Source organism: Podarcis pityusensis (genome assembly GCF_964106645.2).
Source record: "Podarcis pityusensis genome assembly, chromosome: 5".
Classification (NCBI taxonomy): domain Eukaryota; kingdom Metazoa; phylum Chordata; class Lepidosauria; order Squamata; family Lacertidae; genus Podarcis; species Podarcis pityusensis.
In genome coordinates this window covers 69263754-69397093 of record NC_138032.1, presented here as the reverse complement: position 1 = coordinate 69397093, position 133340 = coordinate 69263754, and the positions used below count along the sequence as shown (strand labels likewise).

General features: G+C 43.9%; 2 protein-coding genes and 1 pseudogene across 7 annotated transcripts; 1 reads left to right on the top strand and 2 right to left on the bottom strand.

The window, feature by feature from the left end:
• Nucleotides 1–45096: 45096 nt before the first annotated feature.
• Nucleotides 45097–45749, bottom strand: LOC308476840 (testican-2 pseudogene; annotated as a pseudogene). The gene has a single exon. The product of its transcript is annotated as a testican-2 pseudogene (transcript).
• A 10892-nt stretch (nucleotides 45750–56641) lies between these two features.
• ASCC1 (activating signal cointegrator 1 complex subunit 1) lies at nucleotides 56642–107318 on the bottom strand. Of its 2 annotated transcripts, none has more exons than XM_081004767.1 (10): nucleotides 107159–107318; nucleotides 105202–105333; nucleotides 101821–101920; nucleotides 101393–101490; nucleotides 99219–99397; nucleotides 84739–84875; nucleotides 82433–82552; nucleotides 78347–78471; nucleotides 76647–76723; nucleotides 56642–57113 (listed from the first exon to the last, which is right to left on the bottom strand). In XM_081004767.1, the coding sequence occupies exons 2-10, from the start codon at nucleotides 105308–105310 to the stop codon at nucleotides 56997–56999; spliced, it is 1062 nt and encodes a 353-aa protein (XP_080860893.1). In that variant the 5' UTR covers nucleotides 105311–105333; nucleotides 107159–107318; the 3' UTR covers nucleotides 56642–56996. The 2 variants fall into 2 exon arrangements, with proteins under 2 accessions (XP_080860893.1, XP_080860894.1); XM_081004768.1 differs by lacking the exon at nucleotides 107159–107318 and adding an exon at nucleotides 106458–106607.
• ANAPC16 (anaphase promoting complex subunit 16) lies at nucleotides 106955–132027 on the top strand. 4 transcript variants are annotated; one of them, XM_081004791.1, is made up of 4 exons: nucleotides 106955–107069; nucleotides 116826–116983; nucleotides 130008–130082; nucleotides 131214–132027. In XM_081004791.1, the coding sequence occupies exons 2-4, from the start codon at nucleotides 116842–116844 to the stop codon at nucleotides 131327–131329; spliced, it is 333 nt and encodes a 110-aa protein (XP_080860917.1). In that variant the 5' UTR covers nucleotides 106955–107069; nucleotides 116826–116841; the 3' UTR covers nucleotides 131330–132027. The 4 variants fall into 4 exon arrangements, with proteins under 4 accessions (XP_080860917.1, XP_080860919.1, XP_080860920.1 ...); XM_081004793.1 differs by having other exon boundaries at nucleotides 106990–107115; XM_081004794.1 differs by having other exon boundaries at nucleotides 107039–107106.
• The last annotated feature ends 1313 nt before the right edge of the window (nucleotides 132028–133340 follow it).

The following is a 133340-nucleotide window of genomic DNA, read 5'->3' as shown; positions in this document are numbered from 1 at the left end:
CCTTAAAGGAGCATGGGGCGTTTTCTGCATCCCCACTCCAGTCACCTTGCTCCAGCAAAAGGTGCTTTTGAAAAGACTCAGCTGGAGCTCAAAAGTTCCAGAAGAAATGAGAGTGCGTGGCTGGGTGTGCCTCCTGCAAAGCCTTCTCGAGGGGCTGTGGGTGGGTGATCCTTATTTTGTCCTCCTCTCTCCTTGTATGCTCAGGATTTATGTACGTGCATCAAATGTAAATGCAGACTACACTTGCGTTACAAGTGAGAGACTTACCTGCGTGGAAGACCCTGTGTAAAGCAGAGGGTTGGGCTTAACCTCTTTGGATATATTCCAGACCTCTGATTCAAGAAAGCAGAAGTAGTTCACCAGGCGGTTGCTGGGCTAGCTTCCCAGCAGGCTGATCGCTCCTGTTCACTGGGAAGGAGTGAGGAGGCAGCTGGGAGGTCAGCACGGTGCAGGAGTACCAGCAGAGCCAACATGGTGCTGATCCTGGTGCATTTGCACCCTGCCAATCTCCTCACCTCACCCTTCTCCCTCCTGGCAATAAACAGGGAGATAGTATATCAGTTGCGCTCCACCCACCAAGCCCTTGAAAGCGCCATCCTAGCCAAACCACACAGTCAGAAGAATCACATGGCAACAGCCCTTGCTGAGCTCGGCCACTTCCGTCTGTAGGTGAGAAATTACATTTTGGGTTCTTCTACCGCATAGAAACAAAAAGCAGCTCAAATTTCCCTGCCACAGAAAACAAGCATGTCAGAGACAACACTTTTTTCTTTCAGGCTTTCTACCCAAGGAACTTTTTCATGTCCTCGGAAGTCTGAAATGGTCCGCCCAGCAAGAGATGCCTGCCATGTTGATTCTTTCATTCTTGTAGCCTGGCTGTTAATTCAGCTCTAAAGCACACTATCCTTGACGTGGGTTTATAGCAAAATTGGATTTAGTTTAATGCAACCTTTGTGCTGTGCCAGTTCAGGCACCAGTGATTTCACTGAAGGCAGATGGACGCAGGTATCGAAACATGCGGAGCCAGGATGACTGGCCAATTTTTCACAGACCACGTTCAACCACTTAGAAGGTCCTCCAAAATAAACCAGAACCAAAATGAAGGAGCTGCAGTAGAGGACAGAAGGAGACGATACAGATGTGGTGATAAAATGAAACAAAATTATAAAAAATATAAAATATCAGTACTAACCTCCACCTCCTGGATAATTCAGACCACAGCAGAAGAGCAGCAGAAATAACATGAAAAGGAGAGAAAAAGAGAAGTAAAAAATCCCACACATGAAGACAGCATTACATAGCAGCTATACCAACAAGGCAATGCAGCCACTGCTATTCCTCTGCTTAAATTCAGAGTAATGTCAGGATTCATTTCCCAGAAATGATGTTTTATTAACCGTTCTACTAATGCAATTTTTCGTTTTGTTTTTTCCAATTTGCATCCATTAAGCCATTTGCCTGTAACAGTGACAGCCGTGGATTCGGGTTGTAAGGGATATAAATCAAGACGAGGGCCTGATAATTTGGGGCATTTATTAAGCAGGCGGCGTCTTTCTCAGGAGGTTTTCTGTTGCCTACAGGGCATGAACGGCAAAGTCTCAGAAGGATGCGCTGGAGTCGCGCACCGTATTTCATACCCTTTTTGACAACCCCACCGATACATGGGCTTGATTATTTTTCCCTTTTTGCCTCCGCCAATAAAGGCCACGATTCAAACTATATGCTGGTGGCAGCCATTATAGGGCAAGCCTGCTAGGCCACCTCCCTCCAAATGCACCCGCAAAGAAGTAAATTAAGAAACAGGGAAGGGATATATATGGCTGGGTTCAATGCTCTGTAGCTATATACGCTGCCCATAGAGAGACTACAGTTGAGGTCAACAATCCACCCACACTCTTGTCCAAAGGGGTTTCAACAGGGCAATCCAACACACACCCCCCATCCACTCTGCTATGTATTTAGATGTGGTGGGCGTGTTTCTCCACCTGGGTCCATTCTGCATCTGCTAAAAGCACAGGCAAGATGCATAAGCCCTTGAAACAGGGCACAGAGGAGAAGGCAGAGCTGAGCTTTCCAAAGTTCTGCAGAATTCTATGCTGGTCCAGCTGCCAGTGATGGGCCTGATCCAGCCCTCTCTGCTCTGCCAACCTGGAGCTGGTAAAGCAAAAAAAAGAGGGGGAGGGGGCAGCCATGTGGTTACTGTCCTCCCACAGTAAACGGACTCAGCTGCTCCATGTTTGGATACTGCAACAACTAAGGGTGCAATCAGTTCACACGGCCCAATAATGTAAGTGGTAAGAGAAATTCTTAAGACTGTGTTATTTCCCCCCATCCTTCCACAGAAAGGGGTATCTATTCTGAAATCTGAGGGGTCAGCACAACTAGCAGCTAGTGATAACTGAGGTCTTTTGGTACGAATGTGGTTCAAGGTTTTCAAAACACTCCATGGATATGAACGACGAGGCTTTACTACCACTGTGAAGTCAATTGCCATGTATCCCTGATTAAAGGAAAAACGCAAATCCCTTCCAGTGTACTTCTATCCTTATTTGCCCCGAAAACAATTAATTTGGACCCCAAAGTGAGTGCCTGTCTTTGATGAGCCTCCTGGGGACATGCTTAAAAGACGCAGAATGGGTATAGGTGGGGCTTATTGAAGGGAGATGTGCATATAGCTGAGAACTGGGTATGCAGCTGGAAGTGACAAGCCACTGATCTGTTAAGAAGGCGGCTTGCCTCTTCAGCAGCGAGGAACAAGTGTAGTCTGTTGCCATGTCTACCTATGGATCATCAAGGCCTGGTTCACATGGACATATGTATCACTTGATATAAACATCTGTCAGTCTCGTGCTGTCTGTCAATGGGCAGTTTTAAGTGGGCTCTCCTTCAGATCCAAGATCTCAGCTGTTTCTCAGCCCTTTGGCCAGGGATCCATTTACAAGCAATGCCAGGATTTGTACTGGACAAAGTATGGCTCGCCCCCCCCCCCAATAGGAAGCTGCCTTCGAACTGTAGGCATCTAACCTTTCACCATGCCTTGGCTGAAGTTTGGTAGGGCGGCCATGAGCAAAACAAACAAACAAACGTTACCCTGGTGGCGGTGGCAAGATGCTGTTCTTGATTTATGTCAAGCCTGTTCCCCTCCAGATATTGCTGAACTCTGGCTCCCATCAGCCTCAGCAAGCATGGCCAGTGGTCAAGGATTATGGAATTTGCAGTCCAGCCACATCTGGAGGGTCACAGGTTGTCTCAAGGAAACATCACCAGGGCCTGTTCCGTGGAAATCAGCAGAAGCCATTCTCCAGCTACTGCATCTGCCACACTCCAGAAAGGCTCATCCTCTGAACAGGACTGCCTTTTCCGTCAACAACCCTTTAAGCATTCAGCCCCCATTTCCACCTCTCCCCCTTTCCGCCTCAGGTCTCCAGCGAGCCCATTCATCTTCCCTGTGAACACCTCTGCAGCAGCTCTTCCTTCACCCTACTGCCGCTCTCTTTCAATGCCCTGGCTCTGTCCCCAGCCTTTTTGCCCTCGTCCATGTGTCTCTCCCCCCCCCCCAACACACACACACACACAGCTGGAACACCAAGTGATGAGACAAGGGGTCCCTGCAGGTTGAAGGAGCTGCACCATCAAAGGCAATTGTGCGCTTCCTCCTCCCGCCTGCCGAAATCTGCCTTCCCAGCTCTTATAGCGAGGCTGGCAATTGCGAGCCAGGGAGAAGAAAACCAATTTATTCTCCACTGCACGCTCAAGACTTCCAGGGCGTTCCACCCCCACTGGGAACGCTTTCAATAGCACCAACCGAAAGGGAGCACAGGGAAGAAGAAGAAGAAAAAGCAGCATAACAATGTCTCTCCCTTCCCCTCGTTCTCGCTCTCTTTCTCTCCAGCCCAACCCGACAGGAAACGGCACATTGTCAAAGCTGGCACCCTGCCACTCTGCAGCAGGCTCTGCCAAGTAAGCAAATGAGGCTTCACATCGGAGATGGTGGCGCTGATGTGCTGTGGAGCCACCTGCCGCTCTGGGGACCGCTTGTAAGCACAGGGAGGTGGAGGGAGCTCTCTGGGGTGTGGGCAGAGGAAAAGGACCGGTCCAAGGTCCTCGCGATAGATTGGAATCCACACCCGGCTGCGGCGTTCAGTGGGTGACCTTGAGTCACCATCCCTCTGGGTCGGTTTAACCCACCTCCTTGGGGGGGGGGAGGGCTTCCAGGCCATCGCCATTTTCGGGTGGGATTCAGTCACTGCGCGATTACAGCCGATTGGGAGGCAACCAAGCTGCTCCACCCCCACCCAAAACCAGAGCTTTTGCCACAAGGAAAGCAGCTGGAAAATGCAGAACACTGCCCAAAAACAAATCAGAATAGCATTGCCTGAGCTCCAATCAGGATAACTGCTGAATGGACAGGTCGTGTGGAAGCAACTGGGGTTGTCGGTAGCCAAGCAGGATAAAAAAGGAGCCTTTGTGGACTAGAACCTGGGAGGCCAGGGTTCAAAATCCCCACTCAGTCATGAAGCTCACTGGGTGACCTTGGGCCAGACACTGCCTCTCCGTCTAACCTACCTCACAGGGTCATCGAGGGGATTAAATAAAGAGAACCAGGGCTCGCCCCCCCCCCCAGCCAGAAGTTGCCAGAACTCAGTTCCAGCACACCTCAGGTGGGCGCCATTGCCATTCTAAGAGAACAAGGGAGGCATTCATGGTGAGTTCTGGCACCTCTTTTTCTAGAAAAAGAGCACTGAGGTGAACGATGCAAGCCAGCTTCAGCTCCTTTGGGGGAGGAAAATGTAATAAATGTAATAAATAAGTAAACCCCATGCATGCTCCTCAAGTGCTTTAGGAAATAACAAAATTAGATAACCTCAGATTTCCCAGGGCAGACACAAAACACCAGGAAGCTGCAGAAACCCTAAGAGTACTGTTAGCAAAGCTACCCTCCATGTATGTCTCTTGCAAGGTGGCCATTTTAAAGCCCCTTTCCCCCTCTCTTTTAAACTCAGGAGTCATGCTATGCTGTGTAGTGGCTACAGAGGGCTGTGTGAAAGCCAAGGAGTCCTAATTTCAAATACCCACCAGGCCACAAAATTCACTGGCTGGCCTTGAGTTAAGTCACTATCTCTCGGTCTAACCTACTTCACAGGGTTGTTGTGAGGGTGAAATGGTGGCAGGGACAGGTGCAGGAGAACCTGCCTTCAGCTCCATGGAAGAAAGGCGGGATAAAAATGTACTGGGGCGAGCGCACAAACCGAACACTCATGCTTCATGAAGAAAGATCATTCGGCTCCAAACGCTTGGTGATAAGCAATTAAGCGATCCGCCGGCATGTGTGCGGAACAGACCCCCAGCCACAGCTGCAAAGCAGTTCTGTCAAAGGCAAGCCCTTCTGATTCTCCCCCCCCTCCGCCCCCAATATATTTAAACAATCCTTTCTAGTCAGCGCTTTCTGTTTCTGTCATGCACTTTCCGGAGGGGGAGTGAGGACTGTTGACAGGGTAGGTCACTCGAGACAGCGGCTCCCTCAGGAGGTCAAACTACTGAAGGAGACTGCGCCTGACCTTGGCGCTACTGAAGGGAAGCGTGTTTGCTCAGCGAGAGGAGGGAGTTACCAAGGGCATGCTGGGAGCTCAAAACGCTCTTCGGCCTTTATATTCTGTGCCGGATTCTGTGGTGTAATAACATCAAAATAATCCGCTTTGAGAGCAGGTCTACATCTGAGGGCTCATCTTCAAAGCCCCACGCAAGGCTTATCGGAAAGGTGGGGCAGTCCAGCAGTGCCCAGAGCATTTTATGCCACAGCATAAAATAAAAACGGCACCTGTGCGTCTGGTCCTTCCTCGCTCATCTGTGATGTCTAAGGCATCTCCGTACAATTCACTGAGAGTTTCTCTCACCTTTGTTGGCATCCGTCTGTCTCAAGAGACAACAGAGTACGCCTCAAACCATGCAGCTCTGAAGTGAACTCCCCCGGGGCACAAGCCTGGGTAGTGTGTATGGAGGTCCTGGGATACCCAGATGACAAGATTGACCTTGCTGATGTGGTCCAAAGGAAAGCAGAACAATGTGTTTCCCACCAGCTTAACTGCATGAGTTGCTGGAAGGAGGCATACAAGACGCCATTCAAGTGTCATAGGCACTCTACTCTGGATTGGTCCAAGGTTTTACACCTTAGCCTTTTCTTCTCCCGAAGGTGTCCTACAAGAAAGTGGCTACGGATTTTTCCATGGGGTTTACTTTCCCCAAAGCTTTTCTCACCAATGAGTAGAGAGTTTTCCTCTTCCTAGATGGGCTACCTTCCCAGGTGGACAAGCCCCATTTGCCCCTTCGTTCTCTCCACAGCTCACATGCGCACACATATGCCACACATTATATAACATGTGCTGTGTGTGTGTGTGAGAGAGAGAGAGACAGGATGCAGATTCTTCCTATTCCATCATACACAGTTATTTCTCCTTTTGTGTGAAGCAGACCTCTAAATCCTATAGTTCAGCCCAGCATCGTCATGGAGCTGTCCAGCAGAATAGCTCCTGAATGGCACGACTAAGGCTTGTCTCATCTGCTGGTATTATCACACAATTCATAGAATTGTAGAGTTGGAAGAGACCACAAGGGTCATCCAGTCTAAGCCCTGCAATGCAAGAATCTTTTGCCCGACGTGGGGCTCGAACCCACAACCCTGAGGTTAAAAGTCTCACTTACACAAAACCCTCAATGTTGGCAAGGGGGAGCTGCTCCTTAACCTTTTCTCTTTTAAAAAACTTTCAAAATCTGTCCCTTACAGCTGTGTGGAGTTCTGCTGCTGCTGGAATCTTCCTTTGAGAGGGAGGGAGGCAGCTCTGTTGGGAAGCAGCCATTGCACTCAAGCAGCAATATTACGATGTTGGGGGTGGGGTGGGGAGGGATGAAGGCAAAATTCACCACCCACTCTGGTTCCACAGAAAACTCTCTTCGCTTAAAAATCACTTCCGGGTTAAAGAGTCAGCAGTCACCCAGTTAATGGAGCGTCAAAGTGGGCATTTTGGCCCACTCTTTTATATACCCCAGTTCAATGTGTTTGGAAAGCCGGTTTAGCAATGGAGAGATAGACTGCTGCTGTCAGTCAAACAACCATCACTTTATCATGAGCACAGAGGATGGGGGGGGGGGGGCAAGGTGAGGAATCAATCCAAATCCAGTCGTGCTCAGAAAGCTAAACATTATATAGTGAGCTGTGAGTCAACAGTTCAAATACTGCCTCAGTCATTGTCAGGGGTTCAGGAGCAGAGGCAAGGGCAAGGGAGGAAACAGAGAGCGAGGGAGAGGAGGCAGAAGAAAAGATGAGTGATGACGACGACCCGAGATCTCCGAGTCTTTCCAGTGAATCAGAAGATTCACAGAAAGGAGCACCAGTGGCCAGGGCAAGGGGGGAGCCTAGGGGGACACCCCAGGAAGATAGAGCCAGAGGGGACTCAGAGGGGAGCAGTTGGAAATCAGGACCAGCGTCACCGCCAGAGAGCAGGGAAGAGGAAGGGCGCCAGGGATCAAGCGCTGGCAGCTCACAACAGGGGGGAGGGCACGAGTCAGGAGTGGCCACACCTCCATCGGGGAGCGAAGAAACGGTCAGACGGAAGGTGGAAGGTTGGGCGCGCGTGCCAAGTTCAAATGCACAGGAAGGTGGCGCAGTAGGCAGCCCGGAAAGGGAGCCAGGTCCTAAAGCCCGCCGAAAGGAGGGAGAAGAGTCAGGGGGGTCAGCGTCAGCGTCAGAGGAATCCCGGAAGGAAGAGACCCCGGGGGGCAGAGGGACCCAGAGAAGAACAGTCAGGCGGAAAAGGTGGAGCAAGGCTAGGATATTAAGTTGGTGTACAAGGGGCGGAGACTCAGATGGAGCTTCGCCGATCTAACCATGAGACGTAGAGTTGCACGCAGCAGCTTGAGAATGGAAACTGTAACTCAATAAAGACTTTTATTTAATGATCGCTGGCTAGCGTGATCCTCTGTGAGCTAGGATCTGGAAGCAGCTCTGACAGTAAGCTCCATCCCTAGATTGTGGGCATCTACGTCCTCGCGGAGAGGAGAGAAAGCGGGTGCCTACTAGCGAGCTCACGAACGGCAGACAACATGACGGCCGAACAGCAGATAGTGGAACTCAGAGAAGCAGTGACACGACTGAATGCCGAGGCTCTTGCATCCAGGAAGAGAGAGGAGGACGCAGCTGCCGCCTACAGGGATCTCCAGGTCAGGTTGGAAGTGCTTACGAAGCAAGGGCAACTGACACCCAAACCGGAGGGGATTGGGTTGGGGAGACGAACAGGCGGTCTGGTCTCTCACTTCGATGGGAATTTGCAACAGTACCCCAACTTTAGAGCAGATGTAATGTGTGCACTGCAACTGCTGAACAAAGACTTTAGAGATGAGCAAGAGAAGGTGGGATTCATCATGTCCCATTTGCATGGAGATGCTAAAGCATGGCTGCGCAATTTGTGGAGAGATAAGGATCCGGCGCTCCAAAATGCGGATGCCTTTATTAAAGCGATGGATGGGTGCTTTTTATCAAGCATTGACGTGGATCTTGCTCGGCAGGAGATACATGGACTGAAGCAAGGGAGGGCCAGCGTAAGGCAGTACCATGCCCGCTTTTTCGCTTTGGTCAGTGCCCTGGAATGGGACAGAGATTCGGCTCCTGTAAGAGACCTGTTTTGGGAGGGATTGCACGGCTCAGTTAAAGATGAAATTGCGAGGGGGGAGAGACCCCGGACCACGCAGGAGATCGTTCAGAGGGCGCTGGCGGTGGGGGTGCGGCTGGAAGGACGTCCGTGGAGCAGGGACGAAGGGCGTGGAGGGCGCGAACCAGCCAGGGGCTCCTCCTTCCTTCCCAGAGAAGCAGCGCGTGCGCAATCCACGCCTCCGCCAGGAGGAGGAGCGGAACCTATGGAGGTTGGAGGTGCAAGGGCTCAGTCAGCAGCCAGAGCCCTAGCACCGGCAGCAGTGAAAGCGAAGCCTCCTAGAGGGAACAGGAAGTGTTACATCTGCGATGATCCACAGCATATGGCGAAAGAGTGTCCCCAGAGGCTCCACAAGCACACTGCAGCCTCAGCAATGGTAACTGCAGCAACGCAGCAAGGACAACCACAGCAGGGAAACGAAGGAGTCTGGTTGGAAGAAGAGGCACTGGGGCCCAGCCAGACGTGTCAGTGAAGCAGTCCCCAGAGATTTTACAGCCCATGGACCCCCTCCCGCCCAAACCGGTAGTGAAGCTCACCGCGTCGCTCCAGCTGCCCAATGGAATCACCATGGACGTGCCAATCACCATTGACTCCGGAAGCAATGCGGACTTTATAGGGCAGGACTTTGTCGACCGGCACGCTATACAGTTGCTGCCTGCCACGCTGCCCCTGCAGGTTGTCACGGTGGATGGCAGGGAGCTGCTAGGGGGGCAAGTGGTGAAGCAGACGCCACCAATGGTGATGCGACTTGGGAATCACAGGGAAATCATCAGCTTCAATGTCACTCAACTATCGGACACGCCCATTGTATTGGGCATGAGTTGGCTGGACAAGCACAGCCCGACGCTGGCTTGGTACCAGAGGCAGCTGACCTTCGGCTCTTCCTTTTGCGCTGAACACTGCATCGTGCCCAGGCAGGAAGGAGGGGAAGAGGAGTCACAGCTGCAGCTAGGCACGCTGCAAGCGGTTCCCCACAAGTACGCGGAATTTTTGGAGGTTTTCTGCAAGAAGGAGGCAGACAGGCTACCCCCCCACAGACCATATGACTGCAAAATTGACCTGCTGCCGGGGGCGGCGCTGCCCAAAGGGAAGCTGTATTCCATGTCTGAGGACGAACTGCAGGAACTCAAAGAGTTCATAGATCATAATTTGGAGCGCGGTTTCATCCGAGAGTCCAAGGCAGCGGGGGGCAGTCCGGTATTCTTTGTTAAGAAGCGGGACACGCCCCAAAAAAGACTTGTAGTGGACTTTCGCATCTTGAACAGTGTGACCAAGCCATCGGACTTCCCCATGCCCCGAATCGACGACCTCCTCGCAAAGGTACGGAAGGGCAGAGTGTTCACCAAGTTGGACCTGCGAGGGGCATACAACCTCATTCGCATGCGGGAGGGAGATGAGTGGAAGACAGCCATGTTCACGCCCCTGGGCACCTACGAATATAGAGTTATGCCTTTTGGATTGCAAAATGGCTCCCACGTTTTTCAAGCTTTCATGCATCACGTGTTGGCGGGGCTCCTCTACAAGACGTGCGTCTGTTTCTTGGATGACATCCTGATCTTTTCGGAATCGCAGCAGGAGCATGACAGACACGTCAAGGAAGTGCTGAGCAGGCTACAGCAACATAGGCTTTACGCCAAGCTGGAGAAGTGCCAATTCGACGTGACCGAGGTGGATTTCCTGGGCTACAAGTTGTCTGATAAAGGGCTCGCCATGGACAGCGCCAAGGTCCGAGCAGTGTTGGATTGGAAAAGCCCACGCAACCGGAAGGAGGTCCAACGGTTTGTCGGCTTCGCGAACTTCTATCGCAAGTTTATCAAAGGCTTTGCGATGCAGACAGCGGCCATCACGGACACGCTCAGCTCCAAGAAAAAGAAGTTCATCTGGACAGAGCAGGCGGAGCAGTCCTTTCAGGCACTCAAGCGTCTCTTCGCGTCGGAAGAGCAGCTGCTTCATGTCAACCCCAGCAGGCCGATGAGGGTGGAGACAGACGCTTCGGACAGAGCCGTGGGAGCAGTCCTGCTGCAGAAAGACCCGCAGGGGGTTTGGAGGCCGGGAGCGTTTTACTCAAGGAAGCTCAGCAAGTCCGAACAGAACTACACCATCTGGGACAGGGAGTTGCTGGCCATTCATGCAGCGTTCAAAGCGTGGAGGCACTTCCTGATCGGCGCCAAGCACACGGTGCAGGTCTGCACGGACCACAAGAATCTAGAGCACTGGCGCACGGCACAGTTCCTGAACCAGAGGCAGATACGTTGGGCTGAGTTCTTTGCGAATTTCGACTTCCGAATAGAGTATGTCCCGGGGGACACCAACATCATGGCGGATGCTCTCTCCCGTAAGCCACAGTATCTGGAGGAGGCAACGCCAGCGGCCGCCATGCACATCTTCGCACCGACAGTGTGGGCGTGCGCGGCGGCAACAGTTGACCTGGATGCGGTGCGACGAGCGTTGCAGGATGACTCCTTCGCGCAAGCAACGATGGCAGAGGTGCACAGGGGCACGGCAGCGACCAACGAGTTCCAGCTGCGAGATGGTTTGCTCATCCGTAAAGGGGCCATCTACGTGCCGGGAGACGAACTTCGCGCCAAGGTACTGCAGCAGCTGCACGACGCGCCCACTGCCGGGCACTTTGGCAAGGAGAAGACGGTGGAATTAGTAGCCAGAGACTTCTGGTGGCCCGGAATGAGAGGGGAAGTCGCGGACTACGTGGCGAGGTGTGACACCTGCCAGAGGGCCAAACCAGTGCACAGACCGCCGGCCGGACTGCTGGAACCGCTGCAAACTCCGTTCGAGCCATGGGAGAGAGTGGCCCTGGACTTTGTCACGGATCTGCCCAGCTCGAGGGGCAAGACGGCTGTGCTGGTGGTGGTGGATTTGTTCTCCAAGATGGCACATTTCATTCCGTGTGCGAAGGTGGCCACGGCGGAACAAACCGCCAAACTGTTCATAGACCACGTGTTCAAGGTTCACGGTCTGCCGCGGTCTATTCTGTCCGACCGAGGGCGACAGTTCATCTCAAACTTCTGGCAGAGGCTGATGGGCTTCCTGAACGTCAAGATCAACCTGGCGTCGGCTAGACACCCGCAGACCAACGGGCAAGCGGAGCGGGTCAATGCCATCATGCAGCAGTACCTGAGATGTTATGCGAATCAACAGCCTGCGACGTGGGTGGATTACTCTCTCGCTGAGGCCTCGCTGTAGGCCTCTCGCTGAGTTCGCCTACAACAACACGAAGCACGTGTCCACGGGGGTCACGCCGTTCTTCGCCAACAACGGGAGGCACCCTAGAACCTTCCCGGGACTGGAAAGAATGGGGGAGGGGGAGCCGCAGACAGCAGATGCGTTCGCGTCGGAGTTGCAGGAGGTCCACGATCAGCTGCGGCGGCACCTGGAGCTGGCTAAACACGCATACAAGGTACAAGCGGACAAACACAGAAGGGTTGGCGAAGAGATCCATGTGGGAGACTGGGTCTGGTTAGCAGCCCACGCAGTGCCGGCCAGGTCGTTGGCGAAGAAGAAACTAGGGCATAAACAACTGGGGCCCTACCAAGTCGACGAACAGGTCAACCCGGTGGCTTTCAGGCTGGCTCTTCCGGAGGGTTCCAGAATGCATCCGGTGTTCCACAGATCGGTGCTCACTCCCTACAAGGCACCTCACAGGTTTCAGGAACCAGGAACGGCACCGGGTCCGCTCCGAGAGAGAACCGGGCAAGGGGGAGTGGCACAGGAGGAGCGCATCAACGAAGTCACGGAGATTTTGGACTCCAGATGGGGGGAAGAGGGGGTAGAATACCTTCTCGCCAAGGAGGGCACCCCGGCCAGTGCCAACAGCTGGGTGCCGGGCTACGCTTTAGACGAACCTCTGCTCAAAGAAGAGTTTCATGCCCTCTTCCCACATAGGCCAATGCCAGCAGACTTTTTCGACGACTGGCTTTTCACGCCCACGCTTTCAGCCAGCACGTTCCGGGGGTTCGACTCGGACGAGGAACCGACACGAGACGCCCGTTCCCCAGAGGGGTCACCCTCGGGATCTGCTTCAGAACCCTCGTATTGGTGGGATGATCGACCAGAGGAGCAGTTCCGCAGAAGGTGGCTGGAGGGTCCAGGACGAGCAACGTCTCCAGAAGGCAACGAGGGAGAGACGGACATGGACGTTTTCGGGGACGACCCGGGTTTCGAGCACGGCGGCACAGAGATGGAAGCGGAGGTGACCGTCATCAACGAGAGCAGGGAGGAAGAACCGGAAGACTTCGGATGGCGGCCCGCCACGGGAAGCGAACTGTATCCGACATTCGTCCCCCTGACACGGCAGCACCCAGATCCCGCACCGGAAGGAGGGGAGGGGGGAAGAGGGGGCTTCGAGGGGGGGATGGATGTCAGGGGTTCAGGAGCAGAGGCAAGGGCAAGGGAGGAAACAGAGAGCGAGGGAGAGGAGGCAGAAGAAAAGATGAGTGATGACGACGACCCGAGATCTCCGAGTCTTTCCAGTGAATCAGAAGATTCACAGAAAGGAGCACCAGTGGCCAGGGCAAGGGGGGAGCCTAGGGGGACACCCCAGGAAGATAGAGCCAGAGGGGACTCAGAGGGGAGCAGTTGGAAATCAGGACCAGCGTCACCGCCAGAGAGCAGGGAAGAGGAAGGGCGCCAGGGATCAAGCGCTGGCAGCTCACAACAGGGGGGAGGGCACGAGTCAGGAGTGGCCACACCTCCATCGGGGAGCGAAGAAACGGTCAGACGGAAGGTGGAAGGTTGGGCGCGCGTGCCAAGTTCAAATGCACAGGAAGGTGGCGCAGTAGGCAGCCCGGAAAGGGAGCCAGGTCCTAAAGCCCGCCGAAAGGAGGGAGAAGAGTCAGGGGGGTCAGCGTCAGCGTCAGAGGAATCCCGGAAGGAAGAGACCCCGGGGGGCAGAGGGACCCAGAGAAGAACAGTCAGGCGGAAAAGGTGGAGCAAGGCTAGGATATTAAGTTGGTGTACAAGGGGCGGAGACTCAGATGGAGCTTCGCCGATCTAACCATGAGACGTAGAGTTGCACGCAGCAGCTTGAGAATGGAAACTGTAACTCAATAAAGACTTTTATTTAATGATCGCTGGCTAGCGTGATCCTCTGTGAGCTAGGATCTGGAAGCAGCTCTGACAGTCATGAACTGGCAAGGCCTCTCATTCTCCTCAGGATTCCGGATTGGTGATCTGAGGAACACTGTGTAAGAAAATATGAAGCTGCCCTATATCTGTTTGGACTGTTTGTCCCATCTTGTCTACTCTGTGGCACCAGCTCTCCAGATTCTTGGGCACAGATGTTTCCCCATTTTGTTAACTGGTCCTCTGTCACTGGAGGGGCCGAAGATTGAACTTGGAGCCTTCTAAATGAGAAGCAGCTAAGCTGAAAATAAAAAATACACACCAGAAAGGAATCTGCTTGTGTACCACCACTCTGTTCTGGCCAAAGGAGGAAACTACAAGGCGGTCAGCCACAAAACTAAAGGAAGCCTCAACAATAAGCTAGAGCTGGTCAGGTGATGCTCCTGGGGCCTCCATAGAAGTCTCAAAATCAGGCCTTCTCAATATCCTGAGCAACTAGACGACCTGCTTCTGGTGACTACAAACCATATTTGCCTTTTACACAATCTCTTTCTCTTTCTCTCTCTCTCCACCCCCCACAGGGATTGAGTCACTGAAATGTTCTCCCAGCTGCAGGCAACCAACTCGGTTAAGCGACTCCCACGAGGCTGAGAGAAAATGTAGAGGACCCCGTGAGCTTCCTCAGTAGGGAGCTATCGCCCATCCCGGGTGGCTCGCCAAAGGACGTCTCTGTGCAACGCACACGTTGACAACCCCATCTGCCTCATGTAGACGATCTGCAGATTTAGATGTTGCTTTGGGAGTAGGGTGTAACAAAATAAATGCCATGTGCTAAGGGAACCTTGTGTTTCAGGTGATGTAACTCAGCAGGAAGAGTAGGCTATTTGCTTGCACACTTTTTCGTTGCGGTGGCTACTGATCCCAATATCTGCCTCCCTGCTTCCATCGGTTTCAAATCTCAACACCTCAGCCAAACCAGAGAAGTGTTCCCAGCGTGCCCCATTGAGGCGATCTGCCACTGTCTCCAGGAACAGCGTCCAAGCTGCCTGATTTGTCCTTTCCTAAGCCACCTGCCTCTCAAATAGCTCAATGTTCTATTAGCTTAAAAACCTATTAACAACCCTTTTAATGAGGCAAAGTTAGGCAAGCGGGGGGGGGGGAGGGAGGAAGAGAGAAGAGACAGTATCATGCTGCCAAGGAACCTTTCATCTCTCTGCCGCCAATTCAAACCCACAGCAGATCAGTGGTGGCCAAAAAAGGCCTTTTCCAGAACACAAAGACTCACGCGCACGGCACAGCAGCTCCCTGGGGCGGTCCAGCCATAGCTTCCATTTTACGCGCAAGAACAACAAAAAAGTGTATAAAATTTTAATGACAAGAAGAAGGCAAAATGATGGTTCCTACCACTCTTCAAGCAGGCAGCTACTGCGTATTTCAGATATATGCAGCAGGAGGTGGGGGAAAGCAGCAGAGAATAAAATTTTATATTTTTATCACAGGCCATTAGCTACTTTTCAGATAGAACATGGATTCTTTATGAACTATGTGGGGCAGGGGGAGCTAAGGTAAAGACCCTGGTCCAGCATCAAGTAGGGGAGGGATCATAGCTCAATGGCAAGGTGCATGTTTTGCAAACGGAATAGACCTCTGCCTGAGACCTGGGGTGCCACTCCTGGTCAGAGAAGGCAATATTGCCCTAGATGGGCAAACTCCATACAAAGGAACTCTGCTGGAAGCACATAACACCGGTCCCAAAAGAGCTACATGGGCTCCCAGTATATTTCTGAGCACAGTTCTAAGTGTTGGTGCTGACCTCTGAGGATGCACAGAGTGCCGCCTGCATTGCAGGGGGTTGGACTAAATGATCCTTGGGGTCCCTTCCAACTCTACAATTCTGTTACCACTTTTATCCCCAGTGGTCACACTTTACTTCCAGGTCAGCTCACTGCAGCCATGATTCTCTCCTCAATCCATCCTCATCCCTGAGTTGTTCTTGTTCTTCCTGTGCAGCTGGCTACCCACACTCCCAAGCTAAAGGTTTGTTGTTGTTGTTTTTCAAGGGCTCCTGCCCCGTCTGTTCCCTCGCTTTGCTGCACCAGAAGCCAAAACCACACAGGCATAAATCATGGCAAAAACGCCACTGCCCATATTTTCACACAAAACAACCTGGAACTTCCATTGCTCTTGAAGAACAAAAGGGCCATAAAATATTTCACGGAACGTCTATTTGCACCTGGCTGAAACGTATGTCTGCTGCAGCAAAAACAATATGTGATAGGAGTTATAGATAAAGATGAAAGTGTGGGGGGTCTTAAAGACAGTCTCGGGTCATACTGGCACATTAAGCAAAATATGAAAATGGCCTCCCATCAAGACTACAGTTCCTGAATCTGGAAGTGTCCCCCCCCCCCCCACGATTTAGCCGTGGGTTTTTCCAAGACCCACTGACTATAGAGCAGGGAGAAGCCTTGGCTGGTCACTTAGTCCCAGCTCCCTTACGGCACCCTCCATGCAGACATAAGAGGATATCAGCAAGCTGGGGGAAACCCCAGGGTTTGCAGAAGTGCAATTTAAAAAATCAAATGCCCTAAGCAGGGGGTTGGGCAATCTCAAAAACAGCCTAATGTTGACTAGGCATACTGAGGAAACACAGAATGCTGAAAGATTGTTTGGAGGAGCAGGGGAGCCAGAAAACAGGGTTGCGGGTGGAATGGAGTGTCTGGAATCCGGAAGAGAAGCACTCCATGCTGCAATGCTATGTTGCAGCTCCTAGCTGCAACATTCCATTTGGCAGAAGCCGCACAGTTGGGCATCTTATGAATGGATAAGTGAAAAGAGAATGCGGGAGTGTTTTCAGTTACTTCCTTAGCGACACTGCCCTTCATATACCCATGCATATATATATAAACAGTCTAGATCTGGGAGGCAACATTTGCATTCTGAGTCGAAATCGAAAGGTTCATTTCTTGCAATGCTGAATAAGACTGCAGAGGGACCAGCTGCTACATCCTGCCGCTGCTGTGTTCACGTATACAGCACATTCACAAAAAGAGAGGGGCGGCTTCCATGCAGGAAACTGATCCCAACATTAACCATATAGACTTAATCATCCCCAAACCGACATGTTATCGGTGTGCTTTTAAAGGGAGGGCCACTGGGGCAGAAAGCTCCATTCTTCCTCAAATTAATAATGTGCCTACCTACCAGTGGCAACTGACAATCTCAAGCATGCAAGCTCTGGGGAAAGACTCAATTCACACCTGCCTGCAGTGGCCTGGCTGCCTCTCCACGTTGGTTGGGCACAGCAAGGAAGGACTCCATAACACCATTGGTGGACACCAATTGCCCATTAAATCAACAGGCTCAACCAGGGAGCAGCACATGGGTGGCCAATCGGTGCAAGACGTGGCGCCGGCATCTTAAATTTGGGCCCCTCCCTCCCTCTGCCAGCACCACAAGGTTTGTGGGCCATTATTATTTTTTTGCAACAAAGCCAGGCCTGCTCTACTTCCCCAGTGCTGCGTGCCTGCATAAGACGAGCCCGGCTAGATCAGGCCAGTGGCCCATCTAGTTCAGCCTCCTAGTCTCACAGTGGCCAGCCGGATGCCCATAGGAAGACTACAAGAAGGACCTGAATGCAGAAGTGCCTAGAAGTGATTCCACTTGTATTCAGCAGAGGTAGAACACAGCCACTGCAGCTAGCAGCCATTGATGTCTTCCATGAATTTGTCTAATCCTCTCTGAAAGCCATCCAATCTGGTGGCCATCTCCAAATAGCATGTGCCAAGAAGCGCTTTATTTAACCAGTCCCGAGATTTCCCACATTGCCAGTCCTTATTCTTCCAGCTGCCGTGCTCTCCGACTCAGTAGCATGGAGGAAACACGCTTTGAAGGCACAGCAAACTCCTTAACTGTGGTGTCCTGCTGCAGAGCCACACCTTGGACCAGACACACAGAACACTTGCCAAAACGTTGGGGGCCCTTGGAATAAGAAGTCAATTCCATTATATGTGCTACTAAAATGATGGCCCTAAAAAGTGCCAGTGGGAATAGGTGTTCTTCCGCCCATACATTCTAATGACAGCAAAGAGAGAGAGAGAGAGAGAGACTTTTACCTCCCATTAGTGCGATTGATTTTGAAAGAAGCCAGAAGAAAAAAAGAAAACCGGCTCTTCGATGCATTTAGCCATAATGTTGACGTTTTGTGCAGTCTCGGCAAAGCACTGATGAGTTCTGCTCTTTGAAAAGTCAGGCTTATTATCTTTCTTTCCGAAGATGCCATATAATGTTAAAAGGTACAAGGAAATGAGCAACTTGTCTCCATCAGAAAGATCTGGCTGGCCAGTGGGTGGGGGAAATCTCCCCTCTTTCACTGCTCCCGTTTTGCCCAGACCAAGAAACGAGGGTTACCAGCTTTGGAACAAGTTAGGATCTTACACCAACTTCCACCTGTAGCCTACAATCCTGGTTTCCCCCTGAAGCTGGTATAGTTTACTGGTTTGGATGAAACTATGGTTAATTAGAGCCTTCCTGAATTAATCATGGCTCTTGAAAAGCAGCTGCCTGTGCAGGCAAAAGCCGGGTCCATATTTCAGTTTATTAAGCCAAAATACCATAATCTGAAAGCAGCCACAGTCTTCTATCATGCTCTCTCATTTGTGGCCAGCTATCTTAAAAAAAACAGAGGGAGGCTTTTCTGGTCAGATCACTTTTAGCTTGCAGCAGTTACCCTTTTACTGCTAGTAAATCTAAATTAAGTTTGTACTTGGCTGGTGTCACAGCCTGGCTGCTACCGCTCTCGGCGTATTGTCAGTAACTGAAGCATTTGCTACCATAGCATGTGATTATGGCCACAGGATGCTTATGTTGCACTAAAGCAAAGGAATAGACAAATTCATGGGGAATGGGCTCATCAACTCATATGAGCCACAATAGGTGAATTAAACTATCTTCCGAGCCCATATTCCTCTGATTAACATGAACTAGAGGACAGCTCTATGCTTCCGAACATCTAGAGCAGGCTTCCTCAACCTCGGCCCTCCAGATGTTTTTTGAGACTACAATTCTCATCATCCCTGACCACTGGTCCTGCTAGCTAGGGATCATGGGAGTTGTAGGCCAAAAACATCTGGAGGGCCGAGGTTGAGGAAGCCTGAACTAGAGTGAAAACTGAACTGCAGGTGATACCTTCTTAGGGTTCATCCATGCTACTGTTTATCTTGCTGCTTTCTCCCAGGAAAACCTGCAGTTTAGCACTGAATCAGAACCAGTGTTAGAAATGGCTCCTTAAACCAAGGTTACAGTTGCCAAAACAGAACGCCTAGTTGCCATTTGGGGGGCCAGATGGCTCAAAAGCCGTATTTTTCAATACAACTTTTGGGATAATGAAATTCATTCGGATTGTGCAGATAACATATAACCGGATAGAATTCTACAAGGTGTGTTGCTGGCTCGTAAAAACAGTCCAGATCCAAGGATCCCCAGGCACCCACCTCGCGATGTCGGAGACACCAGGCGCCATCCTGACACCCAGGCATCTTCACTTGGTCGCAAGTGGCCAATAGCCAGGTGCAAAATGCGCCTGGTGAATTCCAAAAGCTAGTCTGAGCCAACGGCAATCAGGCTTTCCATGGATTGCTGTTGGTTCCAATTGAATGCTAAACTGGGGGGAAGTAGCAGGGCAAAGGCAAAACTGCTTGGATCCATGCCTAGAAACTGTGGGACAAGCAGCAAACAACTTAGACCTATTGCTTTCTAGGCACAGGACAAGTGCAAGTGTTGGCCACTCTTCATGAAGTCTACTCAGGCTTTGGATTGGCTATGCCCAACCAGGTTTGCCACTGCATTCTCCTGGGCAGGTGGGACTTCAGGTCCTGGAGGAGCCTTACTTGAATGACACAGTCTTCCTACTCTCAAATGTGTTCTTGCATCCTTGGTCCTGTCTTCTGGCTTCCTTCAGAACCCTGCCTTCCTAGTTTGGCCTTCAGGTCTAACGTCTGGCTTAGCTCTGGCTTCTGGCTCATCTCAGACCCACAAGCCCTGTTCTGGCATGAGAAACACCTTCTGGGTCACCACTGGAGTCAGACCACTGGGCTAGATGGAAGCCAGTATAACCCAGCAAGCCACTTCTTCTGTCTCTATGCTTGCATCTCCTTAGGAGCTGCACACTTCTACTGTTCCTTCGGGAATAAAACATCTCGCAGACACAGGACCACCACTAGATCGTGTGGCCAAGCACGGCATCAGAAAAGCTTGGTGGGACAACATCCCGCTGGCATTTTCAGGGAGGAAAATGCCTTCCACAAATAGCGTCAACTCCAGTGCAGGAGGGAGCTGATGGCTTATTAATTCTGACAGGGCGCTCTTTCTTAAAGGAGCAGATACCAGCAGAGTGACAAGGGGTATTATACGGAGAGCAAGGGGTAGTGGGGAGAGCAGAGAAATGACTGGGGAATGAGAGTGTGTGCATGTGTAACATGGAATGACAACGATCTAAAAAAGAATGTAAAAAAATGAATAATGGGAACGTCCGAGCGGTAAAAATGAAAATAAAAAAGTAAAGAGTTACAGGAATGTTGAAAAAGCGACACATGAAAGGACAAGCATTTTAAAGCAATCTAAAGTTTATACTGGGGAGGAGCCATCAGTTTGGAGAGTGGTTGAAGAAGGTTAAGCACAATTGCCCCCGAGAATGTATTAGCACAGGATATAACATCTGGTGTGTTCTAGTGTCCAGGCTCAGTTCACAAGGGGAGCAGCGAGGAGCAAGTGGCCCGGCCAGAGCACTGTGCAAACTGTGTGTCCTGGACCAGCCTTCCCCAACCTGGTGCCCTCCAGAACTTTTAGATCACACCTCTCGCCAGTGTGATCACACTCCTCTCCAGTGCTCCCTGGTTCCACAAAAGCAGAAAACCACTGGGCCACCAAATCTGCAAAGCAGGGGCCAAGCCTACTGATTTGCTATTCAATCCGAGGGCAGAGACCTGTGTTTGGTTTGTTTACTACACAACGCCCAGTTGCTTGAAGGGGCTGTAGAAATCGCAACGGAGCAAGGGCTTAAACTCGTTTCTCTTAGGCAACAGGGTGCTCTGGGAACAAAATGAGAGTGAAACATGCAGAGCAAAGCGGCAAGTTCTGTATAAGCCTGTAATTACAAATGTTGTAAAATGGGTTGCTATTTACACCAGGGGAAGGAATCGCGCCATTAGCTGAGCGACACAGGACTCTCACGGCTGGCTCGTCAAATCATGGACTGCAACAGATGTGAGAGAGGAAACATGGGATGAGAATGTATGGCATGGGGAAACTAACACCCAATAACCTTTTTCTGATGAAACAGGGGACTGGACCGCATTGCCCCCGTATACTGACAACACATATTGTTGTTAAACCAGAGGCCTTGCCCAAAGGTGGGGCGAATCGACTCTCTGGAGCCTGACAGCACAGTCCCTGATCCCACACACCCAAACCCCCAACGACAGGCGGGTAATACTCAAAATCTTGGGGATTCAGAGTGGAAGGAGAGAAAGGCGGAGAGACCAAAAGCAAGGGCACCCAAAGCTCCTTGCATTAGCTTGCAGCAGACATTCGCAGTTCAGGGAAAGCAATTAACCCTGTTGCAGGAGCTGCATCTATCCCAGCCTGTGTGCTCTGCTTGGAGTGAGGTCATTCCACTCTGCATATCCATTACAGCCACGCTCTGCCAGGCACATTAGAGGAAACATGAATACATTGACTTTGAGAGAGAGAGGGAGAGGGGGAGAGACAGGCAAGGTGCACAGCACAGCCTCATTACTCACTGGTCCCCAGACACACATCTCCAGGGGAACTTCCCCCTCCCCAGCGCTCCTGTTAATGAAGGGAAGAGAAGCTGAAATGGCAACCGGAGCAGGGTGGGGATGCTGATAAGGCCAGCAACCTACATTAAATATCACAGTGCGCTTCCTGAGCACAGGAGCCAGCTCCCAAATGAAGGAGGAATGACAGTGATGGCTTTTAAAAATGAGGATCTCTTTCTCTGTGTGTGTGCCTTGAGCAATGGGGCATGAAGGCGAGTCGCAGCACCCAAGTTCCCTTGGAGGAAGCCTTAAAACTGCTGGCTGTGGACTTGCCTTTCAGAAAGAGAGAGCAAATATTATCCCAATAGGTCACTCCAGCTACAGTAGTGGGCAAGGACTGGGCACTCACATACAGGAAATTGCTTATGGTACGTGTTATGTACTGAGTTGAATAGGATACAAAAGGAAGCAGTCTGATTGGTCCTAGAACATTAGGATCCAAAATGCAGCAGTCTGATTGGTCCTAGAACAATAGGATTCAGAATGCAGCAGTATTATTGGTCCTAGAACAATGCAGTATGATTGGTCCGCAGGAGCCACCCAATCCAGCTCCAGGTGGAAGTGAATCCACAACCTGATTGGCCTACAGGAGAATCCCGGAATTAGCCAATCACATGCGACCCATTGTGTAAATAATGTATATAAAGCAGGTATTTTGGGGGGAACTTTCATTCCTCACTACTATGAGCTGAATAAAGAGCATGAAATCTACACTCGACTCTTAAGTATATTTCAGTACGGCACTCTCTGGGCTCCACCATTTTAGGCTGCAGATTGTGGAAGGAGCTGCTTGCTAGGGTATGATGGAACCAACCCTCGGCTGCTCCGCATATTTGGTCTGTTCCTCTGAGTGAGAAAGAGATTGAAATGGACAAGATAACAGGATCCGTGTCAGCTTGCATCCTTCGCAGGGTCAGATCAGGCAGGTGCAGTGAGGTGATCTGTGCATATATGGAGCCCGATAAAAGTCAAACTCCGCCTGCATTCTTTCACTGCCATTATCACTGTGATGATTCTTGCTTACTTTAATTGGCAATACTCACCTCTTAGCTAACAGACAATGAATGGGTTTATAGACATCAAGCCGTTAAAATCTGGCAAACCTTTCAAATGTGACCTATTCCAAAGAATGCTTTTATCAGATGAGAGGTCTGGAGATCCACAGACATATGCATAATTGAAACGGTGTAATGTGTTGTTATTGTCTGAATCCTAGCAAACAATACCAAGATACGGACTCTGGCACAAACCACAATGGGCATTTATTTATAGAGCCATTTCTTCTCCTCATCTTTTTTCTTCTAATTTCACTTTTGTTCCTATAACTGCATGTGCACACAGCAACATTCTTTGCTTTCAGATGATGAATTTGCTGTTCATTTTCTGCCTCATTAAAATATTTCCATTCCCACCCGGTTCTAATCCAGATCTTGGTAACGTGGCCCAGAAGTCTCAGGAACCATCATGAGTTGGGTTGAGTTGAAGGGGCAGATGGCTACTGGCAGAAGGACTACAAGAAAATTTGTGATTAAATTACATGCTGCTAAAATAAAGCCATATAACTAGGTGGTGAAAAATATGTGTCTATTCCACAAAATTTCTATTCTCAAACTGATACCTGAAATATGACATTTTTCTGACCCAAACTTTCCAGTGCTATCAAAGATGGACTTTGTAATAATAGCTATTTTGGAAACAGAACTTAATTCGGTCCGGAGGTCCGTTCTTAACCTGAAACTGTTCTTAACCTGAAGCACCACTTTAGCTAATGGGGCCTCCTGCTGCCGCCATAGCACGATTTCTGTTCTCATCCTGAAGCAAAGTTCTTAACCTGAAGCACTATTTCTGGGTTAGCGGAGTCTGTAACCTGAAGCGTCTGTAACCTGAAGCGTCTGTAACCCGAGGTACCACTGTAATTCTTTCTGAGCAGTCATTTAAACATGCCATCTTTTCTTTCGGAGCCTTTTGATGTTAACAGGCTTGATGGAAAAAAGACTCTGGCTCACGTTTGGGCAAAGCCTCCAGCTGGAGAAGGCGACACATCTATGCACCGAACTCCGGCTCGTCTCTGAAAAGAAGCACAGCCCATTCTTTCCATTGCTCACTCTCTCGTTAGCTTGCCTGGAAAGACTGTCAGAGCAGATGCTGCCATTAGAGTCGAGCATCAAGCAAGGTAAGGCATGGCATTGCCTGCGGCTCCAAGTCAGAGTAAATAAAGCAAGCCTGCGCTGTTGCATTCATCTTTCATGTTTACGGCGAGAAACAATGGGCAAAGAGGCGCATTCCCTCCTGTTAAAAGCGACTCGGCGGCATGTGCAGCCACCAGAACGTTGACGAAGGGCTCTGCTAGGACAGCTCTACCCTTTGGCTCTCTCTTGTTCTCTCTCCCAGCTTGCGGCTGGAAATCTAGAAGGGAGACAAAGAGAGTCTCTCCAGTGCATCACCTTGTTCAGACCCTTTGGCTCATATGTCCCATGCGCAGCTGCCATAGCGCTGCCCCGTGTTTTAATACTGGGCAGTGCTATGGAAACTGCACAAATAGTGCTCTTGTGACCCAGAAGCACCAAGGACGAAAGTGAGCAATGGGGGGGGGGGGAATAACCAACCTCCCAACACATTACTCTGCAGTAGCAAAGACACAGCAGAACTATGGCGGCTGTTTAGCCTCACTGCCAGGTCTAGACAGGTATCAGAAAAAAATATCAGGAGGAGCAACAGCAGTGGTGTTGTTGTTTTACAGTGGTACCTCAGGTTAAGTACTTAATTCATTCCGGAGGTCTGTTCTTAACCTGAAACTGTTTTTAACCTGAAGTACCACTTTAGCTAATGGGGCCTCCTGCTGCCACCGAGCTGCCGGAGCATGATTTCTGTTCTCATCCTGAAGCAAAGTTCTTAACCCAAGGTACTATTTCTGGGTTAGCGGAGTCTGTAACCTGAAGCGTATGTAAACTGAAGCGTATGTAACCTGAGGTACCACTGTATTTATACCCCACATATCTGGTGGGAGTTTCCCAGCCACTCTGGACTGTTCCCAACAGAACAGTAAAACAGAATAAAACTTCAAACATTAAAAACTTCCCTAAACAGGACTGCCTTCAGATGTCTTCTAAAAATCAGGTAGTTGTTTATTTCCTTGATATCTGATGGGAGAGCACCATTCCTTGAGTGTTTATTTGCAGGATAGTGTAGTTGGGAAGCAAAAGCAAACATTAAGAGATTCCCTCATATTGAGGGCAGTGCCAAGGGGCAAGCAACAGACACACAGAAAGATTCTGATTATAAATCTCGGCACATCAGCACGTCTTCCGAGCTTTTATGAGCTTCTCTGAATCGAAGATTTGTTGCAGCCACCTGCCACATGTTGGCTCCTGCAAAACCAAGCAGAATCTTTCAACAAAGGTGGCAACCAGGACATGACATCTGGGAAGCCACAAACACCCAAAGATTGAGTGATTTCTAGCCTAGTTTTTCAAATGGCAGTGTGTGTGTATGGCTGCTATTCTGAGCATACTCCTGCAAAGTGCTCTTGTTGTTTCCTTACATTGGAGGCAGAGTTAATGTTTTAAAACGCACAATTCTTTCGTCCCACTGTCACTTCCGGTCAAAACGGTTTATAAGGTTTTTGAAACCATACAAAAAAACCCTGCCAAACTTGCTGGGCCACAGGGGAAAGCAAGATGAACACTCACACCCAATCCCTCTTTCAGGCCACCTTGAACTTGTGTGTGTTTGTGTGTGTCCATCTTCAGCCCAAATTGAAATCACCATCTTGCTCCAAACATTCTTCCATGTCCCAAAACTACCCCATAAGACAATTTCCTCTTGCCCTCCAGTCTCTGAAGAACCTGACTGTAAAGTTCATCTCAAAATAAAATAAAATAAAATAAAATACAAGCTTGGAAACTTGCACAGGCCAAAGAGGTTATGAACAAAGGTTAATGGCAACAACAAACAGGAGGATGTTCTGAATTATGGAAGCGTGGAAAAGATGGGCAGGGAGGTTGGGTGTGTGCCTGTTCTTTGCGTCATAGTTAATGGCTGAGCGAGGGGGAGTGAGCCAGTATGTACTAATTAGATTTGTAGGCTGGGAGGGGCTAGGAACAAGAGTAAGGACAAGTGGGGGCTGTTGCCTTGTAGTTTGTTTGAGAGAATGACAAGTGTCTCTTAAAAAAACACAGGCCACTGGTGGGGAATTAGCAAAGAGGCACCCAACAGGTATTTCAGCACCTTAAAATTGCTTATTTCATGGCATATTCCAGAAGTGATCTATGTCTATGACTAGGAAAATGCAATATTATTTACTGATAATCTGCTTCCTCTATATCTTCAGTTGGCTTACAAAAATTCAACCTAAAATGACGAAATCGGTTTTTAAAAACCCAGATACTGCGGCTATCTATTTTTAGCTGCTCCATCACCTGTGTTTTTTTTTAGCAAGTGGCTAAATTGAAAGCAATCTGCATGTAAGTACTTTTTTTATATAAGTAACTTTTCGACACTCTGAAGTGAGTGTAAATTGCAAAAAACAACAACAACCGAGTCTTGTGGTTCCTTAAAAATGATCAAACCTATTAGGGCATGAGATTTTGTGGATTACAGTGCACTTCATCAGATTCATTCATCAGTCTATAGAGTCCACTGCCCCGTGATCTAAATTTAATAAATAATACTTCAGCCTGGAGCAACAATGGGTAGACCAAACTTCCCATGTTGCTCCATTGGGAGGCTTTAGACAACTCATTGCTGGCCTGATTTGAGCCCACTGAGCTTTCTCCCAAAGCTTTGGACACCCCCTTAAGTTACTGACATGCACAAGGAGGATGGGGATAATTAGAAAAGACCCGAAAAGATGCAAGGGGCATTTCCCCCCTTTCCTTTGAAGAATTTCAATTTACGGCAGGAATGTGCTGATAAGAGACTGGCAGAGGGACCCAGCTCTTTCATGTCTGGCTGGTTAAATTACATTGGAAAGGGAAAACATATTAAGAGCCTGTATTCCTCGGCAAAGAGAAACAGACGCTCATTCCTGCTGACATTTCTCCTTTCAGCCACCAGCTGAAACCTAACTTCAGGTCGCCAGAACTGCATCAAAGGGAAAGGCATCTTCTGCTACAGTTCAGTTCCATTTTGACTCTTTTGTTCGGGGGTGGGGGGAAAGGGATGACAGGGAACAGGTAGAATCAGTGGTTTAAGCCACAGCATGGTGCTTCCCTCTCTTCTATGAATCCACCCAATTTACCTTTCAAAGCCGCTCCACTCCCAGTCAGTGGCCATTGCCCCATATTGTGGTTGCGAATGTTGTGCTAAGTTAATTATGAATGGTTTGAAGCACTTCTGTTTTAGCTGTGCTGAATATACATCCAAATCAAATCAACGACCCTGCCCAACAAGCAGAGAGCGCTCTGATGGTCCCGATACCATCCTGGCAGTCCCCTAACTTCAGCATCAACATCTGCACGGATGAGGGCCTTTGATAATGGCTCGTCCTCCTAAGCTGCTGGCAAAGCATCTTCAAGCTCTCCCAATGAGCAGAAGTGGAACACCAGGGCCATGCTGTCAAAGTTCTAGTACAGGCATAGGCAAACTCAGCCCTCCATATGTTTTGGGACTACAGTTCCCATCATCCTTGACCACTGGTCCTATTAGCTAGGGATGATGTGAGTTGTAGTCCCAAAACATCTGAAGGACGGAGTTTGCCTCTGCCTGTTCTACTATAATGGAGAGTTGGGGTGTCCATCCATTCTCAACATGGCTCAGAGACTTGAAGACCTCTATCATGTCTCCACTTCATCTAAACAAAAACAAGCACGTGCCACCTCCCCTTATCGCTTCTTCATAAGAAGACCCCTTCTTCTTCTACCTGGGTGATTTCCCCACATTGTCTACTGCCCATAAAGTGCATCCAACTCACTGGTGCTCGTTAGTGCAGAATGTGGACGTCTAAATTTGTCAGATGTCTCTAGATGTTGTTGTCATTATTACTACTGTCACTTTGCTCATGGAAATGGCTCCAAGAGGCTTAGACACAAATAGGAGTGCTAAAACCAAGCAATAAAAATCTAAACAGCCACACATCTATACAAACAGAAGACAGATGTTTTCAACGGTGTGTTTTCGAAGGGTAGCAGACTGCTCCAAGACTGGATTTTTAGTACCTACAATGTTCTCAAGAGTGGGCTTTCCAACTGACTCCTTTAGAAATAAATCAAGGGTGAGGAACTTGTGGCCCTCCAGGTATTGAAAGTGAGCACCCCATAGGAACAGAAGGAAAAGAAGCAGGATGGGAAGGAAAGCTGGGAGAGTGAATAGGGAGAGATCAAAGATACACGTGATCAGGACTGTGGAGGAGAGGCAGACATTGACATGCATATTTTGAAGTGGCTTGCAAAGCTTCTTCTGCATTTGTGTAGATTCCACACCCAGGATCTTGTGTCGTTAGACCAGAAAACCCACAAAGTAAAAATGTACAACACTTCTTCCTACTCAAAATGATTTGGTTCTTAAGTCCCTTTCAGAAGGAAACCCCAAATGCTATGATTGGCTCAGTGGTTGTGGCTACTTGTATATTCAGTGAGGAGTTCGGAAAGTACCTCCTATTTTTAGAAGAGCAGTGGGAACAAATTGGGCAGGGAGATCATAGGACCTCCTTTCTTGGCGATGAAGAACTTGTGCCCTCCAAGTGTTGGACCCTAACTCCCTCCAACCCAAGGCAGCATGGCCATTTGTTACGAATGATGGGAGTTGTCCTTTCCAACTCTTTCTCATCTCCCCTCCATCACTTTCCTCGGGCTTCTGCTTTCTCAGGAACCTCCACCCTGGTCTCCTCTTTCCCTAGGCCCCTGCTCTGCTCTCCCTCCTGGCCCAAGAAGCTCAGCCAACAGCACTCAAAAATCCCACTATCCTCTCTGACATCAGGGCAACTCAACCAATTCACCACCCCCAGATCCCTTGATAATATAGATAGAAGGCAAGACAGCACAAAGGCCCAGATTGGCATTTCACAATCTCTCCTTCTTAAGCCAAACGGGGCAGGCACTGCAAATCTAACAGGCAAGATGGAGACAGGCAGGGTACTGCAAATCCAGCAATATTATTCTACCCACAACACACACACACTCCCCTGCTAGAGCATCGATCATACTCAAAGCTCCACTCTAAAACCTTTCAGCTCGCCAGCATCTTTCTGAAACTGTAGTGCCCAGTGCTAAACGCAGTTCTCCAAATGAGGTCATGCTGTGCTAAGTGGAGTTCAGCCTTCTGGGTTTTCAAATGATGTTCTTGTTGTTAATACAATGGAATTAGTCTTTTTAAAAACCACAGTCAAGCTTGGCTAATTCGTGCACCGGTTGTTACCAGAGAAACATGCCCCCACCCCCACAGAATCTCCATTCCTACAATATTTGAACAAATGGCATAAAATCATAGAATTGTGGAGTTGGAAGGGACCCTAAGGGTCATTTCCTCCAACCCCCCGCAATACAAGAATCTTTTGCCCACTGTCGGGCTCAAACCCATGACCCTGTGATTAAGAGTCTCATGCTCTAGCTATCACTTCAGTTGTTAGACGACGCCCATCAGCCCCCAGACTGATGGGATTTGTAGTCCAGCAACACTTGGAGAGCGACAAGTTGACAAAGACAGCTCTACATTACTAGATTTAGACTCCAGATCTCTGGAAATTGCATCAAGAGCTACACAGCTTCTGCTACAAGCCCCATCAACGAGGATTTGCCAGTATTTCAGAAATCCAAATGGTTTGATTCAGACCCTATCCTTGAAGTGTCCATCGGCATTACTATTTTGAGGCATGTGTCACCAGAAGTGACAGCAATGTCCTGACTGACCTGAGCTCAACACATTTGTGCATCTGAGGTTGATACTGGAAAAACAGAAGGGAGACTGCAGGGAGGGCAATAAAAGCTACAGGCGGAGTGTTGTTTGTTCTCACAGCTGTAATGATGTTTGTTATATGTCTCTTTGTCTGTACAGGTCTTCTATGAAGAATGCAGCTAGAAGGAGGACTTCTCAGCTAAGCAAGGGCTTGCCATCACACCATTTGGTTCAAGATTTTGAAAGCCACTGTGGTGTAGTGGTTAATGTGTTGGGCTAGGACCTGGGAGATCAGGGTTTGAATCCCTGCTCAGTCATGAAACTCACTGGGTGATCTTGGGCCAGTGGACCCCTCACAACACACCTATACCTGGGACAGCCATGGCTTGATTCAGGGGTCCCCTGACCTATTTGGGCCCAGGGGGTGCCATGGGCCCATTTCAACATAAGAAAAATTGGTGATGTTCAGAAATCCCTCTTCCCAATGTCTGCACCCACCCCAAAACAAATAGAGCACAAACTCCAAAAAGGGGAAAGGCAAGCAACAACCCCCTTCTCCAAAACCAGGGGAGGGGGGACCCTGGCCCCAATCAAACAAGCAAAAGAGAAGGGGGAAAATATTTTTTAAACTGGGAGAGCAAAGGGCACCAAAGAGGATGTCTGAGGGCACCGTGGAGTTCCCAGGTGCCATACTGGGAAACACAAGCTCAGCTCATGACAGTGGTGGCCCTTTGCAAAGGAGGTCAGAGGACTTTCACATTTCACGGCTGTTCAAAAGGTAGCATTCTGGCAGGTGCAGTTTGGCATGCAGGGGGAAGAAGAGTAGGAAGCAGAGTTAGACCTACTGAAATCCCTTCGTACGCACCTGTTACATGTGCAAGACCCTTGCCCTCCACAGTATACATCTCCAGTATGTGAAACCCACATGCTTCTGCAGATTCAGCCCCACTGAAGTCCAGGAGGCCCACAAGGTAACTACAGCACCAGGAGGCCAGCTGTCAAGCCTTTCTGTATCATGGCCTAAGTCAGTTGAGAGACTGGAACTCTATAACGGCCAGATCTGCCTGGTTGTGGTTAACAAGGCAGAACGCCATTTCTGCTGCAAATAATACTGCCCATCCTCAGACGCCCAATTATTAACAGAGCTGCATTTGGCAACATCATGGTGGTGTGTGCCTTTCTGCAGATGCACAGGCAATTTTTGAAGGGGGGGGGCTGCAATCTTATCCTTACCTAAGGATGAAGGAGGATTTTGTCCTGTCTGCATTTTTAAGCAAACTGATATAATCTGCATCTCCCAGACTGATACATGGGCTGAAACATAATCGTCCTTCAGATTTCACACACTTCTGAATTTTACAGTTATGATCCTTGGCCCCCTAAGATGCACCAAAACACATCAAAATTACGGATTTGGGGATAAAATGGGTTTAGGAATGTGTTTGTTGAGATAAGGCAGGCATTTAAATCCAGATTCAGATGAAGTGTTATTTCAATACGTTTTAAAGTATGTGCTTATGCATTTTCATACAGCCTTTTAAAAATTAATAATAATAATAACAATCACAGATAGATGCAAAAACCAGAATCAAACAAACTCATGCGAAATTGACCCGGGAGTCAATTCCACTGAACACAATCCTAACAGGTTTGCACTGGAAATCAAGGGAGGGGGGAGCTTTCAGAGAGGAAAACAAACGGCAGGCTATCAAAGAGAGCCTGAGAAAACCCGCACAAATGTTTCTCCCAAGCAATTGCAGGAACAATAGAGTGTGTGTTGAAGCAGCATGCCGAAGGGGGAGGGAAGAGAGGAGGGAGAAAGATTTGGCACTGCTGAATCTCTTCCTTGGGCTCCATCCCCGGCTCCTTGCCTCTTTCGCATGCATCCTGCCCTACAGTGCACCAGCCAGCTTAAGCTGAGATTTTATTTTATTTTATGGCACATAAGTGGCTCTCAGTGACACACAGTGACACAAGCTAATCGTGACTCACTGAGCACAGCATACATCTCAGCGGAGGAAGCCTGTTCCGAGAGACTTGCTTTATTAATCCCGCATTACTGGGAGAGCTTCTGGGGCTGCGTTTAGGCCCTTGCGTTGCAGCAGGACTCCAGGGGGCTGCCGCTGCTGCGTTGAACGCAGAAGGGATACATGAACTGCTCGTGTTCCCCTTGGGTGCACAGACATGGGCTTTCAAGCATGTGTGCCCGTAAGAGAGATACAAAACCAGGTGCCTTTCTCTCCCCCCCCCCCCTTAGAGGCTGTTTGGAGTGTCAGAACAGCAAACAGCGCAGATGGCCGTTTACGGGGGGGAAAGGGAAGAAAAGAAATCAACATCACACCTACAACGTACACACATACATACTTGTGCAGCATTTAACTTCCCCCTGTCGGCTTGTCAAGTACAAGTACATTGGAAAAGCCGCAGAGCACTGTAAATCTTGCCAGAGGAGGAACAAAAGGCAGAAGGACCAATTGCAACCAGGGTCACAGGATGCGTGCCAGGGATGGGGAACCTGTGGCTCTCGGACTACAACTCCCATCATTCCTGGTGGTTGGCGATGATGGCTGGGGCTGATGGGAGTAGGAGTGCAACACCAGCTAAAGGGCCACAGGTTCTCCACCTCTGCAGCAGCTTCTGGGTGTGCGCAAATGCTTATTTTGATGGAAGCAACTTCCTGCTTCCCACCACTGTGACACCAGCCCTTGCCCAGCACCATCAGCAGAACTGATACAAAAGCCATCTTGCTTCAGAAGAACAAAGCCTGCTTGCTCCATTTTCCTTATTCTCAACTACAGCTGCTGCTCATGCGATTCAAGCTAGTGGTGAAATTGATTGGACCAAATAGCCCAGCCCTTGCTGGACTAGTCAATTTCATTCAACAAGGAAACTTTAGGTGGGGGAAGGGGAATCTTAAAAGGCAAGCCATTGCTGTGAGAGGGGTAGGAGTACAAGGAATTGGGGTGATTGGTTTTTAAAATAGTCCTCTTCTTAGGACTTTAATAGCAGTTGGCCACAAAAAGATTTTAATGGCATGGAGATAAGGTGTTGGGGGGAAACTTCTGCATAACTCCTTCCATCCTTGGTAAAAAGGATGGCAAGCCTAGATCCCACTTTTACTCCTGAAATGTGTAACCAGAGTAAGGACCAATCCCCTGTTTTTCATGTTCTACCAGAGAGAGAGTGACAACTTCCTCTTCAGAGTAGGAGAGAACTCTGAATGGACTTGTACACTATCTTCCTGGGTAGAGGAGAAGCCAGGAGTATGGAAAGCCCAGATGAGTGATAGGGGAGGAAGACGTTGTCCAAGGCCATGTTCTTCCTGGGGACACGGCAGGGTGATGGGATGTGCAGGATGGTCCTTATGCCCTCAAAAAGGTGTGTAAAAAGGAGTTTGGGCAACTGCAGCTTTGAGGCCTCTTCTTAAGCTGCAGCTTCCAAAACTCCTCCTTCTGCAGAGTAATTGCAGGAACCGGGCCCTGTCCTCCTTGGTACAGCCCCAACCAACGAAGATGCCAGTAAACATCTGAAACCCTACAGAGGATCCAGTTCTATCGCAAACAGGATTTGCTAATTCCACATTATGCGGTTGTCATAACGGGCCCCCAGTGGGAAGCATTTAACAGGGGAACCTCCCATCCCTCTTTTATCCTTGCCCTTTATCTATTAAACTAATTGGTTTATTTAACACAGAGAATTACAGCCCACCCTCACCAGCCCAGTGAGAGCTCTGATCTATATTCATGAATGCACAGTTCAGCTCTAGCCGTGCTGGCTGTCAGGACAGATATTTCAAGAAGGGGTGGCAATGAGGGGCTTTGTTACGGCTTCGTGGCCTTTCCCTCTTCTTCTTCTGGGAAAAATCTGGACTAGTGTGGGTGCCTCAAGCGGAATCGTAAGGCCGCAAACAGTTCTAAATGCTAAATGTATTCTTGGAAAGAAGATACGCATCCATGGACACTTGCCCTGTGATAGTGTTCCAGCAGCTCTGGGCTCTGAGCATCTCTTAAGGTAGGCTTGAGGAACCTATAGTTCTCCGGATGTTGCTGGGAGTCCCAAAAGGCCCCAGCCAGCATAGCCAATAGTCAAGGATGATGAGAGTTGTAGTCCCAACAACATCTGGAGGGCCACAGACTTAAACTGTAGCCCAAAGGCCACCAGTAGTCCACTTTCAGGTGGTCCTCGATACCAAACAAAAGAACAAAGGGAGGGAAAGAGGAAAGCCAAGTGTATTGCTGAAGTTTTCATCACATGCTGAAGAGGCAATACATTTCTCAGTTCCAAGTTTTGAGCAGCTTGCCTCTTCAAGTAATGCAAAACAGCAGGGCAGGACCAAGGCATTTTGGCACCTGAGGCGAACCACAAAATGGCACCCTCCCCTCTGCCAAGGAAGAAGGGGTGAAGTGGGGATCAAAGACCGTTGTGACAAGGGTAGGGGCCTGCTCTGAAAAATGCTGGGTGGTTACAGAGCCCAGGAGACTCGAGAGGGAAGCCCCCTAGGGGTGGGAGGAGACCAGCAGCATCACCAAAATGCCCCTGTGCCATGGGGGAGGGGGGGAAGCTGCCTAAGAGGTAGCAGATCCAGCCTCCAATGGCACCACTGTGGCAGCAGCAGCAGGCAATGCATTCCTTGGAGGCCAAATCTGCTGCCCCTGTGGATCCTGCCGCCCAAGGCAGTTGCCTCATCTTGCCTCATGGGTGGGCCGGCCCTGCAAAGTAGCTACAGTGGGAACATCAAAGAAGGGCTCCTGCTACAGACCTGATCCTTTCCTGTGCATGCAGGTCACAGAGGACAAATGCAACAGTAGAGTTTTAATTGGTAAGCCAAGGGTCTCTCCATAGGGTGGTGTGAATTTTTATTTTTTTTTAAGCAAGAAATCCAGCAAAAAAACAAGCCAGCCACGGGGCGGTTCTTAATGCAACGTCCTATGGGTGTCTCTCTGCATGGTTCGTTACAGCCCCATCGGACAATGAGGAAAAGCACTAACACACACAAGCTAGATCACGTATTCTGAAGATATGCTGCTGCATGACACTTAATCTGCCTTGTAGCATTTATGCAGATTAACAGGTAGAATAGCATGGTTCGTGGGGTTTTTTTTAATGCTTTTTATTATTATTTTTAACTGCTTATTCATATACATATTCCAATTCTTTCCCCCCACATATACTCTCTCTCTCTCTCTCTCTCTCTCTCTGTGTGTGTGTGTGTGTACACACCAGGCAATACATACACCAGGCAATATCAGTATTTCTTCACAAGTGACTTCTCAACACCTCACTGCAGCTTCTTCTATCTTCTCTTTTCGACTGTGTTGTCTTTATTACCTTTCTATTACATAATATAACTTATCTATTTGTTCTTAACTTTGCGAAATTTATTCAAAACATATCAAGGGTTTTATTTGAGAACAATGTTTTCCTAAATGTTTTCACACATTCCCACTCTTTCTTAAATTTTTGGTTTGGTTGGTTCCTAATTGCCTCTGTCATTTTTGCTAATCCCAAATATTCACACAATTTGAATTGCCATTCTTCCTTTGTCCCCCTTCCAATTCCTAGCAATTAACATTCTTGCTGCGATTGTAGCATATAGAAACACCTTTTTTTTTGCCATTGGGTATATCAATTGTCATAATACCCAGAAGAAAGGCTTCAGGTTTCTTCTCAAATGTTTGTCTAAACATTTTTCTTAATTCATCATAGTGTTCCAGAATTTTTTAATTTTATCACAACCCCACCACATGTGGTACATTGTTCCTTCCCCTTGATTACACCTCCAGCATACATTTGATTTTGATTTATATATTTTAGCCCATTTTCTGGGGGGGGGGGGGGTCATGTAAATAGCACGGTTCGTAATGTGAACTGGTGTGCTGCGGATGACACAGTGCTAAATATGGAACTTAGAAGACCAGTGTTCACATTCTAGATCTGCCATATAAGGGTTAGGAGCAGCTGAGCTTGGACCGATCATTATGATGTCTGGAGTGAAGCAGATATGAGAGCAGAATGTTAATCACAGATATGCTTTATTTGTGCATCCAAGTGTTTGCGCCCTTGGACTTAAATTTTGAGCCAAGCTAATATGAGGCGGGAGGCTAGTACTTTCTTTTAAAGCTTTCAAAATTAAAGCTGCAGGGGAATAAATTAAGTTGGAGGAGCACACTGAACAGATCTAATTTAAGTTAATTCTGAGTCCAAAAAAATGACCTGCAGATAAAATTCAGTAACCGTCAGCGATTGCTGTCCTGGTGCAAATATCAGAAATGCACCAGCAGCTTCTTCTGTCGGAAATTTCTGTATACCCCAGGAATGTCAATTCTGGGAGCTGTAGTTGTTGTCTGCACATTTAAAGCATGCAACGTCCCCTAAAGAAACCTGAGAACTGTAATCTACCACTCATAGAGCTTCAGCACCCAGCTCCCTTAACGAACTACAGCTCCCAAAAGGCTTTGGGGAAAGCCATGTGCATTCAACCTGCTTTAAATGTCTGGTGTGATGTTAAACAAAGAACTTTCATCCATCAGAATACAGGTGCAGAGGGGAAACCCCACTGGTTTTTCTAGGCAAATTAAAGCTAAAGAGATCTAGGTAAAGGGACCCCTGACCATTAGGTCCAGTTGTGGCCAACTCTGGGGTTGCAGCGCTCATCTCTCTTTATTGGCCAAGGGAGCCGGCGTACAGCTTCCGGGTCATGTGGCCAGGATGACTAAGTCGCTTCTGGCGAAACAGAGCAGCGCACGGAATTGCCGTTTACCTTCCCGTCAGAGCAATACCTATTTATCTACTTGCACTGGCGTGCTTTCGAACTGCTAGGTTGGCAGGAGCAGGGACCGAGCAACGGGAGCTCACTCCGTCACGGGGATTCGAACCGCCGACCTTCTGATCAGCAAGTTCTAGGCTCTGTGGTTTAACCCACAGCACCACCCGCGTCCCTAGAGATCTAACTGAGAGAGATCTAACTGGTAATTAATTCTCCTACTGTCTGTATTTCTTATAGGAGTGGTCATTTTATTGTGTTTTCCACTTTTACTTTTTAAGCTATGATTAATCATCTAAAGCAGGGGGTGGGGAACCTTTTCCAGACTGAGGGCCACACTTCCTTCTGGGCAACCTTTCAAGGACCGCATGCCAGTAGTACATGGGGCCAGAGGCAAAACTGGCAGAGCAACAAATGCAAATCTTCCTTTTGTATAGTAGGTTGGTTTTACTCTTTATCCTCCATCTGGACGAACGAGAGGCACTATCGGAGTTCAAAGGAATATTCAAGGAGGATCCACAGTAGAGCTGATGAAGGGATATGGCCTTGGGAGAAGCCTGAGATCTAGACAGAGAAGCTACCCTTGGTCTACAGCTTTGGCAACCTTTTCAGCAGAAAGGTTTTTATATTTATGAATCAACCAATCAAATGACAATATTTAGGGGGGTAGGGCTAAAACCTAAGTCAACAGATGGGCTGCAATGCAAGGGGCAGCTCAATTTGAAGCATGCTTTCTCAGAAGAAACCTCACCACCTTGGGTGGGGCTTACTTGCTTGATATCGCATGCATAGGGTCACAGCCTTTATCTCACCATGGAATGCCAGCTTTACTCCTTGTTCATAAGACACACTCAGTATCTATAGGTGCCTGGGATACTCATGCAATCATATTCCATTTTTACAAATTATGCATTGGCTCAATAAAGAGTATCTTCTCCCACCTAACAAAATATTGCAGTTTTGAGTGCTGGGAAAATGTGATATCCTTGCAACAGAAGGGTTTGAAGGAAAACAATCTGGATCCCCAAGAACAAGTGATTAACTATCAGGGGAGGAGGGAACATCCTCAGTACAGCCAAGGGTCTAGAAACACCATCTATTTCTCCCCCAAAATTAACCAAGTAAAGCATAATTCAAGCCAGCTACTTCATGATGCTGGAAGCCCAGATATATCATGACCCCCATCTCGAATTCCTCCACCCCACCTACAAATGTTCATGAGAAGAAGTGTGCAAAGAGCTGGGATAGGATTGCAAGGGGCAAAGCTTGCATACAGCAAGAGCACTAAGCTGGTTGTGCCCTTATTTCCTTATCTGCTTCAAATATACCAGGGGCGGGGAAGATCCAGCCCTCTGATGTTGGTGGACTCTAACTCCCATCAGCTCCAGCAAGCATAGCCAATGGTCTGGGATGATTGGAGCTGTAGTCCAACACTGGGAAGACCAAAGGTTCCTCGTCCTTACAATATACTGTATAGTCTGTCATATTTTATTAACTGGTTTAGACAATGGCCATTAGTGTATGATGAAACTCAGTTATACAGGATGAAGGACAAAGGGTCTTACCAATAGATCCATCATATACTCCTGCCCTGCCCTCTCCTGGATCCAAAAGGACCCTCGCGTCAGAGGTTGCACGTCAATTGGATACACGGAAAATGGTAGCCGCCTGCATAGCGTTAGGAATATAGGTTGTTAGATCCTTTTATCCCATTTAGTCCGCTTGCAAACAGCACTCCTCTCTTTCTCCCCATCTTGCAATGAACAGGCCACACAGTTAAGTAAATTTAAAACAATTTACTTACAAAACGTTCCAAAGGTCAGATTCATGCATTTATCCAAGCAGCAGCAAGGCAGAATACTCTTGGGTAGATAATACAGATAGATAGTTCCAAACATGTGCTCTAACTTGCTTAGGCACATCTTCCTTGGTCAGTTCCATGGTGTGTGGGGGGGGGAGAGAAATCTTCACTTCCTCCCTCTTGGGGGCAGAAGGAAGAGGAGGCGTGACCTGAGCCTAGGAAACACAGCTCTATTATCCCTATGCTTGCTAGTTGAGCCACTGACGTTGCCTAAGAAGCTTCTTGTAGCACCAGCCACTCTGTGTTCCAACCCAGCTATGCATAGGATTAGGGGAGGGTCAGAAATCAGATCAATCCGCATTCCTTGTCAGCATCAGGATCATGGATGTTGTCAGATGGGAGTGCAAGCAAGTTTGGCAAGGCTACTCCTTTTAACCAAAGGTCAACTGCCTATTTTCAGTTTGACTGAAGAAGATGCTGAGAGTGAATCACATCGCATGAATGCAACTAGGGCTGTGAAGACCAGCATGCAAGTGACAGTCCCTTCAACAATGCTTGAACGTGATGGGCAATGGGGCTGGGCGATATCTGGTTTCCAACATCATGATATATCTATCACCAGCTAAACATCGTGATATACCGATATATCACAATGTCTGAAATAAGAATGGAGCTATGTAGAGGGATTGGCTTGCTTCACAGTTTTTCCAACATCATGATTTTTGCATAGCACACACATGCATTTGTGATATATTGCCAGATCAAAAATTATGAAAACACTATCACATCGAGGGCTTCTTTCTGGTTTTGGACGATCTATCGCCCAGCCCTAACACGCATCATGATTCATGATATATTGCCAGGTCAAAGATTATGAAACTGATATCACAATGTGGACTTTAAAATAGTTTTGGACGATATATATTGGCCCAACCCTAATGGACAGTCATTGGGGAATTAAAAGGGTGAGGACAAGCTTGTTAGGCCCATTGTGGCTTTCTTCTTTATCTAGAGATAGATAGAACCATCCGATTAATTCTAGGCCATTGTTTCCCCAATGTCTGAGAGCTGAGGCACATTTTTTCCCCTTGAATTAAAACTGGAGGCACCGTTCACTCCAGAAAGATGTACACATGTACAGTGCAGAACAGTAAAAAGCAACCTGTTCACCTCTGCTGGAGTCACTGTTCTGAGCATGTCTCCTGACAGGGAGAGCACATGGCATTGCAACTACAAAGCCCCAGATTCAACCTTGGCATCTACAACTAAGGCTGGGAGAGACACTTGCCAGAAACACAGATAAGCTGCTCCCAGAAGACAATATTGAGCAAGGGAGACCACCGGTCTGACTCAGTGGAAGGTGGCTTCTTCCACTGCAGAGGAACTCACACAGAGATGCAACCCCTTCCGAGAGTGGAGAAGGCTGCAGAGTCTCCGCATCGAAAAAGAGTGACTGAATTGTTGGATATGGCCTAATTAATACCCGCCCTATCGTGCTCAGGCAGAGCAATAAATCATGTTCCAAGACTCAAAGCCCTCGATGGGCAGGTCCTTCAAAGGCTGCTGAGAACTGTGCTTTTAATGAATTAATTCATCACACACAGAGAGAGAGAGCTCTCTTGTGGAACGTAGCACAGGCATTACTCGTCTCACTGCCACGAGCCAACAAAACCTCACCCGCGGTTCTCCTGTTTCGCATTCGTTCCTGTCAAACCCGCCAAATTCCACAACAAGGCAGAGTATCCCCAAACTATTTCTTCGGCCCACCTTGTTGGCACGCAAACATGGAAACATTTCCCGCCCTGTTTCTATTTTAAAAGGATCCCTGGGAACCTAGCATACCTCTGGAGCTGCCACGAATGGCATCAGTCAAGAGTATAGACTGTCCTATGCGGAGGAGCAGCTGCGTGTGTCTATTTCACAACTCCGTGAGAAATGGAAACCCGGAGGGATGGAGGAACAAGACGCTGCTTCAAAAAGACCAGCATGCACCGTGGCTGCAATCCTGCACACAGGACTGGCTGAAAGGCAGGTGCTCTATTAAAAGTGTCTGCGTGAGTCAGGTGGGAAGAGAAGAGTGATTTTATTTTGCATTCCAGCATACACTGTTGTTGCAATCCTACATGCAGCCACATTAGACAGGTTTGTTTTTTTAAAAGGATGGGGAAGAGGGAGTAATTTCCTTTTGCATTCCTTAGAGGAAACGTTGGGTGGGGTTGCCAAGGCACCAAATATTACAGTATTTTCTAAGCTGAGAGCCAATTGACTTGCAAAGCATCTGTAACATCCCCTGTTATCAGGAATGCTTGTACATATATATGTATGTGTTGACGTTCCCTGGCATCACTGAAAATCACCCCCGAACTGATATGCATCAAACCACGGGCTTCAGTAATAACTGAATCAGCTTAATTTTCTTAAGCTCGTTTTTCTTTAGGAGAGGCACAACACGTTTTCCTTCTCTAGCTTCCAAAAGTTTTAAATATGATTATCAGGAGGTTTTGCTAAAATGACACTGGACTCAGAGTGGGCCCACATTAAAGTGAAGGTGTCGGGCGGGGGGGACATGTCCAAGTTAATGAACAGTAAAAAAAAAATGTATGCAAAAGGGAGTCACGAACAAGATATTCAAACCAAGAGCAATATGTAACAAGTGGATATACTGCAAAGTTAAGCCGACCAAGACTTCAAACGAGCTCCCTGTATTTTCATTTATGCACCTTACACATTGTTGTGCTTTGCAATAAAATCACAATATGTAGCATTACAGGTTGTCAAGGCATTCTGCATGTACTGTTTTCATAAATCGTTGCAAACAACAGTCCTGTAAGGTGGGTCAGAATGATTATCTTACTGCAGATGCAACAGGGAGACTGGGCTGGCAGAAACCTGCCTGAATCGACCTACTGAGTTATTGGCAGCAGCGAGCTTTGATTGGACCCGGTTCACATCTGCAAACCTAGACCCACTTACCTGGGAGTAAGCTCCAATGAACTCAGTGACACTCGCTTCCGAGTAGTAGACATGTAAAGGATCCCACTGTTAGCTGCTACATTACAGTAGGTCTCCACATATAGTTTTTTCTCTCTCTCTCTCTGCCCTTCAAAGAAAGGATACAAAAATAGCCAGGACAAAAGTGCCCTTGCGCAATTCCTTACTATGCCAAAGTATATTTGCTGTGCAACGTAAAAGCATATAAGAAAAGCCTCGTTGGATCAGACCAAGCAAAGGTCCGACTAGACCAGCATCTTGTTACCGATAATCGCTAGGCAGATGCTTAAGAAGCCCACCAGGAAGGCTGGTGTTCAAGAGCCATACAGCCTCTGAACACAAGGGACTCAATCTGCGCGCGGTGGCTAATAGCCCTTGATAGACCCCACCCTGCTCCATAAATTTGTCTTATTTCTTTTAAAAGCATCCGAGCCAGCCTCTGTCGTCACAACCTGTGTCGGCGCACAGCCCATCAATTAAGCACAGTTCATATGAAGAAGAAGCGCTTTCTTTTGCCAGTCCGGAATCAGCTGCCAATCAATGTCATTGAGTGACCCCCAACTTTCTAGTGTTCTATGTTTTATATGGGCACAGACCCGCAGAATGGAAAGCTGGCTGTGCATTACTGACTCAAAAGACAATCTGGCAGGGGGCGGAGGGGAGGTACATTCATAATCCTTTGCAAATGCATTGTCCCTGGCCAAAGCCAATCTGCTCAGATTGCAGCATGTCTTTGTGGGGATGGTGGGTGAGTGTGTGTGTGTGTGTGTGTGTGTGTGTCTCCGTCCATCCTACCCTTTATTTAATGCCTTTGCTAGTAAATCTTCCAGAGGGGTAGTGGGAAGAACTAAGTGGCTCTTCAGACGATGTCAAGAGGGCAAAAGCCAAGCTTTCTGAGTTTTATTGCTTAATCAAATTGCTTTTCCTTCTGATGGAACAGCCATTAGATGAAACCGTAGCTGCTTCCAAACCTCCCTTCCCATCAGCTGACCAGACATCTTCCCAGCCTCCTTGGTGGGTTTTTGAAATAGACCAAACCAGATGTTGGAGGGGCTATGTCGGAAAAAAATGTGCCCACGCTGGCAAGCTCACAAGACTTTTCCCTGGGAGCAATTAACCCGGAATTAACTAGCACTCCCTAAAATCACTAGCATCCCTCCGATGCCAAACTCCGCTAGCGAGTGCCGAAATAATTTTAGCCATAATGGGGGCTGCTGAGAAAGAAGTGGGGGCAATCAGAATGTCTGTGGGAGGAGAGGGGGAGCAGAGGTTTGTGGAAGTGTAAGAAATCGTTTTGTAGGTTCCCCTCAGAGACCCCCACCCACAAGCACGAATTGTGCATGTGTGAGTACCTAAAAACCCCAGCGAACCAGACGCAAGGCCTGCATACCCCAGTGTGGTGTTAAGTTAGTTAGTTCTTGTTTCCACCATGTTCAACCAAGACCACAAGCAGGGTGCAAAGAGCTCTTTTCCCACCCCCTTGTAATCCACAAGTGCTCACAACCTCTGCTACTAGAGGTTGTATGTGGGGCTCTTGGGGGAGGGGGAACCCATCATTTGACCACCCGATGGTGAATAAAACTAAGGTTTTTAACAGATGTTTCGAGGGCAAACTCTCCCCCTTTCCAAATGTAGGATTTACACTTTACGCTGCATAAATAGGGGAGCCAGCAGTGAGACGAGCATTACTTCCTTTTTTTTGACTGGACCTGCTTCTTCCTCTTTATCACCTGCCTGGGCACGCACAAGAAGCTTTACCTGGCAAGTAAGCAAATGGCAGGTAAAGTGTCACCTGGTAAAATTCTGCAGGTGGGGGCTGCCCTTAAAAGGCACAGCAGTTAACAACAATGGCAAGCCTAGACATCAGCCTATTTCATTTATCCTTTGTTTCATTTGTACGGTTGCCTAGTCCCCATGAAAACTGGCACCGTTTTACTGATGAGGAGGCACAGGGAGGACCGAATAGCACATCTATTCAAACAGGGAGGGGTGGCTGTGGTGTGATCTTCTGGTCAATTAATTTTAAAAAGGAGAACTATACAAATGAACCCCTTTTCCTCCCATCCCACAAATATTTGTCTCCCTGGGGATCGCCTCTCTTCCGACTTTTATTTAGTGTGGACCTCACAGAATAAATCTTAAAAGAGCAGGGCGGGAGCAGGGAGAATTGCCCATCTGGTTGCATGATGAGCAAACTGGAGCTTTATCCACCCATTGTCCCAACAGCAGAGAACAGACGAAGGGGCTTTCAAAAGGAAATCTACAGCCACATACTCCAGAGAGCTTGCTGCATGAGTCTGCTCAGCAAAAGCAGCCGTCAGTCCAAATCCTACATAGGCTTAGTTGGGAGCAAAGCTCACCAAACTCAGCATTCGTGAGCCTGAGTCCATTTATCCAGATGCACCCAGGGGAATTTAATTTAATTATCTCCAGTGCAAGGCAGCTTGATCCGAACTCAGTCTGGGTTCACAACAACCTGCCATGGAAGTAAGTGAGCTAGTAAGAAGACATGGGCAGAAATACACTTTCCTTTGCCAATGGAAGTCCAGGCTCCAAAATCTCCCATTTATTTCCAGGCAGGATGCAGCAGTTTCGGCAGGTGTGGCTCACCGCTACGGTGCTGCTTGGAGAAAAGAAAAGCTGCACCTGCCAAAATTCTCTCTTTCTACTTGCCTATTTTCTTTAAAAAGCACATGAGCCTTGACCTCTATTGGGTTGGGTCCCAAGAATCTGTAGAAAATGAATCACTCTCAGTTTTGGCCTTGAAAGGTAAGCCAACTCATTCCTTGTACTCTCTTGCTGATAGCTGATGCCAGATGAGCAACCTCAGCAACAGCAGCACCCCCCAGACACCCCCCCCCGAAAAAGGAGGACCTGCATCTGTTATCTGGGTGTCAGATGAAGCTTCTCTGTTCCCTAGTGACCATCCTAAACAATCACTAGGCACATTTATTTCTCAGAAATCTTGTAGGTGTGGGTAGTTGTCGTATAACAAGGGAGGCTGGGGTTGCAATCCTACACACCCAAATGACCTAGGAATGAGTCCTATTGAGCTCAAGGCGGCTTGCTTCCGAGTAGACTAGTCAGGGTTGCAAAGCCAGGCAGATTTCCCTCTTCTGCTTAGTTTGCACACCTGTATAATGTGGCTCCGTTTCCCCTTGCATCTACTATTCCCCCTCCCTCAATTTTCTCTGTCCTTTCGTTGATGTCCGATTTCGCCGGCGTCAGCCGTAAAAAAAAAAAGGGGGGGGGAGCGGCGAGTGAAGTGTGCCCGCTCCAACACTGCAGTAACAAGAAAGACCAACCAAAGCACACTAACGTGGAAACCGATCCACCCGCCCCGTCCCAACTCCACCCCGCGTTTACTGTTCCAGGACCTTAACGATATAGCGAAGAATTTTTGCACAAGGCGGCAAACTGAGCAGGAAGCGAGAAGGCGAGATGCCAGCCTGGAACAAACACACGCACAGCCCCCCCGCCCCCGGCGCTGCGTGGCTTGCCTTGCGGTAAACGGCTCCGCCGCCAAAGGGCTCGTCGAAGTTCGCAAGGGCGGGTCTCCGCCGCCTGGCCGCGTCGGAAGGAAACGGGAGTTCCGACGGGGCTCTGCGCAGCCAAGCAAAGAGGTTGCAACGCGAGCTTGCGCGGCGGCCAGGGGAGATCTTTGCAAACTCGAGTGTGTCTGTGCGCGTAACAGGAATTAAACCGCGAGGCTGCAAAAGCTATAGCCGGGGATCCAAATCCCACTTGCTCTCGTTTTAAAATAAAGAATCGGGACCCACAGTGCAACCTCAGCTCTCCCAGCCCCGCTTTTTGCTCGACAGCCGCCGTGCAAAGAATCGGGTGCAGGTTCCCACCTACCCACCCAGCTTTCCCGCTCCAAATGCACCAGCCACTGGGAGCCCCCCCCCCCCCCAGCCTTTGCAACGGTTGCTCCGCGCACTGCTGCTGCTGCAACCGGCGATTGCTCTTGGCGGCTCCCGGCGCGCCACCTGCACGCGGGTTGGCGCTGCAAGAGGAGCCGCCTCAACCCGCCACCACCTCCTCCACGCCACGCCTGCACCTACATCCTAGACAGCAGCAGCAGCAATTGTTGCTGGCTGCCAATCGCTCCGTTGCCCATGCACCCCCGCGGGTGCAACGCGTTGCAAGAGCCTCTATCCACCGTTCCCTCCCTTCCCCACTCCCGGGTTGCCCTGGATGCTAGCGAGGCGGAGGAATTTGCATGCTACGAGGTAAAAAAATAAAATAAAAAATCATGCATGGGCTACTCCATCCGGACTCACGTCTCGGAAGCGGTTCCAGTGCTTGATCTTGCCGCTGTACTGGGAGATGGAAGACAGCCATTGCTCGTCCTCCATGAAATTGCCGGGATTGTCGCCTTCCTTGGCCGCCTTGCCGTCCCCTTCCGCCAAGGCGAGGGCCAGCAGCAGCGGCACCAGACAACAGCCTGGGGCTCTCATCTTGCCTGCTAGGCGGTGGCTTCCTCGCTGGCCGCAAAGCGATTATTGAGACTTCTTCTTCTTCCTCCTCCTCTGATCTCTCTCCCGGCTCGGAGGGAGAGAAGGGCGGCTGGATCCCCGCTGAAATGTGACCTGATTAGGAGCTGCACTACTTCTGCGAAGCCCGGCGCTGCCTGGGAGCCACCGGGAGGATTACGGAGTCTGCGCCAAAAGAGGCAGGCTTAAGTCACTGGAGCATCAGCATCACATTTGACATCATCATACCTGTTAAAAGAAGCCTACCCCCGACGGAAGGGGGTTGGAGGGGACCGGGAGGGGGGGGGGTAAGGACTCGGAATGCACCGGTCTCTTCGACTTCTGCCTAATTTGTAAAGAGCAACTTATTGTGGCTATTGACTCATAATGACAGTGCATAACCCAAGAAAGACCTTGGGAGTGGGGTCCTAGATTATTTTTATGAGCAGGAACCCTACAGCTTTTTAGTTCAGTAGCTGTGGACAATTTGGGCGTAGCCAGGATTTATGCTGACTGGGTGGGCACTCGTCATCATCCTCTGTCTTGTTTTGTCATGGGGAATGAAATGTCTCCACAACTGTTGTTTTAAATTGCTTTCTTTTGACACCAAGTGCTCAGAAAAATATTTTCACAAATTCTACTTTTAGTTAAGCATTTTTGTTTATTTATTTACTTGATTGGGGGGGGACTGCCCTCCCCCCCCCCCAAGCTACGCCCATGTCCCAGAAGAAATATACACGAAAGAGGAGCTTATTGTGATCAAAGGCATCCAAGCATTCAGGGTTATACAGAACTCTGAGCAGGTTGGGCAGACAGCAGTTTCTTTTAAAGTTATAGGACAGGTAAGAACATCAGAAGATGCTGCTGGATCAGGCCAATGGCCCCTCTAGGCCAGCATCCTGTTCTCACAGCGGCCCACCAGAACCCAAGCACAAGAACACTTCCCTCCTGTGGTTTCCAGCAACTGGTATTCTAAAACATCATACTGCTTCCAGCTGTGGAGACAGAGCTTCGCATCTCAGCTAGCAGCCATCGATTGCTCTCTCTTCCATGAATTTGTCCAATCTTCTTTGAAAGCCATCTAGGTTATGGTTACCAGATTTTTTTCAATTAATCCAGGGACACTTTTTTTTTAAGCTGAGTGGCAACAGGGAGTCAGTAGCAGGGATGGTGAGGCAAAAGACCCTGGGCCCAAGCACACATGCATATTGTATAAAGGTGCAAATTCCTCCTTTCGCACCCTGTGAAACATAAATGCGCAGAGTTTTTAAAAAACTGGGCAATGGCCGCCTGCCCGCAACTCCCGAGCCTCCTTCAATCAGTCAAAACAAAGGGGGAAGGATATCTGTACCGCCGGATGTCCCCAGTTCCCCTTCAGCAGTGGCAACAGCAGCGGCAGTCAGCAACCCAGAGCCAGCCTGGTAGCGCAGTTGGCTCTGGCTGGTTTCAGGAGCTGCCTGCTGCCCGCTGCCGTGGCGCCCACCATTTGTCCTTGCCGGAAGTTCCAGCGATGAAAAATGGCGGGCGCCACAGCAGTGGGCAGCAAGCAGCTCCTGAAACCAGCCAGAGCTGAGGCTGCCGCTGCCACGTTTCCTGGGGACAGATTTGCAAATCTGGGGACATTCCGGGGATGGAATTTGTCCAGGGACAGATTTGCAAATTCAGGGACATCTGGTAACCGTAATCTAGGTTGTTGGTTACCACTACTTCCTGCGGAACTGAGTTCCATAGATGAGTTCTATGCGCTGCATTAGGAATCACTTTCCTGTATCTGCCCTGCATCTTCCATCATTCAGCTTCACTGAATGCCCACCACCAGTGCTGGCATTGAGAGAGGGGGGGTGCTTCCCCCCCCCCGTGTCCACTTTCTTCCTGCCATGCATAGTTTTATAAACTTGCGTCGTGTCGCCTCTTACTTGCCTAAAAAGTTCCCAGTGCTGCAGCCTTTCTTCATAGAGGAGTCTCTCCATCCCTTAAAGGGTTGTGTCACACAAGATGAATGGGCCTGCCATAGGCTTGGCACTCAACAGAGAGCTGTAGCAAGCCCAAGTGTACCCAAAGGAGACACACAGTGATGCCCTTAGGTAATATTAGCTTCTGGACTTCATGGTCATATGGGACCGTTAGTAATGTGTATTATTTCCACTTCCTGCAATATGTACTAAGCCAACCCCACTGTTTTTGGGGGCGCTGCCCAGATGGCATCACTCGATATAGCTGTTTGTTGCATTCACACTTTACATCTTAATTTTACTCCCCAAAAATGGCCCCCTGGAGCTAGAGTGGCTTTAAACCCCTCAGGTCACATCAGATAATGTTTCTCCCACACCCATGTTTCCCCCCACTTCCTAGCTATATGATACCGCAGGAACTCTCTGGGGGATTACAGCTGTTTGTAACGACTTTGCCAAATGTGATAACTAAACATTTCAAGCCCAACTGCTTTTACTCAAACCCCTGCTCCCCAACTGAAAACTGCTGGATTCCGTACAATCTGGTGTCTCGAGGGATCCTAACCTATTCTCACCCAAGCACCAATGCGGCAACAGCGAGATCATACAAAGGACCAGGCCTGTATCAAACACAAACACCTTATCAGAATATCTGGACACATTTTAAAAGTGGGGAAGGGGCACCCATTTGGTAGGGCGCGACCCTGCCAGTATTAATAATTGTGAGGCCATTGTTCTCCACAGGAGAGAGTTATGCATGTCCTGGACTTTCCTTCTGAAATAATAAGTGGGAACTGAAAGTGCTTAACTGTGGCAGGATCATGTCCACAACACTGACTCCCCTCATCCCAAAATGCATACTGTACTCAGATTATTAAATGCAGCTACTCTTGCTGACCTGAATAATGTAGTTGTAGAACCTGTCAATTGAAACAACAGCGATAAAAACTAACCTCTACCTCACCAGATGTCCACCCTCCCTGTTCTATGCTGCTACTATACTGGGCAATTAAGTGCACTGTCTAGCATATCACTTACGGGTTCAACCACCTAGCAGAATTTGATGTTGCAAGTCTACAGTGAGACTTCCTTACTTTTGCAGCAACAAAGCCAATCAGTCCTGGTTCTTCCTGTGCTGGGATTTTACAGTCTTGCCAGACTCATGCTGCAACCCTGTGCACACCTATCTGGAAATAAACACCATTGAACATGCATAGGAGTAAGGGGGGAAGCCAACACTTTGATCTTCTAATGTTGTGCATGCTTAAGACAGTATCTTTCCAGCTCTTCAACCCAAACCCACCCCCCTCAAGAACCTCCAAGTCCATAGTCAAGGATTCATCCACTCTAAATTAGGGAAGCAGACAAAGAGCTATGGTTTCTCTTCTCAGAAAATCCTCCAAGAACAGGATATAAATGAGCTCTCCCGTACCTTTTCCTGGCCAATCATTTTTGATAGAAAGCTTCGAGGAATCCCAGTAGGGCATTTAATCATTGGACTATGCAGGGATGTTGAAACCCGTTTCAAGAGTTGACACACATGCTTCTCACTGTCTTGACCTGCTGATAACCAACTGCTGGAAACTATAAGCCACAGTGGGCCACCCTATCTATCTATCTATCTATGTATCATCAGTGAACATTGCACATGAAGAGTACAGATGGGTATATTGAACAGACATTAAACAAAAACTAGAGGGTGAGTTTTTAACATCACGTGAGTTAACCAAAGAAGAAGAAGCCAGGACATAATAAGATATGTGATTATTTCCGTGGATCAGATGAAGAGTCATTCCAAAATGTGATGGGGGAAGCTGAAATTTAGAAATCCCGTTATTGATATATGGAAATTATCAGAGACCATTAAAAAGTTCTTGTTTGGCTGTCTCCTAGTGGGGGTGGGGGGAGTATTCCTATGAGGCCCAGGCAACATGACAAATAGCATGGGATGTTGTTGTGTCCATGTTGTCCCTGTTACTCAGATAATTAAAAAAATAAAGAAAAAATCCCAGCCCAATACTGTAAATATATAGCAGGACAAAGTTTCCAAATGTCTATTATTATTATTATTATTATTATTATTATTATTATTATTATCATCATCATCATTATTTTGATTGAATTTATATACCACCCAAACCTGGAGGTCTCAGCTATTTCCTTCCTGCTTGTCACTAGTATAACATATTTAAGAAGAAACTGTCATTGCAGGTTAGAGGGGAGCCTTCAAGATAACAGAGAAAATGATGGTTCTAGTTGCACCAGTTGTGCTAAGTCAGAGATAGTGCTAAATGCTCATTCCCCAAAGATATCTACATCATAGCTAATTTATCACACATGAGTAAAAGATCCTTATTTCTTGAACCCAGTTGACTAGCCTTTTCAGTATCATATGCCAAATGTAAAGTAGCTTTTAAGTAGACCAGTCTTATTCCCCACCCCACAGTCTCCATCCCTATTTTAAAAAAACAAAAATCTAGAAAGATATTTAAATGGAAAGCACTCCATCCTAAGAGTCCCTGTCTGGAGTAGTACAGCCCAGACAGAGGTTTAGCACCTCACTGAGTACTAGACCCATGCAATTAGCAAATGAAGTGCAGAATTAGTACCTTAGCGGATTCAACCTTGGTTGCCTGATTTATGAATAAGCCACATGTGGCTATAAGTTTGCAGACAATGCCTTTGCGGCGCTACGTTCATTACAGAAATGCATCAGCCATCTGTTGCGCTGGCAAGAGAGGCACGATTAAGTATCATGTGACACATTGCTAGCCGTGCAACTTAACTTGGTTTAAGATGCTGCTATTTACACAGAGAGTGGACTGCTGAGGGTCTTAAATGGAGCCAAAGCTTGTTGGCTCCAAAGTCATAATCTATAAACCGGGCACCACTCTCTGACGCGGTTTTGCAAATATGCAGGATTATGAACTAGAAAAGAACGGTTTTCTGTCGAAGCAACAAATGCATTGATGTGATCTGAACTATTTCACACCGTCCGTTCATTACAGCCATAGCTTGCAGTTGTTTGCACACAAAACTTTAATTATGCAGGGGAGGAGGCAAAAAATGTCTGTGTGTGTGTGAGAGAGAGAGAGAGAGAGAGAGACAGACAGACAGACAGACAGACAGGAGGGTGCTTTCTGGGGGAAATAGAGCTAAAACCCTATGCAGACTAACTTGGAAGGAAGACCCATTTAATTCACCAAAAATAAGGAATCATACATAAGATCGGGCTACGCATATAAAGGGCCAGGGTGCCTTTAAACATACAAAAGATTCAGCACCGTATAGTGACCATGAGTGTTAGACTGAAGAACTAAGTTCAAATTGCCATTTAGCCAAGCAGCTCACTGGGTGACCTTGGGCCAATCACTCTCGTTCAACCTAGCCTACCTCACAGGGTTGTTGTAAAGGTAGAATGGCATGGGAGATGTGTGTATGCTGCCTTGAGCTCCTTGGAGGAAAGGCAGAATATAAAGGTAATAAAGAAATCCTGGTTTCTTGCAATCCTAGGTATTTGTGCCACGATTACAGTCAGAAAGCATTTTGTTGATGAATGCAAAAAGGCGCTCCTAAAATCCTGAGAGCTGCCTCTGTATTAGGAAACTCAGCCATCGCTGGTCACATGTTTTTTCCACTTGCCAGTCATATTTGTTCTGTGAGGCATACAGAGGCTTGATCTACTAAAAGCCACACATAATCTGATCAAACGCAGCCCATCCTAAACTGCTCCATCTATCTTATTTATTGTCTGCATGCAGATGGCACATCATGTAACCTTCTTTTAAGCAACGTGTATTACAGACAGGAACTCAGATGGCAACAGGATTCAGAAGGGTCCAGGTCTACGCAGCAACCCCCCTCTCAACCCTGTCTCCAGTAACAAATCATAGGAAGAGCCATCTAGACACAGTTCATGCACATAGCTTTTGTGTGTGTTTCGAGATTTAGCAAAAGCAAAGATAAAATAAAACCAGAAAATTCAAGCAGTATTTATCTCCAGCTCAGACGCCATTGTTGGCAAAGCTTCCTTCTATTCCAGGTAGGGAGAAAGAGATAGAAAAAGTACGCAGCAGGCATTATTCACAAGCTGGTCCTGAATGTTTGGGGCCTGAGATGCAAAAAATATGCAATCTTGGGCACACACAGTATCATTTTCAAGTCAGGGATGCAATTTCAAAGTGGCTATCAAGATGAAAGGCTTTACGGTAAGAATAACCCTGTAATTTCCAGCTAGAATCACAAGGGATGGATAAAGCAGGGCAACATGAGCAGCAGAATCAATTCAGCTGTATTGCTCTGCAAAAGATGGTGCTTTGTCAAAGCGCAGTGCCAAGCTGTCTGTCGGGGGGGGGGGGGAGAAAATTCCCAAGTCAAAATGCTGTGCTCAGAAATTTCAGCCGGAGCCAGTTGCAAGCAGAGAGACAAAGGTGTGCTTAGATTGCCTGCATCTAACACACTTGTCAGATGTCAAGTGGCTGTGCGACTACAACCTGATGAGCCCAGTTCTTAATGTTTCTAAAGTGTTGACCCTGTCAGCTGGGCTTGTCTTTTGTGCAGGGCACAAATCAATTGCTACAGTCAGCTAATGCTACAGTGCTCAACACAATGACTCAGAAATAAGGACTGCTTAGAACACAATGCAGTGATTTTGAAACTGCCTTGGGCAGCAGATCCAGTGGTTACAGAGCAATGTTTTGATTTGCTTGCTCCTTGTAGATTTTTGTGCAGTGTCTCACAAAACCCTGTGGCTGCCAGAAAGGTTTCATAATTAAGGCTTGTATACTTCTGTACCCTGATACATCTGTACGGCGTGCTCCGACTAAAATATATATTAATGTAACATCTTCAATGTATACTGCACTTTGCATAAGAGGATATGCCCCTGCCCAACTGGAGACAGGAGAGATGACAGAGGAAGCAGAGGCAAATGGAGGTGCATGTTCCATGTCACTGTCTGTCTTGATCCTGTTATTCAGGGCTTTTGATGGTATACCTTGTGAGGTCACCTTGCTTAGACATCTTTGACACAGGGTTCTCTTCTCTCTCCACCCCCCTCCCTTTGGGATGCCTTGCACCCCTTGGTCAGCACCTATTTGAGGTGTGCTAATGTCCAGAACCTCACATTTTTAGATAATTTTAATTTTAAAAGGCCCTTAAAGTGTCCATTGTGCACCAGCTCCATTAAGCTCAAATAAGACTGGACTTTGTGCTTGTGTTTCTTTCAGTGCTGTTACATGTTACAACAGTCAAGACAGATCCTCATTTTTGCACCTCACAATTTTTAAAGGATGCTTATGTCTGTAAACATATGACTGACAATTTCCCAGCTACTACAATTGGCCAAAGTTCCCAGGGGTATATTCATTCCTTGCTTTGAAATATGTGAATGTCCTTCAAACATTTAACAAAAGCATAGTCAATCCAGTAGAAATGCAAGGATTTGTTTTTGTTGCAAAATGTAAGCCACTTCTCTCTCACTGCAATAATATGCATCTTTAAAAGCAGAGACATCACCTTGCCGACAAAGGTCTGTATAGTTAAAGCTATGGTTTTCCCAGTAGTGATATATGGAAGTGAGAGCTGGACCATAAAGAAGGCTGATCACTGAAGAACTGATGCTTTTGAATTATGGTGCTGGAGGAGACTCTTGAGAGTCCCATGGACTGCAAGAAGATCAAACCTATCCATTCTTAAGGAAATCAGCCCTAAGTGCTCACTGGAAGGACAGATCCTGAAGCTGAGGCTCCAATACTTTGGCCACCTCATGAGAAGAGAAGACTCCCTGGAAAAGACCCTGATGTTGGGAAAGATGGAGGGCACAAGGAGAAGGGGACGACAGTTGGACAGTGTTATAGAAGCTACCAGCATGAGTTTGACCAAACTGCGGGAGGCAGTAGAAGACAGGAGTGCCTCACGTGCTCTGGTCCATGGGGTCACGAAGAGTCGGACATGACCAAACGACTAAATAACGTGTAGGTTTGCATACTGTACTAACCAGCAGATTTGGGGGGGGGGGAACCTTTCCCAAATCTTAAGACTTAAGCCAGCATCAAGAAACACAAGCTTCTGTAGTCACTGAACACTGACAATGCTTTGCCACCAGCTCTCGTGATCACAATTTGCCTTCACCAACAGCATAGACCAGGTTTGCTCAACTTGGTGCCCCAGATGTGTTAGACTGCCACAGTGCTGCACCAATTATCCCCAGCTAACACAGCTGGAAGGAAGGCTGGAATAGATTGAATGTCCATTTATTTGAGGTGGGTTAGAGTTAGATGGCTATTTGGATAGACTTCCCAGTTGTCTTCAGAAAGAGGTATCCAGCGATGCTGGTACGTAGTCATTATCTTTGTGATGTGCTGAACCCAAACGTTTGTATTAGAACACCTACCTGCAATGTAAGAATTTTGATAGGACTTGTGATGAGGCACTTGAGGTATCCCCAGTGCTAAGCATTTATAAGCTGTGTGTATTGTATTAGCTAACTGCCAAGGTTCTGCTGAGGACAGCTTTCAAAACAGATGTATCTAAAATAACTCGCTATAAAACAAAAATATATTTATTAATCAGCTTGCCCTTAAACATGTCCATATGAGGTATTGGACTACTACTCAGCTTCATAGAAATTAATTCCAGATCTGCTTCTCTCTGCTGTGAATTTTATGTACCAACTTAATCCAGCGTTGCTGAATTAATTATACTTCATACATTATAAAGGAACAAACTTATTAAATATATATATATTCAAAAAAGAAAAAGAAAGTACATACAATTAAAAGAAACCCTTTCCAATCTCATTTAAAATAAATTGTGTTCTCCGAGTTTAGGCCTTGACCTACTAAGTAATTAACTATATTCTAGTGGGTTTGCACTGAAATTCAGTGCTATACTACTTAATCTGTAGCACTGGAAAAGATTTGTCAAGCTTCAGGTTGGCCCATTTGGTATAGGTGGTAGTACCCAGAAAGTGGGTTTGCACCGAAATTCAGTGCTATACTACTTAATCTGTAGCACTGGAAAAGATTTGTCAAGCTTCAGGTTGGCCCATTTGGTATAGGTGGTAGTACCCAGAAAGAACTACTCTCATGAACAATGAGAATGGCAGAATCTGGCCCTGCATAATCAAACCCAGCCATATTAATGTCAACCTCAATAACCAACAAGCAGCTAGGGGAAAAATCAATGCTAGACGAGAAAGGACAAAACTGGTCAGGAAAGAAAATTTATTGGAAAAGCTTCTACGAGGGAACTGCAGACAAAGAAGAATAAAAATAGTCCTCGTCTCCTTTTCGGGCTCTAATATGCAGCATGAAGTGCATTGCTAAGTGCATAAACAGCTTCTTGGTTACTGTTGTTAAAAATAAAAATATGTCAAGAAGCTTTCTGATGTACTTCTTTTCTTTCTGCTGCAGAAGAGATGCCTGGCTTTTGTGAGCAAGTGGAACAACAAAAAAACCCCACCTCTCTCTGCCTTTGCTCTGGGTAAAGGAAGAACCAAAGGGGCCTGTATTTGGGCAAGCAGAGTACCTCTCAAAAGGTGCTGAAAATTGCTGTGTGCAGAAGAAGAGCACTCAGGATCAGACCTCCAATGAACTATCTGTGCTCTTCGAGGTGACTGGCAAAGTCACGCCTTAAGAGCCTCAGAAGAGACTCTTGAGAGCTGCAGAACGAAAGTGATGACATCAGCCAGCTAAGGAGTGAATAGGGAACGCAGGGGTTGCATATTTTAAGAGTAATCATTAAAATGGTTCGTAGTTATTCATATGCCACAAAAAGAGTTTCACTCTGCCTGCCTTTGGGAGAAGGGCCATAATGCATGCAAAAGATCCTAGCTTCAATCCCCATCTCCAGGTAGTGATGGTAAGGAATCATTGAGAATAGTCCTGTAGGTCTGCTTTACCTGTGGAAGGTCCCAGCTCCAAGCAGGGCTGGAAGAGAATCCTGTCTGAAATCATGGAAAGCCACCGCCAGCCGGTGTCAATGGACCAATGGTAGGACTCTAAGGCAGCTTCCTACATTGCTATATACTGAAGAGCCACTGGCAGTGAGCGAAGATAATACTTAGATAGACTGACATAGTATAAGGCAGGCTACTGTGTTCCCATATGCCACTGGGTGTGTTTTTTAAAAAAAATAAGCCACGACATCCTGAGATGCTAATGCAAGGAAACAGGTGTTGGTTGGGCTGGTAAACAACAAAACCCAGCCCACCCTCATAAAACAATTGTGCTGCTAGTATAACTGGATGTGGACAGTGAGGATGATCCCCCAAGTGACAAACAGGAAAATGTATGCCATAGCTCCTGCATTCTAAAAATTGGCATGTGTACATTTATTCTCTTTAGCAGAATTTCTAGAAAACTGTTTTGTAACATTCAGGGGGCAGGGATATGGATGCGAATTGGGCATTTCTTGCCAGTACTAAAATAAGCAGCATGATTCAGTCCCAAATCAATTATTGTCAACCAAATAAACAATAGAATTGTAGAGTTGGAAGGGACCACGAGGGGCATCAAGTCCAACCCGCTTCAATCCAGGCATCCTTTGCCCAGTGTATGGCTATCAGTCATTAAGAAAGACTGGGTTAGATCTTCCAGAATTTACTCCAAGCATTCAGTAATATGGGGAATAATATTTCAGATATTACTAGGATGCTTGTATTTGCTTTTGCCTTCCCTTCCATCTACCGTTTCACTTCTCACTGTTGCTCCTTATATACCCCTATTCCCTTCTTTTTGTTATGAGATGAAATAACTCTAGAACTCATACATAACAGCTTGTAGATATTTTTAAGATATGGGTCACAACACTGTGAGCCATAGTAAATGCTCAGAGCTGCACACAAGCGAACACATCATGCCTACTGCCTTTGGGGGCTAACACAAGGAAATAGGCAAGCATTATCACACTGCTGGGTGTGATTTTTCACCACCATGTAAGCAGAATCATCCAGGGTGTTGTCCACGTGGCAAAACCTGGCCCCTCGTACGGAAAAATGTCGCTTTGCATGGATTGTGCTCTCTGAATTACAGTGACCATTTCAGAGATGAAAAGAGTTACTTGCAGCACACCTGGACATGCAGTAAGAACCCCTTCTAGGCAACTGAAGATGGGAGCTTTTGTAAACTGAAAGCATCGATTCTTAGGGCAATCCATGAATAATAACTAGCATTAGCTATGTGATCAAAGGTACGCTAGTAAAAAAAATGGATTGGTAACCGTGTTTAATTTATTTACAACTATCTGAAAGCCTGTTACACGCAGAATGTATTATTTCATCTGTAACCAGCACCTATTCTTCAATAAAAGAACCAACCAAGTAAAATATCTTATTTGAACAAGTAATTGTTTTCACTGTGTTCAGGCCAAGGTTCAGGCTAAATTTGCAAATTTAGAAGGAGGACAGAATGACACTGGCCCATCAACAGGATCCATTTAAATCTTCTTCTTCTTCTTCTTCTTCTTCTTCTTCCTCCTCCTCCTCCTCCTCCTCCTCCTCCTCCTCCTCCTCCTCTTCATTGTGCAGTTCTGATGTCATTCTGTTGGGGCATTGGTCTCTACTTCAGGAGAAATTTAACTGCCCAGATGTCGCATAGTAACCAGAGCTATCTGTGGAGAATCTCTGAGAGAGGTAGACTGAATTCAGCTGCACTTCTCCGAAGCAGAAGTTCTCAAAAAGCTGAAAGAAACGAGATGGAAATAATGAAAGATCCCTAAAAGCGTGTGCTCATATTTCTTATGAGTGAAACTACAAACAATATTTTTGAAACACTTTGATTCTGTACGACGGTAAGAAGCCAGATATAATAGCATCACAGATTATATCTGGCCTCTGGCCCAACCATTGGCCATCTCTGTTCCTGACATTTCACAATCCTTGTTTACACTTGCCTCAGTAAAACACCAAGGGAAACATAAAAGTGGAATCAGCCCTTCAGACAAACTTTTGCTTGCTTCCCTGGGCTCCCCACAGATTGGAATGTGAGTGCTGCTCCTTCATCAGCCAAAATGAGCTCAGTGACCAAGTTCCCAGGAGATTTCATAAAAGATGTTACTGCCTCTCTTTGTTGGTATGTAGTGGTATCACAGAAGATATGGATTGTGGCTCAAGGAAGAGGTAAAATTATAGTTTAACCCTGAGTCTTCATTCTTCAGTTGGGTCTGAATATAATTTAGGCAACGGCCATTTAAGTGCATCTGACTGACAAGTGATCGCCGGTGCCACAGGTCCTTTTGGACCTGGAAAAATGGCAGAGCAGGGGTGGGCTGGGGTGTAATGGAGCAGGGAATGTGGGGTAGGGGGACCAGGAACAACAGCCCCACACAAAATGGTCATCGCCAGTAGTTCATGAACTAGGTTAAATGAGGCTTTCTTTGTTGAGAGCTAGTTTGTAACGTCCATGATAAATAAACTGAGTTCATTTAATTAATGCAGGTTATCAAACTGCATACTGAAAGGAGACACCCTCGGGTGCTTTTGTTCAAGATAAGAAGAGTGAACCGGAACAAAAGGCTCTTTGACCCAATTCCTTCAATGAAGTCTTTCAAGGGCACTTAAACCACACACACACACACACACACACACACACACACCACTCCTGAAACCTAGTTCAGGAGAAAGCTGCTCCAGTGATTAACACTGTACAGGAGACAGATGAAATGATTACATCAGAATATATTACAAAGGGAAGCCAGTAATATTGCTTTGAAGAAACATCACATTCAAGTGCTTTTCTCCATTCCATTAAGAAGCAGGAAATTGCTCTGCCTTTAAAATGCCTTTGGAAAACCTTTCAACAAATACACTAATTTCAAACTCGGCTTAATGCTGCTGTGCCAAGGGTCAACAAGGGCTGAGTAGCTTAGCTTCCCCATCATGGAGGTCTTAAAAACCCACACTCCATCTGACTTCTTCTGCATTTTATATCTGTCCCTACAGACCTCAGCTCAACATGGGCACATACAACTCTTCTGGCCATTAAAGACTCCCAGCGGCTTTGAAAAAATCTACAGCTTCATTAAGCCCTGCTCATCCAGAGCTGACAATGCATTGATTCTTCTGTGTGAAACCAATGAAATTCAAAAATTTACTTGGCAGGCATAATGTAATATATTTCACTTCTTTCCAGAAATGTACTGAACTCTCCCTGGTACGGTTTATCTTAAACCACTTCTTCACTGATGTTGGCCATTTATTTTATGTTCCATGACCCTCTTATGTAAATCAGGATTTGCCCAAGTGGGTGGGGCATCTGACACCATAAGAGTGTGCTAGGGGAGCCTGAGGGAGAGACATATACTGTACTGCTTAAAGATGAAGACACTTCAAGGCAAGCTGCAGCTGACTGGGCTGTACTGTCAGTCTCGCTGCAAATATCTGGATGGGGATGGGCAGAAGCAAAGACAGGGACTTAAAATGATCTGGTTGGCTGTGCAGAATACATTACGGGATCTAATAGGGTGGTAGGCAAAAGGAATTTCAGAATTGAGTCTCTAAGTATGGAGTCTTGGAAACAAACAAAAGGTTCTTAAACTATAAATCTAAATATAAAAGTAGCAAAGGAGAATTGCAATAAACCTCACTGTCCCTACTTTGGCCCCTCCTTGACTATTTTTCTGGTTGCCTGGATGGAGGACAGAGTGGAGTGTCAGTGTAGAAAGTCACCTACTGCGTAAAGAGTAGAATTTACATTTGTTGCTCCACCCTCTTTTGGTTCTGGCCCCGCTCACCATTGGCATGTGGCCCCTTGAAGCATGCCAAGAAGGGAATGTGGCCCTCAGTGTCCTCCACCCTTGGTCTGGAAGCTGGTCCTGAAAACCTGAATTGCTAAAAGACTGCCCCAACAACTGCTGGAAGTGCAGTTACATTTTGAAAAGGACATGAAACTACACAGGAGGCCAAAAATTACTTTGAAATAATCAAGATTCTAGGAAAATCAATATTTGGATAATAAGACTTATCCTTTTATCGCTTCTTGTTAAGCCTAGCAAGAATACATTTTATTGAAAACTTTAAAAAATAAGTTTTGATTTCATATTTAAAGCACAGGGTAAAAAAGGAGAATTGAAAAGCCCTATGCAATTATAAACATGAATCCATAATGAGGCTTCAAAATCTTGATTCCTGCAATCAAGATATACATTTCTCATATATAAGAACTAATAGTGGTGTGTGTAGGGGGTTGTTTTTAAATTAAAATCCAGTTTGACTGAGCACAGTATTTAGAGAATATTTTTTGAAGACTACAGCAATTTTGACAGGGCATAGGCTTTGAGCTCAGTGGCCAGAAGTGGGATTTTAAGACTACACCTGTTTTTTATTTTCCATATATTTTAAATAAGTAGCTCTCACAGGTCCTCATAATCCTACCTTTTTGCTTACTCAGCAAACAGGATACTCCCTGCACTGCCTACACAACAGGAAATTGTTACTGTCAGATTGTTTGTGAGCCTGAAGATGTTTTTAAAGTGAGGAATATTGAAGTATTTATTTGCAGTGGCGGGGGTGGAATGTTGAAGTTTTAACTTCTAAGGGGATTATTTGCCTCAAGACAAGCCAGCACAGGAAGCAAAATGCATATACAGGATATTGCAAATATTTGAGATAACAAAAGCAAGCTCTCTCTTACCATATAGGCAGTTCTTATTTGAAAATAAGCTCATGCACACACACACACATACACACTTTTCAGGGGTTACTCAAGAATACGCAGTAGCGGCACCTCTTTTTGTTGTTGTTAAAAAGTGTAGCACTTACTGTAACAACGTCATGGTGAGTACCAGCACCTATTTTTCTAGAAAAAAGCACTATATATATGTATACACACATACACACACAAACACACTTTGTGTACACATACACATACACATACACATACACAGACACAGACACAGACACAGATATAGTAACAAAGTGCAAGAGCATTCTCCCCTCCTGCGGTTTCCAACAACTCGTATTCAGAAGCATATTGACTTTGACAATGGAGACAGGAAATAGCCATTATGGCTAGTAACCACTGAAAGTCCCATGTCCATGTATTTGTTGAACCCTCTTTCAAAGCCATCCAAGCTGGTAGCCATCACTGCTTCATGTGGGACTGAATTCCATGGTTTCACTAAGCTTCACTGGGTGTCCGCAAGTTCTAATATTATGATCCACTTTCTCCATGCCGTGCTATGATTTTACAAACTTCTATCATGTCACCTTTTGTCTAAACTAAAAAGCCCCACAGCAGCCCTATCGTTCAAGAAAGGGTAAGGGGAAACATGAAGCAGCTTAGTCATGCTGGCCACATGACCCGGAAGCTGTCTGTGGACAAATGCTGGCTCCCTTGGCTTATAGAGGAAGATGAGTGCCACAACCTCAGAGTCGTTTGCGAATGGACCTAACGGTCAGGGGTACCTTTACCTTTTTTTTAAGATAAAAAAGAAAAGAAAAAAGGATACACTTATTTAAAATAGCCACCTGTTCCCAGAGTGGGGTGTGACCTCAACATGTAAAAAAGAAGAAGACAGAAAATAGCACTTTCCCACAGTGAACTTTACTAGAACAATTGATTTTTCTGGAAAGGTACCAGCCGTACATTAATCATGAGCGTAGCGCAAGATTTAAGGAACAGCCACAGCCTTTTCTCTTCCTGCTTTCACATCAAGCCTCCTACTTTTATTACCTCACTTTATTCCCTCAGGCCTCAGGTGACTGAAGCTGCTGGATACCAAGAGTAGGCAGATGAGGGCAATAGCGTAGTCCAAAGGGCATAAGCTCCCTCTCAAAGCACAGCTAGGAAAGAGGCTCTTGGGAGCACAGATGGTAGCAAAAGGTCTCTGATATTGCAATGTTAATTTCTTGCTTTGAAAAAGGGGTCCCATGACCCTGCCTCCTGAGCTTCGGTTTAATAAAGCTGCCTTCTACTTCACATCTGATGAAGTTGACTCTGGGCCATGGAAACCTATGACATAATCAATTAGTTTTCAAAAGGTGCCACACCTGTCCTGATTTTGCTTACATTATTTCAGATTAAGGGGAGTTAACAGCAAGTAAAAAAAAGTTAGCAAGTTGGATGATATTTCGTTTGCCCTTCTTTGTTTTCTCTAGCCACCCAAACTTTACTTATGATTGTAGGTCTTTTGAAGACAGAGATGAAACTGCTGTAGGCCACCCTGAACCCATGGTCTTGAGTGGGTTATAAATAGGATTAATAAAATTAAAATTTTCAAAAATATTTTAACTATAGTATTAAGAATATTTTAAAGTGAGGCTTCCATAAATGTGCTCAATATATTTTGCTTTGGGCAGAATGAATGAAACACCCCCTTTCTCGTCTGCTCGGTTCCTGCAGTTTCCTTTCGGCTACCTTCCCCCAAAATGTGATGCACCACTTCTGTTTTCAAACCTGGGAATAGCTACAATCAATCACAGGGCTAATATACACCTGGCTACCAGCAGAACAGCACTGCAGCACCATTTATGAAAACCTGGACATGCCAGCACAAACTACTGCTTTTAAATCACCTGTCATGAACACAGCAAGCATGAGAAACATTAATAGATTTGGCTGAAAAGGTGCTGGGCAGCAGGACGACAAATATAACCAAAAGAGAGGAAGGGGAAGCAGAGGTATTTAAAACTTCCTTCACGTAATCTCTCTGCTCTGCGCTTTGGGCAGCCTGGCCTGGATTTCACTGTTACTGTCACAGGTATTGATCAGTTCCAAAAGCTTTGCTCTTGCCTAAAATGGCAAGGCCAAAAGGACCATTTGGAATTAATTTAAAAAAAAAGAAAAGAAAAAGAAAACCTAGCAGTTCTGCAAAGAATTTCAATACTTCAATACCATGGGAACAACTCACTGCAATGCTCTGCAGTTAAAAATCTACCAACAAAGCGAAGCAGTATCAGAGGATGAGATGCACACATTCACCGGGAAATGAATACACACATGCAGTCAGTTTGTAGGGAATCCATTTGCTGAAAAGTATCAACCATATAAAGCACCGGCTAAGGATAAGGAGATTAATGGTGCAAAACTGTCCTTTGTGAATCAGCACAAGAAGGCTGGCAAGAGAAATAACATGTCCTTAGCCGCCCGTACAGTTTATTCACAAAACCAGATACTCCCAGCCACCGGTGTGGGAGGCTAAGGACTCAGCCTGAAGGTAAGAATGTTTTAAGCATCAGAAGATGGAAGGGGGCCGTTCTCAACCTTGGGTCCCCAGATATTGTTGAACTACAACTCCCATCATCCCTCGCTAGCAAGGCCAGAGCTCAGGGATGATGGGAGTTGCAGTCCAACAACATCTGGGGACCCAAGGTTGAGAAACACTGTGTTAAAGGAATCAGATGCCCTGTTGGTGATACAAAGCAGCTACGCTGTGTGGTATCATCCCCAACTCTAAATATACCCCTAAGGGTGATAGTTCTTAGACTTGGATACAAGGTCAGATAGGATATACAGTAAGAGCAACCAGGGACATAGTCAGACTTCTGGTGCTGGTGGAGCAGAGAGAGACAACACACCCATACCCCCACCTCAATTTCCTCCTCAGGCAAGCCAAGCTGCCTAAACTGGTCCCATCATGACTCGCCCACAGAAAAGGACCTAAAAATATGATTACCTCAGCTTAACCCCAAGGATGGATGTTTCTAAGGGCACTCCATCAACAGAAAATGTTTGTGGTGACTGCCCTTTCCTTTATCACATCTGCAGCACCCAGTTTTCCCCAGAGGAGATAAAAAAATCCCCACCAAAAGATTCCACTGTGATTGTTTTCATGTCCACTCTTTTCTGAAGGCAAAATTCACACTTATTTCGAAGCAGCAAGGTTCACCACATCATTTTTAGCAGGGAAAGTGGTCGCCTACCGTCTCACTCTCCCACAAATGAAAAGCACCAAAGTGTACACTTAAAATATGGGGGCAAATTCACCATACACATATTAATTAGCTCTCAGCCACACTGATGAAGAAGTGGGAGGACTTGACTTCAGCTACATTCAAATAGGTACAGACTGGTAGAGAGTTTGGGGTTACACTCAAGATTGCATTATTTGACTACAGTCTTAAAGAGCAATAAATGCTCTGCATCTATCATGAAGATAATATTAGAAAGTAACTTTGCTCAGTTCTTGACTTACATATCATAACTCTCCCTAGTTTTCTACCTGGAGACTTTGAAATTTCCAGTGACTACAACTAAATATACACTTTAAAACAGGCATTCCAGAGCCCTTGGCTTCACAAACTTTCATCTACTCAAGTGCCTAGCCTATATTGCAAAATACAGGAGAGTACCAAGCCCTCAGACAGCTTCTCTTGAAATTATCCACGAAAAAAATTAATAATCCTACCCTAAACAAGTATAAAATGACCTAAATTGAAAATATATTGGTCCCGTGGCTTAGAAGAACTAGCTAGTTAAACCCATGCTCTTTATAGCCTGTCTTTGTGGAAAATATTACTTAAAGTGCAAATTATTATAATCTTTCAGACTTTGACTAAATCAGAACCTTAATACCAGCACAAGCTAGAGGGAAATAAGCTGTAAGTAGCTCACCCATCAAGCATACGATAATTTATCAAAGAAGACAATGTTTGTTGTATTGGCCTGCAGCTCTTGTTCAGTCTTTTTTGGCAGAAATGAGTATCTACTACAAGGTCTCTGACAAGGAGAAGATTGGTTTAAAACCAAAGAGGGGTCTGCAAGTATAAATAAAGAACCTCTACTGCAGTCCTCTGGGAACCACATGGATTTAGAAACACATGCTATCCTGAGATGGCAGATATTGATACTGTGGGAGAGAGAAAGGGGGAGGAGGAATGCTTGTAGGGATAAGAAATAAATCAAAGTGATTGATAGGACAAAGGAGACTGATTGATACAAATGGGGTGAATTTCACAGTTCATGAATATGTGGAATGGATCTCAGTTGGCTAGCAGGCAGATGGGAACTATGGACGCAGTATGCTTTGGCCATCTGTCCCACACAACTCTCGTTAATGAACCTCCATTGCAACATGGAACGAATCTGATATTTTAGTTCCTAGAAGGCATGAAGCTGGAAGGAATCTAAAAATCACCTAAATCCAGCCTCTACACATCATCATGCTTTCTCTTTCTCTCTCACACACTGATTTACACAGGTGATCCAGATTGCAATGCCTCACCAAACAGGAAACAGGAAGGAATAAGAACATGCAGTCAATGAACATTTAGTAAAACAGTTAAGAGCCTGTCTGTCCCTCGCCCCCGGCACATTAGTACAGTGGTACCTTGGGTTACAAACACTTTGGGTTACAAACTCTGCTAACCCAGAAGTAGTACCTCGGGTTGCGAACTTTGCCCCAGAATGAGAATGGAAATCGCGTGCCAGCAGCGTGGCGATGGTGGAAGGCCCCATTAGCGAAAGCACACCTCTAGTTAAGAACCGTTTCGGGTTAAGAACAGACCTCCGGAATGCAGTAAGTTCGTAACCCGATGTACCACTGTAGTATAAAAATACTAATGATAAAAAAGGTTTCTGACCAGAAAATGTCTAAAAGTGCATGTTGCTATAGTTCTGAAATGATCAGATATGAATCTAATCAATAGCATTCCATACACACTTCAGAAAAGAGCCTGACCACTCCCACATTACATAGATGAAAAGTAACATGAAAAATGTATTTCAGTCTCTATTACGTAACAAGAACCACAAACTTACAGCACTTCAGTGATTTATGTTCCAAGATCATTCAACTATTTCTAACAAAAGGGCCTCTTTGCTACATTTCCAAAGCAAAGTCTATTTCAGGTCACGGGCGTCAATAAAATCAATAAAAATACTTAACTAATTGAGGTTCTGCCCTCCCCCAACATAAAGCCTGACCCCCCCCCCATCAATCTTGGCTACACCCATGCTTCAGGTGGCAAGTTGTTGTTCAGATGAGTAGCAGTGAACAGGCATTCAGTGGAATTCATAGATATGTTTCTTGGCTCAGGAGACAGAAGTCTGCCAAGAAAACTCCATGGACAAAGACAGGAGTGCCTGGCTTGCTCTGGTTCATGGGGTCACGAAGAGTCAGACACGACTAAACAACTAAACAACAACAACCATCACAACGAAGGAACAAATATGGAGGGTTAATTAGTTGATTCAGATCATTTCATTCCACATTCGGAATATGTTTTCAATAACATTTTGGTCACGCACAAAAAGTATATATCCGACTGTGTGCGACTCCAGACTCTGCAAGCCTAGTAATTACCTTACACCATTTAATGGCACCTAGAAGCCTTCCAGCACTACACCCATTAAAAGAGCAGGTAGGCTGGTGCTGTTCCAGAGCGAAAGACCCTACCTTCTGCTCCAGAGTGAAATGAACGCTACCTTCTGTCAAAATGAGCCTGCTGCTCCTTTCTAATGGCTTTTTAAAGGCATGCTAGCCAGATGAAGAACAAAAACTTCTGTTATGGCACAGGTGCTTTGTGATTAAGATGTGCTGCAGAGTTTCACAAAAAGCATGGGGGACAAAATGAAAAGAAGAAAATGAAGGCCTGGCATTCTTTCCTTACTTCCCACAGCAGGGCTTCCAAAACAACCTACAGGTTATCAAGGCCTTCCACCTTGAAAATACAGCTTGACAGATTTCTGGAACAGTCTCCCTAGAATAGCAAAGGGAGCAAATAATGTCATCAAGTCCCAAAGGAATAATTTGTAAGAGTATTTTATTCTTTTTCTTTAAAATCTGGTGTATTACTCAATCTGTTGCGTTCAGCTTTTCTCCCCCCCCCCCCCAATCTTGTATGTTTTTTTCTGGGTCCAATTGCATCTCCAGTCACTACAAAACTTTGGAAGACAGCACATGCCAAAATTCTCCCTTATATGAAACAAAAGGTACAGAAGCCTTCTCAGGACCAGGCTGGGAAATCCTAGCTTTTTCCTGCACTTCTGGAGCAAGACAGATTGTCAGACTGAGAATGTTGACTGGGATGATGCTGTGATAAGAATGCCTTTTATTTGAATAGCTTGTGCTTCATCCTCAAGAGGCTACCAATTTTTTTCTTCCTGATCCAACAGGCTAGCTATCCAGTGACATTTTTCCCCTCCTACTGCAGCATTTGGCTTGGCTCAGACAGATTGTTCCACTAAATAATAAGACAGTGGTTCTTCCATTAGTGAGTGTGCCTGAAAAGTGTTCCATGAACATTGGAGGAGACTATTGATCTGGATGAGGTTTCACGAAGGACTTTGCCTTCAAAATTGAAGTGGTCTATCCAGTCCACTTCCCTTCCCATTCTTTTTTTAAAAAATGTCTTCTGTATTGTATTAATCTTTTAAAGAGCTATGATCTGGAGATGTAGGATTATAAAGGATTAATGGGGTCTCCTTAGTATTCCATAAAAACACCTTCAAAGTTCCCCAAACATTGTGGCTTATTCTGCAAAACTAACATGTCAAGCAATTTACAGAAGCCTCTGTTTTATCAGCAAGTGCAATATTCTTTTTGTTCAGTTCTCATTTTGATTAACTGTTTCCACAAGAACTTTAATATAATGAAACTTATTAAAAAGTCTCATGCTAGGGTTAAAAAAACCCCAAGATTTGAGAACAAAATTAGATACTGTTTGAATTATGAAGGCAATTCATAGAATCATAGAATTGTAGAGTTGGAAGGGACCCCAAGGGTCATCTAGTCCAACCCTCTGCAATGCAGGAATTTCAACTAAAGCATCCATGAGAGGTGGTCATCCAACCTCTGCTTGAAAATCTCCAAGGAAAGAGAGTCCCTCACCTCCCAAGGGAGACCACTGTTCTTCCCGTCATTCGAGCATCACAGAGCGGTTTACAATATAAAAACACAAAAATACATACCACAGTAACAAACAAAAACAATACCCCCCCTAAAACAGTTTAAAAGGCCATAGATTGTTTAATTAGCCAAAGGCCTGTTATACTTAAATGATCATGCAACAGAGTCACTCTTGGTACAAGACCTAATTACAATACCTGGAAATATCCACATTTGCTGCATTTTATGCTCCATTATTTTCAATACCCACTGCTAACAAACTACTAGCCCACCCACAGGACCGCACTCAAATTAGTAACAGATCATACTCTTGGGTAACTAGCTGCACACAGAGACAAGCACATACAGAGTTTCCTCTCCTTTAATCGGTGTTACAAGAGAGTTAAGCAAGCAGTAATGGCACCTGCTGAAAAATAATGAATTAAAGATACATCTGCACAGAGCTCTCTGGCACATTTTAGTGATGCTCCATTAACTTTAATGCACTTTGAATGAAGCCATGTAGGCCTCGGAGAGTCTAATGTGTTAATGAGGTATTGATGGCTTTAGAAGTAGTTAGGCTGCAAAATGGGCCTTATTGGTTGCTTCCCAAGTAGCCTTGCAGCTAAACAAAGACTACTTGAAACAGAAGCAAGCATTCCGCTATGTCTCGCCATACTGCAAAACTTGGGCATGTCACAATATTCCATTCACACCTTCAGCAGACCCTGTTGTCTTGGTACCAGTGCTACTTCCTGTGAAGCAGTATCTTGCTGTTATGTGACCTCTTTCTACTACCTTAAGCAGAACTATCACATTCTTTGGCAACCAATTTGTGTGCCCCATCCCTCTGTTTGTGTTTTGCTGACGGAAGGATTGAACACTGAGATGTTCACAAGAGTGTAAGGAATCTAGACATTCGTCTTCAGATCAAGAGCTATTTCCTCCTTAGGGTGATACCAAAGATTCATATATGCTAATATGCCACAAGTAGGTCCCCCAAGAGTCTGTTCTCAGGCAAAAACATGTGAATTACTCTTACAATAAACCTAAAGATTGAGACTGGAACATCTCTTTCTATACATATGCTTGCCTCTGGGCATTTTTCCCATGCTTTTTGGAAAGGTTACTCAAGGTCAGTAGCAGAGAATAATCAAGTAAGTTAGCACTTACAGATGACAACAATACCAGACTCCCAGTATATTGTGGAGTGCAAACTGGAGCGCTTTGTTTAAAAGGAGAGAATAGATTTAGTGGGCAGTCATGGGATAAGAGGACAGGTCCTCTTATGGATCAGGCACTGGTTAAAGAACAGGAAGCAGGAGCTGTAATAAATGGATAGCTCTCCCAATGGAAGGATGTACTTTTAAGTATAGGAGTGAGAGTGTGCTCAATGATACTTACCGCCTTGTAGCTGTGTTTGGAATTGCACACATACTCTGGAAAGTCTAACATAAAGGGGATACAGAATGTCCAAAATCAATCACATACCTTCTCCCATAAAGTTTCTGTCTCGTAAGATACATAATGCATTGGGTCAGTGTGGTCTACTGGCCACTGTAAATCAAGTGTAGGACTTTCAACTCACCTACTAGAAAAGAGGCAGAGCTAATTGCTGCTATACTGATCAAAGAGAACCTAAGATTGAAAGGAATGCCCATGGAAAGGAGTGGGAGGGAAAAGAAAAGATACAAAAATATCACAAATTCCCTATATTATATTTCTTATTCACTTCTTCCTAGAATTGTTTCTCTAGTGGGCTGCCTTTTTTTTTTTTTTTTTGCTGTATTTGAGTTACTCCAACAAAATAATTTTTCTTCCCAGTCTCTCTTCTGAATGTTCTCATATTCTCTCTTAGATCACAAGCTTAAGGATTGCCCATATTCAGAGGATGTAAAAAAGCTTTCCCCCCTCAAATATTAGATTTCTATTAATGTATTTATACAGTCATCCAGCCCCTTTAATCTTCCTTTCTCCAGACAATGCAAAAGTTGATTTTGAATCTCTCTTTAGCCCTGCGGTCTCCCTACCACAGCATCATTCTAATTGTGTGTTCTTGAATTTTCTCTAGTATATCAGAATCCTTTAATAATGCAGGGATCAGAAATAGATGCAATGTTCTGCAGTGTGCAAAGTGGCATTATGTGTTTCCAGTTCTCCTTTCAATTTTTCTACCTAGCCACTCCAATATTAAAAAACCACTCTTAACCGAATATTCTATCCAAAAATGATACAAAACATATATTTGTTTTCTTTCATCAACTTCTTAGTTTTATCTTCTGGTGTTTATGAAGCATGCCAGTAGTGTGTTCTAGTCATCTTACTTTTATTAATTTACTTGTGAAATGCCTGTCATTATGAAGGGTGGAAGGAGAGCACATATATTATAGGGACTCACAAGTGTGAGTATAATATTATTTATTTAGAAACTTTATAAACAGCTTGACTAAAAAAGTATCTCCAACTCGTGTACATTTAGCATGCAACATTGTCAGTGGAGACTGGATCTCCTAATTTCAGAAGAAAGAAGCAGGCTTCAGAACAGTGTACCCAAGTACAGTACTTTTACCTATAAGACCAGACAGCAGCTACTCATTTTAAAATAAAAAGATGCATGTGGGAACACTGCTGCGATGAGAGCTGAACCCACTCCAGCACCAAGTGACCCAAGTAGTTGCAACACAAGACATGTTCCACTCCCATCCCTACTGACACACCATCTTTCAATTCATTTCTTTGTCACAGGAAGCGACTGACTCATAGCCAATGAGCTGCACCAGGATACACTCATGAGCCCCATGTCCAGAGCACAGGTAGATTTTCCTAGTCCCCTGCAATCCAGTCCCAGTTTGCATCTTAGCTTACTTTACCCAATAGGACTCTATGGAAGCCTTTAAGAACTAAGTCCATTCCTATATGCATATCCCCACCCTTGGCTTTATAGACTAGTCTCTCATTTTGTGTGACAAAACAAGAGAATCCAGGAGCTGGCTTTTATAAGAATATGATTGTGGGTTCATCCAAGTCACGCAGATTGCAGCCGGACCCCCTCAATATGGCCTGTACAAACTCAACAATGCCTTAGCACTTCTTTCTCGTATTGTAATTAAATAAAATAACCAAACTGATTTTCAGCACTAGTGGAGATGGGGCTGTAGCCTGGGAGGGTCATTATTAAGAAAGTTAAGCTCTGTCAGTTTCTCAATAATGGCTGTTGTGGAATGCCATAAAACCCTTCTCTATCAGGATGTAATTAACTCTGCTCAGCATTATGTAGGCAGCTGTTACTCTAGGCTATTTTTTTAAAAAATCCAGGCAGTTTCCCCTCTATTTCACTTTAAATATATGACATTACAAAGTTAAGGATCATACTAAAAATCTGTGTCCTGCATCTAGGTTATATCTATTTACCGACATGAGGATTACAAGCGTACCCACAGATCATACCCCATTATCACTTTATTATCTTTTCCTAAATCTCCCTTACTTTTCCCAAACACAGAGAGATGCAAAGACACCAAATGATCTTCGCTTCATTACAGGAGCAGAGTACCTCAAGGCCTGGACATTCTAATGGATTGGAAGTGAAGTAAGTGTGAGGTTTAGGCCATAGGATGAAAGGGAAACCTTAGTGGGCCAGTGCAGTGCAAAGAATTGTTAAGGAAATGTATGATAAGACCTTGCTTGCTGTGTCATGCATTCAACTGGCAACAGAGCCTTCAGCATGAGTGTACCAGTTGTAAGGAACTCTGTTTCCTTGATGATTGGACAAACCTACTACTCTGTCCTTTTTGCTCAGGCCTTCTCCAGCATTGCTTTTCAGTTGATATGATCTATGATGAAGGCTTTTTTATTAGGAAAAAGGGGCTTATAACTCAGTGGCAGAGCATCTGCTTTGCATGCAGAAGGTCCCACCTCATTCTCTGGCAGGTAGGGCTGGGAACGTCTGAAACCCTGTCAGTATAGACAATACAGTGGTACCTCGTTTTTTTGAATGTCTCTGAAGTCAAACATTTTGGTTTTCGAATGCCAAAAACCCAGAAGTAACTGCTTCGGTTTTCGAACGCTTTTCAGAAGTCGAACATTCCACGCGGCTTCCGTATTGAGTTTTCCGTAAGTAGATGCTTCTGGAAGTAAATGCTTCAGTTTTTGAACGTTTCGGAAGTCAAACGGTCTTCTGGAACGGATTACGTTGGAAAACCGAGGTACCACTGTACTGTATTAGATGGATCAATGATCTAACTCAATATAAGGTACATTCCTACATTCCAACTATGCTTGATAGTTTTGTTTTATGATGGATTTTATCTTATGCATTTTTATGCACTCTTGTTCACCACTTAGAGGTTTTATGTTAAGATCTTTATACATCCTTAAAATAAACAAGAGTTAAGTGTATGCAGGAATCTTATGAAGGGATAGATTATTGCCGAGCACTGTCAGTTAAAGCCTCTGGAAATCTGCAAACCTGGGGATATACACTGCAATAGCCCCCATATTTTATCAGTCTACAACTCCCATCAGCTTTAGCCTGCACAGACAATTGTGAGAGATTATGGAAATTGGGAGTCCAACATCCATAATATGTTGACTACTCCTGCTTTAAACAAAAGGGGACTCTATGTCACTGGGATCCCATTATACTGGACTTTGCATATGGAGTAAGAGATGACATCTTCTTTCAGAACATACAGTCAATAATGTCTTAGACTCATTAGAGCACAGTTTCCCAAACTGGGGTCTCCAGTTGTTTTGGACTACAACTCCCATCATTCCTAGCTAGCAGCATGAGGGATGACAGGAACTGTAGTTCAAAAACAGCTGGAGACCCAAGTTTGGGAAACCCTTCCTTAAAGCCTTCCTCTCACATGTTTCTTCATGATTTCTAGATCAGCTAGGAGTGCCCTCTTCAGGATCACACTCCTGGGTTGTTCTGGTGACAATGGCACATAGAAAAGCACTATCAGCAGCTGTCCAAACATAGAATCCACAAGCCTGCCCCAAATTTTCCAAAGTTTAAACATTGTTGGAAGCAAGAAAACATTTCTGTTTACGTTGGCATTTGGTAGCAGAGTTAAAACCACGCAAAAAGTTATTTATGTTCTCATCCATTTGAAAACATGCGACACCTGCTGAGCCCTTTCTATCAGATTACTTTCTACTATATATTTATTACAGTCAGTATGGTGTTGTCTACAGGAAGGTACCAGCAGACTTTAATCTCAAAATTCTCCCAGCCTCATGTATTCTGGCTTCTTACAGACTTACCTCTTGAGCCCCTACTGTTGCATCCTAATGCCTAACTTCTGGCTTCTTCAGTAGTAGTAGTAGGAGTATTATTCTCAATGCATTTATTTTCTGCCTTCCTGCCTTAATATGAGGCACTCAAGGTAACTCACAGCGTGGTAAATACACACATACACCACAAATCACTTTTAAAAAACTCGCCTAAAAAGGGGGGGATGTTGGAACTTCCCTTTAGGGGGAGGTATAGCAGAAAATACAGATCAAATACATGCAAAAGAGAAGGTGAAAAAAGGAGAAACAAACTGCTGGAACAAAATAATAAATAAATCTGCCAGGCAGAGTAATCCAAAGCCTAGACACAATAGGGGAGAAGGCTCTATTGAACATTCCCACCAGCCCACTCTCAAGTATCAGTGGGATACACAAACAGGCTTCTCCAAATGACCTCACAGAACAGACAGGCTCATAAGGTAGGAGGCGCCAGTGCATTTGATCTACTGATCCTAAGGTGTTTAGGAATTTCAAGGTAATGGCCAGTACTCAAGTCCCAAACAAACCGGAATGAATATTGTAAATAGAGGGGGAGATTTGACAAAATCTAAGAGAAGGGGGTGGGAGGTTTGGCTACTCAAGGTTTCCAAATGCCCCCACCCCACGTTTCTCATTCAAACCTCCACAGGGGGTGGCATGGGGGGTTACACGGGAAGGCATGAACCCACCTGCCTATCAGCTCCTCCAGCACCCACCCCCCATAAACTTCTCCCTTCAAACCTCAGTTCATTTTGATGTCCCAGCATAGCTTTAAAAAAATCACTTTGGCCCACTAGGGGTAGGGGAGATAAAGATTGAGCCTGATCTAATGGGGAGGAGTTTGGCAAGCTGGGGAGGGAGCTTTGGCAAGGAAGGGGAGAGGGTGGCATTGGTGGGGTGGGGGTAAATGAGGTTGGTGAGTTAAGCCAGCAGGGGTGGAAGCCCCTAGTACAGGGTTTCCCAAAATTGGGTCTCCAGCTGTTGTTGGACTACAACTCACATCATTCCTAGCTATCTTTAAAAGACATCTGAAGGCAGCCCTGTTCAGGGAAGTTTTTAATATTTAACGCTGTACTGTTTTTAACACTTGTTTGGGAGCCGCCCAGAGTGGCTGGGGAAACTCAGCCAGATGGGTGGGGTATAAATAAATTATTTATTATTATTATAGCTAGCAGGACCAATGGTCAGGGATGATAGGAACTGTAATCCAAAAACAGTTTGAGAAACCCTGCCCTAGTACATTGACAAGAGCAAAATGACTGATCAAAGTGTGGCAGTAATCCTAAACATACTTGGCATAACACACTTAAAGCTGCAATCCAACTCCCCAATTTGTCACAGCCTCTCCTCAGAGCTCTGCTAGCATCACTCCTCCAGCCTGGAGCTCCTTGTTCTGCCCACTGAAAGTGTAGGTTGGGGTTGAAGTATCGCTAGCAGGAACTCACAGAAAGCCCCCCAATAGGGTATGCTGGGGTGGTTGCACTGGCCCTAGATTCGCTGAATCCCAAACTAACCCCACTGCAGTCACTTGATGGTATCGGGCCTGATCCAGGAACAGTCACCACATCAGTTCCACATCAGCATGGAACAGGGTTTTATCTGCCCCAGGCAATGTTGAGTAGCAAGGCTGTGGATGCAGCAGTGGCCACCCCATTCATTCATGCCCCTGGGCTGCCCAGCCAGTGTCATGACTGCTCTGTGATTCAGTGGGTTTAATTGTGAGTACCGTATTTTTTGCTCTATAAGACTCACTTTTTCCCTCCTAAAAAGTAAGGGGAAATGTGTGTGCGTCTTATGGAGTGAATGCAGGCTGCACAGCTATCCCAGAAACCAGAACAGGAAGAGGGATCGCTGCTTTCACTGCGCAACAGTCCCTCTTGCTGTTCTGGCTTCTGAGATTCAGAATTTTTTTTTTCTTGTTTTCCTCCTCCAAAAACTAGGTGCGTCTTATGGTCTGGTGCGTCTTATAGAGCGAAAAATACGGTAAATATGCACAGGATTGTGCTGTAACGGATCTTCTGTTTGTCTAACAGGGCTGTTGCTGGAAAACGTCTGGATACACAGAAGCCTAAGGTTTGTTTTTAATATGCATATTGCTTATTGTGAAGCATTAAATAATTGTTGGAAGACACTGGCAGATGTGCTGATGTGGATGAAATTAATTCAAGGTGAGTTAATAGATCTCAAAAATCTACACTGGTATGTAATGACTGCAAAATTTAAAAAAATCTACATTTATAACATAAAAGGTTATTGGAAAGGCTATCTGCAGTAGCGTATTTTGGAAGAAAATGCCACTGGAGGTGTATCGGTGGCTGATACGGTGCTAGTCCAGTACCACAGCAGAACAAAAACGAAAAAGAGATTTGAAAAATAGGCCTGTGTCTAACTTGCTGCAGGAAGTTCATCAGCTTGTGCCTGAGCTGTGCACTTTCTTTTGGCTGTTCCCACTTGAAGTTTGCAAATATACTTTAATTACTACTTCCAAATGAGATTTCTTTAGACTACTGTTCGACCTCTTTTGGTTATGCTCTATAAAAAGGGGCTTGCTCTTACCTGGCATGCTCTCATTTTCAGTTATCAAACCAATCTGAAAGTTATCCGACTGGGAGAATTAACCCCAATCACTGAGCTGGTTGCATAAGCATCCACAAAGCAAATAACAAGTCAACAATACATAATCTGGACTGGAAGTAAAAAAAATGAAAGACTACAATTTAAGGAGTAAGGGAGAATGGGTGAGTTTGTAAAGCACATTGCATTTGGATAGCAGGATGCAGCTGGTATGCTGTGACAGTCGCTGCAGCTGCATTCGTAACCAATCTGACATTTGGGCTTCTGTCTCTAAACCTAAGGAAACTACTTTGCAAAGAGAATTAGCAGAAGAATGTAACTAATATAAAATGGCAGGGGCAAGAGTGCCTATCAGAGCAAAATTCAAAAGAATGCATCACTGATCAATGGTCGGGCTGTCAGGGCTCTACTGCCAGTTATGAGTCATACTTAATTAGTGCCAGTGGGTGTTCCTCTGGGCAGTTGGCAATGAGGAGGGAAATGCCAAATGAGTGGCGAAAGAATGTGGGGGTGCTGGAGAAAGATGGTGTTTCTTAAAAGAAGGCGTGCTTGGGGGAAATTAGCAGCATTCTTTCATGCATCAAACAGCCAATGGTTCTATTGGCTGAAACAGTTAAAAAAAAAAATTAACCCCACAATTAATGCTTCTAAAAAACAACTGGTCTGTCTCACATTTCACAGAGCTGTGGTATGAATAATAGACATGGGTGATCAAATTTAATGTATTTTTCCACTTAGAAACTGCATACATCAGCATGCCAAGTCAAGACACAGAAGTGAAAATGGCACAGTATTTAACTTGTTGCCAAGCAGGAAGATGGGACAGGTGGGAGATGAATGAACTACTTGAATGTATGCTTCTTTTAAAAATCTAAGTATTTGGGAAATGTTCAAGGAATGAAAGACTCAAAAGTACCTTTAGGTAGACCTAATGACCGCTTATATTCTTTTCTGCTGTGCTGCAATTAAGTATTTATTATTGTATGTCTTTGTCTGTTTTACACACACACACACACACACACACACACAAAAATTAACTATGCTTGGATAATACTATCTGGGTTTGACATGCCAAGATAGGAACAACTCTTTTGGCTGCATAGACAACAGCTTATTGCATGCTTGAATGAAATGCAGGCATTTCTAACTAAACAGAGTTTCCCATTTTGTTCCCACTGGTAAACTATGGCTATCTGCTTTGGACTACAGTTTCAATATCTGTATATGTGTGCCCCACCCCATTCTGCCCCCATTCCACCTTCTTCTGGGTCCAAAAGGACCCATGCATCAGCAATCACATGTCTAATAGCTATATTAGGATCTCACTTAGTCCAGTCAATGTGCCTCCATATGTCAGTGTCATTTATACATTTTGCACATGTTAGACATGCCAACAGCATTTCAGATTGAATTCCTTTCTTTTTAGTGCACACATTCTTTTTAAGTACATACATACATAGTACATACAATAGTCCATCCTCTCTCCCGCCAATTAGGATATCATAGATACAATATACAGGTACAAGTTTGCAATTTATTTTTAATTTCACCTGGAATGTCATTTAACATAAGCTAAACAAACCTACTTCACACTAACCTTCAATATATTTCGTCCATCAAATGACTCCCTTTCCTTGAAAAATTTGCCTGCAGATCTATTACTTTGCTCTTCAGCTGCAAAATAAATATATCAAATTACAGCTCATCCTAAAAGGGTTTTTTCACACATGGAATACAACTCTGCACTCACCTTTTATACAAGAAAGAAAACCTGCAAATTATTTCCCAAAGTATCATGTCAAAATTCCTACAGTCATCAATATTGTTGCAAGGATTATGCAGGGCTGACAGCTCGGTGTAATAGAATCATCCAAGGGGAAACTAGAGTGTAATACTCAGTGCTCTGTCAAAGCACATTTCAGCAATAAAGCATTCTCTCATCTCTTGAATTACCAAGTCCAGCATCAAATATCTGATCACTCTGCATAGTATATATTTAAAACCAATGAGGAAAAGTAAGCACTTGGGCAATGCATCCTTGTTCACAAGGTGTCTCTAATCCCTCAGTGCCAGTATCTGAGAACAAACTCAAGAAGATGAATTAACGCTTAGCTAGGGTTCTGTTACTCTGCAATCTACATATTCTCCTCACAAGCATATAACCACCAATATGATTTCTGAGATGTTCATGCTTCATTAAAAACCCCCTCAAAATTCTAGCCTTATGATAGCAAGGAACAAACTGTTGCATTGCACTAAGCTAAGCCAAGGTTTAGCTTAGCATATCATAAGAACCGGAAACAGTGGTTCTCTCCTCACTAATCACAAGCTACAACCAAGAAAAAACTTCAGTGCTATCTCACTAAGCCATAGTTTGGCTTACTATGTTGTGCAAACCAGCTATCTGAAAATACGACTTTTGGAAGTCATCTATTTGTTAAAAATAAACATGAGCAGTAGTTCGTAATTCAGGCTTGTAAGCAGCAAGCTACCTGTTCACCTGTGAGAACTGCTTCCAGGAAGGATAGTAAAAACCTTGGTGGACTAAGAATTTTTCTATTTTTTAATTTGCAGCCCAGGCACAGGATTTAAGATTGTGTGGACTCTTTGATAGAAAGTCTGAATTTTCTGATGCAGACATCACACAAACACATCTATTAAGTGTCCTATTTGTTCCATCAGCTAAAATTAGAGACAAAATCTTGATATACAGTTAGTTGGATGAACTTAGCATGGTAGTTCTTATGGCCTTAAAATATGCAATGCACAGAGTGACTTAAGGAAATGTCCTTGTCATAGTTTGCTGTAAGCAGTATGTTAGAATTAGCGCAAGGCATGTTCAGGGTTCAGTTCAATAGTTACTCCGTTACTATTCTATTTACTGATATAGTCATTCTCACTAAAACAAAACAAAACAATACAGGAGCCTGGAAGTACATAGCATTAACCAAATCCATTTTTTAGATATAGGAAATACGAATGAAGACAGTAACGGTCTTGTCTAAAAAGCAATACAATATCCTAACTTTCATCAGACATAAGGGGAAGAAAGAGCCAATTTCTGCCAGACATAAACAGTGTGTTTAATGTTTTAGCAAAATATTTCTTCTCTGCTCTGTACTGTGTAACCTTAATGAAGGAACCCAACTCCTTTTGAGGGTCATGAACCAATTATCTTCTGCCTAAAGGTCACAAAACAATAACAAATGAGCAACACCAAACACAGGAATCATATAGCAATTTCAGAGATCAAAGTGGTAGCTATATTTCCTCAATGAGACCTTAACAAATGCTCACCACTAGGATCTTTCCGGAAGATTGTGTTCATGACTGTGGCATGGAGTTTCACCCGATCCCACTCTTTCATCATTAGTCCAGAGGTCACAAACCGATCTGTCAGTCTATCTGCTATGAGCTGGAGCCTATGGAAAGGGAAAGGAAGTAAGGAAAGCCACAATTTTTTCATTACCGTAATGGGATACATAATTGTATCTTCATAACCCTGCGAGGAAAAATACATAAAATTGTTGTTACTAAAACAACAGATGTTGCATTTGCAGCCTGCCATTTCTTCAAGGTAGGGAGATATCAGTGGGGAAAGTTGGAATTGGCGGGTCTGGAGGACAGAACAAAATGTTTCAGTCACATTTGTCACTGGGCTTAGAATACAAGGCAAGCCTAGATAAGGGATCAATCATTGGATAAGGTGACAAAACTATGTTCTTAAGACCAAAAATATACTGACCCCACCTGAAGATGGCTTGATATCATGCTAAAAACAATTTTTATCTTGTTCCATGTACAACTTTGTAGTGTGGAAATCAGAACCTTGGCCAAGGATGCTTTGTCTGAGATAAAGAAATCACCTCTGAATCACAAGCACTTCTTCAAGTCATGCTGGCACCTGTCACTAATCGTCTCCAGTGACAGAGGTGATAAAACAATGTAGCTGGGAACTGTCGAAACCTTGCTTAACCCTAGCAATACAACACCTTCCCCTACCCTACAATGCAGACATTTCTAGTACAATGTAGTGCACAGGCAGGTCATCATACAGGATCCTTTTATTTGGGTGTGCACATCACATTCATTTTGGAATTAACCTGCGGCACACAGCCACAGGGTGGAGCTTTATTTGGACATGTTTGTTTTCTGAGCATTGCCAGAATAACCCGAAACATTTACAGTCAAGTGTTAAGATGTATTTAGAGACAAGTCAGATGCATCGTTTTTTGTTTATTCACTGCCAAGCATAACTGAACCCATTTGGTTAAATCTGCTGCAGTACAGCTCAGCTGCATGGTTTATCTGGGGATGCTTTCCAAGGCTGGTGCTTATGAATGAATTATTCTGCCTTACGCCATTTAAAGCACAGAGTGATGGAATTCAGACAGAAGGAAAACATGTGGTCACCATATACAGCAGCTCTCCTCACCATTTCAGCTCCAGCTTGAGATAATGGTTCTCCACAGGAAAAGTGGAAGGACAGAAAGTGATAGAAAAGAGGCAAAGCAATGCTCCCAGTTTAGAGCGCCTTCCCAAAAATGAGCAGTTGACCAAAGCAGCTAGAACTGTATAGAGTTGCCGTGAGATTTTAGCTGTCTCTAATGACATCAATCATAATGAACTATGTTGCTTCTATAAGTGTGTATATATATATAGAGAGAGAGGGGGGGGGGACAGGGGGACTGGAACAGATATCTACCCAATGCCTGAGCCAAAAATCCACCTATATCTGTAAGCAATATAGTTGTGGCCATTTCTAATCCAGATCATTGTCTGCTTGAGTTTATTAATTACATCTTACATTTAGCCACTGCCCGTGGGGGCGGTGGCACTATGACTGGGCCCGCAACAAACAAACTTCGTGGCGAGTTCCCCCACTTTTTTTCGAAAAAGAAAAGCACATCATCTTAAAGGCATCAGCTTAATTCCAGTTCTGATTACAACTGAACGTTTCTGAAAGGTCAAATATGGGAATCAGGAAGTTCAATAAGTGTACAGGAACTTGTCCCTGCTAGAACATACAAGTAATCTCCCCACACAAAAGTGTGATGATTCATATTTGTGCTAACTGCAAGCTAAATGTGTGCACTAGGGGATGAACACATTTCTAAAGCCCTGTAGCTCTTCAGTATGTTTTCTTCCTTGAAAGGACTGAGCAAGATTCATAGCACCATGGACAGAGAACATTCATTAAAACCAAACATTCCTGCTCATTAAAATGGGAGATCATCACACAAATGGGAAGTCTTATACAATCTTGTCACTAAGTCCATTAGCAACATAATTTGCCAGATAGCTCATCCCTTTCCAGCTATAAGTTGCCACCTTGGCCCTTTAGGTCTTACTCAGAGATGGAACAGTAATAAGGTTATTCCCTCTCCCTCTCTGGTCACCATTTGCTTGACAATCCTTGATGAGCTAACGCTACAGCCTGCTAGCTTTGAGCTGTCCCTTTGAAGCAGTTACTGGCCAATTTCTAGTCTTACTGATTGAATCTTATGTTTTGCCCCTCGTCATTTTATTTCTGGTGATACATCAGTGACTTTTAAAATTAGCGATGACAAATGAAAGAAGTATCATCACAGATGATACTAAAACAAATTAACAAAATAGCTCAAGTGAAAATGGTGCTTTATTATGTTATAAAATTAATCAAAGAAATGAAACAAATTAAAATGAATTACGAAGTCTTTGCTACATGGGAACCATCAGAGCATAACCTTATTTCACTGTCTCCTCCCACCCCACAGTCTAAACACAGTCTCCAGCATCACCAAGGCAAAGGAGGGAAATGGTAACTCTTATGCTTTGGGAAATCAACTATTCAGAAGCAAACAAAAATCAGAAAGGATATTTGCTTCTCACATTGCCATATAAAGGGTGGAACAAGAACTTATTTTATAATCCTAGGTGTTGAAAGAGTTGATTACTTTTCTTAAGGTATCATAGTAACTAATATGTTACTATTAGTTACTAAACTCATGGAATCTACTGGGTATCTATTAAATCCAAGCGCCTTAGCTTTCATATCAACCCAAGCATGTATGTCCTGGTAGCACAGAATCCAGTTAATGGGTAGTGAGAGCTATGAAGCAATGGACACTTGGGCTTTGAAACTGTAAAATCTCAAAGTAATCTGTCTCTACCACTGATCCTACTGATCAGATTCCTTGTAAGGCAGAAAGCTAAAGCAAATAAAAACATGGTAGTCCTTATTTTAACAAAAGCTGAAGATTAATTTGAAATGATACACTAAAATCTTGTTTATTTAATTTTGCTGCAACTATTTACTCTGATGCTTCTTTTCAGGAAACCACAGATACATTTCAAAGGGAAGAAAGAAAGAAATTGAAACATTCAATATACATTCAAATATACATTTGAAATATACATTTGAAAAGAAAACAAAAGGAATGGCCTGGTCTATATTTAAACTTTGGTTTCTTAGAGAAGGTAGTGACAACACTGAATACAAACTAAATGAACATTCATACTTTGCGAATAGGCAAAGAGCATCACAAAATTGTGATAACAATGTGACTTAGCAGTCAGTTGCAAAGACAGGGGCCACATTCTCGCAGTTTAGCCATCTAGACAAGTCTGAATGGGTTCAAGCAAAGTTTTCAGCTTGCATGCTCCCCCTTCCCCTCTCTGCCTTCCATGGGGCCAGGACTTCAACAGCATTTAGTTTCACTTTTAAAGAATTCTGGCTCAGCACCAGCATGTGCATCAGAGATCCTAGTTTTTAAAAAAAACTATGGCTAGCCACATAGCAAGCAAACTCCAAACCATGGGTCATGAAAGTGGGTTTTACAATGAACCAAGGTTTGTTTTAAATCAGAATCTGTGGTTCAAACCTAACACTTTAAAAGTGAAATAAAACTCTGCTGAGGTCGTCTTGCTCCTGACTGCATGGAAAGAGAAGATGGGAGGGGGGAGTGCACAAGCCTGATGCTGTGTTTGGGCACTTTCAGGGTCACCCACGTATGTGTGAACGCAGCCACCAGCTAGCAGTGGTAAGAATTTCAACCACATATTTAAATTAGAACTAACGAGAGTGGAAACAGTTTCTAGTGTTCAGAAGTATCAACATTAAGCAGAAACTGCACAGGTGGATACTCCATAATTATCTCTCTCAGTAATACTACTTGTTATCAGCCCAAGGGCAAACTCATTACAGACCCTTCTTTACCTACAAAGAGGTTGCAATAACCTTATCTCCTGGATATCTTGTGGTATATTTTCTGGCAGAAACAATCAAACCCAGAGGTTGAGAGCCTTCTCAAGAGTCATTATATTACTTTTGCAAATTCATATATAATCACTTTGTGGAATGAAAATAATTTTTTTTAATTAAAAAAGAAGGGGGAAACTTACTTGTTAGAGCCATCCTTCATATGAACTTTTGCATAGAGAACATCCATCATGGCTGGATCATCATTCATGTACTCTACACCTGCTACTTTTACAGTTAGTGGTTTGCCTCCAGCAATTGAGCTGTTTGAAAGAGGGGAAAGATTTGGCAACTGCATAATTCACTTGGTCAGCTGCACTAGGCTACACCAATTCACCAACACAGTTTCTCCTCCACTTTTTAATGGAGGTTTATGGATTACTTCAATTAAATTTATATATTTTAATGCGGCTGTTATTTCAGTAGTTTGATGCATATTTAATTTTCATTATTTTGTTTTAAGCCTTTGTATGCTGCTTGAGAATACTTTTTTGAACAGAAAATAATACAAAATAAAATGATCATCGGCAGAATTCACAACTATATCCTGTCCCCAGCAAATTCCCCAGAATACCTACCCTTTCTTCCCTAGAAGACAGAATGGATTGTTCATCACTATTGACTTTTGCCCTTTTTTCTGCTGTTTCTAGAATCATATAAACCTAACTTAGTTCCATTAATTTCAATGTGTCTGCTCTGAGCACGTTAGCCGACTACAACCCAATGGATTCAACTCACAACAATCTTACACTATAGAACATTGAATCATACAGAGCAATGCCTCTAGGCCTCCTAAGCCCCAACAGATTTATGTCTCATTGTGAAACTTATAATGAAGACATTCAGATTATTTTGCCACATAGAGTGTCACAGGCTGTATTAATGGTCCCATCAAATGAAATGTTGTATGATCATATGAGGGTCAGTTCATATGAGGTCATCACAGGGATTCATTGAGATAGAGGAAAATTAAACCCTGTCATTATTAATGTAGATTGCAAGCTTTACATGCAGCAACTTCTAGATACTATACAGCACAGTGCTAGTAATATTTAACTGTTAAAGAGTACAAACAACTGTAGCATCTTTTCCATACATAATAAACTGCCAAATACTGTCAAATATTAAAGCAAAGGATGAGAATTTTATCTATTTCTGTGGATAGTATCAGAATCCATGCAGATAGCTGCTCCCTGAATAACGCAGACAAAGGCCTTTTCTCTGACAATTTAAACAAACAATCTAGAAAAGCACGTTGCTCATTGTGCTGCCAAGTCCTCATCACACACTAATGTCAACTTGGTGACACACACACAAGCGTCCTGTGATGCAAAACTGGGTCCAGAAGTCCTCAATTTTTAGTGGCCTCAATAAGCCAGTTCAGTTGTGACTGCCACCAATCCTCCTGCTATGGATAAAATCTATGCCATTGCACTTTGGAGGCATTGAGCAGTGAGAAATTTGGCTGCATTAGAGTGACTCCGAAGCTCAGCAAAGCAGGGCCAAGCCCTCTCCATCCACCCCCTTTGCCTTAGGAGAGAGTGGTGGGAGGCTCAAGCCTGCAGTCACAAAAGGAATGTAAAGTAAGAGATGGGCAGGGGCTCATCTCTGACCTTGCTTTGGGCTTCCGGGGCACAGTAAGGCTTCTTGCCACTTCTGAGCACCTCCCTGATTTCAAGTGCCTCTGAAGCCCAAAGCAAGGTCAGAGACAAGCCCCTGGCCATAACTCACTTTGCATTTGCCACCAATGTGCTTACCTGCTAAAAAAAATATGCTCATCATTTGCAAGCTCATCTGCGGGTCTCACCCTGCAAGCTAGGAATCATTCTGCTAAAAAGTCCTTGCAAAAAGATTGGAAGTGGAAAAAATATCGGGGGGGGGGGATTCATAGTTTCATAGCTTGCTAATTCTACAGCTCAAAGACTATGGTTTTGTGTAGTAGATTATGACAACCCCTGCACTGTAGAATCACTGATCTACTGTATTAGAGCTTATTTTTTTAATAGTTCAATACTCTCTACCCTCGACTTGTTTCGGAAATTAATCTCAGGGATATACGACCATTGGGTGGGGGGAGCTATTTGCCAAAGGCTCTGCTAGTGAAAAAGTGCCAAGGCAATCACATTTTTCATGCACTTCCAGGAGGGGAGAATCAATCTTTGTTCATGTACAAATAAAACCAGCTACTGTAAGAGAGAGAGAAATGCTAGGTTATAATAAGATTGCAAGCAAAGAGATGCTTCTAAATGGTTTATATCAAGAACAAATTGCAATTAGGTCCTTGTATTGTTTTGTGTAGGCTTTTCACTTACTCCTAATAATGGTTTGCTGAACTGCTGCAAGCTGGGATACCCCACACCCCTCTAAGTTACCCTGGCCCTAGAACCAGTACTTCTTTTTGAGTGCTGCAGCTGGATTATGGCATCCCAAATGCTTTCAATTTACTCACTCAACAAAGTCTTCTTTACACCTCTGTAGGAGTTCTTGGGCCTTCTGGATTTCCTGTTCATTCAGGAGTACCAGCGTCCCAATAGTCAGATGGAGCTTGGCAGGGTTCTGGAACAGGCTACTACTGACACCATAGTCCTGTAGAAACATTGAGCAATTCATTGAGTGACACCAGAAATTCATGTTTCTCTTTACTTTTGCATATCTAGGAATCTGTGTCGCTTTTAAGGTATAGAGCAGATCTCTATTACAAGCGAGGCTCTATGTTCTAAAAAATGTGGAGCAGCTATTGGTTCTTTATTCCAATCTCACAGATTTGTAACCAGGTACCTGTAGCATCTTAGGGAGACTTATTCAACTGCTATCTCCATCTTGTAACTGAGTCTTCAAGGTAACCTCATAGCTAAACATCCAGCCCAATTTTACTTTATTTCTTTTTCCTTCTCTCCCAATCCCCTATTTTGTGTAACATCTTGCCTAATTGAAGAATTCTCGAGAACTCAATAACTTTTTGTAATGTTTTGCTTGCTTCTGAGAAAGGTATTAACCAACTCCAGATTTTTGAAGTAGAACGTTTGATGATCAGAATTCAAAATGGGTGACATGCAAAATTAAAGTCATATAATAACATGGCAATAGCAACAAATAGGAAATTTTTTTTTAAAAAACAGCAAACTAAAAAATGCCCAGATAAATGTATTCAAATTACATTACATAATTTCCTACATTTTGCTGGCTGCTGCATTTTAAAATCAGTTAGCTCTTATCCTCATAGCTTTAGAAAAGGTAATTTCCCTACAGGTAATTGTCTTGTCTCCATTCAACCACATTGTTAATTTTTACATTTCAGAAACCCAAGTGATGCTGCACAGCAGGGGGCCAGCTAATGACTCCCTTTCTTATATGCAAGTCTTATTTGAAGGAGCAAAGTGGCAGATCATTTGCTACTCCCCGGCCACATACACAGTGATGCAGGCTGTAGAATCAACACACCCTTACTCTCATCTTGTTTGATGCCTGCCTATGCGCTGCACACATGGGAACTGCTAGCAATATGTATCACACTGGAATAGCTATATGCCGTGGCTAGGCGTGGCACCAGCAAGGCTGGGGCGCATGTGTGTCAGATGACAGTGCATGGCAGGAGACACCGGGTGATGCAGGAAGCGTTGGAGTAGCAGGGGGCTCTGCCACACAAGGACCCTGGAATTATTATGACTAAATGTATTACCAACCCTTCATCAGCAGGTCCCACAACAGTAACAACAATTTAAAATTTGGTATTAAAAATGTTAAAAAGAAATAATAGTCACAGAATAGGATGGAAACACACATTTCAGGTGCCAAAGGCCGGGGTGAATTGGCGTGTCATCAGCATTCACTGAAAGCTGTATAGTGAAGTCACCAGATGTATCTCTGTGAAGAGGGAATTCCACACCTTAGGGGTTGCCACGGAGAGAATGCCCTTTCCCCAGGCCACTGCCCCCTGAATTTCTGAGGGTGGCAGAACTACCAGGACCCCCCCCCCCCGATCTTAACACCTGAGAGGGTCTGTAGAGAAGGAGGCAGTCTTTCAGCTATTTGGGCCTAAGTCGTTTAGGGCTTTAAACACTATCTACACAGGGAAATTAATTTTCAACAGTGAATGAATTGTACCAACTGGAAGAAATATACCAACTGGAAGAAAGACCAAGAACATTGATTTAGGGCCCTACATCCTCCAAGAGTCAGGAATCACTATAGCATATCTATTCAGTGTAAAAATAGATCCAAGTATGAGGAACGCAGAGGTCTTGATCCCTGAATAGTAGAAGTTTGACAAAGGCTTTTTCTTGTTTCTAAGCTTTTAGAAAGACTGCTCCAATTTGAGTTTTGTCAGCCACCTTTATACACAGAAACTTTTAAATCATTCGCTGAAATCTTCCAGAAACAGAAAGTTCCACAGCAGTCTATGCCAACCTGGTGTCCCCAAGATGTTTTGGACTATAATTCCCATCAACCTCAGGCAGCAAGGCGATGATGGACAGGCCTGATGGGAGTTACAGTCCAAAACATCTGAACAGAACCAGGTTGGCAAAGACTGCTTTAAACAAACCATTGTATTGTTCCATATCTTATGACTCCAGTTATGATCCTGCAGACTCCAAGACTCACTGAACATGGGCAATAATCTGCAGACAGAGCTAGGAATCCGTTATCAATGCTGCCCATGTTATTGGGAAAGCGTTACTACGGTCACTGCTACCTTCCAGGCCCTCACAGACAAAGGAGGCCGAATTGATAATATTCAATTCAATTCAGTTAATGTCAATTCCACCTTTCAATGGGAATGCTCAAAGCAGCTGAGAACAAAAGCTCTCTCTCTCCCATTCTTTCCATTCTGCCAACTGGTACAAAAACAAAGCTGAAAAAGGTCCTCATTCTCTTCTGCATGAAAGCTTATTTAGGATATACTGCAAAGACAAAGTGGTTGTACTTATGAGCTTTCTCTTCAAATATGGGACAAGCCCCAGAAGCCATTTAGTCCATAATGAACACAGGGAGCCTCAGAAGCTGGGGAGGCAGCAGGGGGCAGGTTTGTTATGTTCCAACTGTTGACAGGAGTTCATTTTAATTTCTGTAATGCTCACAGATATGATGTGCACAAAATATATTAACACAATAAATAAGCAGCTTTTAGGAAAAGAGGCATATTCAATCTAATCCCACGGGGGAGGGGAAAGGAGATTTCATGTTATAATTACCAGCAACCTAATCAGCTGAATTTCTTCTCTACAGCTTTCCAGGAATCAGTGGTATCTTACATGCTCTGACAGCTTCCTATTCTGATGCTGCACATCACTAGGAAACACCTGAACTAGCTTCGCAGGAGGAAGCCCCATTAATAGCAGAGAAGATCCATAACTCCTTCCTATAAATTATCTGCAAATATCAAACCAACTGCTTCTCATCTTTTACTACATTTTCAGAGCTCTAGTGATTGTGGTCTAAATTGGGCATAGGCAAACTCGGCCCTCCAGATGTTTTGGGACTACAACTCCCATCAACCCTGACCAATGGTCCTGTTAGCTAGGGATGATGGGAGTTGTAGTCCCAAAGCATCTAGAGGACCGAGTTTGGGGATGCCTGGTATAAACAGAACAATCCTAAGTAGGTTTACCCAGAAGTAAGACCTACTGAGTTCAATGGATCTTACTCCTTACCTGAAGGCGCAATCTTAATTCCTGGCAAGGGAACAGCAGGCTGAACAGAGAAGGAGAGCTGCCACCACATCTGAAGCTCTGCTGCTCACACTGGCCATGGAGGAAAGGGAAGGAGTATTTCACCTAATTTATGCTGTGCCAGCTTCATGTGACAACAGCAGAGAGACCTGGATCAAGTCCCTCCCTAGCTGCAGGACCAGTTCAGGGTCCAGCAAATTCATGGCTGGTCCAACTTCTCTCCACTGCCATTCCACCCCATATTGAGCCCTTAAACTGACTATTACCAACGGGAACACCACTAGCCATAGCATGTCAACAACTCACATTGTTGATGGTCAGAGACAAACAGAAGGGAAATCCTCCATATACCCTAAATGCATCCCAGCAGTGGAGGTTGGGGGTTAGGATTGTTCTGCAAATGTGTTTTAATCTTAACAATTTAACCCCATGACGCTTCTGAGTGGACTTTTCCCAAGAAAAGCCTGCAGCAAAGTTGCAACAGGCTGCTCTAGCTTGCTGAGCCCTTGCTGTTTTGCTTAGATGCTTGCCTGCTTTAAGACAAAGAGCCTTTAAATTACTTGTTCAAACTCCCAGTTCATAATTTACTATTTAGTAATCAATGCAGTGCCATTGAATTGCATTGATTTTTCCTTTACATCTGCACCCAGCAATATCTTCAAACAACCCCTGTTGTACTTGAGCATCCTAACAGCAGCAGAAACAACAACAATAATAAAAAAGCAAGTCAGAAGCATATCTAGAACAACTCTTAAGTAAAGCAAAGTTAGAGAAGAAAGTTCGCTCACAAAAATCTGGACTAAACCAGACTTACAAGCTGTATGCAGTGGTACCTCGTGTTAAGTACTTAATTCGTTCCGGAGGTCCGTTCTTAACCTGAAACTGTTCTTAACCTGAAGCACCACTTTAGCTAATGGGGCCTCCCATTGCCACCGTGCTGCCAGAGCCCGATTTCTGTTCTTATCCTGAAGCAAAGTTCTTAACCTGAAGCACTATTTCTGGGTTAGCGGGTTGTGTAACCTGAAGTGTATGTAACCCGAGGTACCACTGTATCTAAATTCTATTTTCTTTCACCATTTAACTTGACACAAACTAATTTGGAGCCTCCACATTAGAATAATGGAAAGCTACCATTAACACTAGATTACTTCTCAGATACTTGTCACAATTTTTTTCTAAGCTTTCTTAGATGTAAGTTTCTAGCAGTAAATGCATCAGTTATATTGTGATAAAGCAACAAAGGGATATAAAGTGATTGGAATGGTTCAGAGCCACATGTGTACAATGACTTTCTATTACTATCTATGGGATTGTGCCTTGTGTGCGCATAAACCCAATGAAATCTTTGATGGCCACCAAACAGTTAAAGCAGTCCTCTTGTATTCCATAAAATGCAATGTATAATGATGGTACCATACGATCACTGTTATTATTAATGCCTCAGAGAAGACGAACATTCAATTCAGCTGGACACATTGGTGCAAACTCAGCTTGCTTCATGTGACAGAAGGACAATGTAATTAGATATTATTATCTATGCAAATAGTGGTTAGATTTCATTTAAAAAGCAATTGTCTGTAATAGGTCTGCACATATGGTAGAAACAGAACACAATGTATCCATAAGTACAATCAAATTACTAAAGTATGAAGTAACCAGTAGTCCAGTGCATTCTGCCTCTTCTCAATGTGTGTACTTAGGGTCACAGTTTTTATATTGTTGTAGGATGAGTTGTACTCTGGGGCTCACTCTTAAAATGCTAAATTGAATTTAGAACTCCACTAGAAGCTAAAAAGATGCTCTAGCTTTTACAGCCCTTATAATTCGGCTTAGATACTTGCCTGCTCTGAAAAAGAAACCTCTTAACTATAATAATAATCATAATAATCATAATCATAATAATCATAATCATAATAATATATTTATACCCTGCTCATCTGGCTGGGTTTCCCAAGCCACTCTGGGCAGCTCCCAACAGAATATTATTGATAATAATAAAGTGATAAAACAGCAAACATTAAAAACTTCCCTAACAGGGCTGCCTTCAGATGTCTTCTTAAAGTCAGATACAGTGGTACCTCGGGATGCGAACAGAGCGTAAGACGCGACAGCACATCTGTGTGTCGCGTTTCGCCGCTTCCGCGCATGCGTGTGATGTCATTTTGACCATCTGTGCATGTGCGAGCGGCGAAACCCGGAAGTAAAGCGCTCTGTTACTTCTGGGTCGCCGTGGAGCACAACCCGAAAGCGCTCAACCTGAAGCGTATTTATCCCAAGATATGACTGTAGTTGTTTATTTCCTTCCCGCCCACAAGCCATTTCCAATTCAATTTTAAGTTCAATTATTTATTTTTGATGTGGGATAACTACTCAAGTTTGCCAAGGAATAATTTGCCCAGAATCATGAGAAATGTCCCAGAATCAAAGTCAGCCTAAAAGTTCATCAGAACTATGGAGCTCAGTAAATGCACTGAGAAGAGACAGCGTGTGAGGATGGGTTGCATCCAACAATGGCAGAAAGCATTTTTGCTCATGCAAGTCTGGGTAGCCAATTCTTGTTGAGCCACTTAAGTCTCACATTTTCCCTCCCCCAAGCTGTTGAGGAACTCCCTGGATAGGCTGGTAAGGGCAGTATATTCAAAACTGAATATACTATCCAACATCTAAGAAACTTTTTTTTTTTTTTTAATGGAAGCACATTCCATTTAAACCAATATCATTTATTTCACATTCATGTTTAGGAGTCGCGCATCAGACTCTTAAAATACTGAGTTTCAGATATCCACTACTGCTGCCTTCCTAGCACTGCCCTCTGCTGGACACAAAGTAATGGCAAGCCTTTATAACCCTATAAATAACCATAATGGTTCCATATAGTGGGAAATACTAAAGGTTGAAGGCTTAGAAACAGATGAAGGAAATTAAAATTTGAAGGAAAGAGAAAATTGAGAATAAGGCTGCTGAGGCTTTCCCCGACAATGTTTTCTTCATACTTACATTATAGGAAAAAATAACTACAAATAAAAATGTTAGTTTCATGAACATTCTTATTTCAACATGGAAGTTACACTTAAAACAGCCAAAATAGCTCATGGTCAGGGATGGTGATAGTTGTAGTCCAACCAAATCTGGAGAACCACCAATTCCTCACTCATGATTTAAAAGAACTCGGGAGACCATAGTAACTTTATCATCATAGTAGCTTATATAATCTATGGCATGGAAGGTACCTCTGCTGATTTTGGGATTCCCCCTTCCACTCTCAGCCCTCCATTCCACATCCTCCTCCACTGAGCAAGGCCCATAAGCCCTTGAAAGAGGTTTAGGGAGAGATGCCAGGAAGACCACCTTTTCCATCCAACAAGCGACCAAGAACTTCCACCCAGCTAGCCAGTTGGAAGTGCCATTTTTACAATCTGTTAACAATCTATAACAGGGCCTACTTTCACTTATGGCAGTCTCATGCGATTTAGTAACTGTCAGATGCCATCTACCAAAAACTGTACTTAGTACAGTGGTACCTCGGGTTACAAACGCTTCAGGTTACAGACTCCGCTAACCCGGAAGTAGTACCTCGGGTTAAGAACTTTACCTCAGGATGAGAACAGAAATCGTGCGGCGGCAGCGGGAGGCCCCATTAGCTAAAGTGGTACCTCAGGTTAAGAACAGTTTCAGGTTAAGAACAGACCTCCAGAACAAATTAACTGTCAGATGCCATCTACCAAAAACTGTACTTAGTACAGTGGTACCTCGGGTTACAAACGCTTCAGGTTACAGACTCCGCTAACCCAGAAGTAGTACCTCGGGTTAAGAACTTTACCTCAGGATGAGAACAGAAATCGTGCGGCGGCAGCGGGAGGCCCCATTAGCTAAAGTGGTACCTCAGGTTAAGAACAGTTTCAGGTTAAGAACAGACCTCCAGAACAAATTAAGTTCTTAACCAGAGGTACCACTGTATTTCAAACCTAGCCCCATGCGCACAGTAAGCTCATCTATTGTATATAAAGGAAACCCTGTCTCAGTAAACTCATTTTAAAGGTGATTTCTCCAAAGGCAGCAAGAAGATTGGAAACACCTGATTCCTAATTTAAAGTAACTACAGTTTGTTGTTATGGCCCAAAATTACTAACTGCTGTGAGTTTAAACTATGGTTTATTAATTGCAGCAAGACACTTTCAAACCAGTTTGTGATGATGTCTCATTTCATCGAACCACAGTTTAAACTAGAGTTCCCATTTCAGATAAAATGAAAGACTCTTATTAGTTTAAACCAGTAAGTGGATACCACTAAGCTCTTCCTCACAACTGCACCAACGAAAGAGGGGTTGAGTAGGTCACAAGCCCAACACTCACTTCTGACCATTCACATAATGCTAAATAAACCATGGGGCAGTGTTACATAGAATCTATGGCTTGATTAGATAAATGAGCCTTCTGCCTATTTAATTTTTTTATTTTATTTGCCCTGGTCTGGGCTCCATTTGCTTAGATTCTGGGAACCAATATTAAATTATCTGCATTTTAGGTTTGTACTTGGATCTACAGCTATTTCCAGATTTATTCTTTCCCCCCCAGGAAATATTTTCTTGGTAATGTGTTTTTATCCATTTCGAAATTTACAGCAATACATAAAAAAATGGCATTACAAAAACTTCAGGCATAAATCCTGTCTCTATCCAAGTACAGAACTTTTGAAAATTGTGGCCAAGATCATTTCCAGTTCTTCTATCACCATCAAACCCCAGATCTTCGCTTCCTCATATATACTTCAACAGATGAGATTTTCTTTCACTTTTAACAAAAGAAAGGATAACGTGTGAAGATATCAAGGCATTTTTAACACTCTTAAAGGTGAGTACTTGATAGAAGACTTAAACAGGCAAGCAATTCCACCACTCCCCTTCAGTAGCAGACTTTGGGTTCTCAGATTTCAGCAGTGCCCTGTGTGACACTAAAATTTGGTGCCCCCTGCCTCTGGCTTCTACAGCATTGTTTTGGAGCTCCTTGCATTGTGGTTCCCAGTGCAACTACATAGGTCACACTACCATAAACTGCCTCTGCTCCTCTTTACCTGTTACCCTTGCCTAAAAGCAGAAAGGGGAGGATGGAGATCTTGGCTGCAAATAACGGAGGCAGAATGTGAGTTCTAATATGAGACAAGGGAGATTTCACTGAGGAACTGAGAGTGCCTTATTTAGAAGGCACTCCCTACTGAATACCCACCCCATACTTAATTGTAGGTACCTCTTTTTGAAAATTCAACCTCCAAATAATTAAAGCTGTGACCTAATTTGATGACACCCATCAAATAACCATTTGTGATATGTATCCCCAAATCTGATTATATGGCATTTGCAGTATCTGTATGATTTTTGTAATGAAGGCCAACAACAACCTCTGTGTTTCTGCTCCATAATTTCAACAACAGTTTATTTCAGTTGATCCTGACAAGCGGCGGAGGCACATCATGAAAAGCTACAAATGATTGTGGTTTTTTGTATATTTAGTATATCTGCTAATTGGGTGATTTAGTACAAAACACTGATCATTCTCTTTCCTGAACACCACCAGCTCTTTTGAAATTACTTATGTTGTTTAAATTGGCCCAATCTTGCAACTTACTGGTAAAGAAACTGGTGGAGTCTTGAGCTGTTGTCTGTCTAACAGGCTAATTGGACAGCAATTGTTCTAATCAGATTTATTGCCTTCTTTGAGCACCAGAACTTCAATATTCATTCCCCAACCATTAAGCAGTCTTTTCATAGTTTACATATGACAATTTGTTATGGTATGTCCACCTGGTGGTCATTATTCAGAAACATTTCAGAAGGCAATAATCAATTGTTGCAATGCAATCAATGGAATAGTCTTTTTCAAGGGACTAAAGCTGGTCATGGCTTTGTTTGTTCTAATCTGGAAATTTAATTTGAGGATATAATACAAGTACAGTGGTACCTCAGGTTAAGAACTTAATTTGTTCTGCAGGTCCATTCTTAACCTGAAACTGTTCTTAACTTGAGATAACAGTTTAGCTAATGGGGCCTCCTGCTGCCACCGTCGTGCGATTTCTGTTCTCATCCTGAAGCAAAGTTCTTAACCCAAGGTACTATTTCTGGGTTAGCGGAGTCTGTAACCTGAAGCGTCTGTAACCTGAAGCGTCTGTAACCTGAAGCGTCTGTAACCTTAGGTACCACTGTACTGTACTTGATTTACTCAATAATTCGCAGAGAAAGCCTTTGACAACGTTTCTTGGAGCTTTATGAAGAAGAATCTACAGGGGATGGGGGTAGGCCAAGGTTTTGAAAATGGTATAGGTGCAATTTACTCAGAACAAAAGGCAAAATTAATTGTGAATAATGTAATGACAGAAGAGTTCAGGATTGGGAAAGGGACACGACAAGGTTGCCCAATTTCCCCACTGCTTTTTATATCGGTCCTTGAGGTTTTGCTAAACATGATAAGAAAGGATCAAGAGATCAAAGGTATACAAGTGGGAGTTAAACAGTATAAATTGAAAGCATTTGCTGATGATCTAGTATTGACTCTACAGGAACCAGAATCTAGCACAAAGAGGGTATTGGAATTGATTCAAGAATTTGGGCAAGTAGCAGGTTTTAAGCTGAACAAGGTAAAAACTAAGGTCTTAGAGAAAAACTTAACTGTAAATGAGAGAGAGAAATTTCAGGAAGAGACAGGATTAACATTGGTTAAGAAAGTGAAATATTTAGGGGTTAATATGACTGCTAAAAATGTAAATTTATTTAAGGATAATTATGAAAAATGTTGGATTGAAGTGAAAAAAGATTTAGAAATATGGTCAAATTTGAAGTTATCATTACAGTGGTGCCTCGCAAGACGAAATTAATTCGTTCCGCGAGTTTTGTCGTCTTGCGATTCTTTTCGTCTTGCGAAGCACGGTGTCGGGAAAGTTTTGGAAAAGCTTCAAAAATCACCAAAGTCTTTAAAAACCTCAAAAAAGGCTACCACACCGCGTTCTATGAGTTGGTCCTCGAAGTCAAGTCGCAACTGTATTAACGGTGTTAAGAAAAAGGAAACAAACTTGCAAGACGTTTCCGTCTTGCGAAGCAAGCCCATAGGGAAAATAGTCTTGCGAAGCAGCTCAAAAAACAAAAAACCCTTTCGTCTAGCGAGTTTTTTGTCTTGCGAGGCATTCGTCTTGCAAGATACCACTGTATTAGGCCGAATTGCAGTGATAAAAATGAATGTGCTGCCAAGGATGTTGTTCTTGTTTCAAACATTACAAATTTTGGATAAGATGGATTGTTTTAAGAAGTGGCAGAAAGATATTTCCAGATTTGTCTGGCAGGGCAAGAAGCCTCGAATAAAATTTAAGATATTAACTGATGCTAAAGAAAGAGGTGGATTTGCCCTGCCAGACCTAAAACTCTATTATGAATCAGCTGCTTTTTGTTGGCTGAGAGAATGGCTGCTACTTGAAGACACTGATGTGTTGGACTTAGAAGGTTTTAACAACATATTTGGTTGGCATGCATATCTGTGGTATGATAAGGTGAAAGCACATAAAGCGTTTAAAAATCATATTGTTAGAAAAGCATTGTTTAATGTATGGATAAGATATAAAGATTTGTTAGAAAAGAAAACCCCAAGATGGTTGTCACCAATGGAAGCGAAGGCACAGAAAAAACTCAATATGGAGGCCAAATGGCCGAAATATTAGGAAATTCTGGAACAAGAGGGAGACAGACTAAAATTGCAGAGCTTTGAAAAACTGAAAAATAAAGTGCGAGATTGGCTCCATTATTATCAAATAATGGAGGCATATAATTTGGACAAAAAAGTTGGTTTCCAGGTGGAAAAATCAAAATTGGAAACAGAACTGTTAGATTCCAAAATCAAGAATTTGTCAAAAATGTATAACTTGCTATTGAAATGGAACACCCAGGATGAAACTGTGAAATCAGCTATGATTAAATGGGCACAAGATGTCGGACATAATATAATGATGGCTGACTGGGAACAGTTATGGACCACAGGTATGAAATTTACGGCATGTAATGCCCTAAGAGAAAACTTAATGAAAATGATTTATAGGTGGTACATGACACCAGTCAAGCTTGCAAAAATTTACCATTTGCCCGAAAATAAATGTTGGAAATGTAATGAGACTGAAGGCACATTCTTTCACCTTTGGTGCCCAAGGATTAAGACATTCTGGGAGATGATTTATAATGAAATGAAAAAGGTATTTAAATATACCTTTCTGAAGAAACCAGAGGCCTTCCTCCTGGGCATGGTCGGCCAATTGGTGCCAAAGAAGGATAGAACTTTTTTTATGTATGCTACAACAGCAGCAAGAATACTCATCGCGAAGTATTGGAAGACACAAGATTTACCCACCCGGGAAGAATGGCAGATGAAGTTGATGGACTACATGGAATTGGCGGAAATGACTGGCAGAATCCGAGACCAGGGAGAAGAGTCGATGGAAGAAGATTGGAAAAAGTTTAAAGACTATTTACAGAAATATTGTAAAATTAATGAATGTTAGAAAAATGTTGGAATGAAGTTATACGGCTTCAGTAGAAATGTTATAAGGAATTAAGTATAAATAGATTAACAGAAAATTAAAGGGAAAATAAGGTTAAAATGTGTTAAGATAATTATAGGATGGAAAGCAGAGGAAGATGGAAAGGAATTGCTGAAACAACTAAATAGAAGTGGAATACAAAAAGGGAGGTATGAGGAGGTCATGGAAATAAGTGAATGAAAGATTGAAATTATTTGATGTGTTTTAAATTGTTTCTGTCTTGTTTTCTTAGTTTAAATTGTTTTTGTTTTGTTTTCTTAGTTTAAATTGTTTTTGTTAGTTTAGTGTTAGGTATTGTTTTTGTATTGTATTCTTTATTTTCTTTTTCTATGTATGTTCAATTTGTTGGAAAGTAATAAATATCATTTTTAAAAAAAAGATTTACTCAATAATTAAAGCCTTGATCAAATTGTGCTTTCCATCTTTCTGACTTTATTTGGGCATATATCATTACATTCACTGCTTTTGATTTATATGGTACTAGAATTATATGCCCCTTTGTTCACAGCAACTTCCGTTAGCTTTTAGTTGTCTTAAACATGCTTCGTCCTTCCTGCTTTAACAGTTTGAGGACCGTAATGGAAATCAGCCTGCAACTTAACCTAAATAAGTGAAACCAACACAATCGCACATTGCCTCCATGCTCACCCCTATTTCTCCAGCCCTGTCTTCCACTCAACTTTATATTGTAAACTCATCAGAGAAGGAACCTGCCTCATCTGTTCTGTAAAGTGTTAAGCACTCTGATTGTGCTATATAAAAATACTGACACTAACAAAGGGACAAACCCACAAGCTGCAAGTAGCAGAAGCTACCTGAGAAGTAAAATCAGTAAGGGCAGGGTCCGTTTTTACTGTGATGCTTTGATGAGAAAACTTAGTCCCCTGAGACATCTGCCAGGGCAAATTAAACTTGTACACTTGTATTCAAACTTTTATTCTTTCAAAAGGCAAGCTATATATTTTCTGTTCAAGCAGGCATCTTGAATTCAACTTATTTGTGTTAGATTTATTTTCCATGTTATCCGGCATGAAATTTTTATGAATTTTGATTATAATTGCTGTTATTCTGATGTTGTTAAGGCAACCATAGCTTTCCTCTAAGAAAGAAATTTGTGGTTTGTATAAAAATAACTTATAATAAATATAAATGTTCCTTGACCCTCAGTACAAGTTGTCTGCTCAGTGTAAAAACTTAGATGGACAATGCTTATTAATTTTCACATTTTAATACACCCTTAATTTTCTAATGAAGCAAAAAAGAGGAAGAGTTATCTGCAGCATATACAGACGCATGAGACTACAGCAATATAAATGATGGATGTTCGGTTGCCATGGTAACTATTATCGTGAGAGGGAAAGATTCCGTACCATTGCTCAACAACCAGCAGAAATGTTAATCTCAACACCTGATATTATTCCATTTTTTAAATAACATGGCTGTTAATCAGCCTCATTTGAATAGAGACATCATTAACTGACTGCTCTATTTTGAAGCTGAAAAAAGCAGCAAGAACAAACACATACAGCTTCCATAACTAGCACCATACTCAGGTTCTAAGCATCCTAAAAGCTCACCCGCTGCTTTGCACAGCTGTATATACTTTCATATCGTGCTACAAAGCATAGGTTTGCAAATATTGCTTTCTGGCACATCCCACTGTGAGATAAAGTGACATAAGGGTGGGATAACTGACCATGAAATGAATGAGAGACATATGCGAAAGCAGTATGTTTTTTTCCTACTAACTAGCAGCTGTGTATTTTATACAACAGAGTTTAGAGAAAAGTGTGGAAAAAATAATGTACCTCACAGACTCCAGTCTCTCTTGCAGTGACTTAATTCTAGGTTTTAAAAATGTGAAGACTATGAATTTTGACAAAGGGGATTATGTTGTCAGATTTCAAGGAATCCAATTAAACCCTCATAAAATACTGGAGTCACACATTCTGATGCACTATCAAATTATTTTCTCAGAATAGAGTATCAGTAGTTTGAAGTTGTTTTTTATCTGGCTGCACACAGAATTTCACCAGAAAGGTGCCAATACTATTCAACATGAAATGAAAATAGTGTGCCATAAATATATTGTGAGACTTACTGATCTCCAGATATATAGATAAATAATAGATAATAGATAATAAAAGGACTGGTTTGTCTGTAACTTTTAGGGATTTTCTTAAAATTTAGTTATATAGAGAGTATAAGTCTGTTTTTCCAGGAATACCAACATTTGAGGAACACTACACAGTTTCTGAAAGTGACTCCATGTAAACTGGACGCACTTCTGACCCCTTCTGCACAGACAGGCCACAGAACTTAGCTTAGAGGTCCTGGAAGTAGCAAGGTGCCAGTGCTGGGGAAATACTTGCTTTAGTAAGGGAAACATCTTTCACTTCTTCATCACTAAAGGATGTGGGCAGCTTCAATGGGGAAATCCTGGATTTTATCTTTATAATGTGCGAATTCCAGGGACAAAATACAAATTGTATTTCTATGATCTCTCATGGCTTATCATCATACTTATTATCCCACCATATTGCTAACGTTGAGTATATCATCTCAGGTAATAGTGTTGTTACATATTTTTAATGTGTCTCCCGATCTAGACAAGCTCATGTAGCATTTTGCAACATTCTCTACTTATTTTTTAAACTCAGATTATTTATGAGTATTATCATGGCAACTTACGTTTGAGCACTTCTCCAACACCTCCTCTTTGAACTGTAGAAACTTTTCCTGGATTGCAAGTTGGTTGAGTGCAAATGATAGAAAGTGTGTGAAGGGTTGCTTCTTGCGGAAGCTCTCCACAAGAACATCAATTCGCGTTCGAGCTGAAATAATACCATTCCGGTGTTGTCCTGTGATCACTGGAAACAAGCAAAACAGAAGACAGGATTTATGACAGCTTGCTACATGTGCTCATAAAAGTTTAGAATTAATAACAAAATTTTCCACTGTACCAGAAAGCCACTTCCTAACAAGGTGAGAGCTATCTCAGATGAATACACAGGTCAGTGTTACTATCAAACTAGTGTTTTTAAAGTGTGAGATGAAGCTCCCTGGTTTTAATATATTAATATTTATGTATTACTAGAATCTAACCATTAAAATGTTTCTGTCCTTTAGTTCATACAATTTTTATTTCTCCTGATACAGGTTTGTATTTATTTATGTATACCTATTGATATTGCCAGGACTTTCTCTCTTATCAAAGTAGACTATTTTTGAGTCTCTTTGTTATAATAACTGATTCTACTTCCTCTGGAAACATTTGAGGTTTTCAGTTCACATTATGGGTGCACTGCAGAGTTTTGTCACTCGTTTTAGCCAAAGAGATTTTCGTGTGTGTTACTGTTATTACTGTGCAATGATTTGTGTAAAAGCAGTCCAAACACTTTATGAATAAAGTGTATTGTGTGGAAAATAAATCTCTAATGTTACATGCAGAAAGTATACTGGTAATTAAGGGGAGGGAAATAAATAAATGGATAGCAAGCATGTCTGGTTCTTAAAAAAAAATGTCATGCTAACCATGGTACCTGACTCTGCACAATTATGCAAAGCATAAATATGAAGAGAAAAATGTAGTTCCCTCTTTTAGAATAACAGGATGCAACCAACAATGATAGCCTTAACATTAGATCCACAAGATTACTTTTTGGCAATACCATAAGTGGAATTAAAGAATTTGACCCTCTTCAGTCTGTTTAAAATGTGTTCACACTGTGCTTCTACATTCCTTATTTTCAGCCAAAATGACAGTAGGTGGGCCAACTGCAGTGCAGATTCAGTTACTGAAAGTCTTCAAATCAACACCAAAACAGTAATACAAACAAACCTAATACAAACATGCTCAAAACCCGTTTTTGTGCATCCTGTTCTGGGTGTGCATGAAAGAGCTTGGAATGCGGAAAGAAAGCAATTGTCTAGAGGTGTAGCAAAGGAGAAGGCAAGTACAGAAAGACTATTCCCAGAAGCCTCAGGAGACAGATAAGCAGACAGATAATATATGGAGGAGGCAGCAAATGCCAGGAAGGCAGTAAGTGAAACAAGGACTAGAATAAAAGAGTAAAGAGCCCATAGTTCTAAAAGGTGGCTTAATTTTTCCTATACCCAGAAAGGTGTAGGAGATAGTGAGGGGATAAGCAGCTATTTGGACACAAAAAAGAATACATGAGTGGCCTCAACCAAGACTTAAGTGGACAAAAGCAGCTGGGGGAGAGCAAAAATGAGCTGCGATAGGCAATAATTGGTGTAATATAGTGGGCATTTATTAGGGAATTTCACAGCATGGAAGGACATGCTCACTACTAGATACTTTCAGTGGCTTGGACCTAGCCTTTCCTATGTGCAGGAGGGTCTTTAATTAGGCAGGGGTTTCTGATGGCAGAAGAGAGGGAGGCAATTTTTGTCTATATCCACTTCAGCTCCCATGCTACTTCCTACACTCTTCTAGTGGATTCGTCAACACCACAGAACAGATTTTCAAGGGTTGCAGGTAGAATCAGCCAAAATCGCCTCCGTTCCTCTTCCATCAGGGCAGAATCCACTGAGCACGGACCTGCCCATGGGATCTCGGGATCCAAGCCAAGATCCCATGGGCATCTCGGGATTGTAATAATTGCCACCCTTCAGTCATAGTCACACAAATTACTTTGACATTCTGCAATGACAACATCATATTACCTTTCCTATACTGAATTCAGTATTATAGAGGCAGCTAATTTCATTCTTCAAGACAGTTTTTACATTTATTTTCCAAGTACTACCAGGATGCCTTTATCATCTCTAAGTTTCACACCATGTCAGACCCATGCATAAAAATTAAAGGCATTTAAATTTTTACAAAACCCAGAACTCACCAATTTCTCCTTCAACTCCAGGCTTAGGAATAATGATAGAGGTTCGGGTTTCTGTTTCTATTTTCTTCTTTGTTTCTCCTTTTTTGCCTATTATATATCTATATAAGCATACAGTGGGAAAACAGAAAAGGGAATCGGTGATAGTTTTTTTAAAAAAGAAATGATTAAGTAGTTCCAAACTTTAACAGCTTAAACATCCTACCCATTTTGGAATCCTAAATGCTAATACAAGCACCAGTTTCCTGGTGATCAAGGCATAGGACAGTCCCCACAATGTGAGGCTACGGCAACTAATTTATCCCAAATTTCCCAGCAGTAGTTGTCAAAAGCTAATTTAAAATCAATAATAAAGACTGAGAACACCTGAATTCCTCTCTGTTGTTCTAGCTGCATGATTAGCAATTCTGAATATACACACACAGACTTACTTGTATAGTGGGCTGGGAATGTCCACAGCACATTGGTAGCCTCTTTCTGTCTCTTCCACCACAAAGGCATCACAGGGTTCATCTGCACAATCCTCAGGACCTGCAAGGTATGGAGAGATTAGAAACTATTCATCTAAAGCAGGCATCCCCAAACTCGGCCCTCCAGATGTTTTGGGACTACAATTCCCATCATCCCTGACCACTGATCATGTTAGCTAGGGATGATGGGAGTTGTAGTCCCAAAAAACATATGGAGGGCCGAGTTTGGGGGTGCCTGATCTAAAGGGTAAATAACAAACAGACTTCTGTTTGCAAAATGTGACTTGACCACCACCCTGTAGCACCTCACAAACCAAAGGTTTTGGGATCCTCTAGATCTGGGGGCCTATGAGGGGGCTGGCAGGAGGAGGAAAGGAAGTTAAATCCAATTACATAAGCAGAAGTCCACTCACACTACAATGGCTTCCACCCATTATGCTAACTTTTAAGTCTTCCTGACATCGTCAGGAAGCAGCTGTTGCTGTCAACTGGAGGGCTTTCTTTCTTTCTTCTTTTATATTCTCATTGAAAATAATCTACAGAATAGCCCTGTGGAAATCTATTTTTCTCCAAGATGTAGGAGAAAATTTTCTCCTAGATGTTGAATTTTTGGCCTCATACAAATGCTTATTTAAGAAAACACTGAACAGCAGTGGATACAGATGCAGGACCCAAAAGCTGAAAATTGAGGCAAAGTGATATTGACTTCTATTCTCAACAGCAGTGACTGTAATATGTTGGAAAATGGGATATTTTTAGCTCAGTAAGAAAACACTGCAACTATTTTTCAGCTAACCAGAAATATAATTTCAAAAGATATCACAAACCTCTGTGTTATCCCACTCTCACCATCATCGGATTTGTTAAGGTGGAAAAAAAAATTCATTGTATGAAGCAGAATTTTAAAGCGCCTTAAATTTAATTTACAGTATGTTACTGATTTGATAAACACTGTGGTTTGTCAAAGAAAGAACTATAGCTAAGGCTAATAACTGCGAGTAATTTGCTGAAAGGGTGTTCAAGATGCAGGCCACTGGAAAAAATGAGGCAAATATATTATAAACTGATTGTTTATAGCAAACCAAAATATACAGCCTGAAATGTGTGTCTGTACATGTGCAGTGTTGCACAGTGACATTTGCATACTCATAGTGCAATACACACATAGACATTTCAGATAGTTGTGAATGCACATGTACACTCTGCTTCCTGCTGCTTAACCAATTCCTTATCTATAAGAGGACCTTTCCTCTTACTCCATAACTGATAAACTTACTCAGGAATCTTCAGTGAAGTACCTTGTTGGAAGCTTTTTGAAAGTCCAACAACACTATGTCAAATGGATCTCACCAATCTATATGCTTGTTGACACTCTCAAAGAACTCTAAAAGGTGAGATTTCTGTCTCTGTTCAGCAAGGCTTATTATTCTATATGCCAAGTTATTTTTTCTTTGACAATACTTGCCACCAGTGGCTTGTAATTTTTAGGATCCCCCTCCCCCACCAGATTCCTTTAAAAAAATTGGTGTTACATTGGCAGCTTTCCAGATGTGGAGGCTAGTCTAAGGGATAGAAGATCTACAACTTCACAGCATAGCTGTCAACTTTTCCCTTTTCTTGTGAGGAATCCTATTCAGAATAAGGGAATTTCCCTTAAAAAAGGGAAAAGTTGACATCTATGCTTCACAGTGTTAGAAGATCTACAACTTCACATTTGAGTTCCTTGAGAACTCTCAGGTGAATGCCATCCAGACCCAGCAATTTGTCATTTTTATTTTTTCTATTAGGTCTGGAATTTAATCTCGTTACCACTACCTGCCTCAGACACTCCTTGTCCTAAGGGTTATCCTCTAAAGAACACAACATGAAACACAAGGAAAAGGGATTGGGAAGCAAGATGCAAAAAGTATGATAGCAGCTGGTTCAGTTGCCTAGGTGAATGGGAATATATCCATTCTGGATCCAAGTGTACACATTATAAGGATCAGGTGTGCACTGCATCAATTCTTCTGACCTAGCATGATATTTACCACCCTGTTCCCCTTTTCTTTTTCCTTTTCTGCTGTTTCTCTTCTCCTTATGTTTTCTGCTCATGAATTCATGCCTAAGCTTCTTATTCTGCCCACCCACCCTTCAGGGCAGGATGGCTCCTCAGAAGCCCATCTGGTGCTTCCGTTAAAGTGACTACAACAGTAGTTTCAAATGCAAGCAAACTTCGGCACAAAAACAAGTGTTGCCTCTTGACAATAGAGCTTTAACTCCCACTCCATAACAGAATGTGAAATATTTAGCAATTCAACACAACTTACTAATGTTGCCATTTTTCAGCAGTGTGCTGAATTCCACTCCAAACTGTGAGTTAAGACTGTGATATCAATGGTGACAATTGCCTTTTGGTAAAAGTCTGACTAATTGCATACACTTCCAGAAAAGCAGAGGCAAGTTCTTGCTTTCAAAGTTAAAGGAACAAATAATCACAGGCATAGAGAGCTCTGTGTTTCCTATGAATATAACAGAGTAGCAAGAGATGAAGTCCCCTTGTACGAAGACATATCATCACCATAAACTTTGTTGCACTAGCCAAAGGCCATGGCATCATTCACAAAGGGAACAAAAAAAAAGCAACAATACAATTGTATTGTATTGTTCTTTTTTTTGTTTTTTTGTAGTGTTGTGTTTAAATTGTTGGAAAAGTAATAAATATTATTTTCAAAACAACAAAAAAGCAACAATAACCATAAAACATGACAAATCAATAGTCCCCCAGGCCTAGTATGGCCAGCTCCACAAATGGGGAATCTGTGGCCCTCAAAACTGTTGGATTACAACTCCAATCATTCCATGGTGGCTGGAGCTGATGGGAGTCCAACAACATCTGGAGTCCCATAGATTCCCCATCCCTAGTCTGCATTGACTTGTGCAGCAAGTCACGGGCAGCCCTGCTATCCAGCTCTGTTAACTGGAGAGACCATGATCTGAAAATATAACCATAAATATGCAAAGCCCATATATTATTCCGGAGCTACAGCCCCCATATAATTGTATTCCTGATTCTTACCCTCACATCTCTACATTACTCTAAGTATAATATTGTCCTCTAATCCATATATTTCATACATTCTCTCACCGGTATTAAACAAACAGGTTAAGAATTTTGAGACCCACTCTCTATCATCTTGAGTGTCTGTTTCTTTATCATACTGAGTCCATACAGACAGCATGGGTGTTGGCATTTTCTTGAGAATCATGGTCCATATTCAGTACTTCTGTCCAAGTCCTAATGCCAAGATCAGTTTCATATCATAGTCTCATGAAATGGAACTCTGTGGATTCTTAGCATACCTGCATAGAAATCCTCTTCCTCTTCATGCTGGTGTGGCTGTTCTCGAATATGTCTTTTCCTGTAAACACGTCCTCCAATTCTTATCAGCGGTGGCCGCAGAACTTCCATTGTGTTTTCCCTTTGCTGAAAGACTAAGTGGAATTCAACAGGACTTACTTCTGAGTAGATGTTGTTAGAACTGTACACTAGTTGTTGTTTTGTTGTTGTTTAGTCGTTTAGTCATGTCCGACTCTTCGTGACCCCATGGACCAGAGCACACCTGGCACTCCTGTCCTCTACTGCCTCCCGCATGTACACTAGTACAACAGCACAATTCTATACATGTTTACTTGAGAGTAAATCCAACTGTGTCCAATGGGACTTACTCCTGTGTTAACATGGTTAGGACTGCAGCCTTCACTATGATATCTAAACAGAACCTCCCATTAAACAAGGCAAGGCAAACTTGCAAATATTATGTGCTGGAAAGGAAAAAACAGGGCCATACTCTACTTTTAAGATTCCACAAACATTTGATTGGCAACTGTGCTGGAAACAGAATGTTGGAATAGAATGTTGGAATAGTAAATAGTAAATTTATGGAAAGAAAGAAGTATTACACTATATATATGAGCTGGTTCTTCACACAGGGAAAAGGGCAAGTTACACTTAAGGCTTATGCAAATACCGTATATTCTCTGTCCCATCCATTTTGACAGGGAAAAAACCTCCAGATGTTGTTAGACTACAACTCCCATTATGCCTGACCACTGGCCATGCTGGCTGGGGTTGATGGGATTTAGAACTCCAACAACATTTGGAGGACCACAGGTTCCACATTCCTTTTTCGTTAGAGTACATCCATTCTGGGTGCTCCATTTACTTGTGGATGTGGATTTCAGGTATGTTCATACAAAGATCGGGCACTTATACATAACCCTGCACAGATCTTTGGTGGTCCTTTTCATGGCTGAGATGCAAAAACTTGCAGTGCTCTCAGGACGTCCTGTCTACACAGAGGGAAAGGAGCACTGTTCTAAACAATTCTAAATGAATCAACTGGACAGTGTTTCCTGATCTTGCATTCCTCACTTCTGTGCCAAGTGACGGTGCAATTTGCCACCATTCTGTCATACTATGTGCAAATGTCTTGGGGAGATTTGTTTAAAATATTTTAAGGCACCCACCACCACGTGATATAGGTGCAAGGAACATTGATATAAATCAAATACAATTATAAACCCATATATACATAAATTCAGAAGGGCAGCAGTACCAAGAATAAAAATCTGGCCAGATGATCCATCCCCCGTATTTAGTGAGGCGTTGTAGTACTCTCTCTCTCTCTATATATATATATTAGCAGGTCGGAAAACGTTATCACTTTTGCTAGGCAGTGTTGCCTTTTTTTTTTCCTTGCAGAGCTCTTGCTGTGACGTGACAGGCCCAAATGCAACTGGTCGAGCTTTTCCCCCATCAAGGAATCCTGACAAAGCGGGAGGCTTTACTGGTTGAGTTTCAGCCTCTTGGGCATAAGTGGCAGATGCTGAAATGGGTTAAGGTCTCGAATACTAGTTTGTTTTTGTTTTTTTAACCTGCATCTCAATGCTAAACACCAAACTTTTTTTTAAAAAAAAAAGTTGGCACCAAATAATATCTCCGTATTTCCCTCCCCTTTAATTTCATAAACGTCGCGGGGGACTGCGGCCTGCCTTCGAGGCTTCAGCGCTCTCCCTAGTCCTTCTCCTGTTGCCATGGCACCCAACGGCCAGAGGAGAGAGGAGGAGGAGGCCCCCGCCTCCTCAAGCGACGCTGTACGTATTCAGGGCGTGCTCGTGGCCGCCAGCCTCCCAGGCGCGCGCACGTCTTCCTCGCCGACGTCATTCCGGTAAGGCTCTCGTAAGTGAAGTTGAGGGCGGCTGAGGGTAAGCGAGGTAAGGGCGAGCTAAGGAGGGGAGATTCTGCCGCGTTACTTACCGGGGGTGCCGTGGGGCGCACTAAAGCGACCGTGGCTGGTCACCGGGAGGCCAACGGGCGAGTAACAAAAGGCCGCGGTTGTTCGGCCTGGTATCTACCTCACATTGGCGGGGTGGCTGCGCGCATGCGTCTTTCGATTCGGTTGCCCGCCACGGCGCAAGCGCACTGGGCATTTGAAAGTCAAGTCGGCGGGGTGTAACGTTGCGGTGAGTTCCGCCGTTCCCACATTTCTTTCTGGACATGCTGCCACCCCTGTTTTCCGTGCATGTTTACTTGCGGAAACCGTCCTGCGAGCTCAGTGGGCCTTAGTCGCGTCGCACTTAAGAGCAAGCCCCATTGAACACAGCGAGGGTTCCCTTCTGAGTAGGCACGCATAGGATCCTGCTGCTCGAATTAAGAGGGGAAATGTTTGGTTGCCAAATCTGCAGGGTAGGCAGACGTTTTACAGGCGTGTATAAAAAGTTGGGCAAATTTTACGTTCTTGAAGTCAATGCACAGGACCAAGTTTGTAGGTCTTTGGAAAACAAAGGGGGAAAGGCTGCTTAAAGCATAGCAGAAACACTTGCTACATAGCTGGCCGTGGTTCCATCACCTCCCTCTCCTCACCTTCCAGCATTTTGTATTCAAATAGAAAATATATTAATGACTTACAGTTGACACTTGCAGTGACCCAGAATATAGTAAATAAAATGTCTATCCTGCTTTATTGCCCTCATTATATGAGGTAATTATCATCGCAAACAACAGCGACGAGGCAACTGGGAAGCTAGCCCAACTGAGAGTAAAAATAATTCACTGGGACTGGGATCAGTCTGCTAGGCAAACCAAAGGATGTACATAGATATTGATTTATTCTTGCAATAGTTCTGTGAAGGTCACATTCTATACAGAACAGATAGTTCAATTAACGAACTAGCTAAACAGAATGTCTGTGCTTGTATCTGTCATGTCAAGAAGTGAACCCCTGATTGTCCATATGTAATAAGTGCTTGTGCAAGGGGGTTTTATTGCAAACCAGCAGAGATACCACTGCAGCCTAAAGGTAGTCGCATGACTGTCTTTTGGTAGCTTATCATGTCTACGTGGGCACCTGGAAACTGTTTCAGTGCAAGCGTGTCAGTGCATGGTTGAAAAGAAAACCCTCAAGATGGTACTCAAAAATGTAGAGAGCGTTTAATAAGATGATGAATTCCCCAATGAGTTTCATTGGAAGTCATTCTTGAAGGCACAAGAATTCAGTTGGTTGGGTTACTCCAATAGTACAGCACCTCTCCCATTTGCTGACCTTGTGGTCTCAGTATGGCACGTGACATCATGGGCATAGCCAGCCCAGGATTTATGTTGAGGGGCAGGCTTTATATTAGAGGACAGAACCTCAGTTAGTTAAGTATTTTTATTGATTTACTTGATTTCAGGGGGGCAGCTTCTCCCCCCCTTAGCAACACCCATGTGTGTAATCAAGTGACAAGGAAAGTGTGTTCAGAAAAGTTCTATTCAGCTGAATGCATGGGGGTGCAAACTCAACCCATCCACCCATCAGCATTAGCATCCACCCCTGGCACTGAATGCAGGTTGAGTTGAACGCAGCCTCCTTGTGATCATAACCTGTGTTATCAGAATTCCTGATTGTGGAGAGGTTTTTAAGTATGTTAAGTTGAATATGCTTTGGATCTCCCTTCAGACTTTTGTGCTGAATATGGCATGGTTGGGAGTGGAGAGTGGGGGGCCAGGTGTGTTGGGGTGGCCTAGTGACCTCTACATATTTTGTACAGCTGGACACCTAAACAGAGCTAAAGTGATTCTTGTTTCACTATCTGAAAACTTCTTTCCCCACAGTAGCCACTAACGTTGAGTTAAAAGTTCTCTGCAAAATGTCCTGCAGTTCCATGTCAGGACACAATTTAAAGATACAGATTTCGTTCTGCCTAACTTTCACCCTTCTTGCCTCTTTTAGATGGTACCCTCCCTCATTACTTCATTAAACTGACCTGATTTGCACATCATTTTGTGCCAAACTATGGCTTAGAGGAAACAGGTGTATGGGCTCTTGGAAAGCCATTTTGCTCACATCCAGACTGGGGCTCATATTTAAGCTCTCTTAAACCACAAGCTGTAACCGAAGACCAAGGATGAGCAGAGTGGCTGTAGGGTCCTCTCCCTGAGCCCTGTGCGGTCCCACTAGGCCATAGTTTGATAACATGTAAGCCAAGCCATTGTTGATCTCTTCCAGGAGTTTGAGCCCTTGGCTGCAAAGTAAGGGGAAAGTGTGTTGTGGGGCTGGGGCGGGAGAAGCAATCTCTTTTTTAACAATAGGATGCAGAAATTGGTTAGGTTTGTGTCTTTAAATCTTTTCTTTAAACCTGCTGACACCTAGCTCAAAATTTGTGAGGCTATTTGCTACCTACATCTACTAACAAAGTAGTTACTACACAGTGGAATGAACCAACCTAGTAATAGGTCTTGCTCACTGGCCTACAACTACGTAGCATGATGAGTGGTCCTCTCCCAATTGTGACCCCACAAAGGTGCCCACATATCTATGCCTGGCTCAGTGATATGGGGAAACACTGATGGCCGACCCTACTAGCTTCAGACATGTTATGCTATCTCTGGTGGACACTGAAGCCCCCGTTGAGGCTATGAGGAGGTTTGCTCAAAGACTGAAGAGGTACAGTATGAAGGTAGCTGGCAGTCTGAGAACTTTAGCAAGATATTTGTGGGGACACACCCCTCCAACTATTCCGATGTTGGTTCTGTTTCTGGGAAATGCCTCGTGTTACAGCCATTTATTTCATATCTCATATAAGCAATGGTATATCGCTCAAAGGGCCAAACTAGATGCGACATTTTTCATGTTTTTAGCCGTGACATGGCTGGTTGGTTTTTTAAAAAAATAGTCAATGTGAGGAAGAGCTAGATGGGGGTGTGACCGCTGTCGCATGCTGACAGCTTCTAGGAGCCACAGATGAGAGCTGAGTGCAGGGTGGGGACCAAGGAGGACATACTGCCCCAGCAGGAGCACATTGTGTCCCCCACCAGAGGTATTACCCCTCCCCTAACACCCCATACACCCCCCCACAAGGCTAAAGGCATGTACAATGTCACATCTATTTTTAACCTATTGATTCTTTTGCATTTGTTCGGGTTCTAATATCTGTCTGCTGTAGATTATTTGATTTCCTTCTGACCATGTTTGCTTGAAGGGTAGAGAGCAACAGCAAGCATCTTCTAGTGGCTTAGGTGATACAGCAAGTCTCTGACTGGGGCATTTTTATAGGTTGTGAAGTGCCGCATGATTCACTTGGGTGCACTTGTGGCTTCCTGGTTGGTTTCCCTGCAGTTCCTTTGTTTGCTCAGAGTGTGGCAGTGGCGCCCATGAACTGAGTTTCCACCCCAAGTTCAGGACTTGCTGTGCATGCCTTCATTACATTATTATATTACATATCCTTTTGTATTTTGTGGGATTTCTCTGACTACAAATTGCATGAAGCCACTTGTTGCCTTACAGAGGTAAGGAGATTAACAGTACAGTTCTGTGCATCATTAATTGGAAGTAAGTCCTGATGATTTAAATTGGAATTGCTTTCTAGCAGATGTGCATAGGTTTGCATGGTTTGTGTCACAATACATTCGTTAGTCTTTAAGGTGTTGCAAAACACCTTGAGGTGTGTGGTTTTTCTTTTGTCACAACAGACTAACACTACATTGCTACTCTTTTTGAACTTGCTTTCATAAAGACCCCCAAAAGTGCCTTTTTTGAATCTGCAGTAGCTGTGATTCTAACCGGAACTTAATTGATGCAAGCACATTTCAGGTTATTAACCTATGTCTGTGACCATATGGGATAGAAAGAGGTTTGGGGTATGTTGATGGGTTTGCATAGCAGCAGAGGAATACTTGAAATGCCCAGGACCTTTCAGAGAGAGAGAGCCTACATTTACAGTCCAAAGGACAGCTACTTGAATCTTCATGCTTAACTACTTAGAGAGATTCTAGTTGTACTAGATTTCTTTCCTTTGTTTATTTCAAAATCAGTGAACCGGTTTTCCCAATATTCTCTATCCTGTTGCAGAGAAGACACTGAAGTCTTTTAAAAAGAAGGCTATAAAACCCCTGTCTGGCTTATAGGCCATCCAGTGACTCCTGTGTACCTCAGAATTGATAGCTTTGTTGGCTTATACTAGCTAGGACAACACAAGGAAATACAAGCTCACAAAAAGCCATCCTTGATTGGATTAATTTACTGCTCCCACTGTGGCCAGCTTTTGGAAGATGTATTTCCTCCAGCAAATGCTTGGGTACCATGCTGAGCCATTGATCAGGTAGTCATTGGAGTATGGCGATTTACAAATGTGAAATGGGCTGCATGGCTCATAAAAGAGGAAGGAAGATGCTGTACATAATTGTGGTAGATCTGGAATGGATAATAAAAACAGTAGGTATTCCGTGACTAAACAGACAGCAATTGCTTTAACTGTGTTATGTGTGTTGTAGGTTTTTTTTAAAAAAAATCTACATTAACAGCTTAAAAGAGCATTTTCTTTAGGTTGTGGGAGTAGTTAATACTGTAAGATAGCCAGCTCCACAAAACAACCTAAAGGTTTTGTATCTTACTTTTAAAAGATTTTATATAACAATAAGGACTTCAACTGGGGAAGGTAATTGAAACAGCTTTAAGGCCTCTCCAGCCCATGTTAATGCAGGAAATGTGAGGAGGTGGCATTGTAGATCTAAGGGTGTTTTTGTTAGGGGGAGGGGGCTGAAAAAAATGTTTCATTTATTCACAAGCAATGCTTAGATTGGGTTTTACACTTGCTGTATTTCTAAGCTGTATGAAGAGTTTGTGTTGACTAGGCTTTCCCCATTATAAGTAAAAATGGCTCTTTTCTGGTTTTCCTTTTGCATATTCTAATAATATTCATTCTGGCGGTGAAATGGTGTCCTTATCTGGTTGGTTAAGGGCATACAGGTCGGAGCTAAACAGTACAAACTGAGAGCATTTGCAGATGACCTAGTATTGACGCTACAGGAGCCAGAATCTAGCACTAAAAGAGTTTTAGAATTAATTCAGGAATTTGGTCAGGTGGCAGGTTTTAAATTGAACAAGCTAAAAACTAAGGTTTTAGAGAAAAATTTAACACCGATTGAAAGAGAGAGGTTTCAGAATGAGACAGGATTGAATGTGGTAAAGAAAGTGAAATACCTGGGGATTAATATGACAGCCAAAAATGGGAACTTATTTAAAGATAATTACGAAAAATGTTGGACGGAAGTGAAAAAAGATTTAGAAATTTGGTCAAATCTGAAACTCTCACTGCTGGGCCGTATTGCTGTGATAAAGATGAATGTATTGCCTAGAATGTTGTTTTTGTTTCAAACATTGCAAATTGTAGATAAGATGGACTGTTTCAAGAAGTGGCAGAGAGATATTTCTAGATTTGTCTGGCAGGGCAAGAAGCCCAGAATAAAATTTAAGATATTAACTGATGCCAAGGAAAGAGGTGGATTTGCCCTGCCAGACCTTAAACTTTATTATGAATCAGCAGCCTTTTGCTGGCTGAAAGAATGGCTACTTCTCGAAAACACAGACATTTTGGATCTAGAAGGTTTTAACAATGTATTTGGATGGCATGCATACTTATGGTATGATAAGGTCAAAGCACACAAAGCATTCAAAAACCATATTGTTAAGAAAGCATTGTTTAATGTTTGGATAAGATATAAAGATTTATTGGAAAATAAAACCCCAAGGTGGCTGTCACCAATGGAAGCAAAAGCTCTGAAAAGGCTCAATATGGAGGCCAAATGGCCGACATATTGGGAAATTTTGGAGCAAGAAGGAGACAAATTGAAATTGCAGAGTTTCGAGAAACTAAAAAATAAAGTGAGAGATTGGCTTCATTATTATCAGATAATGGAGGCATATAATTTGGATAAGAAAATTGGCTTCCAGGTGGAAAAGTCAAAATTAGAAACAGAATTGCTAGAACCCAAAACTAAAAATCTGTCAAGAATGTATAACTTGCTGTTGAAATGGAATACTCAGGATGAAACGGTGAAATCTGCTATGATTAAATGGGCACAAGATGTTGGACATAATATTATGTTTGCTGACTGGGAACAGTTATGGACCACAGGTATGAAGTTTACGGCATGTAATGCCCTAAGAGAGAATATTATGAAAATGATATACAGGTGGTACATGACCCCAGTCAAGCTTGCAAAAATTTATCATTTGCCCGATAATAAATGTTGGAAATGTAAAGAAACTGAAGGTACATTCTTTCACCTTTGGTGGACGTGCCCAAAGATCAAGGCTTTCTGGGAAATGATATATAATGAACTGAAAAAGGTATTTAAATATACCTTTCTGAAGAAACCAGAGGCCTTTCTTTTGGGCATTGTCGGCCAATTGGTGCCAAAGAAGGATAGAACCTTTTTTATGTATGCCACAACAGCAGCAAGAATACTCATCGCAAAGTATTGGAAGACACAAGATCTACCCACTTTGGAAGAATGGCAGATGAAGGTGATTGACTACATGGAATTGGCGGAAATGACTGGCAGAATCCGAGACCAGGGAGAAGAGTCGGTGAAAGAAGACTGGAAGAAATTTAAAGACTATTTACAGAAATATTACAAAATTAAGGAATCTTAGAAGGATGTTGGATAGAAACTAAGAGGTTTTTAGCTGTAATGCCTTAAGAGATATGAAAAAAAAAAAGTTAACAATTGGGTAAAAGTTTAATGGAAGGATTTGCTGAACTAACAAACTGAACTGGAATACAAAGAAGGGAGGTATGAGGAGGTTCGGGGAAATAAGTGCAAGGAAGATAGGTTATGGAAAATTAATGTGTTTTTAATTGTTTTATTTTGTATGTTTCTCTTTATACTTTTTTCTTTATTTTGTATTTTCATGTATCTTTTTGAAACTTCAATAAATATTATTTAAAAAAAAAAAAGAAATGGTGTCCTTATTATTGCTTCTGTCCTTGAATAGGTGGATGACCCAAAAGGAAAGAAGCAGTGGGAGAAGTCCACTGCATGGCATTTAACTTGTCATATCCAGTTCCTCTTCCTGCTATCTGATTCCACAAGGTGTTTGGTAACCAATTCAGAACATTACCCATCTTTGTTAGCCTCTGATAGTGAAAAGAATCCTGTGGCATCTTAGGGCCAATTCTTTTGTTACTTTCTGCACTTGAGAACTGGTATCTGGAATGTGAAATAAATGTGCATGGCATCTCTAAAAAATGGCACACACCTATATAATGCACAGCTTTTTGCCTGCAAAACACACCCAAGTGGCTGGAGAAGCTGTGAGCACTTGGCTCAGGAGTGTTTTGCACGTTAAAGCTCATTATTTTATAATGATTTCAATCTGTTCGTGATCACAATACCAAGTTCCTGTCTAGGAGCACCTAAACTTCTAACAGTGAAGTTAAGAACATGTGAACCTAATGCGTCCTGGACCCCGGGAGATTCATGGAAACTTCTTTGGGCTTTGTAAACTGCTTTGAGGTTTTTTCCTACATTCAAGCAGTGTATGCATTTTATTCAATAAATAAATGCAAATAATATAATGAAATGCATGACATTACCCTTGGCCTTTGAGGTGCCACAGAACTCCAAAGTTTGGGTTTCTGCATTCTGGCTGCCACCCAGTGGTGAAAGTTTGTATTGCATTTTGTTTCTAAGAGCAAACATGTTGCGAGCAAATGGAGTAGTAGGGTACGGATACATATTGTGGCAAAAGGTGAAGAAGAGTCAAGACTTGAAAGTTGGGGATGGTGCTGTGGCTGCTTGTGGTCCAAATATTCTTATGCATTCCTGAGAACAAGAGCACCTGTAGCTTTTGTTTGTTTGTCCTACAGATGCAGATTCAAGTTTTATATATTCATCTTCTACCTCTTAATTCCTAATGGGTTTAAAGAAACCTGGGTCCAAGGTTAAACTGTTTGATTTCTGTAGACTCTCTCTCTTTTTTTTTTTAGAAAAAGAAAAGCAGAATACCCAGCTGCATATTTTTCTACTTGACAGTGTTTGTAAGACAAATCTATTTTGATTTTTAAAATTCTGCTGCAATCCCATTCTCTCTCTCTCTCTCTCTCTCTCTCTCTCTCTCTCTCTCTCTCACACACACACACACACACACACATATATATATAATTGAGCCATTTTTTCCTTGCCAGCCTTTGGTTAAGTGTACATAGTGCCAAGCACACTGCAACATGTCCAGCATTTTATTTGATGGCAGGCTTGCCCACATCTTCTGTCGAGAGGTCCATCAGTTGCACTTCTCCCCGGAGCCACAGTATGTGGGTCACTCAGAGTTGCTGGGTGGAGGTGGATGGTGTGGAACATGCAATCATGTTTTGCTCTGAGTACCTGACTTGATGAGAACTGTCTGGGTTTTAAAGCCCTGCAGCACTTCAATAAAACTACTATTTATTTGAATGAATGATGCTTTAACCTGTTCTCAGTGTCTCATCCTTGGGATGTTAGGCCACAGCCTGCACTGCGGAGAATAATCATTTCTGTCGGCATGGTGTCCCATCAGATTGGAAGGAACTTGCATCACTACCTAAGCTACATGTAATCTGGCTATCAGGGACATAACTTTGGTTAAAACCTTTCCTGGTACAAAGGTCTCTGTGGTGTCTGAAAAAGTGTGAATTCATGCAGCTGATATGTAAGCTGCCATGCCTCTCTGTTATCATTTATATTTAACAATCGGCATTAACTATGTTGAGTATAATTAGTATAAATTAAGCTTTCAGCAAGTTAATCCTTTTCAAATCATATTGCTGTCTTAGCTCAGACTTTCTGCTGGGTCACAGAAGATGTGTAGCACAGCCTCCAGCTTTGATCTATTGAGTTATGTAAACTAGCTAAATTGTGGGAGGCGGATTTACACTGCGCTCCCTTTGAATCTTGATGTGTTTCAATAGTATGGTCTGGTGGGGGAATTAAAAAGTTGCCAATTCTAGCTCAAAGGCACACAGCTATATTGTGATTGTGTGATCTGTTTTCTCAGCTTGCAATCCTAAATACACAGACTTAGAAGCAGGCCCCATCGATAATGGTAGAGATTACTGTGTTTAAGAAGAAATAAAATAATAATAAATAGTCCAGTAGCACCTTAGAGACCAACTAAGTTTGTTCTGGGTATAAGCTTTCATGTGCATGCACACTTCTTCAGATATGTTTAAGAAGATTTGTTTTAGGTTGGGATGGTAGTCTCTGAAATTGGTTTTTCTGTCACTGTTCTCATAATCACAGGCACCTAGATTTTGTGGGTTTGCAATTTAATTTGAGACATGGGTCTGGAATAAATACGTTGACCTTCCTTCTAGCCTAGGAAGCAGGGCTAAACCTTTTGACCAGAAGCTGGTACTAGACTGGCCACTTGAGCTACACTGTTCCCTTGCTAAGACAAACAGAATATTACCTCAAGCCAAGTCCCCCATTAATTTGAATATATTCCCTAATTACCTTATGTGTGAACAAAATGCTGTTTCCCCCCAGTTAACTCAGCAGTGTGCTGCTACACTCCCTCCACTGATAGCCTCACATAATGTAAACAACAGCACAAGAAGAAAGCAATCAAGATGGTACATACACTTGAAGCACTTGGTTTTCATGTCTTCCTTTCTCTTGCCTTTAGGTTCAGATTGAGCAAAATGGCTGCCTCTTCGTCATCGTCTTCGGCTGGTGGAGTTAGCGGAAGTTCCGTAACTGGGTCTGGGTTCAGCGTCTCAGACCTTGCTACACCAAGAAAAGCTCTCTTTACGTACCCCAAAGGAGCTGGCGAAATGTTAGAAGGTAACTGCTCTACATATCTCCTCCTTTTGCGTCAAGGCAATAAAAAGGGCACTGCTAAACATCACATAAACTTTCACCCTTGTGCCTGTGCAGCAGGGGCTTCTGTAGGTCTTTACAGTAAAGTGGTTTTCTCTTGGTAAAGTGGTTTTCTCTTGGTGCAGGCGAGAGTGGTTAAGAGCCAGGAGATAGTAGCGGTAAAACAGTTTTGTGTGTGGCATACGGGCTCTCAACTTAAGCTGCTTTCCAGGGAGTGAGCCCCAATAAACCTGGGGGGACTTTACTTCTGAGTAAACCTGCTCAGGATTGCCCTGTGCCGTGTGCATTCCAGTGGAGCTTGTGCTACTTTTGTTATCCCTTTGCATCTGTTCAACGTGCATAGTTGGATGGAGTCGTTCGCCCAGTAAGCTGCATTGATTCCAGGCACCACTCTGCTGATGTTGCATTGCTGATCTGATCTATTGGGCTTTGGAATGTCGGCGATGTATGATTTGCACCCTTGTTTCAGGATTCGCTGCAGATAATTATAGAGCCCGTTTGGATACTTAGGAGCTGCCCGGTATTAGCCAGGAGACTGCCTGTCTCAGAGCCTCTGGGCTCATAAAGGAGAGCATGCAACCACAGCACCTTCTACTCAGTTAATGCTTGACCCATCTTTCTGTCCTGCCTTCTGCATCAAACAGGACTGGTTGTGCTCTGCAGCAGGCAAGATAAGCCAAAGAGGTAAAGTCAGAGGCTGCAGCATCTCCAAGCACTTAAACAGACAAGCAAAGTTTTTAGGTTAGCATCTGGCAATCCTATCAGTAATAGATCTCCAGACACACTTAGGGACATCATAAGAGCACAGCTGAATCTGGTCAAAGGCCCATTTAGTCCAGCTTCCTATTCTTACAGTGGCCAACCAGATACCTTAGAGGAAGCCTACAAGCTGGACTGGAGTGCATCAGCACTCTCCCCATATGTTCCTATTTTGCCTTGGCAGTTCTTGGATTTTTCTCCTCCTCTTGCTTACACTTACCCATCTTCTCCCTGCTTAAACCTTGAGTTCAAGCAGGAAGACGCAAAAGCATTTCATTCCCCCGCCTTTACAGAGTCCCAAGTAGTCTTTAGACTCTTGTAAGGGCACTTTGCCTTTTGACTGAAACTCAGACTTTATTTCAGTGGCTTAGATTTCTTGGCCAGTATGCTATGCTGTCAGTACAATTGCTCAGGCTTGATGGATGGTGGCCTGTTCATTAAGATCTGAGGCAGTAGCTACTGCTTAGCAATGCAAATACGTATCAGTCAGAATAAAGCTGCCCTGGGTTCTGCTGCTGGAGCAAGATATTGAATTCTAGGTAGCTTTATACTTACCTGTATGTCTCTTAATCCTTGAAAGCAATAGATTGCTAGTATATGTAAAGTTTCAGTATAGATTATATTTATTAGGATAGAGTTGGCCATTTCCCCCAACAGCTCAGGACAGTTAACAGTATGACAGCAAGAAAGGATGGATCCTCCTTACATTTACGTTTTAGGAGTAGGAATGGAACTGAATTGTACAATTACTCTCACGCATAGCAAGAACAAATTATATGCTTATTTATCCAATTGCCATATCTGGGTATGGCATGGTCTGCTTTTACAAGCTGTCTTCCCTATAACAGGTGGCTCACAAGTCTTACCAATATCAGGAATAGGATGCACCGTTCAGCTGTGGGACTTGAATCTGATGTGTCCTTAAGGTTTGCAATTGGTGGCAGTTTCCAGACTCACTCATCCTAGGTCTTTTTGCTGAAAGAATGAATCTTTTCCCCATAGGCATTTCAAGACTAAAAACTAACATATTGAAACAACACAAGGCATAAGCATGGGGACTTGCTCGTCGCCAAAAAAAATAGCTTTGGAAGCACTTGCCATCACATAGTGTAGCTTCTCCATCCAAGAATGGTAGGCATTTATTTTTTAAAAAAACAGAAAGTTGGGATGGAACTCTTCCTTTATAAAACATGGCAGGATGGGTGGGTATAGTTGCTGTTTCCTTTCTCGAGAGGTAGTTGCTTTTCATTAGAGTTTTATATGCAGAGTTCGGTGTGGGGAGGGAAGAGCATTGTACTCTGTAGATCATGCCATCACTTTGCATGAATACTTGCCATGTTGCACTAATTATATACTGTGTCACAACCCTAATTAATATGTATACATATTAGCATCTGTATGCCAAACTGTTGGATTAATTAAGATTAAATGCTTGTCCTCAAACTTAATGAGCCTCTAGAACCAATTAAAATATTGAAGTATTTTTGTGTTACTGGGCATGTGCCCAGGAGAGAATGTCTGGTGAGGCTTTTTGTTCCCAAAAGAAGAAATAAGACTCCTCAGCTGCCACATATATTTAAGAGAAGTTTTTTTTTTAAAAAAAAAGTCCTATACTGAAAATCACCCATTATCTTTCCCCCACTTTGTTGCAAATAGTACTGGAAAAGTGTGGGGAGGGGGTGATAGTTGGTGAGACTTATACTAAATGGATTGCTCATATGAGGATGGGGAATGTATGGCTCCACCACAGTTAGGAACGCTTAATATCTCCAAAGCAATTGCCTCCACCACCCCCTGCCTTGTCTCATGACTACAACAGTAAAGATTATCATAGCTGGAGGAGAGATTTCTGATAATTTAATAATATTTTTCTGATAGCATAACGATAAATCAGCCTTGCCTAGAATTGCTTACAGGGCTTCCTTATTCGGGTGAGCCAGTTCTTGCCATTTGTCAAGTCTGGCAGCCTGTTGAGCAAAGACGTGGAGCTTCTGGCCCTCCAGATGTTGATGGACTACCACTCTCCTCATCCCTGACCATTGACCATGCTGGCTGAGGCTGATGGGAGTCCAACAGCATTCGAAGGGCCACAGGTTCCTTACCACGGCCTCATCATGCCCTAAAGCAAGGATCTCAGATTGTAATATTCCTTTCTGAGGGGATACTAGACCAGAAACTGAATTTTGATTCTTCAAAGAGCATACAGTAAGATTGGCTGCAAGTTGGTAAAATGCCAAAAGAACCATAGTGTTATGGTTCTTTTGGCATAGTGTGTATCTGAAGAAGTGTGCTTGCACACGAAAGCTCATACCAAGAACTAACTTAGTTGGTCTTAAAGGTGCTACTGGAAGGATTTTTTTATTTTGACTATGGCAGACCAACACGGCTACCTATCTGTAACTGGAACCATAGTGTTATGCATCATCTTTCATGAATTTTAATATGCATTTCTAGCCTTGTGATCATTCACATGGATCAGAGTATCTTATCATCCCCCCCCACCATCAAAGATTGAATGTTTGTCTCTCAGTAGTGTTTTCTACCTTTCCATCAGGCATTTGGTTGAAATAATCAACTATTTGCAGACCTACACCCCACACACAGTTTAAAAGGCCATTTATTGTTTAATTAGCCAAAGGGCTGGGACGAAAGGCATGCTTTTGCCTGGTGCCCAAGGATATGTAACAAAGGTGCCAGGTGAGCCTCCCAGGGGGAGAACACTCACAAACAGGGAGCCACCACAGAAAAGGACCATTCTTGTGTTGCCACCTTCCGGACCTCTCGTGGAAGAGGCAAACGAAGAAGGACCTTAGATGATGATCAGATGGATGGTATTAAATAAAGTAAAACAATCACAGGGTCTGGGTCAGTTCATATGGGGAGAAGCAGTCCTTGAGGTATTGCAGTCCTGAGCCATTTAAGGCTTTATAGGTCAAAACCAGCACTTTGAATTGGGCCCGGAAACTTAATTGGCAGCCAGTGCAGTTGGGCCAGGATTGGTGTAATATGCTCAAAGCATCTTGCCCTGGCGAGCAACCTGGGCACTGAATTCTGCACCAGCTGAAGTTTCCAAACCATCTTCAGAGGCAGCCCCATGTATAACGCATTGCAGTCATCTAACCTGGCAGCGTTAGCACGCTTATACCATGGAACATAGTAGACGCCCCCACCCACTCTGCACAAACAAGCTGCTTGAAAGAGCCTGCAGTGCCTTCCTTGTACACGGAGGACTCCATGGTTCACAGGTTAGGGAGACAGCAATTGACACCTTCAGTCACAAGTTCCAGGGCTCCTCCATGCACCCAAACAGAAGTTATAATCCCCTGGGAATCCAGATATAGCCACCTGCAGCCCACAAAAGATCCAATTTTGTGAGGGAAATGGACAGAGAAGGAAGACGCCTCGCTTGAATTGCAACAGCAAGCCCATACAAGGGATCGCATGTGGAATCCCTGCTTATGGATTCTTAGGAGAATTGAAGTCACTGTTCCACTAATCAGAGTGACGGGCACAGACAGTAGGGTCCTAAGACAATGATCCGCATGTTTACTTGGATCATTGCCGGCATCTGCTGGTTATTTCTCCAGCAGGCCTCCTGACTGATTTTCTCTGCTCCTTCTCCTTCTTTGGTGATCACTCTTGGCCGAGTAAGATTGTCTTCAATTAACACAGTCTTAACGGTGAGTCCGTAAGTGGCTGTGGAGGCCCCATCCTTCCACAGTGGGGATGTAGGTTTCTGGGTGGGAGTTGATCATGGTGAGGGTTTGCCAAATGTACTTTCTTCTTAGCACATTTCTCCCTTTCGTCCTGAATTAGACACCGTGAGACCTTTGGTGAAGGCTGTTCTCCAACTGGAGCGCTCATAGACCAGTGTTTCCCAGTTGTCAGTATTTATACTACATTTTTCTTAGATTTGCCTTGAGAGAGCCTTTAAACCTCTTTTGTTGACCATCAGCATTACGCTTTCCATTTTTAAGTTTGGAATAGAGTAGTTGTTTTGGAAGTTGATAATCAGGCATCCGAACAACATCACCAGTCCAACAAAGTTGATGTTGAGGAATCATTGCTTCGACACTGGTGATCTTTGCTTCTTCCAAAACACTGGCATTAGTTCGCCTGTCTTCCCAGGTGATGTGTAAAAATTTTCGGAGACACCATTGATGGAATCTTTCAAGGAGTTGAAGATGACGTTTATAAGTGGTCCATGTTTCGCAAGCATACAGTAAGGTTGGTAGTACAGTAGCTTTGTAAACAAGTATTCCCTGTGAATGTTCCGGTCCTCAAACACTCTGCACTTCAATCAGGAGAAAGTTGCACTTGCAGAGCTCAGGCAATGCTGGATTTCGGCGTCAGTGTCGGCCCTTGTGGAAAGATAACTGCTCAGGTAGGAGAAGTGATCAACATTTTCCAACATTGCACCATTGAGTTGGATTTGTGGCGCTGCAGAGGGGTTGTTTTGAGCTTGTTGGTGCAGCACTTTGGTTTTTTTGGATGTTGAGCAATAGGCCAAGCATTTTGTAAACTTCTGTGAAGCTATTTAGGATGGTTTGGAGGTCACCCTCTGAGTGTGCACACACCACGTTGTCATCAGCATATTGAAGCTCTGTGATGGAAGTTATAGTAACTGTACTCTTTGCTTTCAGCCGACTCAAGTTAAAGAGCTTTCCATCAGCAGCAGGGTAGTTGGGGGAGAAAGAGGGCAGGGCTCCTGCACCTTTAGTAATTGCACAAAGGAGGACATTTTCAGCTTGGCTACACCAGCTGCAATTCTCTCTTCTATGCAGTATTAAATATTAAAGATGCAGGGCCCCGGTTATATTTTTTTCACCTGGCCACCCTACTCCCCTTTGCTTCTGGAAACCACTGGGAGGACTGCTGTTCAATATATGATTTTTAACCCAGTGAAGAGTTTCCCTTTGACAACGTATAGGATCATGGCAATGAAAATAATAAATAGAGTTGGGGCGATAATACAATCCTGTTTAATACCTGATTCCACTGTGAATGGTTCACTTTGAGAACCACTGTTACCTGTGATTGTTGCTGTCATATTATCATGGAGGAGCTGAAGGATGTTCAGAAATTTATCTGGGCAGCCAATTTTCAGAAGGACAGTCCACAGGCCATTACAATTTAGTGTTGAAGGCTTTAGTCAGGTCAATAAACGCCATATACAGCGGTTGATTTTGCTCTCTGCATTTTTCTTGAAGCTGTTGAGGAGTGAAAATTAAGCAGAGGCTTGACAGCCATATGTCAGGAGTGCTCTGATGGTGTTTCCTGCTTGGCAGGGGGTTGGACTCGATGGCCCTTGTGGTCTCTTCCAACTCTGATTCTATGTCCACTGGTCCCCCTATAAGGTTGAAACCCATTTTGAGACTGAGGAAGGGTAGCCTCAGATATAGTTAGGAGACGGTTTACTAAGATCCTTGCAGGAATTTTGCTGGTCGCAGCTAATAAAGAGATGCCTTGATAGTTTCCACAGTCTGTTCTATCACCTTTTTTAAAAAAAGGTTGATCATTTTGGCTCCACCACGTAGCAACAACATTGCTTGGTTTATTATCACACCATTGTTATCTAGGGGTGGGAGAGACAGGAGAGCACTGAGTTTTGGGGGCTCCACCTCCTTGATCAGTGGTCCAGTGGAATATTTAAGGAAGTTTGCCTGGCCTCTAGTGCAGTATCATTTTGGTACCAGGAAAGATCTTTCAGGTCTTCCAAATGAGCCATCTGCTCATTTCGATTTTATTGCTGTTGCTTTTATTGCATATATTTTCATTGCTTTTGTTATATATAATTTCTCTCTCTCTCTCTTTTGTTTTGCTCTTTTATAGCTGCCCTGGGAAAGTTTCTTTGAAGGGTGGGGCATAAATAGCTTTAAATAATGGGTAGAAGCTGCAGCTAGGTGCTCATTAGGAGTTGTTGAGTGAGTAGTTTAAAGAGGGTGTTGGCCACAGAGGTACTGTTCGATTTTTTGCAGGCACCATCTTTCCCATTTGTAGGCTTGCTGCTGATAGCACTGTTTTGAGGTTCACCAGTTTCGGGAGAACATGCACTTATGGAGATAATATTCACCCGATGCAGTTGCATCGGAATTATCTCTCTGGTTACTGTGTGTTCTGCTTGATGTGCCCTGGAACTGATCCTGTGAGGAAGAATGCATTGCATTGGCTAGCAGTACCAATGAGCGAAGTACTTGCTGTTTATCAGTGACCGTGTCTGTGCTCCTCAGTGTGTTGGGGGGGGGGTCATTTAATTTTATTGTACACAGATTGTACAATGACAATAAATGTATTGTGATTATTATTATTATTATTATGTGTGGTGTAAGCTTATGGGAGGCAGAACCTACAGCAGGGTAGTCATGGGAAAAAGAGGCTCCTGCACCTTTAGTAATTGCACAAAGGAGGACATTTTCAGCTTGGCTACACCAGCTGCAATTCTCTCTTCTATGCAATATTAAATATTAAAGATGCAGGGCCCCGATTATCTTTTTTCACCTGGCCACCCTACTCCCCTTCGTTTCTGGAAACCACTGGGAAAACTGCTGTTTGGGATGCACAAGTTGAGAGCACTCCTTTAGAAAAGCAGAACTAGCTACCCAGTTCTTTGGACCCTGACTCTAAACCACTTCAGAAGTTTATAGGCTCCAACACATAAACATCCTTTGTCTGCCTTTGTCAGTGACGTACCTCTGAGCCATGGCGGCTGCATATTGCATCAAACGTCTCATGTCTCCTTCAAGTTAGTATATATGTCCAGTTTTAAAATAATAAATTTTACTTCTTTGAAAAGTATAATTTTCTGTTCAGTTCTGGCTGAAGGATTACAGATTGCGGCTGCTAGACATTATGTGGAAAATTCCACGTTGTTTCCTATCTGGAGAAATCTAGCTTTTAAGAGAGTTTCATTACAGATCATTCTGCACGAACATAAATGCCATAGATTGCAAAATGGTTTGTAGTGTTCAGGAAGCAATATGTTAAAAGAAGAAAAGGAATCTTAGAAGATCGACTAAAACTGATTTATTTTTTTCCAGCCAAGTGGTTCTCTTGGCTTAACGAGTTAAAATGCTTTTTTTGGCCTGGTAACATGTACTGCCTTTGCCAGTTGCACTTAACTGACACCTTTCAACTTCTATACAGTGGTACCTCGGTCTACGAACAGCCTAGTTCACGAACTATTTGGAACACAAACACTTCAAAACCGGAAGAAGGTGTTCTGGTTAGCGAACTTTTTTTGGAATCCGAACGTACTCCGTTCGGGGGTGCCCTTCCATTTTGAGTGCCACACTTGCATAGGAAAAGCACGCCTTGGTTTAAGAGCACTTTGGTTTAAGAATGGACTTCCGGAACGGATTGAGTTCGTAAACCGAGGTACCACTGTATTAGAAATGACAGGACAAATAAAAGATAGTGGGTGTGATCCAGCAGAACTTAAGCACGTTCTGGTCCCACAAAAACAATTAGACTTAAAGGTGCCTAACTGTGCTTGGACTGTGGCCAGCAATGACCTAGGTGGCTAATAATACATCACTAAACTTTAATGCCTGTGCAGCTTTACTCAGATGAGTTATAGAAGTACAGTCTGGCAGAAGCAAGATGTTTGTCCTTCAAAGGGCTTTTTGTCCTTATGGCCGGACTGTGCATTTTGCAGTCTTAAGTGCATCATCTATCTCATCTCAGACACCGACCATAATATGGTGTTGCTGAGTTCCTTTGGGCTGTGTGCTGGAGGTCAGCTGTATGTGAGAGCATGTCATCTCTTAGAACAATCATTTGGATATTTCACTTTCACTTACAATTCTCACACTACAGTGGTACCTCAGGTTAAGAACTTAATTTGTTCTGGAGGTCCATTCTTAACCTGAAACCTGAGGTTCTTAACCTGAGGTACCACTTTAGCTAAGGGGAGCTCCCGCCGCCGCCGTGCAATTTCTGTTCTCATCCTGAAGCAAAGTTTTTAACCCGAGGTATTATTTCTGGGTTAGCGGAGTCTGTAACCTGAAGTGTCTGAAACCCAAGGTACCAGTGTATGGGGAAGGATGTAACCCACAAAAATACATCTGCAAAATCAAATGTGGGAGGTGCAGCTTGGCTCTGCCTCTCCAAGGTATAGAGCATAATAGAAGGCTGCCCCACGGAACAACTTTCCTCTCTTCCACCAGACAACTGTTGTGCATGCTATGTTGTGACCAGGCCCTTTATTCCAAGGCCCTCCCGGACCTCTCCAGGTACCTCCTGCAATTGGTTGCTTCCTCAGGCCCTCTGCTTGTAGTCTTCTTTGAGAAAAGCAAATACCTTCACACATCCTATTCAGACACATCAGATGGGGCTATGTTGGTAGCATGTTAAATATAAAGCCTCAGAAACTCCTTTGCATGCTTTGCAAGTATTCATGAAACTACAAGGCAAACTCTTCGGGTAATCGTCAGCAGACTAAAGAGATGTATAGGATTCAAAAGAGACCTGAAGTTCCTCTAGTTAAAACAACCAGCCCTTGCATGAGTTAGACTAAGGTAATTAATCCCTGTACTAAATTATTTCTCAGATCCTGCAATTGCAGGGCGGGGGTGAGCCAGGTGTATAAGGCCAGTGAGTGCCCACAGAACCAAGAGTGCAGAGGTGGCTCCTTTGGAAGCAGTCTACACACACAGTCACTGACCAGTGTTGTCTAAGTGTAAATTTCCTCCAAGCCTTGACTGCTCTGTTTGAGCCGGTCACCAGTATGAAGCAAAAACCCTTCCAGTAGCTGTAGCCCCATCAGTAAATTATTTGGGGCAAAGTACCACACATCCCTGCTTTGTTCTAGTTGTGGGTGCCTCCAAGGAAGAGGGGAGAAAACACAAATGTCTATGGTGAGGCAAAATATTCCGAACTGTAGTTGGGCACAACCGAAGCACAATACTGTTCTATTTATGTCCAAAGTCCCTGTAAGTGCAGATTGCAGGTGCATGTTAATTTCAAAATGTACGCTAAAAGTGTACAGTGTGCAGTAACTGATTTCAGTTTTAGTTTTCAAAATCGTCCAACTTCATCTGGAACCCTTGCCTAATAGCATGAGACCCTTAATCTCAGGGTTGTGAATTCGAGCCTCATGTGGGGCAAAAGATTCCTGCATTGCAGGGATTGGACTAGTCGATCCTCGCAGTGGCTTCCAACTCTAATCTATGATTCTTTGTAGCTACCACTGTTTAAGATGGGTTTAGGGAACCTCCTATGTCTGGCAAACCTAATCTCACTTGCTCTACCCCTTCCCAAACACCTGTCCCTTTCCACAGGGAAGAAGTCTCTTCCTGAGGAAACTGTGTGCAAAACTTCACACTTCTGGTAGCTGAAATCTTTCTTCTTCTCTCCAACCATAATTTTTAGTGATATGCTTTATAGCCATTTGCTCCACTAGCTCCATTCTGTCATAACTCTATACTGCCTTCAGTGTATATAGAGTGCAGTCATTTCCCCTCCTGCCCCCACCAAACAATCAAAGGCATGTTTAATGCATTTTCCTCCCTTGAAACTCTATAGTAGAATCTCTGAAGTCTACGTGATGGTCAAGGGGAGTCAAAATGGTGTCTCCTTGTCTCTCTTCTGTATGACTGACAACCCATTCCTAACCCTGTTTGCTGGGATGAGTGGATTTTCTTTCTGAGCAGGGCAGCTGGCGGTCTTGTGCAATTCCAAGTTAGATGAATCCAGTGCTAACTACTCTCTGAAGATTGTTCCCATAAGGTGGGAGGTGCTAATGCACTCTCTTCAATGAGGGATGTGGCCACGGTACATCTTAGAGGTTTTGTCCCAGGGATTTGCACAGTGGCCTATTTTCGATGTTGGATTGCCTGTACTTGACAAGTACCCGTGCTCATATTGATTAACATTCTGCAATGTGAGCACGAGTTGCCAGCTAAAAAAACCGGCTGCTTTTGCCACTGTTTCCATTCACTGCTAAGATTGCACCTTGAGACGCTCAAACATGTATTGTCCTATTCTTTTGCATTGCTCTCAGGTAGGCAAGGTGTGCATTGCCATTATGGATGAGTCATCTATAGTCTCCTGAGATTAGCAATTCCTGGGGAGAATAGGCTCCCCCCCCCCACCTCCCTAAAGTCTTGTGTTGAGAATCACCTACAGTTGCTTTTGGGCACTGACATGGTGCTCCGTCTTGTAGCTGCTTTGAAGAGCTATTGAATCTTAACTGAAATCCCACTATCTTTGTGACACTTCCAGAAAACCAAAGAATTGTTTTCTTTGAAGGGTGAAAGTCATCGTCTTTGTATTTTAAGGCAATTGAATTGGAGTTCATTTGCCTTTTTGAAAGAAAGAAAGAAAGAAAGAAAGAAAGAAAGAAAGAAAGAAAGAAGGAACAATACTAACACAGGCTAGTCAAGAACAGGTTTTCTGCATTTCAATTCCATAGATGTTAGGAGGAGGTGTCTGCTTCAGTTGATCTGTTTTTCAGTCCAGATATCACTTAAGGAGCTAATTCTTCTTCTTTTTTCACATGGGTAGCCTTGCTACTGGGAGCATCACCTCAGGGTGCTGTGATAATGAAAGGAGCAAATTATGTGCTAGGGATAATTGGGAAGGGGGTTGAAAATAGACTGGCCAAGGTCATAATTCCTTCATATAAAGTTTGGTGTGGCTGCATTAGGAACCCTGATTGTGCCCCATCTCAGAAAGGATATAGTAGAGCTGAGAAAAGGGCAGAAAAACAACAACCAAATTGATCAAGGTATTGGGAGCATCGTTCTAATATAAAAAAGCTGAAGCATCTGCAAAACACTCTTTAGTCATTTTTCTCCCTAAAGAACTAAAGAAGGGTGTGATAGAGTTTTACAAAAACCTATGAACAAAGAGCAGTCCCCGCCTCCCCTCTCATAGCTCTAGGTCACCCAAGGAGATGATTGGCATTATTATACTTGGGGCAGACAAAAGCATACTCCTTCACACAACACAAAAACTTAATTTGCAGGATTTGCTTCCCTGAGATGTAGTGATGGCTTGGAAAGGCAAATCTGTGGAGGGTAGATCCATCAGCAGCTATTTAACCATGAGGTATCATAGAATCCTAGAGCTGGAAGGGACCACGAGGGCCATCTATTCTAGTCCAACCCCCTGCAATGCAGGAATCTTGCCCAATGTGGGGCTCAAACTCATAATCCTGAGATTAAGGTTTTCATGCTGTACTGACTGAGCTAAATCTATGTGATGGTTAATGGAATGGAATTTCTAGGCAATATTTATTTGCTATATTTGTAGAATGCCTTTTGTCCCTAACAGCTAGCAAGGCCATTTACGAGAAAAACAAAGGCGAGGGGCTTGCTCAATTTGTACAACACACCCTGATTCAAATTCTGCATTCCAGTGTCTCTGTTTAACGTGGCTGCAGTAGCATAGGAAAGTGCCTTATAAAGAATTAGGCCTGTGGTCAATTCCGCTCAGTAGTGTCCGGGAAAAGTGGTCATCCAGTTGCTGCTGGACTCCGCAACTCCCATCATCCCTGACCCAGCTGTGGTGGCTGGCACTAGTGGGATCCAGAGCCCAAGAACATCTGAAGGGCCATAGATTCCTTCGCTCTGGTGTAATTGCCTGGCAGTGGCTTTCCACTGTTTCAGGCAGGAGATTTCTTTCCCCAGCGTTCCCTGGAGATGCTATCAGGCAGAGTTTTTGTGAAGTCTTGCAGGCGGTTGTTTAATTGTCACTCCCCACCCCCTTTTTTCTATTAATGATAACAAAACCAAAAACCATTTTCTATCTCAGTACTCCATGAGTCCAAACCCAGGTTGGCTTGAATCCTTGGTCCAAAAAGAAATGGTTGTTGTTTCCAGTGGCACCGTTAGATGGACATAGGGAGGCATAAAAAACGTAACGGGACCCCTGACCGTTAAGTCCAGTTGCAGACGACTCTGGGGTTGCGGTGCTCATCCCACTTTCCAGGCCGAGGGAGCTGGTGTTTTGTCTGCAGACAGTTTTTCCGGGTCATGTGGCCAGCATGATTAAGCCACTTCTGGTGAACCAGAGCAGTGCACAGAAACAGAGTTTACCTTTCTGCTGGAGCGGTACCTATTCATCTACTTGCACTTTGACGTGCTTTCAAACTGCTAGGTTGGCAGGAGCTCACCCCGTTGTGGGGATTTGAACCGCCGACCTTCCGATCATCAAGCCCAAAAGGCTGAATGGTTTAGACCACAGCGCCACCCGCATAGACTAAATTATCTTCCCCTTCTATTTACAGATGGCTCAGAGCGATTCCTATGTGAATCCGTTTTCAGCTACCAGGTTGCATCCACATTAAAGCAAGTGAAACATGGTAAGTACTCTCCAGCTTATATAAGAATTGTCAATGGATATATCTATAGTAAAAGTTCCATAATCATAGAATTGTAGAGTTAGAAGGGACCCTATTTGCAAGTGGTTTTTTTTAAAAAAAATCTTAATCTAGTTGATCTCTTGTGAACCTGTTGACACAATGTTATCTCATATAATAGAATTGCAAAAGCAATATTTATTTATGCAGTCTAGTTCTTGAAACCTCTATTACTTAGTCCTGCATTGTATGCATAAGAGGAGTAGTATGAATGCTGCATTCATACTAGGTAGTCTTGTGAGATGCAATTCTGCTGTTAAAAGCACACTCTCTGCCCCACGGGTCAGTTGGTTTGAATACGACCTCCTCTCCTCCTTCCTGGCTCACATGGTATATTGGAGATCAGTTGGTATTTCTGAAGTGCCATCAAGATGCAAGAGATCTCTATTGGATACATATATATTTTTTTTTGTACTGCAGTTCTGTGAAAAATGTTCAAAGTGTTATCTGGTTAGATTAACTTTTTGTGTACGAAACTAGATAATGTACTGTTCCAGCCATATTCTGTGGCCCAGCGGATTGGACAAGAATCCTTCAGTTGCAATAATCAATCCAAGTGGACTAAAAGTTAGATGACTGTTCAGAAGTCAGATTCCCTTTCAGATCTTCATGTTTACTGTGCAGAAGCAGTTCTACTGGTGTCTTTTTCCGGGGAGTAGATTCTGGTTATATAAAAAACCCTTCTTTACATTTACTGAAAGCTATTGTAATTGTAATCTGTAGCTCAGTAGTGTAAAAGGGTTTTCCTCTTTGAAGACATTAAGAGTTTTCCTGCACCCCCTGGGGAATTGAGTCTCCCACAACTAAAGGAAAGGGGGCTTATTCACACTTACCTTTCATCCTGCTTTTTCTAGGCACAGATGAATGTACATCTAGAATACATATATAAATAAAAACAAAACTTAAATTTTGTTGCAGATTGAAACCAACTTGCTGAAGGGGGGGGAGAGACCTTTTCTGTAACCAATGAAAGAATTGTCTGCCGCAAGAGACTATTCATGGCTGTTAATGTGTTTCATTTGAAAAGCTTAATTGAAAGTTTATTGCTAACCACAGTCAAATTTTCTGTTGCAGATCAGCAAGTTGCTCGGATGGAAAAACTTGCTGGTTTAGTTGAAGAGCTGGAGGCAGACGAATGGCGGTACAAACCCATAGAACAGTTGCTGGGGTTCACTCCTTCATCGGGTTGAAAGTTTGCTGATGTGGAAAGATAAATCACTTGCACGGTTCCCTTTTAAAACACTTGGCTGTTTTCCATTGCTTGGACTGCAGTGTAGTAAAGAACGGTCCATAACTGGGCTGCCTCTTACCAGAGCCAGTAAACTGCAGACACACAAGGTTTTATTAAAGAAAAAAATTTATTCGGTTTTCCAGCAGCCTCACTCAAGAGCTTGTTTCAGGAGGGTGTGATTGCTGTAACTAAGGAGATACAATCAGTTTTTGAAGAAGAACCTGTTTGCTCAAAAGGGAAGGGGTGGCTATTTAAACTTACAACCCTTTATGCTGACCTTGGAGCATGTGTGCTGAAAGTTGGCTGGGTAATTGGACCCTTGTTACTGTTCAAGTTAAACTCCTGGAGGGCAGAGTCAAAAGGCAACAGGCTTTGGCCTTAAGCTGTCCCTTTGAAGATGGATGTGATAAAACAATAGGATAGGATCACTTGAAGGGCAGAAGAACATTAACTGTTTCCTGTATTTAGATTCCTTGGTTTTTGCTGAGTCTGCGTTTTGTCAGCTGTTTCTCTCTCTTAACTGACTGTGGAAATATTGGCAGAAGATGACTGCTGTTAAATGCAGAGCAAGCCTCTGAAAAGCAGCGTTGGCTGTCCTCTCCTTTGTTCCAATTCACTTGAACCGTCTGTTTGGCAATTAAATTATTTCTACTGCTATGGTGTCTGCTCCTGTATTCTTTTCAAGGGCTCTGGAGTCGGGAAAAAGGGAATCAACTGGTGCCAACACAAGCTTCTATAAATCAGCTGCCCATATTTAAATCTTTTTTAAAAATCTACTCCATAAGGATGATTATGAGTCAAGTGGATGAGTTCTCCTGCCAAAGCACCATAGCGGCATCTCATCTTAAGCACTTACTTGCTTGTAGAAGACGTTTTACGGTTGGGCTTTGTGTATCCTGGTTTCTATCAGCTTTGAAGGACAGAGTCATATATTACATTCAGGAATGTTTTTGTGTATTTTAGCAGTGCTCCACCTACACGGGCAGTGTAGTGTGGGAGGCAGGAACTGCTGTAATACTGCAGCCACAACTTTGCAAGCAGTGGGTGCTCAAAACCAAAAAGTTGCTGCTGCAATTTTGCACCAGATTTTATCACGAGTCTGCTGTGGCTTTAATACAATCAGAATAAGATTGGTAAGAAAAACACAGCTCCTGTACAACTTCTGTGCAGCCTTAAAGGGTACTAAAACATTTCAGTTTATCTTCTTTGTTTTTAGCTCTCATGAAGAGTTGGAATGTTTTGAAACGTATATAGAAGTTCAAGTCCATCAAATTTGTCAACTCTCAGCCTAAGCCTAACCTAAGTTACCTAGATTTCTGTGGAGCTTTCTTTTAAGTAAATTATGCTGAGGCTCAGCAAACAGCGCTTTCTCGCCTTTTGTGCTCTGTATGGACAGTTGCTATGTACCAGGGCTTACGTGGAATGTACCACTTGCAAGGAATCCAGGTCCTCGCATCATCTTCTGATACTGGGATAGCTGCAGGAGTGAAGAAGTCCTTAAGGTCTCTGGAAGACAGTCCTGCACTCCTTTTTTATTGTAACATTCCAGCATTATGCAAGTTTATGCATGCCCTGTTGCTTTCAGGTTGAGGAGAAATTCCAGATCTTGAGTGACAGAGAATAATAGCCTTGCTGCTGGGACAGGCCAAAGGCCCATCTAGTCCAACATCTTGTTCTCATGATAGCCAACCGGATGTCCATAGAAGCCTGCAAGCAGGACCTCAGCTCAACTGACAGACAATAGGACACACAGGCATGATCTTTAACCAACTTGAAATGCTGAAGAGCATCTCTAGCTACAACTGCAGACTGTCCATTAGGACTGGACTTCCAGTTCATGTGTTTAATTTTTGTTACAGATTATTCAAATTCGTCATAGTTTGAGGGTCATAATTTTGCATTACAAATACTATGGAGTTGATGTAGCATGCTAGCTTACTGCTGCTCCACATCTGCATTCATAAAAACAA

What these genes read in the sequence shown, in the direction of transcription:
- ASCC1 (XM_081004767.1), bottom strand. Translation starts at nt 105,310, where the DNA reads ATGGAAGTTCTGCGGCCACCGCTGATAAGAATTGGAGGACGTGTTTAC. An exon ending in TGGAGTTGAAGGAGAAATTG is followed by an intron (nt 99,398 to 101,392) that starts GTGAGTTCTGGG and finishes GCTTGTTTCCAG; the next exon opens with TGATCACAGGACAACACCGG. An exon ending in TGTAAAGAAGACTTTGTTGA is followed by an intron (nt 82,553 to 84,738) that starts GTGAGTAAATTG and finishes TCTTTCAAACAG; the next exon opens with CTCAATTGCTGGAGGCAAAC.
- ANAPC16 (XM_081004792.1), top strand. Translation starts at nt 109,759, where the DNA reads ATGCTATCTCTGGTGGACACTGAAGCCCCCGTTGAGGCTATGAGGAGG. An exon ending in TTTGCTCAAAGACTGAAGAG is followed by an intron (nt 109,827 to 116,825) that starts GTACAGTATGAA and finishes TCTTGCCTTTAG; the next exon opens with GTTCAGATTGAGCAAAATGG. An exon ending in AGCTGGCGAAATGTTAGAAG is followed by an intron (nt 116,984 to 130,007) that starts GTAACTGCTCTA and finishes TTCTATTTACAG; the next exon opens with ATGGCTCAGAGCGATTCCTA.